The following is a 144179-nucleotide window of genomic DNA, read 5'->3' as shown; positions in this document are numbered from 1 at the left end:
GGGTTTAATTTGATGGCCAAAAAGGTCAATTTTCCAGCTGACTCCATTGTCTTCTAGCAAACTCTAGCCAAGGTTTCATGGGAGTTTTTCAACAGTGGCTTTCTCCATGCCACTCTGCCATAAATCTGCGATTGGTGAAGTACCTGGGGAGCAGTTGTTGTATGCGCAATCTTTCCCATCTCAGCCATTGAAGCTTGTAACTCCTCTGGAGTTGTCATTGGTCTCTTGGTGGCCTCCCTTACGAGTCCCCTTCTTGCATGGTCACTCAGTTTTTGAGGACAGCCTGCTCTAGGCAGATTTACTGCTTTGCACACAAAATGCCAGAGGAACTCAGCAGGCAAGGCAATATTTTGTGTCTGTTGCTGGGATTTCCAGCATCTGAAGATTTTCTCTTGTTTGTGCTGAGATTTACGGCTATGCTGTATTCTTTCCATTTCTTGATGATTGACTTAACTGTACTCCAATGGATATTCAGTGACTTGGAAATTTTCTTGTATCCGTCTCCTGACTTGTGTTTGCCAATACCTTTTTCACAGAATTGCTTGGAATGCTCTTTTGTCTTCATGGTGTGGTTTTTGCCAGAATACAGACTCACCAGCAGTTGGACTTTCCAGATATGGGTGTAATTTTACTACTATTAATTGAAACACATTAACTGTACACGGAGATCTTCATTTAACTAATTATGTGACTTCTAAAACCAATTGGCTGCACAAGTGATGATTTAGTGTATCATATTAAAGGGGGTGAATACATGCAAACAATTATTTTGTGTTTTATACTTGTAATTAATTTAGATCACTTTGTAAGGCTCTGTTTTCACTTTGACACAAAAAAGTTTTTTCTGTTGATCAGTGTCAATAAAAGCCACTGTAATTCAATGTTGTAAAACAATAAAACATGAAAACTTTCAAGGGGGTGAATAGTTTTTATACGCACCATGTGTAAATCTTTAGAAAGCCACAATACTAAACACCACTAGAATAGTCCGAAAGTTTCTACCAATTGAGAAATGAGTGTGTTTGGCTATGCCCGCAACTCAGGTTTTAACAGCTTAAGCTGAGAAAAAAAAGAATATATAATTTTAATAATAATATATAAACACATACATAAATAACATGGAGAACTTGATTTGTAGAGTCCTTGAGAATGAGCCCATAGGTTTTGAATTCAGTTCAGTGTTGAGATGAGTGAAGCTATCCACACTGGTTCAGGTACTGTTGGTTGAAGGGTTATAACTGCTCCTGAACCTGGCGGTGTGGGACCTAAGCCTCTTGTACCTCCTTCCTGATGGCAGCAGTGAGAAAAGGATGGTGGTGGTACTTGATATGGATGCTGCTTTCTTGTGGCAGCACTCCTTGTAGATGTGCTCAGTGGTGTGAAAGGTTGTTCCTGTGATAGATTGAGCTGTATCTACCACTTTTTGAAGACTTTTCCATTCTTGGTGTTTCCATACCAGGCCACGATGCAGTCAATCAGGATACTCTCCACTGTGCACCTATACGAGTTAGTCAAAGTTTTAGATGACATGCCAAATCTGTGCAAACTTTTAAGAAAGTAGAGGTGCTGCTGTGCCTTCTTTGCGATGGCAATTACATGCTGAACCCAGGACAGATCCTTTGAAATGATAATGCCAAGGAATTTAAAGCTACTAACCCTCTCCACTTCTGATCCTCAAAAGAGGACTGCCTTATGGACTTCCAGTTTCTTTCACATAATTAGCTCTTTGATTTTGCTGGCATTGTTGTTGTAGCACCATTTCAATCTGTCTCCTAAATGCTGATTCGTCATTTCCTTTGATTTGGCCAACCACAGTAAGGAAGGGTGGTGAAGGGCCTTTCACCTCCTCTCTCCCCACTATCCATGGACCCAACAATCTAAGGCTTGTACCACTGATGCTGGCTGATCTGTTGGGTGTTCCTAGCATTTTCTGTTTTTATTTAAGACAGATGATATGTTGTCCTTTACAGCAAAGGTAAGTGTGGCAATATCTTGTACAGGACCCAGAGTATTGGTACTTCTGTTCATGAAAAGATATACAGAAATTACCTTGCAAGTGGTACTGGATAAATTTGTTGGTTTATTCCTTGAAATGGGTCCATTACCGTTTGCAAAGACATTGAATAGTTTGAGCCTTTCTCCCAAGAGTTCAGAAGAAAGAGGAGTGATTACAGTAAGGTTTGGAATAAGTGATCATAGAGGTATTCTGAAGAAGTTTCATGTTGTTGATATCAAAATCAGAGTATATTATATTTATCATTAAAGTACACTGTCACCATATACTACCTTGGGATTCATCTTCTTGCAGGCATTTAAATGAAAATAGAGAAATATAATAGAATTTATGTATAAATATACATTACCAAAGACTGACAAATGTGCAAAAGAAGAGAAATCATGCAAGTAATATAAAAAGTAAATAAATAATACTGAGGACATAAGTTGTAGAGTCCTTAAAAGTGAGGCTATATGTTGTGGAGTCAGTTCAGTATTGAGGGGACTGAGGTTACATATCTTGGTTCAGGAGCCTGATGGGTAATAATTGTTCCTGAACTTGGTGTTAGACCTAAGGCTCACTCTCATTAAAGATGTAAGACCATAGATATAGGAGTTGAACTAGGCCATTTGGTCCATTGAGTCCATTCTGTCATTTTATCATAGCTGATCCATTTTCCCTCCCAGCCCCATTCTCCTACCTTCTCCCTGTATCACTTCATGCCCTGACTAATCAAGAATCTATGAACCTCTGCTTTAAATATATCCAATGAGTTGGCCTCCACAGCCAATTGTGGCAATGAATTCCACAGATTCACCATCCTCTGGCTAAGGAAGTTCCTCCTCATCTCAGTTCTATTTGGATGCCCCTCTATTCTGAGGTTGTGCCCTTTAGTCTTAGAATCCCTCATGATAGGAAGCATCCTCTTCATATCCACTCTATCAAGGCCTTTTGACATTCGATAGGTTTCAATGAAGTCAACCCTTATTCTTCTGAATTCCAGTGAGTACAGGGCCTGGGGCATCAAACATCAAACATAATAAGCCTTTCAATCCTGGAATTGTTTTTGTGAATCTCCTTTGAACCCTCTCCAATATCAGCTCATCCTTTTGAAGATAAGAGGTCCAAAACTGCTCAAAAACTCCAAATGAGGTCTCACCAGTGCTTTACATCCTTGTTTTTAAATCCTGATTCTCTCGAAATTAATGCAAATATCACATTTGCCTTCCTCACCACTGACTCACTCTACAAATTAACCTTTAGGAAATCTTACCCAAGGACTCCCAAGTCACTTTGCACCTCAGATTTTTGAATTTTCTCTCCGTTTAGAAAATAGTCTATCCTTCTATTTCTTCTACCAAGTGCATGACCATAAACTTCCTGACACTGCATTCCATTTTCCATTTCTTTGCCCATTCTCCTAATCTAAGTCCTTTTGTAGCCTCTCTACTTCTTCAAAACTAACTGCCCCTCCACCTATCTTTGTATTGTCTCCAAATTTGCAACAAAACAATCAATTCTGTCATCTAAGTCATTGGCATATAACATTTTGGGAGGTTATTTCCTCCAGTTGGAAAGTCAAGCCTATATTGGGCTAAGAGCTAGTTCCCATCAGGGAATCAGAGATGGAGAGGGCCAGCAACTTTAAATTCCAGAATATTATAATTTCAGAGGATCTATCCTGGATATGGCTAAAGTGCCAAGCATATCAACACCTTCACTTTTTTAAAAGTTTGTGAAGATTTGGCATGTCATTTAAAACTTTGACAAACTTCTATAGATGTCTGGTGGATATTATATTGAATGGTTGTATTACAGCTTGGGATAGAAATACAAATGCCCTTGAATGTAAAAGCCTACAAAAAGTAGTGGATGCAGCCCAGTCCATCATGGGTAAAGCCTTCCCCACCTACACAGAGCCTTGCCATGGGAAAGCAGCATCCATGATAAGGGACTCCCACCAGACATGCTCTTTTCTCACTGCTGCCATCAGGAAGAAGGTACATCAGCCTTAGGGCCCATACCACCAGGTTCAGGAACAGTATTACCCCTCATCTATCATAATCTTGAACCAGAAGGGATAAATTCACTCAACTTCACTTGCCCCAATACTGAACTGTTCACACAACCTATGGACTCACTTTCAAGGACTCTTCATCTCACCTTCTTAATATTTATTGCGTATTTATTAATTAATTATGATTATTTTATTTGCTTTTTTTTGTATTTGCAGTTTGTTCTATTTTGCACACAGGTTGTTTGTCCTGCTGGAAGCGGTCTTTCATTGATTCTATTGTGTTCCTTGCATTTACTGTGAATGCCCACAAGAAAATGAATCTCAAGGTTTTATATGGTGACCGATATGTACAGTACTGTGCTATGGTCTTGAGCACACACAGGCAGTCCCCGGGTTACATAAGAGTTCTGTTTCTGAGTCCGTATTTAAGTCGGATTTGTACGTAAGTCGGAACAAGTACATCCGGTATTATTTAGCGTCAGTCAGTCAAACGTTTGTCTTAGTATATAGTATATATTTTACCTTTCTATGCATATAAAACACTTAGGAAACGTATGTATTCCAATAATTAAACCACTGCGTTGCTTAGTAATAATTGTAGCTTTCATCGGGGCAGGGCTTTTCACATGCTCCATTATTCTCACTTTATCTGTTATCGTTTAAAATTGTTCCGATCGTTGACCGACTGTAGCCTAACGCTTTTCTAATGACCGATGGCGTTTCACTTCTTTCCAAACGCTTTATTATTTCCACTTTATTTTCAATCGCGATCGCTTCCCGTCAATGGAACAGAAACACTGCGGGCGTCGGGTCCCGACATCCGCCGGCTCTCGAGGTCAGCTGGGTCTTAAGTACCACCGCACACCGTCGACGGAACAGAAACACTGCGAACAGGGGGTCCCGAGCTCCGCTGGGTCCTAACGAAAACCGCACTGAGACAGGCTGAATGGGACAAGTGGGGGCTGTGCTGGGTTTGGGTATTTGATCATCCACAATATTCCGCGTGGGAATTTAAACTGGAGGTGGCAGTGTTTTTTTTATGAGGTCGAGTTGCGAGCTCGATATCAACCTGGCACGGATGGTACGGAAATCACTAGATCGACATCAACCCGACACTGGAGCGGTCTGTCACTGGATCGAACTCGGAAACCTCCGTTCTCCAGCCCGGCGCTGATCTCACTGCGCCACCAGCCGACCGGAACGGAGGGGCGGGGTCAGGGTGAATCTTACTAAGAAAATTTAAAGCCAAATACAAAGTTAAACACTCAACACAGTGTCAACAACAACGACTTAAAATGGCGGACCGCGTTCTCCTTCCTCGGTTCGTAAGTACGAGTTGTACGTCAGTCGGACGTTCGTAACTCGGGGACTACGCGCGTGTATATATAGATGCCTAAGACTTGCTCAGTACAGTAATAATTTTGTGTATTGCACTGCAAAAAAACTCAAAATTCATGATATATTTGAGTGATGATAAACCTGATTCTGATATGGGTCTGTATTGTGGACTGAGAGTGGGAAGGGGGCAGGGAGAGGGGAATCATAGTTGAGAAAATGGGAAGGGAGAGGTGAGGGAGCAGCCAACACCTATAATGATCAATAAACCAATTGTTTGGAATCAAATGACCTTGCCTGGTGTCTCAGGGCTGGGTGTTTCTGCACCTGAACCCCTCCTTTCCCACCCCGGCATTCCTTCACTGCCACCTGTCCCACACCCCTCCCACAGCACTCCACCCTCGCCATTCCCAACATCTTTTGTTCCCTCAAGATTTACAAACTCACTCTCTGCTCCTCGTTGACAAACACAAGGGACTTTTACCAAGGTCTCAGACCTTAATTAGCTTGTTAGGGCTATGGCTCGTTCACAGTCATCATTAGGAAAGGCCAGGTGATGCAAATTTCAAAGCTTTATAAATATCCTGACTCCTCAAACCTTGTCCCATCCATAGACTCAGTGATAAGGTTAGAGACTGAAATAAGAAAGGCCCAGGCAAATAAAGAATCAGTAGCTGCAGTGTTTTTTGACATTGAAAAAGCCTATGATATGATGTGGAAGGAAGGATTATTAATTAAACTGCACAAGATGGGGGTTGGGGGGAGAGTTTTTAATTGGATTAAAGATTTTTTGTTTGGTAGAAAAATTCAAGTTCGGATTGGATCAGAATTATCAAAACAGTACGTAGTGGGAAATGGCACACCTCAGGGTTGTGTGATTAGCCTGTTACTTTTCATCATTATGATCAATGATGTCTTCACAAAGGTACTAGTGGATATAGGTAGGTCACTGTTTGCGGATGATGGGGCCTTGTGGAAAAGAGGCAGGAACACGGAGCATATAATCGGGAAACTACAAGGAGCAATTGATGAAGTGGTAGAGTGGGGTTATGATTGGGGATGTAGATTTTCAGTGGAAAAAACTCAAACTGTATTTTTCACTAGGAAAAGAATTGAAGTAGGGAAGAAGTTAAGGATGTATGGGATTGAATTAGAAAGGGTTGGATCATTTAAATGTCTGGGAGTTATATTTGATTCACGATTAACATGGGCAGACCATATCAGGAAAGTTGAGGAGAAATATAAAAAAAGTAATAAACCTGATGAGATGTTTGACTGGGAGGGAATGGGGAGCAAGTTGTTCAGCATTAAAGAGAATGTATGTGGCTTTAGTAAGATCTATGTTGGATTATGGAAGTGTAGTATATGGATCAGCAGCTAGGTCTCTTACAAGGAAACTGGATGTGATTCAGGCTCAGGTTTTGAGAGTGTGCAGTGGGGCTTTTAAAACATCACCAGTATCAGCCCTGCAGGTAGAAATGGGAATAATGCCTTTGGAATTAAGAAGGATGCAATTGATGGCAAACTACTGGGTTAATTTGCAGGGACGCAATGATTCTCACCCTGCTAAAGGAGTGTTGCAGGAGTCCTGGGAAAATGGGAGGTTTCAGAGGGAAAACTTTAGTCGGGTAGGGAATGATATTGCTAGATCATGTGGAGTGTTTGATCTAAGGGTAAGTCCTTCAGTAGTTTATCCGGTTGTAGTTCCATGGAAGCTGGTATGGCCTGATGTAGACTGGCATTTGTTAGAGGTAAAAAGGAAAGGAAAGTATAAAACTGATTTGGTAAGTGCATTTAACTGTCATGTGATGGAAAAGTATAGTGATTATACTCAGGTCTATACAGATGGTGCTAAGGAACCTGAGACAGGAGTGACAGGGTTTGGGGCGGCTATACCAGCAAAAGCAATTGCAATCAGCAGAAGAGCATCTGATAAGTTAGCGGTGTATACAGTGGAGATGATGGCAGTGTTGGTTGTGTTGCATTGGATGGAGAAAACTAAACTAGTCAAAGCATTGATATGCTCAGATTCATCTTCAGTACTAGCAAGTTTAAGGTCTTTTCACTCAAACAGCTGGCAAGATGTACTTCATGAAGTCCTTCAGTCAGTCACAAGAGTTGCAAATCAGGGAGGTCAGGTTAAATTTCTATGGGTTCCAGCTCATGTAGGGGTGAAGGGCAATGAAAGGGTGGATGAGTTGGCAAAGAGGGCAATAAAGAAAGAAAATATAGAAATGCACATTAGTATCAGTAAAGCGGAGGTTAAGTGTGTAATCTGGGAAAAAATTAACCAAATGTGGCAAGAAAGATGGGACAGGGAGGTGAAAGGGAGGCATTTATATCAAATACAAAAAAGTGTTGCAGGTACTAGGGTAGGAAGTAGATACAGAAGAGAGGAAATTGTGTGGACTAGGTTAAGGCTGGGGCACTGTGCACTAAACCAAACATTGAAATTGATAGGGAAACACCAGACAGGATTGTGTGTGGAATGTCAGGAAGAGGAGTCAGTAGAACATGTAGTTCTGAGTTGCAGGAAGTATGGGATACAGAGAGAGATGATGAGAATTAATCTAAGGGAATTGTGGGTGCAGGAATTCACATTAAAAGGGTTGCTGGGCATGGGTGAGAGAACACAGGTCAGGGTATTTTTAGCTTTCTTAAGGGGTACAGGGTTTTTTTATAGGATATGATGGATAAACAGAAATAGGGTACTAGGATGGGGAGGATAAAGTGTAGGTTAGAGTATGTGTATGTGTGTGATTGGGTGAAGGGATTTAGAATGTGAGTCCATTGCATACTCCAGAACAGAAGGAAGCGGTAATGCAACATTAAGCTGGGTGCCAACCGCTGTAAAACAAGACGGAGAGAGAGAGAGAGAAACCTTGTCCCAACAATCAGCAGCCATGGGCTCCTCTAAGCAGCTGCCTAGCACTCTAAAAAATTAAAATTAATGATGCCCACAAAGCAGAAGACTATAAGAAGATAGCAAAGCATTTTCAGGTAGCCATTTCCTCAGTTCATAATGTAATTAAGAAATGGCAGTGAACAGGAACAGTGGAGGTCAAGTTGAGGTCTGGAAGACCAAGAAAACTTGCTGAGAGAACTGCTCGTAGGATTGCTAGAAAAGCAAATCAAAACTCCTGTTTGACTGCAAAAGACCTTCTGGAAGATATAGCAGATTCTAGAGTGGTGGTGCACTGTTCTACTGTGCAGCGACACGTGTACAAATATGACCTTCATGAAAGAGTCATCAGAAGAAAACCTTTTCTGTGTCCTCACCACAAAATTCAGTGTCAGAAGTTAGCAAAGGAACATCTAAACAAGCCAGGTGCATTTTGGAAACATGTCCTGTGGACTGATGAAGTTAAAATAGAACATTTTGGCCACAATGAGCAAAGGTATGTTTGGAGAAAAAGGGTACAGAATTTCATGAAAAGAGCACCTCTCCAACTGTTAAGCATGAAGGTGGATAGATCATGCTTTGGGCTTGTGTTGTAGCCAGTGGCACGGGGAACATTTCACTGGTAGAGGGAAGAATGAATTCAATTAAATACCAGCAAATTCTGGAAGCAAACATCACACCATCTGTAAAAAAAGCTGAAGATGAAAAGATAATGATCCTGAACACACCTCAAAATCCACAATGGACTACCTCAAGAGGCGCAAGCTGAAGGTTTTGCCATGGTCCTCACAGTCCTCCGACCTAAACATCATCGAAAATCTGTGGATAGACCTCAAAAGAGCAGTGCATGCAAGACGGCCCAGGAATCTCACAGAACTAGAAGCATTTTGCAAGGAAGAATGGACGAAAATACTCAAACAAGAATTGAAAGATGCTTAGCTGGCTACAGAAAGCGTTTACAAGCTGTGATACTTGCCAAAGGGGGTGTTACTAAGTACTGACCATGCAGGATGCCCAAACTTTTTGCTTCGGGCCCTTTTCCTTTTTCGTTATTTTGAAACTGTAAAAGATGAAAATAAAAAAGTAATCTTGCTTAAAATATTAAAGAAATATGTCATTTTTAACTTTATGCCTTTTGGAAATCAGGTCATCTTTTACTCGCTTAGCTATTCACAGTAACAGAAATTTTGACCAGGGGTGCCCAAACTTTTGCATGCCACTGCATCCTTGCACAGAAGCTTGTGACATCTTTGGATTATTCCAGATGCCCACGGGCTCCACTGAGTTCAAGGATGAGATCAATTGATCTTTTTAGATGTGGAGCTCAGATGAACAAGGGTCCAAATGTTTTATTCCCATTTCTGTTCTTTTGCAATTGTATCCATCCTCTTTCCAGGTGGAAATGCTCCTTTGCAATGTTCACCAAAAACTTTCTAAGCTCCAGTGACATTGCGGAGCTGACTTAGGGTTGCTTTGAGGTGGGAGAGATTTGCATGAAATCCCTTTAAGAGGCTGCACTGGTCTATGGTGGGGTTTGATAAAATACAACACATTTTACAGCAGCAACTTTATCTCAATGTTTTCTTCTTTTTATCACTCTTCCTGAATCTATCTCTTTAGGCGCCAAAACTGAACTCGTTTTGAAGCTTTACATGTTGGTTTTAATGCTTCATAACCCAGATTCTCTGCAGATAATGATGCGGTTTAACTAGACAATGTCTTTCTTGGTAAGTTATTTCATAGAATCACACAGAATTTAACCATAAAAGCCCTACTCCTATATGCCAGTGTCTGTGTTCCTCAGGAACTTTTTTATTTTTAATTATTTAGAGATACTGCACAGTAATGAGCCCATGCCACCTAATTACACCCATTTGACCAAGTAATCTGTTAACCCGTAAGTCTTTGGAATTTGGGAAGAAAATGGAGACTTGGAGAAAACTCACACAGTCACAGGGCGAACACACAAACTCCTCACAGACAGTGGTGGGAATTCAACCCAGGTTATTAGCTCTGTAATAGTGTCACACTAATCGCTATGTAACTGCACTGTCCTTCCACCCTATTACCGCTGTTAACACGCCATGCCTCTTTACTTATCTATTTACTGAGATATAGTGCAGAAGAGGCCCTGCCTACTGCACCACCCAGAAACCCCTGATTAACCCCAGCTTAATCACGGGATGATTAATAATGACCAATTATCCTACCAACCCGTATGCCTTTGGACTGTGGGAGGGAACTGGAGCACCTGGAGGAAACCCACGCGGTGGGAGAACATTCAGACTACTTGCAGACAGTTTCGGGAATTGAACCTGAGTTGCTGGCACCGTAAAGCATTGTGCTGACCACTACATTACTATGATATCCCAATGTTTATCTTAACATGTACAAATGTACCTTCCTTTTAGTGCATTCATACTCCCTGATTTTATTAGAGATTTACTAGAGACGTATTCTGAGTTCTTTAACGGGTTTATTGGAGACTACCATAAAACTGTAGCTTCTAGTTTGATCTTCACAAGTGAGCATTCCTTTTCTAACATAGAGTCATAGAGCTACCAGCTAAACCATAGATTCACAGAAACCTACAGCACATTACAGGCCTTTTGGCCCACTATATTGCGCCGAACATGTAACCTACTCTAGAAAATGCCTAGGATTTCCCTACCACACAGCCCTCCATTTTTCTAAGCTCCATGTACCTATCTAAGAGTCTCATAAAAGACCCTATTGTGTCCTCCTCCACCACCGTCGCCGGCAGTGCATTCCACGCACCCACCACTCTCTGTGTGAAAAACGTACCCCTGACATCCCCTCTGTACTTACTTCCAAGCACTTTAAAACTATGCCCCTTCATGTTAGCCATTTCAGCCCCGGGAAAAAGCCTCTAACTAACCATGCGATCAATGCCTCTCATCATCTTATACACCACTTGCAAAATTTCAAAGAGCTCCCTCATCTTTCTTTTTTTGAGGCAGAAAAATGTCAGGGTCAGCCTTTGTTGATGGGTTCTGATATTCGGGTGGCACAGTAGTGTAGTGGTTATAGCATCGCTTTACAATGCCAGTGATTACTGACTCGGGTTCAATTCCTGCCACTGTCTGTAAGGAGTCTGCATGTTCTCCCTGTGACTGTGTGGGTTTTCTCTGGGCCCTCCAGTCTCCTTTCACATTCCAAAGACACACGGTTGGGGTTAGTGAGGTGTGGGGCATCCTATGTTGTGGTGTGGAAGCATGGCGACATTTGCGGGCTGCCACCAGCACAATTCTCAATCTCTGTTGCTTGTTGACGCAAAATGACGCATTTCAGTGTACATTTCTAAAAACCTACTTTTTAAATTTGGCCTCCTTATCAGATTATTTAATGCCTGTTTATCTGGTATATTCAATCACATTTTACTCTATATAATGTTTGTCTTTAATTGTCTTGTATTTTTATGACTATATTGATTTATCTTTACAATTTACGCAAAGCATGACACTGTATCTTAATGTATGAAATGAGCTATACATATCAAGTTATTATTGCACGTGACAGATACCGCTAATCTTTTAGTTTCTGTACTACAGGAGCGTTCGGGTGGTGCTGGGAACCTGCAGTCCCTGTACGGTCCCTGTGGACTGGCTGGGTCAAAGTGCCTGACCCCATGCTGAATGCGTCTATGACTCTCCCCATCTGTATGGCAATGCAGAGCGGCCCTGTGTGACGGCAGAAGGAACACGCCACTTCGTAAACTACCCATGTCCCCGCTTCATTAAGTGTCTCCTGTAGAACCTGTGAATCAGATTCAGGTTTATGGTCCCTGACATGTCACAAAGTTTGTTGTTTCGAGGCAGCAATACAGGACAAGACAGAGAAGTTTCTGTAAGTTACTATAGATAGTGCAGAAGAAGAATTGTGAGGGAGTGGTCAGGAGTCTGACAGTGAAGGGGAAGGAGCTGTTCTTAAAATGTTGAGTGTGGGTTGTCAAGTTCCTTGCCCCCCCCCCCCCCCCCAGAGCTAGTAATGAGAGAAGGGTACATTCCGGATGGATGTCACCTTTTTGAGGAACTGCCTTTTGAAAATGTCCTTGATGGTGAGACGCTTGTGCCTGTGATGAAGCTGGCTGAGCTGTGACCCACTGCAGCCTTTTTCAATCTTGCACATTGGAGTCTCCATGTTGGTGAAACAACCAATCAGAATGCTCCCCACAGTACATCTGTAGAAATTTTACTGGGCTCTTTAATGACATACCGAATCTCCTCAAACTCAATATGAAATATAGCTGCTTAAATGCCTTCTTCAATGGTCCAGGGTAGACCTGCTGAGATGTGATCCCATATTGGCCGCATCACTTACCTCAGAAACCACAGAGACCAGAACAGTCCATAGGTTTGGAAGAATTCCTTAATTTAGTGAGTTATTTCAGTCAGTTTCTATAGCTTTTGTCAATAATGTTTTGTTTTAATGATGAAAGTGATTACTTTAACGATAAGATATTAACGTTATGAAATGGCTTTGAATTGAGGAAAAGGAATGATGAGCTCCACTTTGAGAATAATTAGTTTAAATTCTTGATTACAATTTTGAAGTTTGTGGGATTTAAGAAGTTTGCTCAGATATTAGCTTAGGCCAGGGGCCTGAGTGTATATTGTCCATTAGTGTGTTCCCGATACAAAGAGAAGTGGAAAAGGACGTGGTGAGGGGAGCATAGAAGCTATGAAATTAGGCCAGGCAGCAGTTTTTTCTTGATGAAAACCCATCAAATGAAGCTTTCATGTTTTTTTTTCATTTCCACAGATAATGCCTGATCTGCTGAGAATTTCAACTCTTTTCTACTACAATGCAGATTTGCAACATCTGTAATATTTTGTTATAGTCTCCCTCAGCCCCCTCTGGTGTGTACTCAAGGTCAGTGATTCAACGTGTGCAGACTCCATGTCCATTGCACTCATCAAAGCCAAAGTGCCCGGATCTAAATGAGTGAGTGGGTGACTTCTTCACTTCCTCCTTGCTCATTAGAACAAAAGAATGCGTTAAGGGGGAATTTGATTGAGCTGTACTAAATGATGAGGGGTAAATGTAAGCAGGGTTTTTCCACTGAGGTTGGGTGAAATTAGAAGTAGAAGTCATAGGTTGAGGGGAAACGTAACATCTGTAAGGGAAATGGCCCAAGTGGGGATCAAACTCATGTCGCTAGGTTGAAAGTCCAGCACTCCAGAAATTAAACAAACCTTCAAAAAAGAACAAAGAAAAGACTCGAAAAACACCAGAGGAGAAGTGCAGTGTTGGGACCGTCCTCTGCCCACAGAACGTCACTGATCTAGGTGGGATGAGGGGGGATCTCATTGAAACCTTTCGAATGTTGAAAGTCCTAGGCAGGGTAGATGTGGAAAGGATGCTTCCCATGGTGAGGGAGTCTAGGAAAAAAGGGCACAGCCTCAGGGTAGAGGGGCATCCATTTAAAACAGAGATACAGAGAAATTTCTTTAGCCAAAGGGTGGTGAATTTGTGGAATTTGTTACCACAGGCAGCTGTGGAGGCCAGGTCATTGGGTGTATTTAAGGCAGAGCTTGATTGTTTCTTGATTGGACAGGGCATTAAAGGTTATGGGGACAAGGGCGGGGTGTGGGGCTGAGGAGGGTAAAAATGGGTCAGCCATGAATGAATGACAGAGCAGACTCAATGGGCCAAATGGCCCAATTCTGCTCTTATGTCTTCTGGTCTTGGTGGAAGTAAAGCACCATCGGGTTGTCTTGAAGTCCTGGTTAACCCTCTCCACCTGCCCATTGCACTCAGGGTGAAAGACAGAGCAGAGGCTGGCTGATGTCCCAATCAGTCGGTAGAAAATGGAGAAGTGAACTGTGGTCCACGGTTTGAAACAATGTCCTGTGGAAAGCCAAAAACTCAGAAAAGATATTGACAGATTAGTTCCGTAGTCTTATGGGCTGAGGGAAGTTTGGGCAGGGAAGTTAAATGACAGGCTTTGGAAAAATCAATCAACAATCACAAGAATAACTGTATTACCTTGTGTGGATGGGAGTCCTGTAAAGAAGTCCATGGACATATGGGACCAGGGTCATCTGATAGATAGATAGATAGATAGATACTTTATTCATCCCCATGGGGAAATTCAACATTTTTTCCAATGTCCCATACACTTGTTGTAGCAAAAACTCATTACATACAATACTTAACTCAGTAATAATATGATATGCATCTAAATCACTAATTCAAAAAGCATTAATAATAGCTTTAAAAAAAAAGTTCTTAAGTCCTGGCAGTTGAATTGTAAAGCCTAATGGCATTGGGGAGTATTGACCTCTTCATCCTGTCTGAGGAGCATTGCATCGACAGTAACCTGTCGCTGAAACTGCTTCTCTGTCTCTGGATGGTGCTATGTAGAGGATGTTCAGGGTTTTCCATAATTGACCGTAGCCTACTCAGCGCCCTTCGCTCAGCTACCGATGTTAAACTCTCCAGTACTTTGCCCACGACAGAGCCCGCCTTCCTTATCAGCTTATTAAGACGTGAGGCGTCCTTCTTCTTAATGCTTCCTCCCCAACTGCTGGATGGGTAGTGAGAAAATTAGGCCCTGAGGACGTTGTCAGGAGTTCCTACTCTGTTCACAAGTAGAGCAGTCAGCAACAAAAGCATAAACATCTGCCTCCTTGCTGGGCTGCCAAAATCATCTCGTGAGGAAGTCCAGTGACCGGGAGGACCCAGGGTGGCTAGTGAAGTGAGAGCAATGCCTCTATTGTAGCACCTGGGATTGGACTGCAACTGGAACAAAAAGCCAACCAGAAGGGTCATTACCTGAAACTGGTACCTTCCTGTGGTACCTGCCAGACCACAGCCTCTATTTCCCAGCGAAATGCAACCATCATCCTGCAGCTCGAGAGAATGGGCTCAGGGTCTCTTCCTTGCAAAAGGCTTCTAGTTCTGTGAGATTCTTGGGCCGTCTTGCATGCACTGCTCTTTTGAGGTCTATCCACAGATTTTCAATGATGTTTAGGTCGGGGGACTGTGAAGGCAATGGCAAAACCTTCAGCTTGTGCCTCTTGAGGTAGTCCATTGTGGATTTTGAGGTGTGTTTAGGATCATTATCTTTTCATCTTCAGCTTTTTTTACAGACGGTGTGATGTTTGCTTCCAAAATTTGCTGGTATTTGCTGGTCAAAGGAGCAGTCATATGGGCAATGAGGAGAGAGGGTTGTGGCTCTTCTCTTACTGAACACCTCCTTCGGGTCATGGTCCTCGGGAGGGACTCAGCGCGGTTCAGGGGGATCAGAAGACTCAGGAGGTGTAGAAGGTGGCATGAAGAAGAGGCAGATAGCATAACACATAGGGCCCCACTCAATTACAGTTCCAGCAGTCCAGTCAATGTGTGGGTTGTGGCAAGTTAATCGTGGGAATTCTAGGACAACAGGGAATTTGGGGGAAGTGGATAAGATGTAACTGGATTTCATTGTGATGATTGTTAATGGACAAGGTCAAGGGGGCAATGAGGTGGCGAACACTGTAACCACCCAGAGTTCTCCCATCCGAGGCACTTACACCTGGTGAGGGCTATAGACTAGTGAGAGGGTCGAGAAGGTTCTTCACAATGGAAATGTCCATGAAGCTACCTTCTGCACCAGAGTGCACCAGGTCCTCGAGGGTGTGCAGTTGGTTCTCCCAGGATTTCGAGATGCGAAGCAGGACACCGGTGACTGAGGTCTTGGGAGTGAAGGAAGATTCTGTCACAGAGCATCCTCCTCTGGATGGGCTTAGGCTTCCCGATAGCTCTGGACAAGTTTATCTAAAGTGATCCTGTCTCCCGCAGTAGAAGCAGAGAGGTCCCTGCTGTTCCCAGATGGTGGTAACCCAAGATAGTGCTTTCCAGTAAGCAAGGTGATGACATGGCATATTTTAGACTGGTCTGTAAGGAAGGTAGTTGGTTGGAGCTGAAATGTGAGGGAGTATTGAGTGAGGAGCCCTCGACACTCCCCTGGGCTCCCATCGTACCTCTGGGGAGCTGGCAGGCATGGCTCAGATCCAGAAACTGGTGGACTGGGCAGAACTGAGAGACCTCGACGGGCTGAGATGACCCAGGTGATGGATTGTGCTGCTGGAGAGTCGATGAATGTAGAACCTGGGTGAGCAGCTGTTCATGCCTTCAGTTTCCTGTCTGGCCAAAGCTTGCTCATGCCTATAGTAGTTTCTTGACTAGCCATAACAGCAAGAAGATTGGCAAAGTCAGAAGGGACACAATGAGGTGGGTTTGTCTCCACTGGGTCCATGAAATGGCACAGCCTTGCTGTAAGGGAAATGGCCCGATTGGGGATGGAGTTCAGGTCACTGGTTGATAGTCCAGCCCTCTGCCACTGTACCACTGAGGACTGTGAGTGAACTGAGTTGCAGAAACCACAATGCAGACAGGAGTTGATGTGCATATTCAAAAGCATGTTTTACTTTCCTTTAGCCAAGATGGGCCAAAAACAGGCAACCAGTCCAACTAAAAAATGCAGTAATCCAAACACACATTCATTAATCCAAGATCTTGGTGCACAGATAAGATCCAATGCAGACAGTCAGCAGACCTAAAAACACACAGAGGAAAGACTCAAAGAAAAATACCGCCGGTTCCTGCTACTTACAAGACTTATACTTTAAGACTGAGGAAAATGATGTTCAGGAAGCAGGGTTTAAGTATACAGACATTAATTGGGAACATGTGCAATCAGTGATCAATAACAAGAGTCCAATCAGTTCTAAAGAAACCAGCAGGGTACTATGTCTGCCCCTGCTGGCCAACTCCAGAATAGACTGGAGCCCTAACTATATGAAGGGCATGCTGAGGTGGAACTTCTTCACTCGGAGGGTGCTAAGAGTGTGGAATGAATTGCCAGTGGAAATGGTGGATGCAGGCTTGATGGCAACATTTAGGAGAAGTCAAAGGCTTTTTCCCAGGGCTGAAGTGGCTAACACGAGAGAGCTACCTTTGTCTTAAATATTTTCGAAGTTCCCTTGGGAAGGAACTGCCCTTGGGAAAGAGACTTAAAGTTCAAGGTAACTTCATTACCAAGTTGCATATATGTCACCATATACAACTCTGAGATTAATTTTCTTGTGGGCATACTCAATAAATCCATAATAGAGTAATAATCATAACAGATTCCATGAAAGACCCCACCAGTTTGAGCATTCAACCAGTGTGCAAAAGACAACAAACTGCAAATAGAAAGAGAAGTAAATAATATTACTAAATAAATAAGCAATGAATATTGAGAATATGAGATAAAGAGTTCTTGAAAGTAAATCTATAGGATGTGGCAACATTTCAATGACGGGGCAAGTGCTGCTGAGTGAAGTCATCCCCTTTGGATCAAGAACCTGATGGTTGAAGGATAATAACTGTTCTTGAACCTGAAGTTCCTGTACCTTATTCCAGATAGGAGCAGTGAGGAGAGAGCATGTCCAGGGTGATGTGGGCCCTTGATGATGGATGCTGCTTTCCTGTGACAACACTTTGTGTAGATGTGCTCAATGATGCACATCTCAATGATGCTTTACCCATGATGGACATGGCCATATCCACTTTTTGTAGGATTTTCCATTCAAGGACATTGGTGTTTCCATACCAGGCTGTGATGCAGCCAGTCAATATACTCTCCACTACACAACAACAGAAGTTTGTTAAACTTTTAAATGTCATGTCAAATCTTCAAAAACTCCTAAGAAAGTAGAGACCTTCTTCATAATTGCTCTTACAGGCTGGGCCCAGGACAGGACCTCCAAAATTATAACACTGAGGAATTTAAAGTTGCTGACCCTTTCCACCCCTGATTTTCAAAGAGGACTGACTCATGGACCTCTGGTTTCCTTCTCCTGAAATAAATAATTAGCTCCTTGATCTTGCTGATATCGAGTAAAAAGTTCTTGTAATGGCATCACTTGGGCAGATTTTCAATCTTTTTCTTATATGCTGATTTGTCACTACCTTTGATTCAGCCCACGACAGTGATGCTATCATCAAACTTGAATGTGGCATTGGAGCTATGCTTAGCCACACAGTCATAAGTGTAAAGCCAGTGGTGCATGAGCCAGTCCTCATCAGAGGATCAGAGGTGGAGAGGGTCAGTAACTTTAAATTCCTGGGTGTCACCATCTCAAAGGACCAGTCGTGGACCCATCATATAAATATTATTGTGAAGAAAGCATGACAACACCTCGACTTCTTTAGAAGTCTGCAGAGATTCAGCATGACATCAAAAACCTTGACAAACTTCCATAGATGTGTATTATAAAGTATATTGACTGGCTGCGTTATGGCCTGGTATGGGAACGTCAAAGCTTTTGAATGGAAAATCTTACAAAAGTTAGTGGATTCGGCCTAGTACATAACAAGTAAAGCCATCCCAACCATTGAGCACATCTACATGAAATGTTGCGATAGAAATGCAGCATTGATCATCAAAGACACTCACCACCCAGGCCATGCTCTTTTCTCACTGCTGCCATCAGGCAAAAGGTACAAGAGCCTCAGGACTTGCACCACCAGGTTTGAGAACAGTTACTACACCTCAGCCATCACGCTCTTGAACAAAAGGGGATAATTACACTCATCTATTGAGATGTTCCCACAACCATTGATCTTACTTTAAGGACTCTTTATCTTGTTATTTCATGCTATTGCTATTAATCAATAGTTACATTTTAACAGTTTGTTGTCTTCTATGCTCTTGCTCTTTCATTGATCCTGTTTATAGTTACTATTCTATAGATTCGATAGTGAGTATGCCCACAGTAAAAAGAATCTCAGTGTTGTATGTACTCTGATAATAAATTCCACTTTGAACTTTGAGTAGAGCAGGGAGCTAAGCACACAGGCTTGTGGTGCACCTGCCCTGATGAAGATCATGGAGATGTGGTTGCCAATCTGAACTGACTGGGGCCTGCAAGTGAGGAAATCAAGGATCCAATTGCACAAGGAGGTATTAAGGCCAAGGTCTTGGAGCTAATTGATTAGTTTTGAGGGATGATGGGATTGAATGCTGGGCTGTAGTCAATAAAGAGCATCCTGATGTATGCATCTTTGCTGGCCAGGTACTCTAGGGTTGAGTGAAGGGGCAATGAAATTGCATCTGCTGTGAGCCTGTTGCTCTGGTAGGCAAATTGGGGTGGATCCAAGTCACTTCTCAGGCAGGAGTTGATACGTTTCATCACCAACCCCTCAAACCACTTCATTACTGTGGATGTAAGTGCTACTGAACGATAATCATTGAGGCAGGTTACCATGCTCTTTTTAGGCACCGGTTGAATTGAAGTGATCATCTGAGAGTGAAAAAAGTCATCACAGCTCTATTTTTAATTATTGATTCCAAATTCCAGATTCTCCCATAAAAAGAAATATCCTTCCTGCATTCTACCCTTTGAAGTCACCTCAGGATCTTGTGTGTTTCTTTTGAGTTCTTGCTCACTCTTCTGAGCTCCAGGATTTCAAGCCCAGCCTGACCAGCCTTTCCTCAGGAGACAAACAACCCAGTCTAGGCAATGGTCTTGTGTGCCTTCTTCGAACTTCTTGCAATGTATTAATACCCATTCTTTAATACAGTGACCAATAGTAAACATAACCCTCCAGATGCAGACTCACCAATTATGATGCCTCTCTTCAAGATTGTTTAATGTCACTTCCAGTACACAAGGGTAAAGGAGAACAAAATAATTGTTACTCTGGATCCCATGCAGCACAAAAGGAAACACAATAAGATAAAGAGCACAATAATAGTAATTTTAAAACACACAATAAATATAAATACATAAGATAGCTTATATACATAGATTGTTAGTATATAAAGTGACACTAGGTACAGGAGTGTCTGTACATGAGGTGACTCTGACTGGAAATAATAATGTAGTGGTGGTGAGGAGTGTGGAGGGGTGGGTTATTGGGTGGAGGTGTTGATCTTACTGCTTGGGGAAAGAAACTGTTTTTGAGTCTGGTGGTCCTGGTGAGGATGTGACACCTGATGGGAGCAGGACAGTCCATGAGCAGAGTGGGTGTGGTCCTACATGATATTGGTGGCCTTTTACTGGCACCTTTCTGTATAAGTGTCCTTGATAGCAGGTAGGCTGGAGCTGGTGATGCATTGGACAATTTTGACTACCCATCATAGAGCCTTCCTGTCTGCTGCAGGGCAGTTTCCATACCATGCAGTGATGTAGTTTGTTAGGACGCTCTCTACTGTGCATCTGTAGAAGGCTGTGAGTATAGACGAGTATAGTCCAGCTCTCTTCAGAGAGTGGAGGCATTGGTGAGCTAATACGGGCTCAATTCAAAAGCTTACTGAGGAGTTTCAACAGTTCAGAAAGGAAGCGTCGGCTGATTCGCAACAAATCAGCGCTAAAATTAAACGAATAGGTACGAAATTAGAAGATATTCAAGCAATTCTAAATTAGCATGATAAGAAGATAAAGGAACATGAAGAGGTTATTACTATACTAGATGAGAGAATGGATGATTTGCAAAAGCTGTATGAAAAACAATCCAAGTCCAACAAAATACTGAGATGGAAGATTATTGATTTGGAAAACAGAAGTAGGAGAAACAACTTACGAATCTTGGGACTTAAAGAGCAAGTGGAAGGAGATAATCCTAAAGAATTCTTTGCAAACCATTTGATGGAATTATTCCCGGATATTATAAAGTTTCTGCCTTTGATTGATTGTGCTCACAGTTCGCCTATCTATGGATCGACTTTAAAATCAAAACCATGATCAGTCATTATATGTTTCCATGAATTTCAAATAAAGGATTGTCTGATTTGTGTTGCCCGTGGAAAAGGTATGATTGATTATCAAGATCAGAAGATTCGTATTGTTAAAGATTTTTCATCAGAAGTTATGGCAGAACGTGTTAAATTTTAAAAAGTTATGGCGGAGCTATACAGCCAAAATTTTAAGCCTTCTCTTCGTTCTCCGGCTCGACTGAGAATCACAATGGAAGGTGGATCATTTAAATGGTTTTATATGAAGGAGCAGGCGCAAGAATTTTTAGACTCAAAAAATGGCTGTATACATATATTGAATAGATTAAAAATCTTGCAAAAACAGAAATACTATGTATTAAAAAATGACTGTATAATATTTTTCAGAATGAATAATTGCACTTTCTGTCTGATAAGCCTGTCTAAGCTTGTTTTTCACTGTATGTTATTTAGTCTTGGTTGGAACAGTAAATAACCTTGAATTCTTTGGAACGGTTCCAACAGGCTTTCTAGGGGGATGTTTTCAGTGGGGGTAGAGATAGCAGTTGTTCTTTGACTGATTTTCTCTCTTTGGGAGGAGGGAGGGGGATGGGGAGTTTTTTTCTTGAAGCTGATTTGGAAATCTGGTCAATTTTGACATTTAGCTAATATATCTCAAGGTTTATTATTTGGGTTTAATATACAGTTCTCTGATTGTTACTTTAAACTTTCTTATAAATAGTTTTAAAATGGATCAATGTATTAATTTTCTTGGTTTTAACATGAAAGGGCTAAATCACCCTGTGAAAAGAAATAAGATTTTTGCCTATATTAGAAAACTTAAGGTACCAATTGTTTCTCTTCAAGAAACCCATGTACGTAAGTGTGACAATGTACGCCTTTTTAATCGATGGAGAGGGTCTCTTTTCCACTCCTCGTTTCAGGCCAAAGCCAGAGGGGTTTCAATCCTTATAGATAATAAAGTTCCCTTTGTTCAATATAAAGTAATTTCTGATACTAATTAGTGTTTTGTTATAGTATCAGGGAAATTAAATAACAAACTAATGGTATATGCCAATGTGTATGCTCCAAATATAGATGACCTAGGTTTCTTTGAGCGTTTTTTTCCCATTTTTGCTAGATCTAAGTCTGTAGTCACTGGTGATGGGTGGAGACTTTAATTGTTGCTCAGATCCAGTTTTAGATCGTTCATCTTCCAAACCAATGATACTTAATAAATCAGCTGTGTTTATTAAATTTTTTTTAATGAAATGTGGTATTGTTGATGCTTGGCATTTTTTCATCCAGTAGACAAGGAATATTCATTTTTCTCTCATGTCCATCATACATATTCCAGGATTGATTACTTTTTTTATTGATAGCCAAATGATTCCATCAGTTCGATCCTGTGAATATAAAGAGATTGTTGTCTCAGATCATGCTCCTGTACTCCTATCTTTAAATCTCCCTGGTCTTCTTCAAACAAATAGGTTTTGGCAATTTAATCTAATGTTGTTATCTGATAAATATTTTTTTAAAGTTTATGGAGAGACAAATTACTTTTATTTTGAAGAGAATACGTTAGAGGAGACTTCTAGTCTTGTCAGATGGGATGCCTTTAAGGCATATCTTAGAGGACAAATTATTTCTTATACAGCAAGTATTAAGAAAAACACTAATAAAGAGAGAAGTGATTTAGCTAATCAGCTGAAACAATTAGACCGAGAATATGCCTTGGCTCCAGACCTGCCTTATATAAAAGACGTGTTGAAACTAAAACTAAATGTGATCTTTTAACTTATCCAATTGAAACCCAACTCCTAAAAGATAAAAGTCAATGTTATATTCATGGAGATAAAACAGGTAAATAATTGGCTGATCAAATTAAAACATTTATAGCTAAACAGCAGATTAAAGAAATATGCAAAGCTAATGGTGATAGGACAACAGATTATTTAGAAATAAATGATACTTATAGAGAATTTTATTCTAAACTCTATAGTTCTGAATCTTCTAAGGATAACACTGTAATGAACAATTTTTTAGACCAACTAAACATTCCTACAATTTCTGCTGACAATAGAAAGTTGTTGGAACAACATATTTCTTTTGAGGAAATTGTTGAGGTTGTGTGCTCATTACATTTGTGGAAAGTTCTGGGTTCAGATGGATTTTCTGGATTGTTTTACAAGATCTCTTCCTCACTGCTTATACCTCATTTATGTTCAGTTTTTTTGGATTAATTCAAGTCAGGCAGACTCCTTCAATCTTTTTATGAGGTCTCCATTTCACTTATTCTTAAAAAGAATAAGGATCCAACTGAATGCTCTTCTTATAGACCAATTTCTTTACTTAATGTTGATACTAAGATCCGATTAAAGTTTTGGCCCATAGGATTGAAAATATTTTACCATCTGTCATTTCCGATAACCAAACTGGATTTATCAAAAATCGATATTCTCACTTTAATATTTGTCGGTTATTAAATGTTATTTATTCTCCTTCTAACATGTTATTGGAATGTGTGGTATCCCTAAATGCTGAGAAAGCTTTCAACAGAGTTGAATGGAATTATTTATTTAAAACTTTAGAAAAATTCAATTTTAGACCTGTTTTCATTCAATGGATTAAATTACTTTATTTAGCTCCTTCTGCTAGAGTTATCACTAATATTCAAAATTCCAAACCATTTAAGCTTCAACGTGGCACTAGACAAGGCTGTCCATTGAGCCCTTTGCATTTTGATCTGGCCTTAGAACCCTTAGCCATTGCCTTTCAAGAACCTAATGATATCACCGGTATTTTTAGGAGAGCCACTATTCACAAAGTCTCGCTGTACGCTGATGATCTGCTGCTATTTATTTCTAATGTTGAGACTTCGTTACCCCATTCACTTTCTTTACTCTCCTGTTTTAGCCAGATCTCAGGTTATAAATTAAACCTACACAAAAGTGAACTTTTCTCTTTGAATAATTTGATACCAACAAATTCTAACCTTCCTTTTAAAATTGTAAGAAACTGATTTGTCTACTTAGGTGTAACAATCACTAAAAACTATTAGTGTCTATTTAAAGAAAAATTTCTTACCCTATTGAATCATGTAAAAAGGATACTATCAAATTGGTCACCTCTTTCGTTATTGCTGATTGGCTGAATTAATTCTATCAAAATGAATATATTACCTAAACTTATATATCTTTTTCAGGCATTGCCTGTTTTTATTCCTAAATCATTTTTTGATTCTCTTGACTCTATTATATCTTCTTATATATGGAAGATTAAGCGTTCTAGATTAAATAAAATTCATCTTCAAAAAGATAAAAATAATGGAGGATTAGCCTTACCAAACTTTAGATTTTATTATTGGGCAGTTAATATTAGAAATCTTACATTTTAGTTATATTACATTAATCGTGAGGATTGCCCAATGTGGGTTTTTTAGAAGCTAACTCTGTTAATAAAATTTCTCTTCTTGGATCCTCACTTCCTCTGTCTCTGAGTAAGTTAACTGATAATCTGGTAGTTAAACACACTATGAGAATTTGGATACAATTCCGAAAATAATTTGGCTTATTGAGATTTTCTCTTTCGAGTCCCATTTTTTCTAATTTTTTAAAACCCTCTATGATTGATGTGGCTTTTAAAGAATGGGATAGATTAGGTATTAAATGATTTCAGGACTTGTTTATAGAGGGAAGTCTCTTTTCATTTGAACAACTGTCAACTAAATATAGTTTACCCAAAGCTCATTTTTTCGATACCTACAAATAAGAGATTTTTTACGGTTTCAAATAAGTACATTTCCTAAAAGTCCTGATAGGGATCTACTTAATGTCATTTTAAATTTGAAACCTTTTTATAATGGATCTATATCTAATATTTATAATATGCTGTTGGGAATGAGAAGTGTTCCTCTAGATAAAATTAAAAATCTTTGGGAACAAGATTTACAGACTTAAATTTCTGAGGAAACTTGGAATCAAATTTTTAAATTGGTTAACACTTCATCATTATGTGCCCACCACTCTCTCCTACAATTTAAAGTGGTCCATAGGGCCCATAAGACCAAGGATAAGTTGTCTCATTTTTATTTAGATATCTCTCCGTATTGTAATAAATGTAATAATGGAGAAGCTTCACTCATTCATAAGTTTTGGACATGTCCGAGTCTTGGAAAATATTGGAAAGAAGGGTTTCAAACTTTCTCGATACTTTTCAAAGTAAACCTTAAGCCCAATCCTTTGACCACTTTATTTGGTATTGTTGGAGGAAAGGATATTATTTTGGAGTCATCTGATTTGCACATTTTGGCTTTTATTTCTCTTATGGCCAGAAAGACGCTCTGGCTTAAATGGAAAGATGCTGCCCCTCCTACTCATGCGCAATGGTTATGCGATGTGATGTCATGTTTAAATTTAGAGAAGTTTCGATGTTCAATCTCTGAATCTGATCAAGACTTTCAAACATTGTGGGGACCTTTTTCTGAATTATTTTCAAAACCTTTGATTTGCTTTTAAAACACAGATGATGACTAATAATTATTTTTCTTTTTTATCTTTACTAATCAGCTTCAGTCTTGGTAGTGGGTTAGATTTTTTTATATAATAATATTACTATATTTCAATGTTAGGAATTAATCAATCTGTGTGAATATAGGGTAAGGAGTCTATAGACAATTTAGTATAATGTATTGAGATATAGATTTTCTTGTACATTGTATTCTTATATGTAAATTAATAAAAATATTGGAAAAGAAAAGAAAATGCAGATCCCTCTGTAACTCAGAACTCTGCAGTCACTCGCTGTTAGAACTTGTTTCTTTTTTAATATTTCCAACAAAATGGACATTTTCATATTCCACCCCACCCCTCCAATTGCAGTAAATTTGCTAACTCCTTGCCCACTCACTTCACCTGTCCATATCCCTTTGTAGATTCCTTATGTCTCTTCACAACTGACTTTCCTATCTGTCTTTGTGTTACCAGCAACCTAGTGACCATCCTTAGGTTGGCTTCATTCAGGCTTTTGATGTAAATTGTATAAAGTTGAGGTCCAGGCGCCAACCCCTATGCCCTATGGCACAATGTTTACTGCATCTCGGAAATGAGAAAGGGATCCATATTTGCCTACTCTCTATTTTCTGTTCACCAGATAATATTTTATCCATGCTACCATGGTAGTGGCTACATTTTATTAAGAATTTGAGGAGACACTTGAAAATTTCTACTGTGGAGAACATTCAACCTGATTGCGTCACTGTCTGGTATGGAGGGGCCTCTGCACAGGATCGGAAAAAGCTGCAGAGATTTATAAATTCAGCCAGCACCATCATGGGCACCAGCCTCCCTAACATGGATGACATCTTCAAAAGGTGATGTCTGAAAAAGGCAGCATCCATCATTAAGGACCCTCACCACCCAGAACATGCCCCCTTCTCATTGCTATCATCATAGAGGAGTTACAGGAGCCTGAAGGCATGCACTCAACTTTTAGGAACAGCTTCTTCCTCTCTGCCATCAGATTTCTGAATGGACAATGAACCAATCCATGTACACTGCCTCACTACTTCTGCTGTTTTGCACTAATTATATATTTTTAAATATATTGTAATTTATATTTTCCTCTGTATTGCACTGAACTGCTGTCACAAAACAGCACCCATACCTTTCAATCTCTCTTCAGTTAAAAGTGACCTCATCTACCGTTATTTTCTATAAGACTGGATGACTTTACATGTTACCATTTTACAGTGTACTTATGGACCATGACTCTCCTGCTGTTATAAATCTATTAAGTGGGCACCTATGAAATAAGATGGACTCTTGACCTCACTCTGTACCTGATAGGATTAAATTAAGCCTTAATTCTTTAACTTTGGAATATTAACTACTGACCTAACTGAGATGTTTAGACTCATAGAATTGCAGAGCATCACAGCACAGGCCCTTTAGCCCATCAAGTCCATGCCTAACTATTATTCTCCCTGCTTCCACTGACCTGCACTAGGACCATAGTGCTCCATACCCCTCCCATCCATGTACTTATCCAAACTTCTCTTAAATGTTGAAATTGAATCCGCATCCACCATTCTACTGACAACTCTCGTCACCCTCTGAGTGAAAATGTTCTCCCTTGTGTTTACTTCACCTTTCACTCTTAACCCATGACCTCTCGTTCCAGTCTTACCCAATCGCAGGGAAAATAGCCTACTTGTATTCACCCTGTCTGTAACACTTATAATTTTATATATCTCGATCAAATCTCCCCTCATTTTCCTACACTCCATTGAATGAAGTCCTAACCTATTCAACCTTTTCCTATAACTCAGGTTCTGAAGTTCTGGCTAGTTTCTGGCAAACTGATATGACAGGTCTAGGCTCACCATTCTCTCCTCATAAATGGAATGGTCCATGCTAGTGAATCTCCGCTGCACTCTCTCCAGCACAATCACATCCTGCCTATAGTGGGGTGACTGGAATGACATGCAGTGCTTTAGCTGGGGTCTGAGCACTGATTTATGAAGGTGGAGCATGATCTCTCTGTTCTTGTATTCATTGCCTTGACTAATGCCTTTATCTACTGTACCAGCACTACCTCCTTCAATGGTCTTCGGACTTATACATAAGGTCCCACTGTTCCTCAATACTCCCCAGGACATTATCATTCATGGTGTCCTGGCCACACTGGCATTCCCAAAATGCATCACCTCTCATTTATCATTAAAATCTATCTGCTATTCCTCAGCCCATTTCTCCACAACTAAAACATTCATACCCTCCAGCCTAAGACTATCCTCCACACTAACAACAATTCCATTGACCTTTGTGTCATTATGAATTTACTGATCATGCAGGTTCGGATTCAGGTTTATTTGTCTTGTGTACATTGAAACATATGGTCAAATGTATCATTTGCATTAACAACCAATACAACCGAAGACTGTGCTTGTGGGAGCCTGCAAGTGTCGCACACATAAAGGTTACTGTAGCAGTATTACAACACTAGTGACCCAGGTTCAATTTGTCACTGTCTGTAAGGTGCTGAAATATTCTCCTCTTGACCATGTAGGTTTCCCCCAGATGCTCTGGTTTCCTCCCACATTAGGGAGCTTAATCTATAGGAACCCTTAGGAGGAAGTGATCATAATATGATTGAATTCATACTGCAGTTTGAGGAGGATTCGGATAAGTCATGTATTGCAATGGAATAAAGGGAGTCACAGAGGCATGAGAGAGAAGCTTGCCCAGGTGGACTGGAGGAGGATATTGGCAGGGATGATGGCAGAACAGAGGTGGCTGATATTTCTGGGAATAGTTCACTATTCCCTCATATGACATTCAAGTCAAAGTTCAAAGTAATTTTATTACCAAAGTACATAATCATCACTACATATAACCCTGAGATTCATTTTCTTGTGGGCATACTTAATAAATCCATAATAGACTAACAACCATAAGAGAATCAATTGTTGTCATTCTATTAAGGAAATATTGAATATGACTGCAAGGAAATGAATCTCGTTCATTCATTGATAAAACAAACAACCAGTTCCATAATCCTTGTGGAACACCACTAGTCACAGGCATCCAATTACAAAATAACTACCCATACTATCATTGTGTTGTCACTATAATAGTAATTACTGTTAGTGTTACTATAATAGTGCCACTACTATTCCCCTCCATAGATGCTGCTTGACATGCTGAATTCCTCCAGCATTTTGTGTGAGTATGTATGTGTGTGTGTTGTTCAAGATTTCCAGCATCTACAGAATCTCTTGTGTTTATGATCCACCATCTCTGTCTGTCTCCTATTGCCTAGCTAACTTTGGATCTAATTTGCCAACTTGCTCCAGACCGAAGAGGCCTTGCCTTTTGGACCAATCTTCCAAGTGGGACTTTATCAAAGGCTTACATAGTGACATCTCCTGCACTGTTTTTATCAATACATTTGCTCCTCCTGCCATCCTCAAACCGCCCAACTGCCTTGAGTAAAGACGAATGAAATAGGATCTTCATTATCTGCTTTTGATAGGTTCCTTACAATTTTCATTTACAAAACTGAGTTAGAGGACATTTCCCAGCAGGAGAAGGCCCAGAATCTCTCTAGAAATGTCCCGTTAAAGTATCTTATACAAAGATGTTTAGAATTATTGGCTCTTACTCTAATAAACATTTTCTCAGTATTTTCCTGCTTGCTGTTAGGTTAATACTAGTAGCAGTTAGGCATGACATCTGAAACTTTGACAAACTTCTGTAGATGTGTGGTGGAGAACATAGTGGTCTGGTATGAAAACACCAATGCCCTTGAACAGAAAATCTTACAAAATGTAGTGGATACAGCCCAGTCCATCACGGGTAAAGACCTCACCACCATTCAGTACATTAACCCAATCTTTTTTTATGCCATGGACCTTTACCATTAATGGAGGGGTCCGTGGACGTCAGGTTGGGAACCCTTGATCTACACTGAATGTTATCACAGGAAAGCAGCTTCCATCATCAGGGACCCCCACCACCCAGTCATGCTCTCTTCTTGCTGCTGCCATCAGGAAGAAAGTACAGTAGCCTCAGGACTTATGCCACTAAGTTCAGGAACAGTAATTACTCCTTAATTATCAGGCTCTTGAATCAAAGGGAATAGCTTCACTTAACTTCATGTGCCCTATCACTGGTGATCCCATAACCTATGGACTCACTTTATTGCTAATTTATCTATTTATTATTATTATTTCCTTATTGAATACTCACAGTTTGTTGTTTTTTGAATGCTAAGATGGTGTGGTCTTTCACTGATTCTCTTGTGGTTATTATGCTATTATGGGTTTATCGAGTATGCCCGCAAGAAAATGAATCACAGGGTTATAAGTGGTGACATATATGTACTTTGATTTTAGTTTACTTTGAACATTTGAACTTTGATATCCTTTGGTTTCCTGAAAGGAAAATTTTGCCTGACAAACAAACTGCAATCTTATGAGGAAATTACAAGCAGTGTAGACAAAGGAGATGCAGTAGATGTGGTGTACTTGGATTTTCAGAAGGCCTTTGACAAGGTGCCACACATGAAGCTGCTTAGCAAGATAACAGCCCATGCAATTACAGGGAAGTTACTAGCGTAGGTGCAGCATTGGCTAATCATCAGAAAACAGAGTGGAAATAAAGGGCTCTTATTCTGGCTGGGTTTTGGTTACCAGTGGAGTTCCACATGTTGGAAAGTGTATGGTCATGTATTTTGGTGGAAGAAATAAACGGGCAGACCATTATCTGGAGACAGAATTCAAAATGCAGGGATGCAAAGGGACTTGGGAGTCCTTGTGCAGGATACCCTAAAGCAGGGGTGTCAAACTCATTTTAGGTCACGGGCCAGATTGAACAAAATGCAGCTTCATGCGGGCCGGATCAGTCGGACGCGTACGAACGCAGCTTTCGTTGCCTCCGTTTTTTCAGCCTGCTCTCATGTGTCTCAGTCTCTGCTATAACAACAAAGTGTTTCACTTTACAAATTTCATTTCTTATGAAGAAGACTGCCGAATAAACACTAAAAACCCTGAAAACCTGGTACCTGAATAAACTCAGCATTAGCCATATCATACGCCATAGGCGCTTCAATTACTGGGGCCAGCTTTAATAGTAATTAGATATTATCTCGCGGGCCAAAGATAATTCCACCGCGGGCCGGATTTGGCCCGCAGGCCTTGAGTTTGACATATATGCCCTAAAGATTAACCTCCAGGTTGAGTTGGTGGTGAAGAAGACGAATGCAATGTTGGCATTCATTTCTAGAGGTATAGCATATACGAGTAGGGATATGATGTTGAGGCTCCATAAGGCACTCATGAGACCATACTTGGAGTATTGTGTGAAGTTTGGGCTCCTTATTTTAGAAAGGATATATTGACATTGGAGAGGGTTCAGAGAAGATTCACGAGAATTATTACCGTATGAGGAATGTCTGGCAGCTCTTGGGCTGTATTCCCTGGAGTTCAGGAGAATGATGGGGGATCTCATAGAAACATTCTGAATGTTAAAAGGCCTGAACAGATTAGATATGGCAAAGTTATTTCCCATGGTAGGGGAGTCTAGGAGAAGAGGCACGACTTCAGGATTGAAGGATATCCATTTAGAACAGAGATGCGGAGAAATTACTTCAGTCAGTGGTTGGTATATCTATGGAATTTGTTGCCATGAATGGTTGTGCAGGCCAAGCCATTGGGTGTATTTAGAGAGGGTCTTGGAAGAAATGGATCAGCCCATGATTGAATGGCGGAGCAGACTCGATGGGCCAAATGGCTTACTTCTGCTCCTATATCTTATAGTCTTATATCTTAATGCCTTAATGACTATTGCCCAGTAGCACTCACATCTACAGTGGTGAAATACTTTGAGAGGTTGGTTATGACTAGACTGAACTCCTTCCTCAGCAAGGACCTGGACACACTGCAATTTGTCTATTGCCACAATCGGTCAATGGCAGACATAATCTCAATAGCTCTTCAAATGGCCTTACACCACCTAGACAACACAAAAGCATGTCAGGATGCTGTTCATCGACTATAGCTTGGTGTTTAATACCTTCATTCTCACAATCCTGATTGATAAGTTGGAGAACCTGGGTTTTGGTCCCTCTCTCTGCAATTGGATCCTTGACTTCCTAAACAGAAGATCGCAATCTGTGCAGACTGGTGATAATATCTCCTCCTCGCTGACAATCAACACTGGTGTGTGTTTAGCCTACTGCTCTACTCTCTCTATACCCATGACTGTGTGGCTAGGCATAGCCCAAATAAATTTGCTGATGATACAATTATTGTTGGTATAATCTTAGATGGAGATGAGAGGGTGTACAGGAGTGAGATATGCCAACTAGTGGAGTGGTGCCGCAGCAACAACCTTGCACTCAATGTCAGTAAAATGAAGGAGCTGACTGTGGACTTCAGGAAGGGTAAGATGAAGGAACACATACCAATCCTCATAGAGGGATCAGAGGTGGAAAGAGTGAGCAGTTTCAAGTTCCTGGGTGTCAAGATCTCTGAGGACCTAACCTGGTCCCAACATATTGATGTAGTTATAAAGAAGGCAAGACAGTGACTATGCTTTATTTGGAGCTTGAAGAGATTTGGCATGTTAATAAAAACACTCAAAAACTTCTGTATATGTTCCGTGGAGAGTATTCTGACAGACTGCATCACTGTCTGGTTGGGGGGGGGGGGGGGGGGGCGGGCAGGAGTGGGTGGGGCTACTGCACAGGGCCAAAAGAAGCTGCAGAGGGTTATAAATTTAGTCAGCTCCATCTAGGGTACTAGCCTACAAAGTACCCAGGACATCTTCAATGAGAAGTGTCTCAGAAAGGCAGAGTCCTTTATTAAGAACCCCCAGCACCCAGGGCATACCCTTTTCTCACTGTTACCATCAGGTAGGAGGTACAGAAGCCTGAAGGCACACACTCAGCGATTCAGGAACAGTTTCTTCCCCTCTGCCATTCGATTCCTAAATGGACATTGAACCTGTGAACACTACCTCACTTTTAAAATATATATTATTTCCATTTTTGCATGATTTTTAATGTATTGAATATACATATACTGTAATTTATTTACTTATTTGTTTGTTTACATTTTTCTTCTATATTATATATTGCATTGAACTTCTGCTGCTAAGTTAACAAGTTTTGCAACACATGCAAAATAAACCTGATTCTGATTCCTATTCATTCTGATATCTAATGTCTTTTTATAATAACTTGGAATATAACCAACAGCAGCCTGAAGGACAAGGGAGAAAGATGAGGCCTCAGAAGAGTCTGTGGTTAGAATTCATCAGATAGCTGTAGTGTGGTTACATTTGTTCACACTAAAGAACATGCACACCTTCAGATGCACAAGAGGAAGCATCTTGCAATTGTAGTTGAAAAGAAAAAGAACCTGCAGAAACTGGAAGTAAGAACACAGACTGCTGGAAATGCTCAGCAGGTCAGACAGCACCTGCAGAGCCAGGAACAGAATCAACATTTCAGACCAATGACCTTTCATAAAACTAGGCAAAGTTAGAAGAGAAGCACTTTTAAAGTTGCAGTGAAGTGCAGTGGGGTGAAGAAAAGAATAGCACTATCGATTATAACAAAGACCATAACTGCAAAGGCACTTGCAGGGAAAAAGCAATATTTGTACATATTTACCAGTTGTGACAAGTTTTTGTCTGAGTTCAAGTGGACTTCATATTTTATCTCCTCTTGAGGCAAAGAACATGAGAAAGTTAACATAGAGCATAGAATAGTACAGCACATTCCAGGCCCTTCGGCCCACAATAATATGTGGTCTGATTTTTAATGCAGCCTCTGGGTGGATTCTCAGGAGGAAGTTGAAGACTTTATATTATGAATGCTCCAGTAAGAAGGAAGGACAAGGATGGCAAAGTAAGGGAGCCTTGTATATTGAGAGAGGTGGTGAATTTAGCCAAGAAGGGAAAGGAAAGGAAACTAAAATTAAATGGAGACCTTGGGGATTATAAAGCTAGAAAAGAACTCAAGATGGGAATTAGGAAAAATGGGGGAGCCATGTAAAATCCTTAGCAAGTAGGACCCTAAATACATACATCAAGGGCAAGAGGATAAATAAGGAGAGAGAAGGACCCACTCAAGGACGAAGGAGTGAAGGAGGAACATGTGCTTAGAGGCAGAGGATGGGATGAGGTATCAAATGAGTACTTTGGATCCATATTTACCAAGGAGAAGGACATGGAGGATAATGAGATCAGTGTAGAGCATGTTAACACGCTAGGACATTTTGAGATAAATAAAGAAGTAGTGTTGGGTATCTTAAAAATATTAAGATAGATAAATCCCCAGGGCCTGGTGGGATATACCCCAGATTATTGAGAGATGCAAGAGATGAGCCTTGACCATGATCTTCATGTCCTCTCTAGATGCAGGTGAGGTGCCAAAGCACTGGTGAGTAGTTAATGTTGCTCTGTTATTCAAGGAAGGAAATATGAATAATCCTAGAAACTATAGATGAGACAAGTGAGTCTGACATCAGCGGTAAGTTGAAGTTTGTCATAACTTCTATCTTTATATCTCACCTTTTAGTGATCTGTATTCAGGAACTCTTAAGTCTTCTTGAACTTACTTCATTTAACTATTGATTTCTGAGTTCTGCTCTTCCCTTTATCAGATCCAAAGTGAATGTCAGAACTGAAAAAAAGAGAGATGTTGGACACACTCAGCAGATCTAAATCTTCTACCTCTCATTTTAAATTTGTGCTCGCTTGTCCTAGACACCCCACTGCAGGAAAATATAATGGTTCTTCATGAAGTGTTTCCCCAGTCTACATCAACTCTAACCATTTGCCACACCTTGGCCCACTTCCTTCACCGACGTAGAGGAGGTTGCACCAGGAACACTGAATAGAGAGGTGACCCCAACAGACTTGCAGGTGAAGTGTCACCTCATCTGGAAGGAGTATCTTGGGCTCTAAATGGTGGTGAGGCAGGAGATGTAGGGCAGGCGTAGCACTTACCATGCTTGCCAGGAGGGAGATTGGTGGGGAAGGACATGCAGACAGGGGGACATGGAGAAAGTGGAGAGTTGGGAGTGCTTTTTGTAAGGTCCCGTTGTAAATGGTGGAAGTTACAGAGAATGACATGCTGGATATGGAGGCTTGTGAGGTAGCAGGTAAGGTCAAGGGGAACCCTCTCCCTGTTTAAGGCAGCAGGATGATGGGGTGAGGGTGGATGTCTGGGAAATGGAGGAGAGGTGGTTGAGGGCAGCATTGATGGTGGTGGAAGGGCAACCCTGTTCTTTGAAAAATGTAAGCATCTCAGATGTTCTAGAATAGAAAGCCCCATCCTGAGAACAGATGTGACGGAGATGGAGAAGCTGAGAACCAATATCATTCCCAATGGCAGCAGCAAGAAGAGAGAATGGCCTGGATGGTGGGGGTCCTTGATGATGGATGCTGCTTTCTTGAGGCTCTATGTGCTTAATGAGGACGAGAGCTTTTCCTGTGATGGACAGGGCTATATCCACCACTTTATGGAGGCTTTGGTAGTCTTGGGCATTGGTGTTTTCATGACAGGCTGTGATGTAATCAGTCAGGATATTCTCCATTGTGCAAAGGCTTATGAGCAGTTTTTAAAACTCTCAGATGGAGGTGGATGTGAGGTTCACCTGGTGTCTAGTGTTAGCACTTCAATACTCAGCTGCTGGTCTCAGTGGCTGCTGTGGAAGCCTCCAGCTGTCAGTCAGCAACTGGTCCCAGTGCACAATGATCAGCTCGTCTCTATTCTGATCTTACATATCTCATGAACATACATGCAATTGGTTCATTACTTTCATATGTAGCAAATACAATGTAAAGCTTTTGTTTCCAGGTAATCCAGGATAGCATTCCATATGTAGTATAACAGAGAAGCAGAATGCACTCACTTTGAAGAACTCTCCAACTTATGTTCTCAGTATTAATTATGTGACTTATTATCAGTATATTATTTGTTTTGTATTGATTTGTACAGTTTACCTTTTGCACATTAGCTGTTTGTCAGTCTCTGTTCATAGCTTTTCATTGATTCCATTGTATTTCTTAGTTCTATGTGAATGCTCACAAGCAAATGGATCTCAGGGTAGTACATGGTGACAATAAACTTGCTTTGTACTTTGATACAGAGTCAATACAGTGAAGGTAGACAAATACAGTGCACAGCACATCAGCATTTCTTTCTCCATTATGAAATATTATTGAGGAAACCCAACATAGATGAGTTCACAGGTTATCATCATCTTCAAAAGTGACTTAGAGGAAAGTGTTTCTCTCTGGGAACTTATTATAAAAGATCCACTCCATCCCCTTCTCGTTCCAAGTCTAGCAAGGGTTAATGTTGATGTTACATAGAGAGAAGTCTATAATGTGCCTTCGCATAACTTGGCCTACATAATAGTTTTACCACATCACCAGCTGGTTAGAAGGCAACGTTTGTTTTCAAACCAACACGAGGGTGGTTAGCATGAGTGGTTGATATTCCAACCCACGTTGCGATTGCATCAAGCTACTTTATACTCAACACTGAAAACAAAAGGGTGGCAAGCACAGACAAGCATTGGGGGTGGAGATAGCAAGAAAAAAATGGTTGAATAATCTGAAGATGAATAAGAAGCTTACTGACTACATACAAATACATATATTTTAGTAAGATAATGGACAGAATAAAAAAACAGATGGACATTGTCAGATTAGTGTTTCTAGGGATCTAGCAGGGGTTCCCAACCTGAGCTCCATGGACCCCTCGGTTAATGGTAGGGGTCCATGGCATAAAAAAAGGTTGGGAACCCCTGAGCCGGAGTCTTGATTTACAAGGTGAAAACAGAAAATGCTGGAGATTCTCAGCAGGGCAGACAGCATCTGGGGAGAGAGAAATACAGTCAACAATTTAGTGACTCTACATCAAAACTGGCAAAGAGAAAAGGACAAATGTTTTAAGTTGGAAAGAGAAGAGGTGATAAATGTTGGAATGTAGAGCAAAAGTCAAACTGCTGGAGGAAGTCAGTGAGTCAGGCAGCATCTGTGAAGGCAGAGATGATTGATGTTTTGGGTTGAACATAAGGAATGATTGCTATAGGATGGAGACCACTTGTGCAGGATTCCCTGGAGGTTAATTTGCAGGTTGAGTTGGTGGTAAGGAAGGCAAATGTGATTTCAAGAGGACTAGAATATAAGAGCGAGGATATAATGCTGAAGCTTCATAAGGCATTGGTCAGACTGTACTTGGGAGTATTGTGAGCAGTTCTAGGTGCACCTGTCTAAGAAAGGATGCTAGCATTGGAGAGGGTCCAGAGAAGGTTCATGAGAATGGTACTGGGAATGAGAGGGTTAACATATGAATGAAGAGGATAATGTTTGATTGACATGATATCATTGGGTATATTGAAATTGGAGGTGGATAGGTTCTTGATTTAAAGGACATCAAAACTTATGGGGAGAGGCAAGAGAATAGGCCTCAGAGGGATAATAAATCAGCCATGATGGAATGATGAAGCAGACTTGATTGACCAAATTGCCCAATGACCAAACGGCTCCTATGGCTTATTATCAAAACTAGAAAAGAGATTAAAGAAAAACAGGTGTTTTGAATTGGTAAGAGATTGCAGGTGCTGGAATGTGGAGCAAACAAAACCAAATGTTGAAGGCACACAGTGGGTTAGGCAGCATCTGTGGAGGAAGAGGAATGGTTGATATTTTGGGTTGAACAGAAGGAATGATTGCAAAAGGGTGGAGTTCACTGGATGTCTGAAGGGAAAGAAGTGCTGTCTAAGAGAATGTTTGTTAATTGTAGGTGACCTGTCTAGAGGAGTGTAAATAGAGGGACATGAATGAAAACAGTAGACAGTTTAAAAAAAAGTGCTGGAACTGTGAGATATGAAATACAGAACATTTGTAACTCATGAATAAAAGAGAAAGTTGGAAATACTCAGCAGATCAGGGAGCATGTGGGGAGAGAAAAACAGAATTAATGGTTTAAGTGTATGGCCTTGCATCAGAACTAACCAGAAAAGGTTGGGTAAGTTGATAAATTGGTTTCTTGTTGTCACATGTACAGTGAACATTGTTTTTATATGTCACTTACACTGATCATGATATTACATCAGTGCATTGAGGTAGCACAAGGATAAACAAAAACAGACTGCAGAATATAGTGTTTCTGTTACAGAGATAGTGCAGTGCAGGAAGACAATAAGGTGCAAGGCTGTAACAAGGAAGATTTTGAGGTAAGAGTATACCTAGGAGATTGTTCAATAGTCTTATAACAGTAGGGTTGAAGCTGTCCTTGAACCTTGGTGGTACATGATTTCAGGCTTTAGTATCTTCTGCCCAATGAAGAGAAAGAACTGAATTTATTGAAATCTACATTGAATCTTGAGTGCTGATGAAAGATCATATTATGAACTTTAAACATTATTTCTATTTACAAAGATGCTACCTGACTGTTGACTATTTCCAGCATTTCTGCTTTTATTTCAGAAGTTCTCATTCAGTCCAGAGTCATGGAATCAGATGGCAGAGAGGCAAGCCTTACAGCTCACCAATCTCTGCACTAACCATTGGGCATCTATTGACACTAAGGCTATAGCAATCTTACTTTCTTCTCCCCACAATTCCATCAGCTCCCCCCAGATTCTACCAGTCACCTAGACATTAGGGAGAAGCATAATGGTAGATTAATTTATCAACCTGCACATCCTTAGGATGTGGGAGGAAACTGAAGTGTTTGTAGGAAACCTATGAGGTTTCAGAGAGAGAGAGTGCAAATTCCACAAACGTAGAACTGGAGGTCAAGATTGGTGTTCCGACTGGAGATTGGAACTTTGGTTGCATGCAAAGATTAATTAGGAGGGGTGATAATACTATGTTATGGTCTTATTTTGTTCCAAGAGAATGTTTCTGTGCACCAAAGATCACCACTTTTGCTTCTTTATAGCTTTTATTTTGGAGTTTACAATTTGTACTAGATTTTAATTGCCAGCCTGTGCAACAGAGAGTTTGCATGAATGTCTACACTGTTCACAGCAAGTCACAAAATGTACTAGTGCCTACGAACAAAAGCAATTATATCACACAAAATATTATTCTGCCTTATGTATGATCCTTTAAAATTATTACATCAAAGCAATCAAACAAGCATTTGTGCAGATGGGAGCTTGTCATAACATAATAAATATCATCTTCCTCACATCCCTAGCCTCTGTCCCCAAAATGTTCATTAGTCAAAAACTTCAGTGTGCTGACCAAAAGATGCTATAATATATAGTCATGTGATTGATGTTTAATATATTACACACTTAAATTTTCATACAGTAAATTATTTAGTTTATTCCCTGATGGAATGAAAGCAACACCAACAAGGCCTGTATTTACTTCCGATCCCTAATTGCCCATGAGGTAGTGGTGGTGAGCTCACCTTCCCGAACTTCTGAAGCCCTTCTGTTGAAAATGCTTCCAGAGTTTAGTTGAGAGGGTGACAAAGAAGTAAACTCACCAACAACGAGGGAACTCAATCCTGAAGCTCCTTGTCCAACAACATCATGGGAATGCCTTCACCAGGTATTACAATAACTAGTGCAATATTACTTAAACATTTAAAATTATTGTCACATTGTTTATTAAATCTTGAATTTTGAATGGCCCAGTATTTTACAATTTACTGTAAATTATCTGTTATAACCAGAGTTTTGATGCGCAAACAAAAAAAACTATTAGGATAACACACATACTCCATAACTAAAGGTACTGATAATTTTTTAAAAAGTATTTGAATAACAAACAAACCAATATTTACTTGGGAGGACAAGCATAGTTAAATTTTTGAACATGTCTTTTAACAATATAATTTTATTCTTAGAGCGCCTGAGCAAATTAAGATGATGATTATGTATCAAATTTCTTGCAGTTCCTACTTTTGATTCAAATCCCTAAAATAGATTCATCCCAAAGCTTTTCCTCTTCTGTTCTCATGTCAACTTCCTTCTTTTTTCTCTGCTTTTTATGTCTTTGTTTTGTGTCCTCTTTTTCTAGGCATTGGTCTTTTCTATCCTTTTTGTGTTTAATCTTTTCTTCTTTGCTCAGTGTAAGCTCTCTTCTATCCCTTTCATTGGGTTTTTGAGCGGTTTGATTTGTACCTGGTTTCAGTCCCTGTGTTTCAGTGCAGTCCTCATAATCACTATCTCTATTAGATTCTGTGTCCTTGTTTCTCTTGTCCTTTCTGTGTTTCTTCTTCCTTCCCCTTTTCTCTTTTTTATGTGAACCAGTGCTATCATCAGAGCTCACTGGTTTACTTTCTTCAGCTGACTCCACCCCGTGTAGATTCTGGGGACTTTCTGAACAGGTTAGCTTCAGATATGGCAACTTTTTTGCACAATACTTCATATGCAAGTCACACTTTTGCAATGTTTGGGCCCTTGCATGGTCACCTTGCAAGGGGGACCATTGTGATACTTTGGTCTCCACATTCACTGGGAGCGGTTGTTCATTCTGGAATCCACTTGAATTGAGGGTTGGTATGCTTTGTTTTACTTCAAATGAACACTGAAAAGATTGGAGTGGAATATTCAGATGCAAGCCACTACTCTCCTCTTCCTCTGCCTCCTCCTCCTCTGGATAGTCCTCAAATCTTCTAAAGCACACCTTTGGCACAAGGCCTCGTGCTTTCTGAACTTTAATGAAGTCATCAAGTTCATCCTGGAATGAATCATACCTCTTTGATTTTGTATTCTTTACCAGGGTAGCCACTTCATTTTCTCTGCAAGGAAAAGAAAGAATGATCAGATCAGATCACTTCTGGAAAATCCTCCTTTTGATTATTTTGCTAAATAATGAAGCCAAGTGTTTTCCTGGGAATGGTTCGGCTAGCATTAAATAAATCATGATCTCACTGCTTACACAGTGCTCCCAGACTATAACCTCAGCTTCCCACAGTTCTTCCTCATTGCACAAAATCCAAAGAAGCAAACATGAAATGAGCATCTGATCATTACACCTCTTCCACATGGGTATAACAGCTTTAAATTTCAAACTTGGACACCCTTGCCTCATTTGACATCACCCATTCACTTTCAGGCCTTCATAAATCAGAGTATTGAGTACAGGAGTTGGAATATTGAAGTTCTATAGATGATGGTCAGGCCAAATTTGGAGTATTGTGTGTAGTTCTCGTCGCTTATCTACAGGAAAGATGTCAAGAAGATTGTAAGAGCATAGAGATACTTTACAAGGATGTTGCCAGGACTTGAGGACCTAAATTGAAGGGAAAGTTTGAGTAGTTTAGAACTTCATTTCCTGGAGTGCAGGAGAATGAGAGGTGTGCAAAATTATGAAGGGTATAGTTAGGGTAAATGCAAGCAGGGCTTTTTCCAGTAAGGTTGGGTGAGACTAGAAATAGAAGTCATTTGTTGAGAATGAAAGGTGGAATATTTAAAGGGAACATGAAGGGGAACTTCTTCACTCACTTCCAGCGTAAATCGTGGAAGCGGGTTCAATAGCAACATTTGAGAGAAATTTGTATAAGTACATGGATATGGAGGCTATATGGGTTGACAGGACTAGTCAAAATAACATTACTGTGTTGTAATGTTCTATGGCTCTTTTGGAACACGATCAATTATATTTTAAAAATATTCAGTTAGAGAAAAATTAGAGCAACAAAGAATCTAAATGGGTAAACACAAGGAAATGAGTAGGCCATTTAGAACAGAGTTCAGGAAAAACTTTTTCACCCAGAAAGTTGTGGATCTATGGAATGCTCTGCCTCAGAAGGCAGTGGAGACCAATTCTCCGGATGCTTTCAAGAAAGAGTTAGATAGAGCTCTTAAAGATAGTGAAGTCAAGGGATATGGGGAGAAGGCAGGAACAGGGTACTGATTATGGATGATCAGCCAAGATCACAGTGAATGGCGGTGCTGGCTCAAAGGGCTGAATGGCCTACTCCTGCACCTATTGTCTGTTGTCTAATCTGCTGGAGGAACTCTATATTAAGCATATTCTGTGGGGGAAAGGTAGTATTGATGTTTTGAGTTGAAATTCTGCACAAGGAGTTAGAAAAACTGATTTAGACACAAGAAATGTAACAGATGCTGTAAATCTTGAGCAACACATATAAAGTGTTAGAGGAACTTAGCATTTAAGGAAGAGAATAAACAGTTAGCACTTCTGGCCAAGACCCTTCATCGGGACTGGAAAGGAAGGGGGCAGAAGTCAGAGTAAGGTGGGGGGAGTGAAAGAACTATAAGCTGGCAGGTGGTAGGTAAAGCCAGGTGAGGGCGAAGGTGGGTGGATTGGGGAGGGTGGATGATGTAAGGTGCTGGGAGGGGATAGGTGGAAAAGGTACAGGGCTGAAGAAGAAAGAATGTAATAGGAAAGCACAGTGGTCCATGGAATAAAGGGAAGGAGATGGGAAGCCATAGGGAGGTGATGGACAGGTCAGGAGAGTGGTGGAGAAGAAGGGATAAAATGAGAACAAGAACAGGGAATGAAAAAAGTGAGAAGATTGGGGGAAATCAGAGGGAAGTGATTATCAGAAATTGATTTGGAATTTAGTACTTTCCTCCAACCATTTATACAAACACGTTTCTTCCAACACATTCTGCCAGGACCACTCAACTCCAGACTACTTTGCAGCCTTGTTTAAACATGGTCAAAAGAGTGATCATCATAGTCTCTGACATCAATGCTGTATTTGACCAAAGAGCTCTGCTAAAACTGAAGCCACTGGGTAACAGGGGAGAACACTCCAATGGTCGTAGTCACATCTTCCACAAAGGGAGATGGTTGTGGCTGTTGGGGGCGGGGGGGGGGGGGGTCAATCATTTTAGTACTAGGACATCACTGCAGGAAAGACATAAACTATCTTGACCTGGAAATATATTGGCAGTCCTCTGTCATCACTGGGTCTAAATTCTGGAACTTCCTGCCTATCAGAGGTACCTTCATTAAATAGACTGTGGCAGTCAAAGTTTCAACTCACAAACCCCTTTCTTGAGGGCAATAAATACTGGCCTTGCAAGTGATGGCTACATCCTTTCAAGAAATAAATAAGTAAAAACAAAGTGCTTTTTGTTTGGTTTCATGGAGATGATTGGTAAAATTGGCAATGGAATTGCAATTAAGATTTTTAGTACATTACCAGTTTGGAAGATATATAAGCATGTGTAAGACGTAGGACCAATTTGTACCCAAGTTCAATATTTTGAAGGGCAACGGGGAGAGAATACTGCAATAACTGAATTACTCTATGGAAGAACTAGCATAGACTTCATGGCATCTTTCAGTACCATAGCAAGTCTAGAATTCTAAGTTACCATCCTATATTCCCATGTGTGAGTAAGGCATTACTTTGAAAGGAAGGTACAGATCTGTATAGGTTTTCTCAGTTGATTTCCTGGGTTTAAAGGACTGCATATGTGTGTAGGTGGGAGGGGCTTGTTTTTGCAGCTGTCTGTTCGCTGCTTGTTGTTCTGTTGAGCATGGCAGACATGCTATGTTAATGCCAGAATTCAATACTTTCATCCCCTCAAAACAAATAAATAAGCTCAAAGACTGTGGCCTCAATACCTCCTTGTGCAATTGGATCCTGGATTTCCTCACTTGCAGACCCCAGTCAGTTCAGATTGGCAACAACATCTCCTCCATAGTCTCCATAAAGCTGTGTGCTTAACCCCCTGCTCTGCTTACTTTTCACTTATGTGAAAAGTGTGGCTAAGCACAGCTTCAATGCTATATTCAAGTTCATTGTCAGAGGCCGAATCAAAGGTAGTGATGAATCAACATATAGGAGGGAAATTGAAAATCTGGCAGAATGGATCATAACAACGACCTCTCAAGCAATGACAGCAAGACCAAAGGGCTGATTATACATTTCAGGAACTAAAGTCAGAGGTCCATGAGCCAGTCCTCACTGGAGGATCAGAGGTGGAGAGGGTTAGCAGCTCTAAATTTCTAAGTATTATTATTTCAGAAGACTTGTCCTGGGCAATTAAGAAGAAAGCACGGCAGCACCTCTACTTCCTTAGCAGTTTGCAGAGATTTGACATGAATCTAAAACTTTGACAAACTTCTATAAGTAGTTCACGAGCCAGTAGGGTTGGTTGGTACCATCTGAGGGGAATAATGCTCATAGCGATTTTTGGCAAAGTATAATCTCTAGAGTTAGAAAATACGAGGGGTGATTGATATGTTCATGGCCCAAGGTAGAAGGAGTCAATTTTAGAAAACCTAGCACATTTATTTTTCAACATAGTCCCCTCCTACATTTACACATGGTCGTGGAGCATACAGATCTTGCATCTCAAGAAAGTGTCCACAGATGGGTGATTGATACGTTTGTGGCCTAAGGAGGAGAAGATGAGTTATACAACTCTCATTACATGCACATACAGGTCAACTCTTTGAGTGATTATGCAGAAAGTTTGAAGTTAATAACTCATCTCCTTTTACCTTAGGCCACAAACTTATCAATCACCCCAATGAGCTATTAACTTTAAACTTTCTGCACATGCTGAACTACATGTGCATGTAAAGAAAGCTGTATAACTCATCTCCTTGGACTTAAAGTGTCACATCCTGTATATGCGTGCAACCCGATGAGAGCCCTACAAACCTCTATGCCAACAGTGGCAACAATCTTCCTGATGTCTACAAGCCTTGTACGGGTTCTAGTGCCACACTTCTGGAACAATGGGGCCTCAATCTTGTCACAAAATGCTAAAGACATGATAAAGGCATCTGTGTCTTCTGAGCAGATCACTACAGATTGGTATCCCTCCCTTGTTCTTGTTGACACTGGAGAGCTGACACCTCACTGTCTTGAGATGTGATTCTGTAATATTTACATACAGAATCTTCTCCTGTAGCTTTGCTCTGTACTCTGTACCAGTGGCCCAAATTTGGGGTCCTGGCTCACGGACTAAAATGTGTAGTGACCAAAGAGCTTTGCTGAAATGGAAGCCACTGGGAAATAGGGTGGGGCGGGGGGTGCGAAACACGCCAATGGTCGCAGTCACACTTTGTACAAAGGGAGATAGCTGTGGCTGTGGGGGGTGGGGTCAATCATTTTAGCACTAGGACATCACTGCTATTGACTAATGACTGGCTGCATCACAGCCTGCTATGGAAACACCAATGCCCTTGAATGGAAAATCCTACAAAAAGTAGTGGATATGGCCCAGTCCATCTCAGATTAAGCCCTCCTAACTATCGAGCACATCTACACGAAATGCTGCCACAGGAAGCAGCATGCATCAAGGAGGGCATCAAGCATACCAAAGACATGCTTTCTTCTCGTTGCTATCAGGAAAAAGGTACAAGAGCAGTTTCACGAACAGTAACTACCCCTCAACCAGGAGGGTATTGAACCAAAGGGGATAACTTCACTCAACTTCACTTGTCCCATCATTGAAATGTTCCCATCATTGAAATGTTCCCACAACCAAGGACTCACTTTCAAGAATTCTTCACCTCATGTTGACGATATTTATTGCTTATTTATTTATTATTATTATTTCTTCGTTTTGTAATCGCACAGTTCGTTGTCTTCTGCACTCTGGTTGAACACCCAAGTTGGGCAGACTTCCATTGATTCTGTTATGGTTGTTAACATAAACCACCCATTTCACTGTATGTTTCAATGGTTGAGTGAAAATTAAACTTAGGTCATCAGGGACCAGGTCATGCTCTCTTCTTGCTGCTGCCATTAGGAAGAAGCACAGGAGCCACAGGACTCACATCACCAGGTTCAGGAACTGTTATTACCCCTCAGCCATCAGATTCCTAAACCAAAGGGGATAACTGCACTCAACTTCACTTGCCCCATCATTGAAATGCTGCCACAATCTATGGACTCACTTTTAAGGACTCTTCATTCGCAATACTTACTGCTTGTTTGCTTGCTTATTTATTACTGTTTAGTAATTATTGTATTTGCACAGGTTGTTGTATTTTTCACAGTGGTTATACACGCAACTTGGTAAGGTCTTTCATTGATTCTGTTATGGTCATTATTCCATTATGGATTTATTAAGTATGCCTGCAAAAAAATGAACTTTGAATCTTCAATTACCTTCTCCAAATGAAATTCAAGCCATGCATTTCAACATACGTATTTTGTTAAGTATGTCTTGAAGAAGTGATGTAAACCAAAAAGAATTTTTTAATGGTAAACACTGCCATGAAAATCAATTTTATTTAGAAAGGAGTTAATTATCCATAAAGGACAGACCAAACAATTGTTAGTTTTATTCCATGAAGACTTGTTTTCTAGCTAATTACCACCAAGCTTTTAAACTACATGACATTTTCATTTAATTCTATTGATGATGATGTGTGTTAAATCAATAGGAATTATCTGGATAAAATATAAGTTCTTACTTAAATTGATGCTTGTATCCTTGCACATGACTCTGGTACTGCTTAATGGAATTAAGTGTAACGTTGCAGATAGCGCAAGTAAAATTACCTGTTTCGATTATAAAAACAGAAACTAAATTAGTTTGCCATTCAACTACCATTAAGTCTGCAAAAATGTTACAGTTTCAATAAATATTTTCAAATATTAAAGGTTAAAATATATTGCCAATATATACAATCTATACAGTTCCTCTATTAAATGAATATTTACATATATCACAAATTAATTGAAAAGCACTCTAATCTAAAACATAAGCAGCCATTACTAGAAATACTCAGTGGTTCAGAAAGCATCTCAAGGTAGGGAAAAAGAATTTACTTTTCCCATTGATGACCTTTGGTCAGAAATAGGGACAGAAACAGAAAAATATTAAGTTGCAGAGAAAGGTCAGGGTGGAGAAAAAAAGGGAATTAAAAAGGACAAAAAAGCTGCAAGCATTTTTAAAAATGTTGTAATCAGATGTGAAATTTAATCTGTAAATTTCTTCAAACTTGAAACTACTTACAGCTTATTCAGAGATTTATACTCTTTTGTTAGTTACACGATGATGCTCAAATGTAGATGTGTGATGTACGGATTTATCTAAAAACTATAATAGTTTTGTGTGTGTTGATAGTATATTCGTTCAACTTTTCCCCCTGTACTTTTCAGATCCTTAAAGGTACGTGTGTGTGTGTGAGAGAAGATGCACGTGTGTGTGAGATAGGGAGGTGTGTGTTTAAGAGAGACAGGATGGTGTGTGTGTGTGTGTGTGTGTGTGTGTGTGTGTGTGTGTGTGTGTGTGTGTGTGTGTGTGTGTGTGTGTGTGTGTGTGTGTGTGTGTGTGTGTGTGTGTGTGTGTGTGTGTGTGTGTGTGTGTGTGTGTGGTGTGGAGGAGAGAGGGAGGGAGGGAGGAGAGAGGTGTATATGCATGCCTGTACCCACTGGAATCTAGAAGAATGTAGGGTAATCTCAACTGAAACCTATCAAATACTGAAAGGCTGGATAGTGAGGATGTGGAGAGGCTCCTTCTGATAGTAGGAGAGTCAAGAACCATAGAGCATAGCCTCAGAATGGAGGGACATCCACTTAGAATAGAGACAAGGAGGAATTTCTTTAACCAGAGGGTAATGAATCTGTGGAATTCATTGCCACAGTTTGGCTGTGAAGGCCAAATTATTGAGTATTTTTAAAGTGAGGTAGATAGGCTCTGGATTATTAAGGACATCAAAGATAAGGAGACAAGGCAGGAGAATGGAGTTGAGAGGGAAAATAAATTAGTCATGATTGAATGGTGGAGCAGATACAATAAGCCAAATGGCCTAATTCTCCAATGTCTTATGGTCATAAAATGTTTTGAATGAAATTTAATGAAGCCAGAAGAGGTATTCTTCAGGTAAGTATAGGCTATTACACTTGTACACTGCGTTTTGCTTCAAATTCAGTGATGCTTGTATTTACTCACCATTGTTTTCAGAGGAGTCGGCCTCCTTCCCCATTTCTTCCATTAACTGTCTCTTCGTGTCATTTTTTTTGTGCTTCTTCCCAATGTAATGTTGTTGGGCCATTAGCGGATTGTTAAAGGAGGCATTACAAAGTTTGCAGAACTTGTCAGGATCCTCCTGATCCAGAGCTGTAGAGGCTTCCGGAGTTATTTCCTGCATGCCTTGTTCATTCTCTACAGAGGTTATCTGCACTGAAGGTGTATTAGCCACATCTGTGGACACTGTGATAGAACACTGCGCTGAAATTCAAAGGAATGACCACAATTATTCAGATTTTGCATTTCACACTGTTGTTCTTATAAAAACTCTTACAAAACAGATTCTAATAGAGGTGAAGTCATAGTTGCAACCTTAATACAGAAGACTGATCAGCGAATTATATTTGTATCAGGGCCTAGTTCTTGCTTAAATTTTGGAGTCATGAGAAATAGAATGTGGACACCATTTGTGCACATTTCAGATTTTCAGTCTAAAGTTGGCACAGAACAATGACAAACGCACTTCAAAAATGCAGTAATGAGTCTGAGACTTCAATATGGAAATGCCAATCAACAAGTTCCTTTACACCCTAAACACTGAATTGATTTGTGCTCATCTGTAGGAATGGATTAATAAGTAGGTTATATCATTTGTCTCAAGCAAGTGTCATGTAATGACCAGTTCCAAAAGGACAATCTAATCCTTAACAATCAATAGAAATAATATTGCTGAACACCCATTATCAATAATTTGAGTTGAAGGTGAGGAAGGGGAAACATTCTTGTTCTGAAAAGTATCGAGATCCATGACAGAAATCAAATAGTTGGCTGACTCACTTCCTGAACTCCCAAGCTTTTCTACCATTTTTACAAAGTTCAAATTAGGAATGCCCTCTTGCCGTCATGAGCTCAATTTGAATAACTCACCAACATTGAGTTATTCAACCAGGGAGAGAGTTCCACTTGGACATCCACCATCTTAAACATCAGCCTATCAGACCCAGTACATAGAAGTACAAATTGTTTTGCTCCAATATACTGTACCAAACCTTCTTCAGCAACATGGTGCTACCATTGAGATTAAGGCCAGCTGGAACATAGGATCACTACAAGCTGGAAATTCACTTCCAGGTTACACTATGCTCAAATCTGACCATTTACTTGCATTCCTTCATTATCACTGTGTCTAAATCCCAGAATTTCCTACGTGATGTTTCTGTGGTTTTTAATAAGATGCCACACCACAAACCTCCCAAGGTCAATTATGGATGGATACCATATGCTCTCTTTATAAGACCATAAGATATAGGAGCAGAATTAGGCCAATTGTCCAATTGAGTTTGCTCCATCATTTGACTGTGGCTGATCCATTTTCCCTCTCAGCCTCAATCTCCTGCCTTCTTCCTGTATCCTTTCATGCCCTGGCTAATCAAGAATCTATCAACATCTGCCTTCAATATACCCAATGACTTGGCCTCCACATCACCCGTGGCAACGAATTCCACAGATTCACCAGTCTCTGGCTAAAGAAATTCTTCCTCATCTCTGTTCTAAAAGAATGCTATGTACACAAATCACTAACAGAAATAAAGAAACAACTCCATCTCAAACTTATTGCAGTTCAACTTCTAAACACACAAATTTTCAGTTTAAAATTAATTTGTGTTCTTTTTAGCATTGTTGGTTTTCTAACCTGAATATACTAAAAATATTGTCCGTTATGTTTTATATGGGTTAGAGGTATCTTTTGAATGTTCCAATTACACATTTTCCTTTTTATATGTAGTCCATCACGGGTAAAGCTCTCCCCACGATTGAGCACATCTACGAGGAATGCTGTCGCAGGAAAGTGGCATCCATCATCAAGGACCTCCACAATCTGGTTCAGGACAGTTACTACCCCTTAAACATCAGGCTCTCGAACCAGAGGGGGTTACTACACTCATCCCAACACTGAACTGTTGGACTCACTTTCAAGGCCTCGTCATCTCATGCTCTTGATATTTTCATGGTTCTTAATGGTAGGGATGGAGCTATGATGACACTAGATAGTGACTTCATCGAGCTCATCTGCCGAAACAGCTGAATTTCTACCTTTAACATCTCTCCTTTTCCTTTTCCAGGTGGATGGGGTTCTGTTAAAGACCCTGACCTATAGCTGTGCTCAAACTTCAGTCTTTACAATGTTAGTTCCTGTTCCTGGGGCTCACCCCCAGGCTGTGTTTCAATATCGCAAGGATGCAGCCTAGAAGATGAGTGTACCTTCAGGGTTCCAAGGCTCAGAGGCCCTGGGGACGAGCCCATTCTAAGCCGGTGCTGCTGAATGAAGTGTCACAGGAGAAAACCGACTGTCAGTTAGACCGGATCAGCTATCAAAGGGCACTGTATTAAGATTGCTCGTTCTCTTCTCTCGTTGGTGGGGGAGTCTGTTGCTGATTCTCGAGGCAGAGAACTCGGGGGGTGGGAGGAGTGATGCAGCAGACTTTAACACCGTTAAGTCAGCGAGTGTTTTTTTTATCTCCTCTCTCGTTGTGTGACCCCTCTCTGTCCCATTATTGGGGGAGACGGACGGAGAGCCTGTGGCATGTCAAATTGTCAGGTGAATGATTAGCTTTTGTTACACTGCAGATCATGGTCTTTCTTGGGGGTTTTGCTACTGCTTGTTTGGTGGGTGGAGGGTGCTGATGGCTTTTTTGCTGAAGTCGTTCCACTGCAGCTGCTTGTGTGTGGGAGGGAGTAATGGGGGGCTTTAGTGTTCTAATAATTTTACCGTCACATGCTTTTGGCCACTCTCCAGTTTTCGTGGATGTCTTGAAAAGAACAAGAATTTCAGGTTGTTTATTGTATATATTCCCTGATATTAAATAGAACTATTGATTTATTGCTTATTTTTTTTGTATTTGCAGTTCATTATCTTTTGCACATTGGTTGTTTGCCTGTCTTGTTGCATATGGGTTTTCATTGATTCTATTGAATTTACTGTGAATGCCCACAAGAAAACTAAACTCAAGATAGTATGTACTGTATATGGCGACGTATATGTACTTTGATAATAAATTTACTTTGAACTTTGATTGTTTTGGGGAAGAAGTAGCTACATAAATACACGAGGAAAAGGAACAGTTAATATGTCTGTCTGTGTTTTGCAAACATCAATCTGAACATTTAGAAAAAGCACAATGAATCAAATTGAATCTTGTCTCAGGTACTTGAAATCATGATATGAAATTCTTATTATGCAAGGTATCAACTCAATTAATACTCTTAGAAAAGTAGACGAGCACAATTTTCAGAATAGCAGCAGGGATTTACACCTACCAGTCTGAGGCTGGGCTACAGAGGGCTGCTTCCCAGTCAATTGTTTGAGCTTCTTTGTGTGAACTTTGCCTTGATAGTGGAACTGAGCAGCCGTGGGAGATGTGAAAACCATATTACACAGAAGACAAAATTTATTCTTGTCCATTCCTTCCGTTGCAGCACCCTGTAAACAACCATGAGGTGCAATGTTAATTTATTATGAATGACTTTAGTGCCTGTCATTTAGAAAGACACTCAAAAATCTGCTTGGCCCAATTGACTGGCTTTTCCAATCACTGCAAACCTATTCTTGGTCAAAGGGGGCAAAATTTTAAGGTAATTAGAGGAAAGTATATGGCAGGGGCGATTTCAAAGGTAGCTGCTTCACACAGAGAGTGGTGGATGTATGCAATGCCCTGCCAGAGGTGGTGGTAGAGGCAGATACATTAGAGGCATTTAATAAATGCTTTGATAGGCACATGGATGTCAGAAAAATGGAGGGCTATAGAGGAGGTAAGGTTAGAATGATCTTAAAGTAGCTTAAAGTAGGTTGGCACAACATAGGACCAGTACTGTGCTTCAACGTTCTATGTTCTAACTAAGAATGGATGTCAAGCTGACAAAATGCATGAATGAAATGTCACTTGATTTTATACACTGACTTTAAAACATAGATTTAGTTAATTCCAAGAGAGCCAAGGTGTGTAAATATACGTATTTATGGAGATAAAGCTACAAAGGAAATCGTGAGTTGGTGAGTGTGAAGGGAGGAAACCTAAGAAATGTTCAATCAAACTTTTTATTTTCAACAATTAGCTGGAGATACTCGGTGGTTTTAAAAAAACACCTGTACAGGTAAAAGGAGTTATCTATGTTACGGGTTGAGACACTGCCCCTTCTAGCAACATTGTCAAGGATTCACACACAAAATGCTGGTGGAACACAGCAGGCCAGGCAGCATCTATAGGGAGAAGCACTGTCGACGTTTCGGGCTGAGACCCTTTCGTCAGGAAGTGTCTTGGCCCGAAACGTCGACAGCGCTTCTCCCTATAGATCTTGTTTGTGTTGTTGTTTGAATTTCCAGCATCTGCAGATTTCCTCGTGATTGTCAAGGATTGATGCCACAAATAGATCGGTGAGAACAATATTAAATAAATTTATCCCTTGTGTTGCTTCATTCACTATTTGCCCATTCTGATATTTATATTCTTCAGGAGTTGGGCAACTAAAGTCTGTGGTGGTACTACCAAGGCACTCTTGGGAAGTCCTCCACCCAGAGGACATTCTGTTCTATTTTCAGTGCTTCTTCTAAATGTTGTACAACATGGGGAAACAGTAATTCTTTAGCCAAAGTTGGACAACAAATTGTTATCAGGAGGAAGTTCCCCACTTGTACATAACTTTTCCACCCCCTCTGCTGGGCCTGTCGAGCCAGAGGGACAAGAGGTACCCAATGATTATGACAGAGAAGTCTGGCATATTGTGTAGGAGCAACTGTGTCAGGCCTCTGCTTGACTTGCCTGTGGGACATTTTCCCAGTTTGGATGCTAGGTCTTAGAAGTTCATGAGGAGGAGAGCACATGTTCTGGAATCTGGAGCAACAAACTCAGTGGGTTAAGTAGCATCTGTGGTGCAGAGAAGGAAAGGTTGACATTGGAGGTCAAATCCCTGCATCAAGATTGCATTACTACAAAGTCAGCATCATCGTAGGGAGGACTTGGCAAAGTTGGCTGGACTGGGAGTGCCTTTCCTTTGCTTAAATTTGATGTTTAATTTAATGCCTGGTGATCTGTCCAGTTTCATCTCTCCCCTGTTTCATTGCAGCAGTCAAGGTACAACTGAGTGACTTGCTTGGGCACTTCAGGAAGCATTTAAAAGTCTGTCATGGGGCTAGATCACACAAAGGACAGGTATGGTAAAGATGGCAGATTTCCTCCACGAAGGACATAACAGAACCAAATAGGTTTTTTACAAGAGTCTGGTAGTTACTGTGGTCAGCATATACTTATTTCCAAATTACAGATTATTAACTAAATTTAAACTGACAGCTGCCATAATGGGATATTGAGTCTTGGATTATTAAATAAAAATCAGAAGAAACAATGCAGATGCCAGAAATCAAAATAAATAAAAGAAAATATTGGAAGCACTCAGCAAGCCAGATAGCAGAGAAACAAAAGTCATAAGACCATAAGACATTGGAGCAGAATTAAGACTATTTGGCCCACCGAGTCAGCTCCACCATTTAATCATAGCTCTCAACCCCATTCTCTTGACTTCTCCCCACAACTATTCATGCCCTGACTAATCAAGAACCCTTCAACCTCCACATTAAACATATCCAATGACCTGACCTCCACAGTTGCCTGTGACAATGAATTCCACAGATTCACCACCCTCTGGATAAAGAAATTCCTCCTCATTTCTGTTTTAAATGGATTTCCATCTATTCTGAGGCTGTGCTCTCTGGTCCTAGGCTCCCCCACTATAGGAAACATCCTCTCCTCAGAAGAGGATGAGGACTGGGAAGGAGGGATAACTCCATCTAGAGTGTTTGCAGCATTTTTTTTACTGTCATTGATGTTTCCAAGCAATGGACTGTTCTCATCCCTTGGTACCATTTAGTAAATACCCTTGTGTCTTTGCTAGGTGATGTCCTCTCTAAAATGAGATGTCAGAATTAAATGCGAGACCCTGCTGATGGGTCTTACAAATGCTTTATTTAAAAGTTTAATATTATGCAGTACTGCACAAAGGTCTTAGATATATATAGCTAGGGTGCCTAACACTTTTGCACAGTGTTGTATTTGTCAAGGTGGAGCAGCAAAGGATGTTGGGAAAAGGTGAGGGTGGAGCACAGTGTGAGGGGTTTGGGCCAGGTGGCAGAGAAGGAGTATCAGGGTCAGGAGGTTGCACAGGTGCAGACACATCCAGCCCTGAGACAACAGACACGGTAATTTGATTCTAAACTATTGATTTATTTATCATTGCAGAATGTCTCTCTGGTGCTTCCTGCTCCCTCCCCTCTCTCTTCCCCTTTACCCAACCACAATTCCCTTCTCCCTGCCCCCTTCCTACTCTCAGCCCACAATGGAGACCCATATCAGAATCAGGTTTATCATCACTCACATGTCATAAAAATTGATTTTTTTTGCGATAGCAGTACAGTGCAATAAATAAAATTACTGCATTACTATGCAAAGGTCTTAGGCTCCATAACTATAAATAAATGTGCCTAAGACTTTTTCCACAGTGCTGTAATTATTTATTTATTATTATTTGTTTTTATTGTATTTGCACAGATTGTTTTCTTTTGCATATTCATTGGTTGTCAGCCTCTGTGTGTAGTTTTTAATTGATTCTATTGTATTTCTTTGTTCGACTGTGAATACCTACAAGAAAATGAATCTCAGGGTAGTATATGGTGACATATACGTATTTTAATAATAAATTCACTTCGAACTTTGATACAAACACTTGAGCAGCTCAACTGTAACTTTAGTTTATATAAGCATCCTTATCAATGTAGAACTGTATACCTGGAATCCAACAGTAGTATCTTCTGTTTTGATTCTTTTTGATGGTGTTGCTTCTTCTTTGTGTGTTTGGAAGTAAAACCGCACCTTGTTAGCATGTTTTTTGCTCTTTAAAACAAAAAGGGCAGGAAGTGAATTAAAACTTCTATCATTTACCTTGAACAACAAACAAGCATTCACACAAGCAAGGAACACCTGCACAGAATGACGAAGAGGGAAGTGGAGGGAGGAAGACTGAATGGAGTTTCTGCTTATTTTCACAATGTTTGAACCCTCATTTCACAAGATCTGTTGAATCAGAAAAAAAATTAGAAGATTTTAACTGCGGCTGATTTTAGCAAAAGCAACAACTTCCACATTTTCATTTTGCTTTGCTGATTTAAATTCTGTTTTCTGGATCAGGCAAGATTCTGCTTTTGTGTAATTCAGCAAGCTCCTAAAGATATGCTCACTTTCTTATTGCAAGTTGGCAGCTTTCTCACATCAGAATATTTCCAATTTGTTATTAAGATGACTAGCATATACATTAGATTATATTTAATTGGGGCATATGGGGTCCAGAACTTTGCCCAATTAAGCAGCTGCCGCAAATGGCCGAAGTTTTCATGAAAATAGTTAAAAAGGCATAAAAAAAGATAAAACTACCATGAGGAACAAGTTATGCATTTAAATGAAATACAAATTAGAACACTACCAACATCACAACAGTAATTTAAACCTCTGTATTAGTTTTTAATAGTTATTGATGGAGGAATTCATCCAATGTATGCTGCCATGCTCTTTTGAATGACTGTAAATGACCTAAATCAGTGCAGACCACCTAGAGCAGATAATGGGCTGCATTCATACAATTCACTGGCTGGTGGCATAGTAGCATCAGTGCTGGACTTTGGGGGCAGAAGGTCCCGAGTTCAAATCCAGCTGGCTCCCATGCACGCTTTCCATTATACTGGGTTGAGCACCAAGCTAGCAACTCAACCTCGTAAAAAAGAAACATTAACAGCAAAAAGTTGATGGCCTATGCTCTCTCTCGTGAGTTGAAAGGCAATTTCTCTCTTTCTCTTCATACAATACCTTCAACAATTGCATTCTCCAAATCTTTATTTTCATTGTAACAATCAAGATGATTGTCGATACATTGAAATTCTTTGCAGTTCCTAACTTGCTGAAGTAGTAAAATCATTTCATTTTCACTCCTGGCTGTTTCTTGTATCTCCAAGCCTGAATGCTTGAAACAGCAGTGAGAAAAACAGTTCTGAAGCCTCTTATGGAATATTTTTCGCCAACTATCAGTGGCAAGAATCATTGCTTTTTTAACACAAACGTGCAATTGACACTATTTAAAACTGTTCACTTTATGCAGGGTGTAGTATCCAATGGCCACACAAGTGCACATGACTGACATGAGTTAGAAACTCTTCCCCTGTCCCAGTTAAGCAGCATAGTGTCCTAAATGAAGAGAATCCTGGCTGTTGTTTCGATTAGTTTTTGTTCTTTCAGAGTTATCCCAAATAAGCAGCTGCCCCAATTAACTGATGGCCCAATTAAATGGAATCCACTGTATAAATAAATGTGTTATAAGACATAGGAGTACAATTAGGCAATTCAACTCACTGAGACCATTCCACTATTCCATCATGGCTGATTTATTATCTCTCTCAACTCATTCTCCTGCCTTCTCTCTGTAAGTTTTGATGCTCTTACTAATAAAAAACTTATCAACCCCTCTTTAAATATACGTGATGACTTGGTCTCACAGCCTTCTGTGGCAATGAATTCCACAGATTCACCAGCATCTGTTTAAAGAAATTCATCCTCATCTCTGTTCTAAAGGGATATCCTCCTATTCTGAGGCTGTGTCCTCTGGTCCTAGTGAGTATAGGCCCAGAGACTTCATGTGCTTCTCATATGATACTGTATCTCTGTCATTCTTATGAACCTCCTCTGGAACCTCTCCAATGTCAGCAAATTCTTTCTTAGATAAGGTGCCCAAAACTGCTCACAATACTCCAAGTGTGATCTGACCAATGTTTTGTAAAACCTCAGCATCACATCCTTGTTTTTATATTCTAGTCCTCACGAAATGAATACTAACATTGCATTTCACTTCCTTACCACTGACTCAACCTCTAATCTCTAGGGAATCCTGCATGAAGACTCCCAAGTCCCTTTGCACCTGTGATTTCTGAATTTCTCCCCATTTAGAAAAAGGCCTTTATTCCTTTTACCAAAGTACATGCCCAGCCACTTTCCTACATTTGATTACATTTGCCAGTTCTTTGTCCATTCTCTTAATCCATTAAGTCCTTCTACAGACTCCCTGCTTCCTCAACACCACTTTTCCCTCCATCTATCTTCATATCATTTGCAAACTTTGCCACAAAGCCATCAATTCCAAAATCCAAATCATTGGCATATAATGTGAAAAGAAATGGTCCCCTGCGAAACACTAGTTGCCACTGGTAACCAACCAGAAAAGGCCCCTTTTATTTTCACTCTTTGCCTCCTGCCAGTCAGCCAATCTAGCCATGCTATTATTTTTCCTCTAATACCATGGGCTCTTATCTTGTTTAGCAGCCTCATGTATGGCAATTTTTGAAAGGCTTTCAGAAAATCCAAGTAAACAACAAAATGTTGATCAGGCAGCATCTACAGAAATGAATAAGCAGTTGGCGTTCCAGGCTGAGAGTTTTCATCAGGTCTGGAAAGGAAGGGGAAAGAAACCTGAATAAGAAAGTGGGAGGAGGGAAATGAGTCCTTCCTTCATTAGGAAATAAAATTACATTTATGACTAAGGAAATTAGTTTACTAGGAAATTCAATTGTAACAAACAAGTGCAACACCAAATACATTTTGTACACAGTTTCTCATTTTGGATACTTATATACTGCATGTATGTATGTGATGACCTTTGACCTGCAGGATTGTAAACCAAGTGCTCTTCAAGTGGAATTAGGTTGAGAGTGATGGCCCCAAACAGAAACAGCATAGTCATTCTACAGATGATGGAAATCTCGAGTGTCACACACTAATTGCTGGAGAAACTCAGCAAGTCAGGCAGCAGCTATGGAGAGGAATAAACAGTCAATGCTTCGGGTTAAGACTCCACACACTAACTGCTGCATTATATTCAGTTAGCTCTTCAAGAACACTAACAGGAAGTGCCAATATTACAATAAGGCAGAGGTGCCTGCCACAAGACCACAATGAAAGAGAAACCTTTTTTTAATGAGATGGCACCTGAAATATGACAATAGAAAATAGTTAATGGTAGTATTTGATATAGAAATGGTATTTGAAGAACAGCGTATTTCAAATCAAAGTCTGAACACATGGTGCTGCCTTTTAAACCAAGAGCTGCAGAAAGGTCCCGATGAAGGGTCTCAGCCTGAAACATCGATTGTTCATTCTTTTCTATAGAAGCTGCCTGACTGATGAGTTCCTCCAGCATTTTGTATGTGCTGCTTCAGAACTTGCTTTAGTAAATGAGAGGACGGCCATAATTGGGTCTTCAAAAGTTATATCCAAATAAAAATCTATATGTAAGAGAAATATGTTGTTTAATTAACATTTGTTAATTAAAAAAACCTGCAAGTTACCTCATAGTGTGTTGTCCGTTGGACTTCAGAGATTAGCATGGCACAGCAAACTTTGCAGTAGTTATCCATGAATAGTTCACTTTCGTGGCCACCCATTTTGTCTGAAAAACATTCAAAATATTAGCTTTGTAAAACTGATGCAGTTCTATATGTATGTTGTCCATTCCTATCAATTCAGAAAAGGCATTATGCATTAATTATGGACAAAGCTTTAAAGTACTTAATGAATGGATTGGGGAGGGGGTGAGGAACCATATTTTCCCTCTGCCACAGAGAGAGTAAAGGTCTGTAACTCACTGATTTAAAGCATAGTAGAGGCAGAAAACCTCAGCACATTTAAAAATTCACTGAATTTGTATTTAAAGAAATCCGACTAGCAGGATTATGGATGAAGTGTTCTAAGGTGGAATTAATCTGGCTCTTATTCAGGAAAAGAATCCTGCATTTTAAAAGAAACAAGAAATCGTATGTTTGAAAATTAAAAGCCAAAAACTACTGGAGTAAAATGGGAAGAATTGTGCTGCAGAGGGAGTGGTGAGTGTGACTGAATGAAGTTGAGCAGGGAGAAGTAGGGAACTCTACCAGGGATGGACAGGGCAAGACTGGGAGGGCAAGTTCCAGGTAATACCTGGAGCACAGTACTTTAGTATTAGATGCACCTATCTATTGGTCAGCATCATGGTGAAGTTTGTTTGGGAGGATGTAAAAAATAAATAAAAATGAAAATAACTAAAAAAGGGCATGTTATAACAAGAGGTAAATAGAATATTTGAGAAGCGCTCAGCAAAACCAAACATTAGAATTGCAAGAATAGTGAAAGAAGTTTTTTTTTTTAAACCAAGTGTTATATAACATTTGCTAATTGAAAGTCCTATCACAGCATAGTAGGCATTGAATAGAATATAGTGTTCACCTGTACTACTGTATCTTTTAGGGAGAAAATGGGCCATTTATTTGAATCAGATTAAGATAATTCTTAAGGGAATTGCTTTGAGAAAATGTGACATGAGCATCTTCTACCAACAAACAGCTACTGTTTCAGGTCTGGATCCCCTGACCTTAAAATCTTTGTGGTGAATACATTCTCATCAATAACAATTCAAGAAAGACAAATATCCAGCCCTGAGTCAAAGGGAAGAACTAACCTTATCCCAGGTGCAACACTGCCCTAATAGTGCCCCCTACTGACAGGAGGAGGCAGTACGAGGTTGCCTGCAAAATCATCTCAGATTAATAATAAACTCCAGTGAGTTAACATGTGCAAGCTCACAAAAAATGACGAGGAAAGATGACAGCAGAAATGATCATTTTAAAATATATTTAACTGACATACTAGGAGTTAGAATTTATTCTCTGGCTAGCTTTACCTCACAACTCAGTATCATACATTTGGAATTTCCATTTCATTGCTATATATGTTTTTCCCAGAAAAACAACACATTATGCTGCATTAAAATGGACAATCAACACAAAGAATAGAATAGTATATGCCCCTCAGCCCACAATGTTTTGCCAATGTTTTAACTAATGCTAATGTCAATGTAACCCTTCCCTCCTACACAGCTCTCTATTTTTCTTTCATCCATGTGCCTATCTAAGAGCCTCTTAAATTACCTAATGTATCAGCTTCTATCACCACCCTAGCAGAGTGTTCCATGCACCCACCACTCTTTGTATAAAAATCTTACCTCCGACATCCCCTAATATTTTCCTCCAGTCACCTTAAGATTTGCCCCCTCAAATTAGCCATTCCCACCTTGGGAAAAGTCTCTGGCTATCCACTCAATGCTTGTTATCATCTTGTACGCAATGAAATCTATATGACAAAGCCACTGTTACTACTGTTTTTGATGGAGATTCTGAAATAAAATCATTTAAAGCTTAAGCTTTTGCTGCTGCTTGTGCATGGGAGTGGGGGGCCTTGGGTTCTAACACTTGTTTCTGCTTTGCTAAGAGTCAGCGAAGAGTAAGAATTTCAGGTTGTATACTGTACACATTCTCTGATATTAAATTGAACCATTGAAATGCTGGAAATATTTAGGATGGTAAGAAAAATTGTAGGCATTGAAACATTGATCCAACATTTTGGATTAACACCAGTTGCCCTTCAAGCTGTCTGACCTGCTTAACAGTTCAAAATCCACTGCATTTCCGTGGTATAGCATAAACCAGGCCTGGTGAGGACAGCATCCTTTTTAGAAGATACCAATTCCTTTGTTGTCTTATAACTAATACTGCTGGTTTGTTTTACTAAATTTCTTAGCTGGCATATTGGATTTCAACTCATGTCTCTGGATTCCTCATCCAGTAAAATGGTGATCTTTTATCACATTGCCTCTGAAATGAATTGAAAAAAAAACCTACAGATACGGAAGTAAAATTGGAAAATACTGAAAACACATTGGGTCAGTAAACAACTGTGGAAAGAGTTATTTTTGGGCTAAAAAAACTTTAACTGTTTCTCTTACAACTGATGCCTACTGACCTGCTGAGTTTTTCTAGCAGTTTCTATTTTTATTTTATATTCCCAGCATCTGCAGTTTTTAAAACTTTTCATTTACTGTTAATTAAGACGAAATATGTCTGTGATGCTAAGGTGCAGATAAAGATGATCACTTTTTTAACGCTCAGGTGAATATGAATTGTATCCTACATTGCACTACATTTACGTTGATCATAAACTTGTCTGCAAGCCAATCACGTGCTGCTGGCACAGGTGCTGCATTGAAATCAGCATAAAAAGATTCAATTAGATTTGGTTTTTATGTTGGCTCCAATTCAAACTCACACTCAAAGGAGTTAGTAAACTAGGTCAACTTCTGTTATCCCCTCAGCATTTTAATTCATTGAAGCACCAGCCTCAGCAGCAGTACAGCGGCGAAAATAATGAAGCTATTAATGTTTAAAATTGATGGGAGAGAACTATAAGCTCACAAAAGGGATTCATGGGAACTTATAAAATTTGTCACAGAAGTCGTTCACTTATGTATATCAATGCTGACTGTAAAAGGCTACATAACATAAGCACTGGAGGTACACATGCAATTATTGTTTAAGTATGAGGAGTGATTTTGCATTCACTCATCTTTTGGCCACTGAATTCTAGATCCCTCACAAGCTTTAGGGTGAAAATCCTCTTATTATTCAACCCTAAATCAATCTGCATGGTTTTACAGTCCTTTGTTAAGGCAAAAAAGTAATTATAGTTGAATTTATATAAACATATAACAATTACAGCACGGAAACAGGCCATCTCAGCCCTTCAAGTCCGTGCCAAACACTCACTCTCACCTAGTCCCACCGACTTGCACTCAGCCCATAACCCTCCATTCCTTTCCTGTCCATATACCTATCCAATTTTTTTTAAGTGACAATATCAAACCTGCCTCTACCACTTCTACTGGAAGCTCATTCCACACAGCTACCACTCTCTGAATAAAGAAGTTCCCCCTCGTGTTACCCCTAAACTTTTGCCCCCTAACTCTCAACTCATGTCCTCTTTGTTTGAATCTCCCCTACTCTCAATGGAAAAACACTATCAATGTCAACTCTATCTATCCCCCTCATAATTTTAAATACCTCTATCAAGTCCCCCCTCAACCTCCTACGCGCCAAAGAATGAAGACCTAACTTGTTTAACCTTTCTCTGTAACTTAGGTGCTGAAACCCAGGTAACATTCTAGAACATCTCCTCTGTACTTTCTCTATTTTGTTGACATCTTTCCTATAATTCAGTGACCAGAACTGTACACAATACTCCAAATTTGGCTTCACCAATGCCTTGTACAATTTTAACATTACATCCCAACTCCTATACTCAATGCTCTGATTTATAAAGGCCAGCATACCAAAAGCTTTCTTCATCACCCTATCCACATGAGATTCCACCTTCAGGGAACTATGCACCATTATTCCTAGATCACTCTGTTCTACTGCATTCCTCAATGCCCTATCATTTACCATGTATGTTCTATTTTGATTATTCCTACCAAAATGTAGCTCCTCACACTTATCAGCATTAAACTCCATCTGCCATCTTTCAGCCCACTCTTCTAACTGGCCTAAATATCTCTGCAAGCTTTGAAAACCTACTTCATTATCCACAACGCCACCTATCTTAGTATCATCTGCATACTTACTAATCCAATTTACCACCCCATCATCCAGATCATTAATGTATATGACAAACAACATTGGGCCCAGTACAGATCCCAGAGGCACACACTAGTCACCAGCCTCCAACCTGACAAACAGTTATCCACCACTACTCTCTGGCATCTCCCATCCAGCCACCGTTGAATCCATTTTACTACTTCAATATTAATACCTAACGATTGAACCTTCCTAACTAACCTTCAGTGTGGAACCTTGTCAAAGGCCTTACTGAAGTCCATATAGACAACATCCACTGCTTTACCCTCGTCAACTTTTACCCTTGAATTTCTAAGCTCCTTATAATTTTGTGCACCTCAATTAAAATTCCCTACAGCATCCTTTGTCCCAAAGCAAAGAGCCCGAGCTTATTCTGTCTTTCCAATTGTCCAGTTCTAGTAACACCCTTGTGAATATACTTTGAACTCTCTTTAGCATGGATGAGATATGTATGTCTAAGGGAAAATAACTTATATAGGAAAGAGCAGAGTTGGCCTAAGTATTAGTTCTTTAAGGGGTCAGAGGATCAAATATCCTCTCTTCATGCTGTGTGATAGGATACAACTCAGGAAGCAACTTATTAATAGAGTTGAAAGCTGCGCATTCTATGCATCCAGGGAATTAACAACTGGCTATATGTATCTTGATGTTTTGAACTCTCTTCATAACAGACTTCCAGCTCCTGATTTGCCACCCTGCTTCGAGGTACTAAATAATGATGAGGCAATAATTTGAGGTTGAAAACTGTATTTGCATTTATATAGGTCTTGACCATAACCCAAGGAAAATCTTGAATTTGAACCACACAATGTCCAATTTAAAGGATGACAACTACAAAAAACTTCACTTCAGCATCTTAATGTTTAATCTGCGGGTAGAAATTAGCTTTTGTCCTTCTGCTTCAGAAGTCAGGGTGCAATCAGCAACAATATTTGTTCATAAAATACTCCAAACACTGGCAATTTAAAACAAAATCCGATGTTGTATGCAGGTATTATCTCTGAAGGGAGAAATACGTTTCATAGTTCTATAATGTTTTAGAATATTTTTAACATATTTGAGATGATCACCTGCTCTATACAAGCACAATAATGTCAACTTTTAAAGATTGATTTTGTGCTTTAATGTGATAATGGTCATTTTTATATTCAACACATTCAACTTGTAGGAGCGGTTACTTTTGGTAAGGTGAGCACATACCACTTGAGAAATTGTGGTGAATCATCTTCTTGATCTACAGTAATATAGAACTCAGGTTACAACCAAATGGCTTGTTGGACTATTTCTGGTAGTTAAGAGTGAATCACATTGCTGTGAGTTAGGAGTCAGATACAGACCAAATCAAATAAAGAACAGGTTTCCTCACAGGATTTCATTAAGAGTAGAGTTTATATGCAAAAAGATTTGGAATAACCCGATTACAATTAAGAACTTTGAAGTCAAAATAAGTCCTGGGTACAGCACAGAAATGAGACTCTTGGCCCACCATGTCCTTGCCTACCTTTTTGTCCGCCTACATCAGTCTCATTTCTCTGCATTCAGACTAAATCCCTCTATGGCCAGTATATTTTAGTACTTGTCTAAATGCCTCTTGAATGTTATGATTGTACCTTCTTCCACCAGCTCCTTTGGCAGCCTGTTCCAGATATCAAGCATTCTAGGTGTGAGAAAACAACCCCCTACGATCCCCTTTAAATCTCTTCTTCTCACCTTAGAACCATGCCCTCTTATTGATACTTGTCCTAAGCAAAAAATGTTCTGACTACCTACCCTGTCTGTGCCTCACTTAATTTTATTTACCTCTATATGGTCACACATCAGGTTCCTTTGCTCCAGGGAAAGCAAGCCAAGTTTATCCAGCATCAGGATCAGAATCAGGTTTAGTATCAATGGCATATGCTATGAAATTTACCACTCCCTGTAACATAAGTTCTCCAATCCAGGCAATATCTCGTTGCCATACCCTGTGCATTCTCTCATGTGTGCAATCACATTCTTTCCTACAGCGCGGTGACCAAAACTTCACACAGCACATGGCCTCTTAGAGTACAGCAGCAATAGCTACAGAGTTTGCGGCACCATGGTTGGTTAAGATGCACAGCAAGGAAAGGAAAAGACTAGACTTGAAGTAGTGATGGGGGAGCTACCTCTGTGGCTGTTTAATATTCCAGGCCACAGAAGTTCTATTGCACTGCTGATTAGGTGGAACATAGTACAGCACAGGACATGGCCTTAGGCCCATGATGTTATACCACATAAAGGCAGTATGTAGATAATATATCCTGGATAGATTGTCCAATGAGGCCATATGGATAGAACTTAGAAGAGAGGGGTGATCACTTGGCTGACATTATCTATAGGACCTCGCAATAGCCAGCAGGAATTAGAGGAACAGATATATCAGCAAATTGCAACACTCCTAAGAGCAATTGGGTTATAGTAGAAGGTGATTTCACCTTTCCCAATATTAACTAGCCTTGTGTATGGGCAAGGGGTGTAAATGGAGTGAAATTTAAGTGTGCTGAAGAAAGTTTTTTGAGACAGTATGTAGAGAATTCTACTAGGGACAGGACAAATTTTAGGAAATACAATGTCAGTGTGGGGTGACCATAATTCTGTACATTTCAAAGTAATTCTGGAAAATGTTAAGATTAGTCCATAAGTTAAGGTTTTGAATTGGGAGAGAACTGATTTCAAAGGTGTAATTAGATTGGGAGCAGATGCTTGTGGGTAAAACAACAAGGGACAAGTTGAAGTATTTTAAAAGAGGAATAGTAACAGTTCGAGGCTAGTATGTTCTTGTACGGGTCGAAGGCAAAAACAGAACAAAAAGGAACATGGCAGGTACAGGCAATTAGGATTGAGGGAATCTCGAGGATTACAGAGTGTGTAGGAGACAACTTAAGACTGAAATTAGGAGGGCAAAAATGAGCCACAAAGATTAAGGAGATTCTCAAGACATTTTATTTATATATCAGGAGCAATTGGATAGCCAGCAAACAACTGGGTCCCTCTGGGGATCTAAGGAGTAACTTACAGTACATGAAGAGCGAGGCAATGTGGACAAGATTCTAAACAGATACTTCTCATCTGTATTTGCCAAGAAGGACATGGAAGAAAGTGAGTATGGGGATAACCTGCAGCAGGTCAGTATCAAGAAGGAGGTTTTAGATATCATGATATGAGGAATAATAAATACCCAGGGCTGAGTGAAATTTAGCCCAGGTAACTATTAGAAGGAAGGGATGAGAGAGCTAAAGTCCTGACAAAGAATGTTATTCATTTCTTAGCCACAGATAAGATGCCGCCACAAGATTGGAGGATAACCAATGTTGTTCGTTTATTTAAGACTCCACGCCTGTAGTTAGCTGGCCTAACTCTGATTTCCTTCTTATGTCAGTGGTAGCAAATCATTAGATACAATCCTAAGGGACAGGATTTTTGTGCATTTGGAAAGGCAGGGGTTGATGGGGATTGTCAGCATGGTGGGGGGGGGGGGTGTGTGTGTGTGTGTGTCCCCATATTCTAACAACTTTCTACAGGAGCGCCATTGAGAGTGTTGTGTCTGGCTATATCAGTGTGTAGTAAGGAAGCTGCAAGACATCAAACTGCAGGACCCTACAGGGAATAGTAAAAACCACTGAAAAGATCACTTGAGTCTCCCTCCCCCTTCCCCATTAGTTATGATAGCGCTAAATAGCGACTCCTTTGCTTGCATCTTTGGAAGAAGCTCTATTTCTATCTTTAATAACTCTATTTTTCCCTTTCAGGGTTCTTTTGAAGACCCTGACCTGGAGTTACATGCTGACTGTGGTTCTTTGTGGGAATGGGACCCATTCTCGGGGTTTCATGACTGGCCATTATCCAACATGCCAAGGATGCGGCCTAAGAGCTCAGCTCACCTTTGGAGACCTGGAATCTCGTGACTCTGGAGATGGGCAGATCGAAGGTCAGTGTCCTGGCAGGAGATCGGTGTATGATGGGAGTTGGAAGATCTACAGCTGTGTGCCCAGAGACCCGAGACCTTTGGGCACAGGGCTTTGAAAAAGCGACGCAAAGGACTTTTAACATTGTAAACCAGCAACTTGTTTGTTATGTCTCCCCTCTTGCTGTGAAACGGAGATATCTCTTTCTCCCTTATTAGGGAGACAGAGAGCCTGTGGTATGTCAAATACCTGGTGAACGAGTAGTCTTTGGGGTACTGCAAGCCTGTGTCTTTGCTGCATGCTTGAGTGCTCAGTGGTGGGTGCCAATGCTTTTATTTTGCTGGTGGGGGCAGAAGGGTTCATTGCTTTGCTGCTGCTTACGCGTCGGAGGGAAGGGAGCTGGGGGGGACTTTGGGATTCTAACATTTAACTGTCATTCATTCTTTGGGGGCACTCCTCTGTTTTTGTGGATAGTTGTGAAGGAAAAGCATTTCTGGATGTATATTGTATACATTTCTTTGACATTAAGTGTACCTTTGAAACCCCTGAAACCCTATTTGTGACATTTACCAGGAGTGTTTCAGGTGAAGGGGCCAAAGCATTGTTGGGGATCCCTACTACCCATTCCACAATCTCTTTGACCCACGACTGTCAGGAAGGAGGTTCAGAAGCATCAGGACTAGGCCTGCCATACTGGGTAACTGCTTCTTCCCTTGGGCTCAGACTAATGAATACCCTGCCACCATTGAGGTTCTGTCAGTCAGACAGCAAGCTGCTTACTGTTTACCTGTGCTGCGCTTTACTACGTGCACTTTGAATTATATTTTATTAGCTTATTTATAGTAGAGTATGTTAGTTAAGGTGCTGTGTGTGATATATGTTGTGTGGGTGCACCGTCGTCCAGAGGAATGTTGTTCGATTTGGTCAGATGACAAGAAACTTAAGGAACACAAACAAAATGCTGGAGGAACTCAGCAGGTCAGGCAACATCTATGGAAAGGAATAAATAGTTGATGTTGTGGGCCGAGACTCTGCTTCAGGACTGTAAAGGAAGGGGGAAGATACCAGAATAAAGAGGTGGGGGAGGAGAAACAGGGTAGCTAGAAGGTGATAGGTGAAGCTAGGTGGGTGGGAAAGGTAAAGGGCTGGATAAAGAATCTGATAGGAGAGGAGAGTGGATGATAGGAGAAAGAACAGGAGGAGCGGACCCAGGGGGAGTGATAAGCAGTTGTGAAGAGGTAAGAGGCCAGAGTGGGGGATAGAAGAAGAGGAGAGGGGGAGGGAATTTTTTTAAAATGGAAGTAGGAATCGTATTCGTGCCATCAGGTTGGAGCTACCCAGGCAGAATACAAGGTGTTGCTCCTCTACCCTGAGGGTGACCTCATTGGTGAATCAGATGGGTTTTTTTGAATGACATTTCGCAATAGCTGAAATTTGCTGAAATAGCTGAAATACTGTATCTTAAAAGTTCCACATTATTTAATTGACCTAATTTAAGTCCACAACTGCCACAGTGGGATTTGAACCCATGCCTCTTCTTGAGATTACCTTTCTGGTAATTTAACTGCCACTGCTCCTAGTTTTGACTGTGAGATTTCTGCTAAAACTGTTTGCTACTAAATGATTGCTGTTACTGGATGTCAGACCTTTGCGCTCATACTTACAATACGTCATCTGTTTCAACAGAATGTAGCAATACTTACACCTATCAGATGCATTACCCTGCCCTCCTGAAACATACATCTGCTCAGCTTCTAGCTGCTGTTGACTTTAAAGCATAAATGTAGGTTACATAGCTGTATCAAAGGACTTTCTGTTTTAGATACACTTCTTATATTTGCTAGCAATGTGCATCTGAACATCTGGTGTTGCTAAGACTAGTTTATTGATGTGTGGTACAAAGAAAAAGAGGACACATACAGTACGATACAAAGAACAGGTAATTACTACAGATGGTAAAGTGATAACACTTATTATATGAGCAACATAACCAAAAGGTCAAATTATGTAAGGATGACAAATAAGGCCTGACAGCCATTTGTGCAGTTAATAACTTCCTATTTTCAGCTGCTCCTCTATAATAATTTTATATGCCAGTTAACAACCTTCCCCCGAAACTCAAACATCCTCAAAGGTAAGTGGAGGGAAGTTGAAAGGTGATGTGAGGGGCAAATCTTTTTACGCAGTGTAGTTAATGCCTGGAACAGGTTACCAAGGGTAGTAGAGGAAGAGTTTAAGAGGCTTTTCACATGAATATGAAGGGAATGGAGGGATATGGATGATACTCTGGCGAAGAACATTTAGTATAAACTGCCACCCAGGGGTGGCACGGCAGCTTAGCAGTTAGCGTAACACTATTACAGCGCCAGCAACCCGGGTGGAATTCTCGATGCTATCTGTAAAGGGTTTGTACGTTCTCCCTGTGACCTCATATGGTTTCCTCCAGGTGCTCCTGTTTGTCCCCACATTACTGAGATGTACAGGCTAGTAGGTTAATTGGTCAGATGGGTGTAAATGCACAGTGCGGGCTTGTTGTCTGGAAGGGCCTGTTACCATGCTGTATTTCTAAATAAAATAAAAACATTATGGGCTGAATGGCCTATACAGAGCTGTTTTGTTCTATGTTCCATATTCAAAGGATCTTGTGCACAACTGCAGTTTCTTCACTCCTGACATTGTCCTCTTATGGACAAAAAGAAAACACATGGAAAATATTTTTCTTAAGGCATTTAGCTCAGAACCATAGCAATAGTGGAACATCTTTCATTTATCTTACACAAATAGTAAATTATAGTCTGCATGCAGTGTCCAAAAACAGCAAAGTTCTGGGGAGAAACCATTTGTTCTACTTTTGGCTTCTAGGACCAACCTTATGAAATTGACACAAAATTAATTCTATAAACACTCAGCAGGTCAGTCAACCTCTGTGAAGAGAGGAAGAATTAATATTTTGGTTGGACGACCTTCTGTCCAAAATGACAATATCATCAACCTATCCTTGATGTTGCCTGACTTGCTGGGTATTTCCTGGATTTTCTGTTGGACTTTATATTTCTAATATCTTCAGTACTTTGCTTTTGGACAAAATAAATTCTTCGATAAACTATCAAAAAACAAACAGAACGTTTGAAGCACTACCTGTTCCAAATTAGTGACGTCTACTATGATGTATAATAATTTCTCAGTAGATTTTAGACACAAAGATTTCTGTTAAGTGTGGCCCACCAGAAAGAAACGTTGTGCGCAATAACTAGCGATGTGCGACCATCTAGAATCTTTTCACATCTGGAATCCTTCATTAAAACTTTCTTTCCAGTTTTGCTGGAGGGATCCAGGCCTGAAACATTCGTTGTTTCTTTTGATATAACCGCTGCCTGGTCCGCTGAGTGTTTCCAGCATCTTCTGCCTTTATTTCAGATATCGAGCAATTACAGTTTGTTTGCTTTTCAGGTAAGCATGGTGGTGGAACACTCATCACTTGCTTGAATAAGTGACGCTCTGCCAACACCACAAAGGACAAAGCAGGATAAAGCAGCCAGATGATCCATTCTCACTTCTGTGATTTCACCATGTTGCTTAACGCAACACAGTGCAGTACCAGCTCTAAGATCAGAGTTCAATTCCTGCCGCTGTCTGTACATTCTCCTAGTGACTCTGTAGGTTTCCTCCAGGAAATCCAGTGTCTTCCCACATTTCAAAGATGTATGAGTTAGGGTTAGTAAATTGTGAGCATGTTATGTTGGCGGAGGAAGCCGGCGGCACTTGCAGGCTGTCCCAGCATATCCCCGATGCAAGCGATGCGTTTCACTGCAGATTTTGATGTATATATGACAAATAAAGCAAATTGTCATCTTTAATCTTTTTCTTTACCATGTCTGACAGGATCTCCTAAAGCTGTTTTCTTTACCACCAACCAAACCAGCAGGTTCATAGAAACCTGCATATTGTTCTTCAGGTTACACACCATCCAGATATGGAAATATGATGCCATTTCCTCTGTGCTGTTCCTTTTCACTGCATTTCTTCACTTCATAGCTCCCTGTGGAAACATCATCAAAAGAAGGACTACATTTGGTTCAAGACAGATGTGCCGTGGAGATCATCTTAACTGGCTGCGTTACCATCTGGGTTGGGAGAGCTACTGCATAGGACCAAAACAAGCTGCAGAGAGTTGTAAACTGAGTTAGCTCCATCATGGGCACTAGCTTCAAGGAGTGATGCCTCAAAAAGGCAGCATCCATCATTAAGGACCCTCATCACCCAGGATGTGCCCTCTTCTCATTGCTACCATCAGGGAGGAGGGAGAGGAGCCTGAAGGCTCACACTCAGTGATTCAGGAACAGCCTCTTCCCCTTTGCCATCTGATTTCTGAATGAAGATTGAACCCATGAACACTACCTCACTACATTTTTAATTTCTATTTTTGTACTACTTATTTAACTATTTATACATACACACACACACACACACACACTTACTGTAATTCATGACTTTATCCTGATCTAATATGTATTGCATTGTACTGCTACTACAAAGACAATAAATTTCACAACGTATGCCAGTGATATTAAACCTGATTCTGATTCATTACTACCTTCTCAAAGGTAATTAGGGATGAGCATTTAATACTGGTTTTGTCAGCAATATTCCATATCCTTAAAACAAATTGAGAAAATCGGTAAAAATGAACCGCAGCAAAATGACAAGGAGTTTTTTAACGTCAAGTTCAAAACCTGCAATGGTAAACACCAGGAGCATATGGAAAAGGCACCACATCCAAGATTTCTTCCATGTCAGGCTCCACTCTCATTCAGAAATCAATCACTTTTCCTTTATTGTCACTGTCTGATCATCCTAGGTCTTGTTACCCTAAGGGTCTGTGGAGATAGCTGCACCACGTGGATAGCAGTGCAGCAGTGGTTCAAGAAAGGAATTCTTCATTACACTGGCAGCTAGGGGTGAACCTTGCTGGAGACTTCATATCTCATGAGAGAACAAGAAGGTGGGCGCATCCTCTGCCCATCAGATGGCAGCAGAGCATTAGCCCAATGAACTGATAAGGAAACTAATAGGTGCAATGTTGTTAGTTACACACAAAAAAATGCTAGAGGAACTTAGCAGATCAGGCATCATCTATGGAGAGGAATAAAAAGCCAATATTTTGGGCTGAGAAGGGTTTCAGCCTGAAATGTCATCTCTTTATTCCTCTCCATAGATGCTGCCTGACCTGCTGAGTTCCTCCAACATTTTGTGTGTGTGTTACTCTGGATTTCCAGCAAATTCAGAAATCCTTGTGTTTATGCTATTGTTAATTAGTATGGATGAACATTTTCCAACCCTCAAGTTTAGGTATGAACATACAATTACTTTTTAACTACTGTTTGCTTCCCTGAGTTCCTCTTTTCCAACAGGAACGGCCATCTGTCAGGTGAGTAGCATCTTAAAGGTCAATGATCAAACAAGAAAAAATGAGAACAAACAGTAGGGCATTTACTGAAAACCCAACAGTTTGAAATCTGCTTTAAATTCAATCCTCAATCCTCTGATGACATTTTTAATACAACAATCCTCTCTGCACCCTTTTTAGCCTGATCAGATCCTCTTTAGAGTGTGATGTCCAGAACTCCATGCAGCCCTTTAGCTGAAGCTTTCCATTCTTTTGTAACATCACAGCATAATCTCCTTGCTTTTGCATTCAGTGACCCAACTAGCCAATATCCTATATGCCTTCTTTGCTATGTTATCTTCTTGCATTGCCACCTTCAAAGAACTCTGGACTTGTATGTAGAACATACATTCAGTGGCCATTTTATTAGGTGCACCTGCTCATTAATGAAAGTATCTAATAAGCCAATCATCTGGAAGCTACTCAATGCATAAAAGCATGCAAACATGGTCAAGGGCTTCTGTTGTCATTCAAACCAAACATCAGAATGGGGAAGAAATATGATCTAAGTCACTTTGACCGTGGAATGACTGTTGGTGCCAGACAGGGTGGTTTGAGTATCCCAGAAACTGCTGATCTCCTGGGATTTTCATTCACACCAATCTCTAGAGTTTACAGAGAATGGTGTGAAAAACATCCAGTGAGTGGCAGTCCAATGGGCAAAAATGCCTTGCTCATGACAGATCAGGCTGGTTCAAGCTGACAGGAAGGCAAGAGTAACTCAAATATTTACTTGTTACAATAGTGGAGTGCAGAAGAGCATCTCTGAATGCAAAAATTTGTCGAACCTTGAAGTGGATGGGTTACAGCAGCACTCCTTAGCGTAGAACAGTGTATCTCAGGAACAAGCCCTTCAGCCCATGATGTCAATTTAGATTACACATCTGCTTGCCCGTGGTTTATATCCCTCTATACTCTTCATACTCATATACCTATCTAAATGCTAATTATATGTTACTGTGTACAGTATCTGTTTCCCCCACCTCCCCTGGCAGCAGATTCCAGGGACTTACATTCTCTGTGAAAAAGAATTTGCCTCTTATTTTCAAACTACAAGCCCTAGTATTTGACATTTTCACACTGAGGAAAAAGTTGATTATTTACTTTATTTATATCTCTCACAATTTATTTATTTCTATCAGGTCACCTCTAAGTTTCGACGCTCCAGAGAAAACAATCCAAATTTTGTCCAATCACTCCTTTTAGCTAATACTCTCCAATCTATCTAGTCAATGTCCTGGAAATCTCTTTTGCGCCCTCTCCAAATCCTCCACATCCTTCCTGTAATGCTGTGAGCAGAACTGCACATAAAATACCAAATATGCGTAACCAAAGTTTTACACAGCTGCAAACATGATTTTCCTACTTTTACAATGAAAGATGAAGGCAAACATGTCAAATGTGTCCTTTACAACCTATGACCCTATGTTATTACTTTCAGGGAGCTATGGACTTGCACTCCAAGATCCTGCTGTAAATCATAATCTGAAGGGCCTGCCATTTACTATATACAGGAACATGCTGGTTCTGAACTCCAACCAGCTAGCCTTTGAAAAGACTCCAACATGTCACAATCAGAATCAGCTTTATAATCAATGACAAATGTTGTGAAATTTGTTGTTTTGTGATAGTAGTACAGTGGAATACATAAAAATTACTGTAAGTTACAATTGCAAATATATAAAAATAGATGCCAATATGGGCTAGTTGAGGCGGTAAGGCATGTTACCATGATTTATCTCTAAATAAACAAATAAACATGCCCAAAAAGAGAGCAAATTGTGAGATAGAAACCATGGACAATTTAGAAATCAGATGGCAGAGGGGAAGATGATGTTCCTAAACTATTGAGTATTTATTTGCTTGCTCCTGTACCTCCTCTCTGAGGATGGTCAGATGTGGATTTAGTCCTAATCGATTTTCTCCAGTTCCTGCCTATCACTGTTGTGTTTAGTCTTCCCCCAATTTATCACTTCCACCTGAGGACCAGTCTTATCCTGATCCAGAACTATTTTAAGATCTTTTGGAATTAATTATTATTGCTTTTCCCAAAATGTTTCTCCACTGAAACTTTGATCACTTGGCCAGGCTCATTCTAGTCTACAAAGTCTAGTTCATAGTACTTTTGTACTGGTACTCAATAAAGAATAACAACCTGCCTAATAACTACCATTCTGTAGCACTTAAGTCAATCGCAATGAAGTGCTTTGAAAGTTGGTTGTGGTGCTCAGAGAGGACCTGGATCTACCACGATTTGCCTCCTGCCACAACAGGTCAACAGCAGACGCTCAGGTTCCTCACTCTACTCTGGACCAATGTTCTCTCTAATGTGTAAAAATCTTGTGCTGTGAATTTTTTTTGCCCTATGTCACTGGGCCATAGTATTAATGGTAAGACTCTTGGCAGTGTGGAGGATCAGAGGGATCTTGAGGTCCGAGTCCATAGGACGCTCAAAGCAGCTGCGCAGGTTGACTCTGTGGTTAAGAAGGCGTATGGTGTATTGGCCTTCAGCAATTGTGGAACTGAATTTAGAAGCTGAGAGGTAATGTTGCAGCTATATAGGACCCTGCTCAGACCCCACTTGGAGTACTGTGCTCAGTTCTAGTCACCTCACTACAGGAAGGATGTGAAAGCCATAGAAAGGGTGCAGAGGAGATTTACAAGGATGTTGCCTGGATTGGGGAGCATGCCTTATGAGAATGTTTTTCTCCTTGGAGCGAAGGATGAGAGGTGACCTGATAGAGGTGTACAAGATGATGAGAGGCATTGATCGTGTGGATAGTCGGAGGCTTTTTCCCAGGGCTGAAATGGTTGCCACAAGAGGACGCAGGTTTAAGGTGCTGGAGAGTAGGTACAGAGGAGATGTCAGGGGTAAGTTTTTTACTCAGAGAGTGGTGAGTGCATGGAATGGGCTGCCGGCAACAGTGGTGGAGGCAGATTCTATAGGGTCTTTTAACAGGCTTTTAGATAGGTACATGGAACTTATAGCCTAATAATTTCTAAGGTAGGGACATGTTCAGCATAACTTTGTGGGCCGAAGGGCCTGTATTGTGCTGTAGGTTTTTTATGTTTCTTGGTCCGCAATGAATTTGATATATATGGAGGGATTCATTTTAACAACTAGTAAAGCATTGTCAATAAGAACTTTGATCTCCTCTGGGTTTAATCATTTTCACTCTCATTCATCTACACTTTCACAAAACACATGCAGCAGGCCTGTAGTGGGTAATGAAGGATTTCCTTGCCAGAGCTTTTGCACACTGCCCATATGTGATTTACTTGGTAAATGGGGCTTTAAAAAGTCAAGTTTCCAAATATCATTCCACTTCTTCCCACTTGCAAATTCTCCAGCAACTTTTGCATCGCAACAGTACGCACAGGTAACATCAGTTTCTGTATTGTGCGTAAACATTTCTCCTAGTTATGTGTTGCTGACCTCATGAGCTTTCAGTATAGGAGTTTCTACTGTGTCATTAAGCCATTCCACTTTAAATGAACTAATACTTCTTTTGCACTTCATGCCCTTTGCTTCTTTGGAATTCGACATAGTGAGTCAATAATTTTTTCAATAAAAACAGTATAAAGAAGCCAGTTCTAAAATCTGCAGACAAGTTATCACAAATTCCACATTGTCAACCCTGTCTGTATCAGAAACCAGAAAAGGAAATATGATTATATACTATTGTGAAATATACTTAACATGCCAATGCGGTAGAGGATGGCACCTTTTGCGCAGTTTAAATTCCCTTGTGTGCTAGTAGCAAACAATGTGTGTGTGCGCACACTTTAGAGTGAACATTGCTCTGGTCCATCTGGGCAACAGGAACTCATACACCAGAATGCTGTTCATTGACTACAGCACCACATTCAACACAACAATCGCATCCAAGCTTCAAGACCTGGGCCTCAGCACCTCCAATGAATGCTCAACTTCCTCACTGGTGGACCTCAATCAGTGAGGACTGGTAACAATATCTCCCTCCTGAGCATCAACACAGGTGCACTTCAAGGCTGTGTGCTTAGCCTCCTGCTCAGCTGTGTATACATACATGACTGTGTGGCTAAGCACAGTTCCAATGCCATCTTCAAATTAGCTAACGACACTATTGTTGGGATGATGAGTCAGCTACTGGAGCGAGACAGGACTCTTGGTTGACTGGTGCTTCAGCAACAACCTCTTGCTCAATGTCAGTAAAATCAAGCAGCTGATTGTTAACTTCAGGAAAGGGAAGTGGCAAATAGTCTACAGTTGGGAATTGGTGTAGAGAAAGTAGGCAGCTTTAAATTCTTGGGCATTCACATATCAGATTACCTATCCTGGGCCAGCACATAGATGCAATCATAAGGAAAGCATGCCAACATTTTTACTTTCTTAGGAGGTTAAGGAGGTGCAGCTTGTCACCAAACACTTTAATTTCTACATAGGTACTGCTGAAAGTATCCTGTCTGGTTACATCATGGTCTTGTAAGGGAAATTCAAACGCATAGGAAGCTACAAAGAGCAGTTGACTCTGCCCAGTACATCAAAGGTACAACTCTTCTCATCATTTGGAATATTTATATGAGGTAATGCCTCAAGTAGGCAACATCCATCAAAGACACCCATGATCCTGGCCATGCCATCTTTTTGCAGGTACCATCAGCAGAAGAACGAACAGCTACTTCTTCCAATCATTTATTTACTTACTTATTTTTAATTCAGAGATACAACATGGATCAGGCCCTTCTGGCCCAATGATCTGCACCACTCAGCAACCCATTTATTTAACCCTAACCTAATCAGATGTCAATTTACAATGACCAATTAACCTACAAACCGGTGCATCTTTGAAAATGGGAGGAAATGGAGCACCTGGAGGAAACCCACACATTCATGGTGCGATTGTACAAACTCCTTACAAATGGCACTAGAACTGAACTCCAAACTCCAACTCCCTGAGCTGTAATAGCATCGTGTGAACCTTTACATTACTGTAGCGCCCACCTGGTTCTTGAACTGGCTGGTTACAGAATTTAGGTCTTGAACCAGAAAACCTTAATCTCTACTGTTTGACCAATATACTACATCACTTTGAACATTTTGAATTAAAATGAAATTTATTTGGTTTTAATTGTGTTGTTTCTTGTAAAGAGTGTGCATAGTTTATGTATGATTTGGTTTTTCTTGGTAATGCTGCTTATATGTAATGTGCCTATGTTGCTGCAAGTAAGTTTTTCATTGCACCTATGCATACATGTATTTATGTATATGACAATAAACTCAACTATGATAGTGCCCTTCTTCTGGCTGGACTATCTAGTGTTTCAAGAAACCTTCCTCGATGCACCTAAAAATTCTGCTCCATCTAAGCCCCTGGTACTCAGAAATCCCTTATCAATATTAGAGGTTAAAATCACCCACTAAAGCAAAAGTTTTTACAGCTTTCCAAAGTTTGCCTACATAATTAGTCTGCTATTTCCCACTGGCTATTAGGAAGGCTATAGTCTAACTCCAACACAATGATTGCACCATATTCCTGAGCTCTACCCACACAGGATGCACATTCCAAGATATCTTCTCTTAGTGCAGTAGTGACATTTTCCCTAATCAACAACACTTCAGCTTCTTTTATAAATCCTTCTATCATGTCTGAAACACCTGAACTTTGGAATGTTAAGCTGCCAGTCTTGTCCATCTCTCAACTAAGTTTCTGTCCTGGCTACAGCATGTACTAATTTAAGCTTGTGCTCACCCACATGAGTTGACTGGTGGCTTGATTTGATCTATATGAACAGTATGCAAGACAAGCTTCAGGTGGCCTAATTCTGCTTCAATGTCTTATGGTCTTATTACACAGTGCATTGAGATAGAATAAGGTAAAATAATTAACAATATGTCATCCTACTTGTAATATAGCCTTGAAATTCAAATGCATCCAAAGCCACTGAATCAAGGCTTTGGACACCATGGTATTGGCTTTGCACAGTTCAGTAATGAAGGTGATTCACCTAATTCCAAGGTTAAGGTTCAAGGACCCAGCTAGCTATTAATCACTGGTAAGTTGGTAAGTGGACTGGAGAAAGAAATCAACCCAAAACATCAATAATTAATTTCCTCCTGCAAATGCCGCTTAACCTGCTATGTTCTTCCAACAGATTGCTTGCTACTTGAGAACAAATCTTCCATCAGGATTTTAATAGATTGTGAGCTTGAGAAATTGGTGTGGCTGAGCTAGGAGTCAAAAGGTCAAACCCTCAGTGTTGTTGGATTACAAGGCCTGGGCCTTGGCGGACTGATTGTGAAATTGTTGGATAGTGCTGTGAGATTATAAATCTAAGATCTTCATGAGAGGGTTCCAAACCAATGAAGTACTAGTGAGACCTTGGTAGCACTGAACACCACTTGGTAGTGATGAACAATAATGACCCTAATGGAGCAACCTACTCCAATTTCATCTGCAATGCTACAACATAATTTCTGCATGGAAATGTACCTCTGATACTGATTATCATCTTAGGGCCACAGGGTGGCATGCCAGGAAATGCCTGACTGTGCTTCATTGGGTGGCAAAGAAATGAAATACATAAAACTGAGAAACTATGTACCTGTTTTTTTGACCCGGAATTATAGCAGCACTTCATCCATAAAAGAACAATATTCAACTGTTCAACATCCCCTTCCGTTACTTTGAACAAAGTTCAATCACAATGAACAGTTAATTCCAATAAGAATCAGACTGGTTTATTTTTAGCAAGTAGATCACAGTGCCAGTCATTTATGAGATTTAGTGTCTATTATTGATTACAAATGTAATCTAAACCATTGGGGTACTGGCTTGAATCCATAGGTCTGATTTTCAAATGGTTTTCTATAATTCCTGTGTTATCTCCTGACACAAAACCTGCTGCTGATTGAGACATCAATTACACAAGTTAGGAAGTGATTTATCTTCCCAATCCCCTTAGAAGGAACAACGGAAACTATCTGCACCAATATTTGGCCTTTCCCTGCAGACTGATTAGCTTCAGTCTTCCTCTCTATGAGTGCTGTGTATTTTTCGAGGTTGCTGAGGAGATAAATTAGTGCCGAAGAACAGTTGTGGTTACAAATGCACATTCAGAATCATGCAACAATGGTTAATGACTTTTTGAAAAGATCTCAAAAGCCTGATGACAGGAAGTCAAGTTATTGATGTAATGCTCTGAGTAGCTGATAAAACTAAAATTAATGCTCAATATGACTTGTCAATGTTTGCGTCCATAAAAACAAGAAAAGACCACATGGTAGTTTATAGATTCTTCTGAATACATCAGTGTTTGGTCACAGAATGGTATTAACAATGTCTATTTAAAACCTATTAAAGGGCTTTGGTGAATCATACAAGATGACAAATTACTGCTCACAGACTGACACCACTTTTGATAGATTTTCCCACCTCAACCTTAGATTTTCCATGCCTTCGGGATTCTACAGAATAGACTGTGATTGAATATCTGTCATTGAATAGGTCCTTCAAAGCCACACATTCCAAACAACTCAATCATTAAAAACTGCATTGTTCTCCTTTGGACTTATTGCTAAATATCTTAAATCTGGTTCATCTGATCATGAAACGATTTCTTCCATCCTTTCTGTCATGACCTTCTCTGTTTAGAAGATTCACTGGGCTTATCTTGTTTTGCGTATCACGGTACCGTACTATCCCTCTCCATTCCAATATGAGTAAGTCAACAGTTGGTGTCATATGCCTAACTCTTTTGAAAACCTCACTGCATTTGTTTAATCACTCATGTTCAATCATGTAATCCAGAGCTCTTTAATTCTTAACTTTTTTCCTACTATCTCATTGCAATCCCCAGACCAGCCAACATCTAAACCTTGTTCAAAAATATTTTTACTTGTGTAAATCCTTCCACTGTATTTTGCATGAGACTTACAAATGAAACTTATTCTTCAAGAGGCCAACACTGAGTATGAAGATGCATTATATACATAACTATAAACTTCTATTTAATAAAAACCTACACATTTGCTTTACTTGGTACACCATGGCTAATGTACCAATCTACAAAATGTTGTTTCTTGCTTGGGCTACTTTGAAAGCCAAATCTACAAGTCTCACACATTTAGAAGGACATGGCTAGCATGTGAATTGGAACACCACTGTCTGCAGGTTCACCTTGAAGTCATACAGTACATCATCTTGGAATACTTGCAAACAAATTGCAATTCCTTCTTCATCATGGAGTCTCAATCTCAGAATGTCTAACTTCCCATGCTATAGCGGTACCTTCACAGAGAGAACAAGTTCAAGAGACACAGCTACTAACTTTTCCAAAGACAGTTAGGGATGGGTGTGTGTGCCGCTTCTTTTTGGATTCCGGACCTAACCAATTCCCCTCTACCACCACTCTCCTCCGTCTAGCCGAATTAGTTCTTACTCTCAATAAGTTCTCCTTTGGCTCCTCCCACTTCCTCCAAACAAAAGGTGTAGCCATGGGTACCCGCATGGGTCCCAGTTATGCCTGCCTTTTTGTTGGCTTTGTGGAACAGTCCATATTCCAAGCCTATACGGGTATCCGTCCCCCTCTTTTCCTTCGCTACATCGACGACTGCATTGGTGCTGCCTCCTGCACACATGCTGAGCTCGTTGACTTCATTAACTTTGCCTCCAACTTTTACTCTGCCCTCAAGTTTACCTGGTCTATTTCTGACACCTCCCTCCCCTTTCTTGATCTTTCTGTCTCCATCTCTGGAGACAGCCTGTCTACTGATATCTACTATAAGCCTACAGACTCTCACAGCTACCTGGACTATTCCTCTTCCCACCCTGTCTCTTGCAAAAATGCTATCTCCTTCTCACAATTCCTCCGTCTCCGCCGCATCTGCTCTCACGATGAGGCTTTTCATTCCAGGACGAAGGAAATGTCTTCCTTTTCTAAACAAAGGGAAATTCTTCCCTTCTTCCACCATCAACTCTGCTCTCAAACGCATCTCTCCCATTTCCCGCACATCTGCTCTCACCCCATCCGCCCACCACTCCACTCAGGATAGGGTTCCCCTTTTCCTCACCTACCACCCCACCAGCCTCCGGATCCAACATATAATTCTCCGTAACTTCCGCCACCTCCAACGGGATCCCACTACCAAGCACATCTTTCCCTCCCCCCCTTTCTGCTTTCCACAGGGATTGCTCCCTAAGCGACTCCCTTGTCCATTCATCCCCCCCATCCCTTCCCACCGATCTCCCTCCTGGCACTTAGCCTCACAAGCGGAACAAGTGCTACACCTGCCCTTATACTTCCTCCCTTACCACCATTCAGGGCCCCAGACAGTCCTTCCAGGTGAGGTGACACTTCACCTGTAAGTTGGCTGGTGTGGTATACTGCGTCCGGTGCTCCCGGTGTGGCCTTTTATATATTGGTGAGACCCGACGCAGACTGGGAGACCGTTTCCCTGAACACCTACGCTCTGTCCGCCAGAGAAAGCAGGACCTCCCAGTGGCCACACATTTTAATTTCACGTCCCATTCCCATTCTGATATGTCTATCCATGGCCTCCTCTGCTGTCAAGATGAAGCCACACTCAGGTTGGAGGACCAACACCTTATATACCGGCTGGGTAGCCTCCAACCTGATGGTATGAACATTGATTTCTCTAACTTCCGTTAATACCCTCCCCTTCTTACCCCATCCCTGATATATTTAGTTCTTTTTCTCTCTCTGCCCATCACTCTGCCTGTTCTCCATCTCCCTCTGGTGCTCCCCTCCCCCTTTCTTTCTCCGTAGGCCTCCCGTCCCATGATCCTTTCCCTTCTCTAGCTCTGCATCCCTTTTGCCAATCACCTGTCTGGCTCTCAGCTTCACCCCACCCCCTCCGGTCTTCTCCTATCATTTTGCATTTTCCCCTCTCCCTCCTACTTTCAAATCTCTTACTATCTTTCCTTTCAGTTAGTCCTGATGAAGGGTCTCGGCCCGAAACGTCGACAGTGCTTCTCCCTATAGATGCTGCCTGGCCTGCTGCGTTCCACCAGCATTTTGTGTGTTACTAACCTTAACCCTTTCTGATGAAAAGCACATTCTTGCCCGTTCTAAGACTCCCCTGCCAGCCTTTCCTGTTCTACTAACTGTTAGCATGAGGACATCCTAAACTCAACAGCCACTTTGCAGTTATCTCTCCACATTTTGAAGAATATTCTGGAGTGTATTTTCAGAGTGGGGAAAAAAAGTCTCCTTATAGCTTTAAAATTGTGCATATCTGTTATTTTGTTTTTAATCCTTCCTGAACTGAATACATGCCTTGCATTTCTAAGGCAGGCCAGATGGGTAGGCTTTCTCAGGAACATTGAGTTGAACAGAAGTGATTGACAGTCAGTGGCTCTGTAGGGAACTACCAGCTGTCACTTATTCATGACTTGGCTTATCAAGCCTTCTCTGCTTGAGGTTAGATGCCAGCACATCAGTCAAACTTGAATTTTGTAGTCACGCATGGGAAGCACATGACACTGGTCACAGAATCATTTCTAAGATGACCATAAGACATAGGAGCAGAATTAGGCATTCAGCCTATCGATTCAACTCCGCCATTTCATCATGGCTGATCCCGGACTCCATTCAACCCCATACACCTACCCTATCAACATATTGCTTGATGCCCCGACCAATCAGGAAACTATCAACTTCTGCTTTGAATATACCCACGAACTTGGCCTCCACCGCAGTCTCTGGCAAAACATTTCACAGATTCACTACTCTTTAGCTTTAAAAAAAATCCTCTTCTGTTCTAAATGGTCGGTCCTCAATTTTGTGGCTCGGCCCTCTAGTTCCAGGTGCCCCCAGAGGAAACATCCTCTCCACATCCACTTTATCTAGTCCTTTCAGCATTCGGTAGTTTCAATGAGATTCCCACGATTCTTCTAAATTCCAGTGAGTACAGGCCCAAAGCTGCCAAACGCTCCTCATGTTAACCCCTTCATTCTTGGAATCATCATCGTTAGCCTCCTGTGGACTCTCTCCAATGACAGTACAGCCTTCCTGAGATAAGGGGACCAAAACTGCTGATAATACTCCAAGTGCAGCCTGACTAGTGTCTTACAAAGCTTCAGAATTATCTCCTGATGAAGGGTTTCGGCCCGAAATGTTGTCACTACCTCCTCCCATAGATGCTGTCTGGCCTGCTGAGTTCTGCCAGCATTTTGTGTTTTTATTCAGAATTATCTCCTTGTTTTTATATTATATTCCCCTTGAAATAAATGCCAACATTGAATTTGCTTTCTTTACCACAGACTCAACTTGTGAATTAACCTTCTGGGAGTCTTGCACATGGACTCCTATGTCCCTCTGCACCTCTGATATTTGAAACCTCTCCCCATTTAGATAATAGTCTGCACTATTGTTTCTCTTACCAAAATGCAATATCATACTCTTCCCAACACTATATTCCATCTGCCACTTTTTTGACCATTCTTCCAATTTGTCTTAAGTGCTGCTACAATCGCATTGCTTCCTCAGCACTACCTACCCCTCTACCTATCTTCATATCATCTGCAAACTTTACCACAAAGCCATCAATTCCATTACCCAAATCACTGACAAACAATGTGAAAAGTAGCGGTCCCAATAATGTCCCATGAGGAACGCCACTAGTCACTGGCAGTCAACCAGAAAAGGCCCCCTTTATTCCCACTTGCTGCCTCCTGCCTGTCAGCCATTCCTCTATCCATGCCAATATATTTCCTGTAACACCATCACGTGAGGCACCTAATCAAATGCCTTCTGAAAATCCAATTACTGACATCCACTGCCTCTCTTTGTCCACCATGCTTATTACTTCCTCAAAAATTTCTTAACAGATTTGTCAGGCAAGGTTTTCCTTTAGAAACCATGCTGATTTTGACTTATTTTATCATTAGTCTCCAAGTATACCGAAACCTCATTCTTAACAATGGACTGCAACACTTTCCCAACCACTGAGATTAGGCTAACTGGCCTATAATTTCCTCTCTTTTGTCTTCCTCCTTTCTTAAAAAGTGGAGTGACATTTGCAATTTTCCAGCCAATAAGACATAGGAGCAGAATTAGACCATTTGGCCTATTGAGTCTATTCCACCATTCAATCATGGCTGATCCTTTTTTCCCCTACTCAGCCCCACTCCCCAGTCTTCTCCCCATAACCTTTGATACCTTGTCCAATTAAGAACCTATCAAGCTCTGCCTTAAATACACCCAATGACCCGGTCACCACAGGGGCTTATGGTAATAAATTTCACAAATTCACAATCTTCTAGCTAAAGAAATTTCTTTGCATATTTGTTTTAAACCGATGCCCCTTTATCCTGAGGCTACGCTCGCTTGTCCTAGACTCCTCCACCATGGAAAATATCCCTTCCATATCTACTCTGTCTAGGCCTTTCAACATTGGAAGGGTTTCAATGAGATCCCCCCCTCATCCTTCTAAATTCCAGTGAGTACAGACTCAGAGCTATCAAACGGTCCCCGTATGTTAACCCTTTCATTCCTGGAATAATCCTTGTGAACCTCCTATGAACCCCCTCCAATGCCAGCATTTCTTTTCTTAGATGTGGTGCCCAAAACTGTTCACAATAGTCAAAGGATCAGTCCTCCGGGACCATGCCAGAATCAAGTAATTCTTGAAAGATCATGACCAATGCACCTATTATCTCTTCAGCACCCTCTTTCAGGACTCTAGGATGTAGTCCATCTAGGTCCAGGTGACTTATCCACCTTACTTTCAGCTTGCCTGGCACTTTTTCCTTTGAAACAGCAACGGTCCTCACTCCTGCTCCTTGACACTCACAGACCTCTGCCATACAGCCAGTATCTTCCATAGTAAAGAGTGATGCAAAAAATTTATTAAGTTCATCTGCTTTTTCTTTGTCCCCATTACTACCTCACCAGCGTCCTTTTCCAGTGGTCCAACATCATCTCTCACCTTCCTGTTACTCTTCATATAAATGAAAAAACTTTTGGTATCCTGCTTTATATTATTGGCTAGTTTGCCCTCATATTTCATCTTCTCCCTTCTTACAGCTTTTTTTTGTTGCCTTTTGTTGGATTTTAAAAGCTTCCCAATCATCCAACTTCCCACTCACTTTTGCTACCACATATGCCCTTTCCTTGGCTTTTATGCAGTCCTCAACTTCCCTTGTCAGCCATGGTTGCTTAGCCCTGCTATATGAGAACAACCTCATCTGTGGCACACATCTATCCTGCACCTTGTGAACTACTTCCAGAAATGTTAGCCACCTCTGTTCTGCGCCGTCACCCTCGCCAGTATCCCTTCTCCACTCCACCTGGGCAAGCTCCTCTATCATGCCTCTGTAATTCCCTTTATTCCATTGAGATACAAATACATGTGACTTATGCTTCTCCTTCTCAAATTGCATTATGAATTCAATTATATTATGATCACTGCCTCCTAAGTGTTCCTTTATGTTAAGCTGACTAATAAAAACTGGGTTATTACACAACACGCAATCTTAGTCTTTCCTCTAGTAGGCTCAAGCACACACTGCTCTAAAAAGCCATCTCGTAGGCATTCAATAAATTTCCTCTCTTGCGAACCAACACCAACCTGATTTTCCCAATCCCCTTGCATATTGAATTCCCCAATACAATTGCAACATTACTCTTCTTACATGCCCTTTCCAGCTCCCTTTGCAATCTCAACTCCACATCTTGGCTACTATTTGGAGGCCTATATTTGATTCCCATAATGGGTTTTTTACTCTTGCAGTTATTTAACTCCACCCACAAAGATCTGACATTCTCTGAACCCATGTCACCTCCTTCTAAGGGTGTAATTCCATCTCTTACCAATAGAGCCACACCACCGCCCATGCCTTCCTGCCTGTCCTTTTGATACAAAGTATACCCTCTGATGTTAAACATATAATAGGTTAGCTTTGTCCAATGTACATCAAAACATTAAAACATAGAGTGAAATGCACCGTTTGCATTAACAACCAACACAGTCCAAGAAAGTGCTGGGGGCAGCTGCAAGATCAAAGCTTAAAGTATATTTATTATCAAATTATGGATATGCTACCATATACTACCTTGAGATTCATTTTCTTGCAAGCATTTACAGGAAAATAAAAAAATACAATAGAATTTACTTATGATAAACAACCAATGTGCAAATGAAGACTAACTGTGCAAATATAAAAATGCAGAGAATATGAATTGTGGCCTCCTTGAAAGTAAGTTCATAGCTTGTGGAATCAGTTCAGCATTGAGATGAGTGAAGATATCCACGCAGGTTCAGGAGCCTGATAGTTGAAGGGTAATAACTATTCCTGAACCTGGTGGTGTGGGACCTACGACTCCTGTATACTGATGGGAATAGTGAGAGAGCATGGCCTGGATGATGTTGTCATGCTCTCCTGCCAATATAGTATATTGTAGCACAATGCACTAACCCTAACCTATATGTATTTTAGAATGTGGGAAGATACCAGAGCACCCAGTGGAAACCCATGTAGTTATGGACAGAATGTACAAACTCCTTACAGACTGCAGCAGAACTGAACCCAAGTCACTGGCACTGTAAAGCATTATGCTAACTACTACACTACTATGCCATTCCAAAAGCTGAATTTACTTGTGCTTGCCACTGAAGATATTTGTAAAATCCCCAGCGTCATAACAGACATACAATTTGACATTTTAAACAGGAGGAGGAGGAAGGGCTACTCTTAGAAATCCTTTCATTCTAATTCATATTCTGTTTACATTCAGAAACTATGTGACATTTTGTGTTGAGCCAGAACTGTAAGAAAAACAGGTCACAAAATCTTTGTAATGAGGAAAGTCTTGGAATCATGCTCAGATCTTGTTGGCCTTGGAGCATATTTCACAAGTGATGATGCAAGAACAGAATTTGATTGCTGGAGGACAAGCAATTTCACCAAGATTTTGAAATGGAATGAATTTATGAAAAAGATATATTGGCTAAATGAATCCAACCATGTATTGTAGGGAAATTAGGTACAACCCTATAAATAAATAGGGAAAAGCTCCCTACCAATGATGAAAAGAAGTCATTTATTCAAACTCTTCTTTGTGTGAAGCACAATGTGATGAAAATATGATCTGTTGTTGCTGGAGGAATGTAAAAGTACCTAACAAAATAAAAAGCTTTCAAGCTGACATGTGATTTTCAACAGGGACCAATAAAATGGCTTGTAGAAATTTCCTTTAACTATAGTGTAAATGTATTAAAATTACTCCATCAAAAGTGGATTTTCTTCCACACAATAGCAATGAATACTTCTATATGGTACCTGAACTAGGGACTAGAAACCACTAGACATGTCACTAATTAAACCTGTTTATCGTAGCTTCAACAGCACCCACCAGCTACACTCCAGGCCTCATGTCTGAAGCTGTGCTGCCCACTTACAGGAGTTAAAATATGCCATTCCAACAGCTGGTTTGAGGGTTCTGGGTGGCTGATGGCCATTGGTGGGTTCCCAATAAGTACGGCAAAGGGACGTGGATATAATATTGGACCTTTTTGCTGTGTTGTCCATACGAGGAACACATGGATCAGGAAGGACTTCGGGGCTGCTGTTGTGATGTTTTGAGAAACTGAGAACCTCTGACATGATGTTCGGTGGGTTGTTGGGAGAGATGAATATGATGATCAGAACACAGGGAGGGCAGGAGATTTGTTATGAAGGCCTTGTTGGGAAGGAAAGACATTGCCATTGCTATGATATTCATTAGTGAGTTAATACTGAGGGTAGGGAAAGAAGAGGATTCACTCTGAGGACAAGGTATCCTCTTTGGTTTGCAGAGGATTTTGATAGATCACAGGAGGCAAAAGATTCTGGGTCATGGCCTGGGTATCAGAATGCTGCAGGACCAGAAGGGAGTGAAAGGAAATGACTCAGATCTAACTGTTAACCTGTTTCATCTGAAAAGAAAATGATTTTCAATCATACATTGCTGGAGAAAAGCACTTTAATTTCTGAGCATTTCCACAAAAATACTCCTGCATCATAAGGCTGTATTAACTACTTTTCCTGATTTAGAAAATAATTTCCTAAGTACTCTAATTCTGAAAAAGAGAATGTATCTTAAACTAGATCCTTACAAAACTATGAAACAAAAAACTGTCTCTAAGCTAGCTTTATTAGCTGTTCTTTAATGAAGATACACAGTATAGACAGCAACATACTCACTAATTTAATTGCTTTGATTGAATTCATAGCCAAAATTTTCATTGATCCTCACACAGTGTAACACATTGTAAATTTTAAATGAACATTCATTTACCATGGTTGTTCTAAGAAGCATTAGTGCAAGTAAAATTTGGCTTTTACACCACAAAGTTAAAATTCTATCTGAATTTGATGTTGTGATACAACTTGTTAAGTAGATTTACCTGATTATTACTTTTACTGGCAGCATTATTGGTGGTTAGAAAACATAGATTTTAAGAGAGGGTAAAAGAATGTTTTACTTTGGAACGCACTGGAGTAAATTTAATGGTAGCCTCCTTTAGCAAACTGGATCTTTACTTTTAAGAATGATTTGGAAGACCAGGAGGACAGTGTAGGTTGGCTGACTGTTCCAAAATGCAGACACAGACACAGGTAGGCAGATGGACTCTTTCTGTGCTGTTTGATTCTGTAATTTTGTACTCAGAGGCAGCACGAAATAAAAAGCCATTTACTGAAATTTTTTTTTGTAATTTTTTAGTCCAAGTTGCTTTGTGGGCTTTCAGTCATTTAAATATCTTATTTACGAAAAGAGTATTTTTAATTGCACTAGTGTCTTCCCTTTTGAAGCAACATACACTACCTGTGATAATTTTCTGTAATTACCTACAGGGCAAATTCTGGTATGTGTACAGCGAATACATTTGTTTTACAACTTCACTGAGGATGTCAGCGTACATCAATTATATGGAGTGTTCTGCTCAGTATCCACCTATGTCACCAAGAACAGAACTAACCTAACAAGTCCAAAATATCACCAGTAAAAATAAATGTTTACATAAAATTCTTGCTAGCAGGAATTTCAGCTTGGCACTGGGTTGACTTATAAACAGACTGACCTTTGTTGTTTGTGACATCATTTTACCCATCGATGACTCTGCTACCTAATAATTATTCCAGGCCTTTGATTAAACTGTCTTTCCTAAAATGGTTTGTCCTTGAGATGCAAAAATACAGGACCATTTGGCTTTGTAATGATGTTTATACAATGAGCATTACATAGATATAAAAGCAGAAAATGCTGGAAATCAGCAAATCAGAAAGCATCTATTTAGAGAGAGAGAGAGAGAGAGTTAATGTTTCAGGTAAATATAAACGACATTTCATCAGAAACAGGTCCGGATACATTAACTGCTTGCCTCCTTGCAAGTACTCTATGACAACTATTAAGTATCTCCAGCAATTTGTGTTTTTTTATTTTAGATTCCAGCGCTACAGAGTTTTACTGTTCTGCTTCAATGAAGCAGGCTTATGTAGAATATAAATTCCAGTGTGGACCAGTTGCAACATTTTGTTTCTAAGATGTATATTCTTCATCCTCCAAGAGGACCACAACCTTGTTGTTGTTTGGATGTTTGTGTGCCTCAATGACCTAGAAAGCTATCTTGGCTGGAGTCAGGGTCAGCCATGCCAAACAGGTCAAAGGGTAAAGGCCAGACACAGAGCGGTCCACCAGTCCTCCAGGTTGGTTGGGGGGGGGGTTCAGCTCAGGGCTAATAACCCTGACTGGTCAAACAAAACTGCTATGGAAGCAGCAATGAAGAAACCCTCTACATATGAGTGTGATGGTATTCCTGAGTCTCCACCCAGAACTTGCATATCTGACAGTAGTGAAAACTGAGCTACTGATGTTATGACAGAAGCCTTCAACACTTGCAGAGAGGGAGGACCTTTATTACTGTCCTAAATACCAGTGGCGGAATGGGCAATAGAGATATTCTTCACAGGTCTTCATAAATAAAGACTGCCAGAATTCCTACAAGATGACTTTTTAGGAGCAGCTAGAGGGTGAGCAATTCGGGATCGAGTGCTGTGTAATGAACCGAATTTGATTAGGGAGCTTAAGGTAAAGGAACCTTGAGGAGACAGTGATCATAATCTGGTGGAATTCTCCCTGCAATTTGAGAGGGGGAAGCAAAAGTCAGATGTATCAGTGTAGTAAAGGAAATTAGAGGCATGAGAGAGGGGCTGGCCAAAGATGATTTAAAGGGGACACTAGTAAGGATGACAGCAGAGCAGCAATGGTTGGAGTTTCAGGGAGCAACTCGGAAGGTGCAGGATAGGTAAATCTCAAAGAAGTAGTATTCTAAAGGCAGGATAATGCAACCGTGGCTGACAAGGGAAGTCAAACCCAATATAAAAGGATAAGAGAAGACTCATAATAAAGCAAAAATTATTGGTAAGTTAGAAGATCGGGAAACTTTTAAAAACCACCAGATGCAACTGACACAGCCATGGGTGGGGAGGGGGAGATGAAATATGAAGGCAAGCTAGCTAACAATATCAGAGGATATCAAATTAGATTATATAAAGAGTAAAAGAGAAGTGATATATTGGACCACTGGAAAATAACGCTGTAGAGTTAGTAACGTCAGGCAAGGAAATTGCAGACATTACTGTAGAACATAGAACATAGAATAGTACAGCACATTACAGGCCCTTCGGCCCACAATGTTGTGCTGACCCTCAAACCCTGCCTCCCATATAATGCTCCCCCACCTTAAATTCCTCCATATACCTGTCTATTAGTCTCTTAAACTTCACTAGTGTATCTGCCTCCACCACTGACTCAGGCAGTGCATTCCACGCACCAACCACTCTCTGAGTAAAAAACCTTCCTCTAATATCCCCCTTGAACTTCTCTCCCCTTACCTTAAAGCCATGTCCTCTTGTACTGAGCAGTGGTGCCCTGGGGAAGAGGTGCTGGCTATCCACTCTATCTATTCCTCTTAATAACTTGTACACCTCTATCATGTCTCCTCTCATCCTTCTTCTCTCCAAAGAGTAAAGCCCTAGTTCCCTTAATCTCTGATCATAATCCATACTCTGTAATCCAGGCAGCATCCTGGTAAATCTCCTCTGTACCCTTTCCAATGCTTCCACATCCTTCCTATAGTGAGGCGACTAGAACTGGACACAGTACTCCAAGTGTGGTCTAACCAGAGTTTTATAGAGCTGCATAATTACATCGCGACTCTTAAACTTTATCCCTCGACTTATGAAAGCTAACACCCCATAAGCGTTCTTAACTACCCTATCTACCTATGAGGCACTTTTCAGGTATCCATAGACATGTACCCCCAGATCCCTCTGCTCCTCCACACTACCAAGTATCCTGCCATTTACTTTGTACTCTGCCTTGGAGTTTGTCCTTCCAAAGTGTACCACCTCACACTTCTCCGGGTTGAACTCCATCTGCCACTTCTCAGCTCACTTCTGCATCCTATCAATGTCTCTCTGCAATCTTCAACAATCCTCTACACTATCTACAACACCACCAACCTTTGCGTCATCTGCAAACTTGCCAACCCACCCTTCTACCCCACATCCAGGTCGTTAATAAAAATCGTGGGAAAGTAGAGGTCCCAGAACAGATCCTTGTGGGACACCACTAGTCACAACCCTCCAATCTGAATGTACTCCCTCCACCACGACCCTCTGCCTTCTGGAAGACACCAGCAGTATGCTGAAAGTTCGAGAGTGTCAGGGGACAGAAGTGAGTGCAGTTACTATTACTAGGGAGAAGGTGCTTGGAAAACTGAAAGGGTCTGAAGGTAGAGAAGTCACCTGGACCAGATGGACTAAGGCCCATGACCTGATAGAGGTGTATAAGATGATGAGAGGCATTGATCCTGTGGATAGCCAGAGGCTTTTCCCCAGGTCTGAAATGGCTAGCATGAGGGGGCACAGTTTTAAGATGCTTGGAAGTAGTACGAGGGGAACGTCTTTTTTGCACAGTGAGTGGTGGGTGTGTGGAATGTACTGCCAGTGACAGTGGTAGAGGCAGATACAATAACAGACTCTTAGATAGGTACATGGAGCTTAGAAAAATAGAAGGCTATGTGGTAGGGTAATTCTCAGCAGCTGCTAGAGTAGGTTACATGGTCAGCACGACATTGTGGGCCAAAGGGCCTGTAATGTGCTGTATATTTCTATGATTCTAAGAGATCGTGCTGGCATTAGTAATTATTTTTGAAGAATTACTAGATTCTGGCATGGTTCCGGAGGACTGGAAAATTGCAAGTGTCACTCCACTATTCAAGAAGGGAGGGGGGCAGAAGAAAGGAAATTACAGCTCAGGTAGCTTGACTTCAGTGGTTGGGAAGATGTTGGAGTCGATTGTTAAGGATGTGGTTTCAGGGTACTCGGAGGCACGTGATAAAATAGGCCAAAGTCAACATGGTTTCCTTAAGAGAAAATCTTGTCTGACAAATCTGTTAGAATTCTTTGAGGAAATAACAAGCAGGATAGACAAAGGAGAATCAGTGGATGCTGTGTCCTTGGATTTTCAGGAGACCTTTGACAAGATGGCACACATGAGGCTGCTTAACAAGAGCCATTGGTACTACAGGAAAGATACTAGCATCGATAAAGCAGATGGGCAGGAAGTAATGAGTGGGAATAAAGGGAGCCTTTTCTGATTGGCTGCCAGTGACTAGTTGTGATCACAGGGGTCAGTGTTGGGACCACTTCTTTTTGTGTTGTTTGTCAATGATTTGGATGATGGAATTGATGGCTTTCTGGCCACACTTGCAGCTGATACAAAGATAGGTAGAACTGAGAAAGCAGGAAGGCTGCAGAAGAACTTAGACATATTAGGAAAATGGGCAAAGAAGTGGCAAATGGAAATCTGCGCCGGGGAGTAAATGATCATGCACAATAAAAGCACAGGCTATTTTCTAAATGGAGAGAAAATTCAAAAATCCAAGGTGCATAAGGAATTGGAAATCCTTATGCAGTGTTCCCAAAAGGTTCATTTGCAGGGTTGAATCGGTGGTGAGGATGGCAAATGTAATGTTAGCATTCATTTTGAGAGGACTAGATTATAAAAGTGAGGATGTAATGCTGAGGTTTTATAAGGCACTGGTGAGGCTTCACTTGGAGTATTGTGAGGAGTTTTGGGCCCCTTATTTAAGAAAGGACATGCTGACATTGGAGAGGGTTCGGACAAAGTTCGTGAGAATGATCATGGGAATGGATGGCTTATTGTATAAGGAGCAATTAATGGCTCTAGGCCTTTACTTATTGGAATTTAGAAGAATAGTGGGGGGCGGGGATTCTCACTGAAACCTATTGAATGTTGAAAGGGCTAGATAGAGTGGATTTGAAGAGAATGTTACCTATGGTGGGGGATTCTGGGACCAGAAGACACAACCTAAGAATAAAGGGATGTTTATTTGGAATGGAGATGAGAAGTAATTTCTTTAGTCAGAGGGTAGTGAATCTGTGGAATTCATTAACACAAGTGGATGTGGAGGTCTGTCATTGGATGTATTTACAGTGGACATTGTTAAGTTCTTGATTAGTCAGGGCATGAAAAGTTACAGGGAGAAGGCAGGAGAATGGGGTTGAGAGGGAAATGGATCAGCCATGATGAATGGCAGAGCAGACACAATGGGCCGAATGGCCTAATTCTGCTCCTGTGTCTTATGGACTTATAACCCTAAAAAATACCAAAACATTCTGCAGAAAATAATTTTCTTAAGTATGATCACTGCAGTGAAGTAGGAAATGTAGCAACTGAAATCCACAGAACATGCTCCCAAAATTAGTACTCTGATAATGATCCTGTAGTTTTTCATTACTGACAACATTAGTGGGGTCTTCCTTAACAATTCATTCTACTGTATATATGCCACTTTCAACAACACAGCAGTCCTTAACACTGCTCTGGAATTTCAGTTCTGAGGTTTATGCAGCTTTTTCTGGAATGGGATTTAAATTTATAACCCACTGATGGAGAAGGTACTGTTAAGCTAATTATCCACTATGATTTGCAAAATGCCTTTTTGGCTTTCAATAGTTTTTTTTGTATTATTACAACTAGATAGCTTCTCTGCAACAATATACTTGCAATTCTTGTCATTCAATTTGATTACTGAAACAAAGCAAGCTACCTGCTACACATTATTTCTGGAAATTAGATTCTGATACTGCTGCCACAAACTGCACTGATTATTACATCATTATCAAAAGCCACAGAGATCAGTTATCTTATCAAGACCTCTCTTAACATCTGGGTGCTTTGAGTATTTATGCTTACGGGAATAACACCTAAGCTGCTTCGTAGGGTGCATGCCTGGCTGTCATAAAGACATTGTATAGACTGATGAAACCTACTAAAAACATGATTTTAAGTGCTAAGGTAGACACAATCTCTGTTTTTAAACACTGAATTCTGCTCTAAAGTTATAGTGGCTTAAAGTTTAGCAGGTACATTTTCTTTTATTTAAGTTATAATTTGGGTTCACATTGCAGTGGGATATTGAGAAACAATGGAGGTAAGGTCTTTAGGATGTGACGTTAAATCAAACTATCGTTGTCCTCTCACTAGGATGCATAGGACTCCACAGCATAACGAATGGCACAGCAAGTAGAGCTGCTGCCTCACGGCACTAGCGACCGAGGCTCAGCCCTGACCTTCTATGCTATCTGTGTGGAGTTTACATGCTTTCAATATAACTACTGCATGTAGACTCTCCCTGGATGCTTCAGTTTCCTCCTGCATCCCAAAGGCATGCAAGTTTTTTGGCTAATTAAAGTCACAGACTTGTAAAGCACAGAAATAGAATCTTTAGTCCACTTTTTTGTCCCTCTACATTGATCTTATTTGGTCCATTGCTGTCTTGAGGCCCTCTGTTGGCTGGAGTTGACAATGGTTTTTCTATTGCAGCTATCTATGTGATACGCAAGCCAGGGCAGTACAAAATGGAGGGCAAGCTGTTGCCCATGTAGCAGGCTCCCCCTATCCATGCAGCTGATGAATCCAAAGGAACGGCAGAATTAATACAGTTTGGCACCTGGAATTGCAGAGTTGCCAGTCAGCATTGAACTCAAAGTATGACTACCTTAGGGACTCCAACTCTGTATTTTTCCTCGGGGTTTACTCCCAAAACCTTCCCCAGTGCCTGTCTAGTTGTCTCTTAATCATAGTGAGTATATCCAACTGCATCAGCCCCTCTGGCACCATTCCAGATATCAATCACTATCTGTGTAAAAAAAACCTTCCCCTTCAATGCTCTCAAAAACTCCTTTCTCTCACCTTAAACATATACTGTATTGCTTTTGATGCCCTTATCATGGGAAGGAGATTCAGACTATTTAGCCTAAAGCTCTATCAGGTAACCCCTTAGCCTTCTTCATCCCAAGTTAAGTAAACTGAGTCTGTGCAGTCTCTACCCACAACTAAAGCCTTCTAATCCAGGCAACATCGTAGTGAATATTCTCTGTACTTTCTCCAGTGCAACCACATCCTTTTCATATATTATGGCAGCTATATCTGCATACAATTGTCCATGTGTGTTTGAACCATTGTTTTATAAAGTTGTTACATAATGTCCCAATTTTAGATTCTATGCCCTTAAACATGATGGCAAATATGCCACATGCTTTTTTCCACAACCAATATACTTGTGCTGCCACTTTCAAGAAACTGTGAACTTAAATTTCAATCTGTTCATCAAAATTCCTTAGCACCCAACTATTTGCTATGTAAGTCCTAACCCTATTTGACTTCCCAATGTAAATTGTCCCTTGTGTGCAAGTTAGTAGTAATATTTGAGTGTAATATGCAGATTATAAAATAGGATTAGTGTAGATGTGTGCTTGATTGTTGGCGCAATCTTGGAGAACTGTTTCATGCCGAATGAACCTTTGGTACTTGAAGAAAGGTAGGGGAATATTCCTGGTGTCACAGCCAATATTCATTAATTACTTCATATCGATAACACAAATGAATGGTATATGTGCAACTTGTTTGCTGTTTCTCTATGTTATAACTGTGGACAGATGCCAAATATATTTCATTGGCAGTGAAATATACCTACAAACCCTTCACTGGAAACTTTGAGTGCTTGGAAAAACTCTGTATATATTATAGTTTGATTCTGGTATGAAATTTGTATTACTTCCATTTTACTATTGTTGGACAACTAAAGATGGAACTGTGCAGTGCAAAGCTCATAGATTACCTTCAGTAATACACTAGACCATACTCATATCAGTAGAAGCTATTGAAAAGACAACACTAACGTAAAGATGTAAAAACTGTGTTTGTTCTGTTACAATACTGATAGACGTTTATTGTCTAACAGCAAATCTTGATAAGAAAATAAGAATCAGCAGAAGTAGGCCAAAAGGCCCTTATGCTGATACTGCTACTGACTGTTCTTCCTCCCCAACCATGGCAAGATCCTTGTAGACCCCCTCTACACTTCCCTGCAGTGTGGTAATGAGAACAGTACTTAGTAGTTTGCGAGAGGCCATCATCCACAAGCACTAAATGATATTTGAGATTGCAAAACCTGCTGAATTTTATTTCTCCTCCACCCATTATTTATAATTTTGAGGCTAATTGTAATACTGCCTGGCTTAATTAAATCAGCAAAGATCAAGGACTAAATTCTCTTGCCAGTATCACATGGTGTCACACTAGACACACAATTAAGCTTGTCTTTGGCTGACAGTGCAAAGTAGTATGTGGGCTGCTGTACATCTGAAGGTTCTATCTTTCAAGGAAGCATTAAATCAAAGCTTCTTTCGGTTGCACATATTGCTCTATTCCAAGAGCAGAGTTCTCCTCTTCACATTAGTCAACACGCACAAATGCCAGACCAGTTAAATGCAGAAAATATTATCCACTCATTTGCATAGAAACACATACCTATTAGGATGTTAAATAACCCTTCCAGCTTGCACTGCAATTCAATAATATGGCTTAACTTGTGTTAACTTGTTCAATTTTCTCCTCAATCCCCCTAGAGTCTTATTTCATCAGAATCCAAAAATCTATAAAATCTCAGTTCAGAATATACTCAAATGGCTCAATAATCTAAGGTAGTAAATTCCAAAGATTCTGCAAAAAAAAATTATTCTCATTTGAGACTGAATTGATCAGTCTCAGCTTACAAGATAAGACATTTAGGAATGAAATGAGGAGCAATATCAATATTCAGATGATGAATCCATGAAATGCTCTATCACAGAAAACAAAACAGCTGAACATACCGAGGAGCTAGACAGCCTTTTAGACATAAAAAAGCATCAGGGATAGGGAGAGAAGAAGAATATAGCGACGTGCCATAGTGTTGTGCAGCATGGAAACCATCCCTTCAAGTCACTGTGTCTGTGCCAATCATCAAGCACTAATTTCATCTTTACTCATTTAGTCTAAAGACTCTTCTCCTACTTCTAGGCTCATTATGCAGTATTTCCATTTTAATAGTGCTTTTCTACTAGTATGTTTTTCTGTCTTGCACATTAGCACAACAGTTTGTTGTCTCACAGCTTCAGAGACCTAGTTTGATCATGACCCTCCAGTCTGTTCTTGGGGTTTGTATATTCTCCCTGTGGCCACACATTTTTCCCTCATCCTGAAGAAGGGCTGGGCCGCTTTAAATTAACCTTTAATGTAGGCATGGCAAAATAATTAAAAAGGAGTTGGAAATAAGTATGAAAGAATAAACTGTGGGGTTATAGAGAAATAAAAGTGGGAATGGAATTGAAGGCATTATCCTGTTTGGTGATGATCTGAACCTGATGTACTGAATGGCCTCCTTACACATCTTAGTAAATATGTCAAATGTTTTGTGTTGTCCCTATGTGAAAAGGTAAGTGCTTGAATTGTAAGTGAATGAATGAGATAAAATGGGTTGAACTGCACTATTAACTGTAACTGCCTAATTCCTGGAAGATTATACAACTTAGACATCAGTTCTATTTTTCAAAGTTCTCATTTTCCAAGACAGGGAGAGAGATTAATACCAGAGGAAGGATGCTATTGAGCTGAAAAGGAAGTAGAAAATATTCACAAAGGTTCTCCTGGAACTAGAAAGCTTGAATTATAATTAGAGACTGGAGGGTTGCAAATGTTGTGCCTTTATTTAAAAAGAGCCATAAAGAAAAACCTGGAAGCTATAGATCAATAAGCCTAATATTGATTGTAGGTAAGTTACATAGATTCTGATGGGTAAAATATAAATGCATCTAGAAAAACAGAAATTGATTAGGGATAGTCAGCATAGGTTTGTGCATGAGAGATCATGTCTTACAAACTTGATTGTTTTTCTTGTTGAAATGTCTATGAGACCATAAGACACAGGAGCAGAATTAGGCCATTTGGCCCATTGAGCCTGCTCCACCATTTCATCATAGAACCATAGAACATTACAGCACAGAAACAGGCCTTTTGGCCCTTCTTGGCTGTGCCGAACCATTTTTCTGCCTAGTCCCACTGACCTGCACCCGGATCATATCCCTCCATACACCTCTCATCCATATACCTGTCCAAGTTTTTCTTAAATGTTAAAAGTGAGCCCGCATTTACCGCTTCATCTGGCAGTTTATTCCACACTCCCACCACTCTCTGTTTGAAGAAGCCCCCCCCCCAATGTTCCCTTTAAACTTTTCCCTTTTCACCCTTAACTCATGTCCTTTTTTTTCTCCCCTAATCTCAGTGGAAAAAGCCTGCTTGCATTCACTCTATCTATACCCATCATAATTTTATACACCTCTATCAAATCTCCCCTCATTCTTCTACACTCCAGGGAATAAAGTCCTAACCTATTCAACCTTTCTCTGTAACTCAGTTTCTCAAGTCCGGGCAACATCCTTGTAAACCTTCTCTGCACTCTTTCAACCTTATTAATATCCTTCCTGTAATTCAGTGACCAAAACTGCACACAATACTCCAAATTCGGCCTTACCAATGCCTTATACAACCTCATCATAACATTCCAACTCTTATACTCAATAGTTTGATTTATAAAGACCAATGTACCAAAAGCTCTCTTTACTACCCTATCTACCTGTGATGCCACATTTAGGGAATTTTGTATTGTATTCCCAGATCCCTCTGTCCTACTGCACTCCTCAGTGCCCTACCATTTACCTTGTATGTTCTACCTTGGTTTTTCATTCCAAAGTGCAATAACTCATGGCTGATAAATTTTCCTCTCAGCCCCAATCTCCTGCTTTCTCCCCACATCCCTTCATACCCTGACCAATCAATAAACTATCAACCTCTGCATTACATATACACAAGATTTGGCCTCTACAGGCGTCTGTGGCAAAGAATTCCACAAATTTACCACTCTTGGGCTAAATAAATTACTTCTCATCTCTGTTTTAAATGGGCATCCCTCTATTCTGAGGCTGTGTCCTCTGGTCTTAGACTCTCCCACCATAGGAAACATCCACTCAATAAGGCTTTTTACCATTTATTAGGTTTCAATGAGGTCACCCTTCATTCTTCTGAATTCCAGTGAATGCAAGCCCAGAGCCATCAAATGCTCTTCATGTGACAAGCCATTCAATCCTGGAATAATTTTTGTGAACCTCCTTTGAACCCTCTCCAGTTTCAGTACATCCCTTCTAAGGGGCTCAAAACTGCTCACAAAACTCCACGGGAGGCCTCACCAGTGCTTTATAAAGTCTCAACACTACACTCTTGCTGTATTATTCCAGTCCTCTTGAAATGAATGCTAATATTGCAATGCCCACAATATTCATTGAGGGCAGGGCAGTAGATGTTGTTTATATTCAATAAAGTTTCACAGGTAGGGTGCTCTGGAATACAGGGGACAATAGTTCACTGCTTACATGATTGGCTGATTGGCTTGATGGTAGGAAACAGAGGGTGATGGTGGACAGTTGCTTTTTTTTACTACAGGCTTGTGACTAGTGGTGTTCCCCAAATAATGATGGCAACCCCTTTGTTGGTTGTTATTTATATCAATGATTTGGATGAAAATGTGTAAGGCATGGTTAGTAAGTTTAAAGATCAGCCTTATTTGTCACATGTACATCGACACAGTGAAATATGTCATTTGCGTCAACATCCAACACAGTCTAAGAATGTGCTGGGAGTAGCCCACAAGTCATGTCATTCTTCTGGCAACAACATAACATGCCCACAATTTACTAACTGCAGCTTGCATGCTTTTTAGAACGTGGGAGGAAACTGGAGCACCCAAAGAAAACCCACGTGGTCACCAGCAGAACATACAGTACAAACTCCTAACAGATGGCAGCAGAAACTAAACCGCACTCGCTGACATAGTAAAGCGTTATGCCAAATGCTACTCTACCTTGCCAACCATGATGCCCATCCAAGTTTGTCTCAACTGTCCCTATTATGCCCAGTATCCTTCTAAACCTTTCGGATCCATGTACCTGTCTAACTGTCTTTTAAAAGCTGCTTTTGCACCTGCCCCAACTATTTCTTCTGGCAGTTCATTCCATACACCCATCACTCTTGGTGTAAAAAGTTGTCCCTCAAGTTCCTTCTAAACCTTTTCCCTCTCATGTTAAACTTACACTCCTTTGTTTTAGACTCTCTTACCATTGGACAAAGACTGTGACCATTCATCTTATCTATGCCTCTTGTGATTTTATAAACATCTAAAAGATGATTTGTCAAACTCCTATTTGGAGACTATTCCCAGTTGGGCTGAAGGGCCTTCTTCCATCCAGTACTGAGTCCATCTCATTGTGCAGTTTTATCACTTGAAAATTCCAGTTGTTTAAATGAAGAACAAGTTTCCCCATTATAGCTGTATGAAAATGGTGGTTGTAAACTCTGTAGATGGGATGAGAGAGGAAATGCTTCATGGAAACTATTTAAATAAAAAATACAAATGTTCTGTTCTTAGCTCACTTTATAACGGAAAAATTATAAATCTGAGTAATCATGTTGCTGACCTATAAACCAGACCATGCTGTTTAATATTTAAGTTTTCAGAAGACATTAAGGTAGGTGGTACTGAAAACAGTGAAGGTTTTCAGGATTTATGAAGGAATCTTGATCGGCTTGATAAATGGGACAAGGAATGGCTAAATGGAATTTAATTCAGATAAGAACAAAGTTTTACACTTTCAAATATCAAATCAAGGTAGGGCTTTCACAGTGAACTGCAGGCTCTGGGGAGTTTTGTAGAATTCAGGTACCTTAAAGTTCAAGCACATGGTTTCCCAGAAGTAAAGTTACAGGTTGACAGGATGGTGAAAAACGCTTCTTGACATACGGGTTTTCATCATTCAGAGCACTGCGTATAGAAGCTGGGAAGTTTCTATTGCAGTTGTACAAATATTGTTGAGGCTGCACCTGGAATATTATGCTCAATATTGGTTAACCTACTAAAGAAGAAAAAAATTATTAAACTAGAAAAGAGTGCAGAAAAGACTTACAAGGGTGTTGCCAGGACTTGAGGGGTTGAGTTTATAGGGAGAGGTTGAGCAGGTTAGGATGATTTTCCTTAGATATTAGGAGTCTGACAGGTTATCTTATAGAGGCTTATAAGATCATGAAGGGAATAGATAAGATGAATAGTCACAGTCTTTGCCAAGAGTAAGGGAGCTTGAAACAAGAGGGATGAGAGGGGAAAGATTTAGTAGAAACTCAAGGGGCAAATTTTTTTGGTACAAAGGATGATAGGAGTATGAATGAACTGCCAAAAGAAATAGTTGAGGCAGGTACAATAACAACTTTCAACAGACATTTAGACAGGTACATGGATAGAAATGGTTTAGGATATGGGGCAACTTGGATGGGCATTATGGTCAGCACATATCAGTTGGGCTGAAGGGAGTACTTTTGTCCTGATAAGTGCATCTCATTGTGCAGTTTCATCACTTGAAACTTCCAGATGTTTACATGAAAAACAAATTTCCTATTGTGTTCCACATTTATATGAAAACGGTGGACGGTGGTAGTAAAGGGTGTAGATAGGCTTAGAGAAAGGAAATGCACTATATTCACAAAACTGGATCACTGAAATGGCTTCCAAAAATGGAAGCCATTTAAATAAAAGAATATGAATATTCTGATTTTAGTTCATTTTACAAGGGAAAAAGTGATAAATCTGAATAATCATATTTCTGACCAATAAACCATACTGTTTGGTACTTACAATCTCTGTAAGATCACTTTGGTGAAAAACTTCCTGTTACAGTCTTCCATGACAAGAGGACCTATTTTAAGGTAAGGAGTTTTTGTGGAAGATCTTTTATTTCACCCAGAGGGTGTTGAAACCTCTCAGGCATTATCTTAGCCTAATCTCAGTGGTTGGGAAGATGTTGGCGTTGAGGTTAAGGATGAGAATTCAGGGTATGTGGAGGCACATGATAAAATGGGTAAAAGTCAGCATGGTTTCCTTAAGGGAAAAGTTTGCTTGGCAAATGTGCTGGAATTCTTTGAGGAAATAACAAACAGGATAGACAAAGGAGAATTGGTGGATGTTGTGCACTTGGATTTTTAAAAAGTCTTTGGCAAGGTGCCACACATGATGCTGCTTAGGAAGAGAAGAGCCCATTATATAACATGAAAGATTGGCCAATTGGCAGGAGGCAAAGAGTCGAAATAAACAGAATTTTTCTGACTGGCTGCCAGTGACGAGTGGTGTTCCATAGGGGTTGATGTTGGTACCCATTTTTTATACATTATATGTCAATGATTTGGATGATGGAATTGATGGATTTGTTGCAAAGTTTGCAGTCATATGAAGATACATAGGTGGAGGAGCAAGTATTGTTGAGGAAGCAGGGATGCTGCAGAAGGACTTAAGACAAATTAGGAGGATAGGAAAAGATGTGGCAGATGGAATCCAATGTTGGGAAGCGTATGGTCATACACTTTGGTAGAAGGAATAAAAGCATAGACTATTTTCTAAAAGGGGAGAAAAATTCCAAAATCTGAGATGCAAAGGGTCTTGGGAGCCCCTTACAGGTTGAGTCGGTGGTGAGGAAAGCAAATGCAGCGTTAGCATTCATTTTGAAAGGACTAGAATATAAAAAAAAGGATATATTGCTGAGGCTTCACTGGTAAGGGCTCAGTTGAGGTACTGTGAACAGTTTTGGGCCCCTTATCTGAGAAAGGATATGCTGGCATTGGAGAAGGTTCATAGAAAGTTCATGAAAATGATTCCAGAATTGAAAGGCTTATCATATGAGGAGCAATGAGTGCTCTGGGCCTGTAGTTGCAGAAATTTAGAAGAATGACAGGGATTCTCATTGAAACCTATTGATGGTTGAAAGGCTTAGACAGAATGGATAGTGCAGGAGTCTAGGACCAGAGAACACAACCTCAGAATAGAGGGACGTCCATTTAGAACAGATATGAGAAGGAATTTCTTTAGCTAGAGGGTGGTGAATCTGTGGAACTTGTTGGCATAGGTGACTGTGGAGGCCAGGTTATTGAGTGTTTTTAATGTGGAGGTTGATAGGTTCTTGGTAAGTCACGGCATGAAAGGTTACGGGGAGAAAGCAGGAAAAAGAGGTTCAGAGGGAAATGGATGCCGTAGCAGACTCTGGCCAAATGGCTTAATTCTGCACCAATGGCTTATGGGTAATGCAGCAGATACACTCATTACTTTCGGTACTTAATTGAGAACATGCAACACCATTGCAGAGAAGGCTCTGGGCCAAATAAGGGAAGATGGAATTAGTGTTTGATGGTTGACACAGTCACAGTGTGCTGTATAACTCTATGACACATTGCCAGTATGCCACCAAGTAAACTGTTTTCATTTTGTCATCAATGTGTTGGATTCAACATTTGCCAATCTAGTTTTCAAAGCTCAAATGTTTTTAATCCTCATCATTAGTTGCTCCATCACTGACAGCAGCTTCTTTATACAACGTACATCAGTCACACGATGAAATTTTTGCCTTAATAACCAGCCCATGCCTCACAATAGCACTCACTCACAGCAATGAATAAAGCGGGACATACATATGATCACTTGGGTGCTCCACACACACAGAACACTGTTTCTCAGAAATGAATTTGAGCCACTGTGATAATCAAACTAAAGTTACCTGATACTGGGAATACCAGCGCAAATTCCTGAGTTATGATTTTGTCGGATTATTTTCCTGAACCTGCCTGTAGTTGTGACACTTGCTTTAATCTAAATGGCTGAAGTATGAGGCTTAAAGAGCCATTTTCCTAGGCTCATATATTAGTGAAATGATTTTAGCAAACATAAAGCTTGGAAGCTAGACACCACAGACCTACAATTTCCTTCCAAAAGTCTAAGAACTGATCCTAAGTGTCTACCACTCTCCACTCCCCCCGCCCTCCACCATCAACAGACAATCAATGGACTGGACTTCAACTGGGCAAAGTTATTGTAAATATTTATTAATTTCTTCATTATTTTTATATTTTATATTACATTATATTTTTGCTGTGTATACATTTGTGTTTTTATGGGCCAATACAGCAATTGTTTCAGTTGGATTTTTATTTCTGGTCATATTTATATGCATCTTGTTACTGTTATTAATCTCCACACCTTGTGGCACATTGGGCAGCAACCTTTTGCCATTTCTATAGCATTTTGCTGTTTTTTTACGAGACTGAGTTGCTAGCTCGACCCTCAACCCAGCATGGATGGAAGGCGTGCAAGGAGCTGGCCGTATTCGAACCTGGGACCACTCAACTTGAAGTCAGATGCAGCTGCTACTACACCACCGGCCAGCAATATGCATCCAAAAGAGAATCATTTTTGCTATTGTGCTTGATAATATTTTTGAATTTGATTCCTTTTATTATTACATCAGTGTTTTAACTGTGCATATCTGAATACTGTGCAAAGAATACGCTATTAAGATTAAACTATTTGACTTGATTACAATCATTACCCAAAAGGAATGTTCTGCAGACAATTTCACCACTATTTTACAAACTGTACTATCTTGTTAGTAGTTCCATCAGCTTGCCAGTTTAATTTCTTTATTTAGTGATACAACATGATACCAAGTCTTTCCAGCCTAACAAGCCAGTGCCGCCCAATTACACCCCTGTGATCAATTAATGAATAACCCATCCATGTTTAGAATGTGGAAGGAAACCAGAACACCTGGAGGAAACCCACACAGTCACAGGGAGATTATCCAAACTTCTTACAGACAACGGCAGGAATTGAACCCAGATCACTGGTGCTGTAATAGCGATATGCTAACCATTACACTACATTGATTTTTTAAAAGGCTATCATACAATGATAACCTGTATGAGGTTGCTGCTCCAGAAAAGCTTATTATAATGAATAGTAAACAAAATGTAATTTTACATCATGCATTTTGTTGTACTGAACTTAATAAATTATACAAAGATGCAGAGAAATTAGTGCAATGCATTTCAGAATTGTGCAATTAAAAATGTATTAAGGAGAAATGAAACAAAGAACATTTCTCCCTTTTTGCTTGACTCTGAAAGTTCAACTGGGCAGTGTCCAGCATCATTCAGTATTTCAGGCATCAAGTCATATTAACCCTTATGGGCTGCCATGATGGAAATTGAATCAATTTCACCGAGGAGCAATATCATGGAACACAAAAACATTTTATGGTGCAACCAAGGTGGGAATACCACTCAAGTTAACTACAAGGTTTACCATTATTGTTTGGATCCTATCCTCACATCAACGTTTTCACCTTTAATTCTCCAAGTGCAGGAAGCAGCACCCCAAACTTCTTCCCAATAATCGATTCAATTGGTTTAGAACATTGATGTACAGATCCCTAAGACCCATTATGGAGACTTCATTCACCATTATTATTAGCTATCTGTCCGATACTTAAGTTCTAATCCTATCCTCTGAAGCAGACCTCTCTTTCTCTCCATGAAGTCCTGACCCTGGCATACCTGCAGAGGCAAAGGACGTTTTCCTTAAAAAGCGTGATGTTAGCTTAATTACGTGATTAGATTGATTGATTTTTACTAGACTTTGGAATTCAGGCAGGAAGATTGTGCAAATAGAAACCTATAGGTGCAAGGGACTGAATGGCTGTCTTCAACAGCTCCTGAACAATGGCTATGCAACACTCTCTTGTAATACATGCATATTTTTGTGCTCAAGCCCTAAATCCTCAATCTTCTGATTCATGGGCAAGAGTGGTCAATGAAGCCTCAAAAATAAACTACCAGTAATAAAAAGCAATAGACAGTAATAATTTGCTTTCTAAAGTCATCAATGATTAAAATAGAATACCACTACCAGTCTATGAATAGGTTTGGTATATAAATGGTTCTTCCTGCATTTTGCCAAGTTAAAATAAATTAAAGACTGTGTTACTTGCTGGGGAACCTAGGAGTAACTGAATCAAAGTGCTGAGGATTAGGGTAACAAAATTTGGACTTGACTTCTCCATAACCTCGTCTTTGAAATGGAAGTGACTGATGTTGTAATACAGCCAAAAATCCTATCTTTTAAGAAAAGTGGTATTGTATGTACAGTTTTTTCACTTATCAGTGACTAGAGAAGCTTACCTTTCTTCTGGCTGAGTCTGTAAACTAGACCTGAAACTCCTGGCTCAAGCATACAAATTATATCAAATGCTAGAGAATTCTGGGACTGTATCATAAGCTAATTTTACATTACAGAATGTTACGGTGCAGTGTCAGCTAGTGCCTTGGCTCCATGTTCCCAAGCCCATTTCTCATGTAACATCTATTATTGATTCTTCTGCAAATGTCTGGTAGGAAGCCCACGACAAGATTAAAAGAAGGTTAAAAATTATTTCAAATTTTGCACTTTGTGAAAATAGTCCTCAAAGTTATCAATATACTTTTCTATCAGAGTTCATTTATTTTATTCTGGCACTAGTGAAAAAGTCTCCTAGCTTTTACAGGTTTCTTCATCACTAAAGTCCTCACTGATTCCCATATTAAATTTTTTCCACCATTGTCTCCATGATTTTGGCATCTAGCCTAAAGCAATGTTCCCATAACTAGAGAAAATATTTGAACTATTACCTAGTTGATGAGGGCTAAAACATATTAATTATCCATCTAAAATTATATATCTACAGTGATGTACAAACAAATTAGAATATAGAACTTTGTTAATAAAGAAATAGTGCTACAAAATCATTCCATTTAATTTCACCAGTCATATTCCAATTACTACATATGTTTGGAAATGAGTCCTGATGAAGGGTCTTGGTACAAAATGCCAACTGTTTATTCCTCTCCATAGATGTCACCTGACCTGCTGTGTTCCTTCAGTATTTTGTATGTGTGCAAATGTTTGGATTTGTTTTCAAAGATAAATTCCCTGTCTGCAATATTTAAAATAGACTTATATATGTATCTTCAAAGTATGGTTCTACGTCTTCTATTGTAAACATTGATGGAAATAAACCAACATGCATTTTTGTCAACAAATTTTCCCTATTAGCTGTGACATTTTCACCTTTTCCTATTTAGATCTTGCATCTCTTTGAAAAGGGCAAGTGTAAATTGTAAACATGACTTAAAAACTGCCTTGCAACCAGCAATAAATTTGTCCTGTTGTTAACTCGTGTCTAGATAATTTCTTATACATCTTTTCTTGCTCTTGATTAGATACACTCTACTTACTAGTCATTTGCTTTCACTAGGTGTCACAGTGGCACAGCAGATAGTGTTACCAATCAGCTGTAGTGACATGGGTTTGATCACGACATCAGGTCCTGTGCGTATGTAAAGCTTGTACATTCTCTATATTATGTTTACTTAACTCAAGTACTAGACTTTCCTCCTAGATCCCAAGGATGTTCAGGTAAATTAAGAAAGCTACAGTAAATTTCCCCTAGTAAAGGTGAAAATGACTGTGAGAATGGCTGAAGACCTGGGGAGTTGGGGTCACGCGCAAGAGAATAAGTCACAGGTAAGCATGTGGTGGTATAGCATCACCTAATAAGAGACTGCAAGTCTGAAATTCGCTGACTGAGTAGAAGAGGCAGCAACTTGCGGCAGTTTGGAGTTTTGAACAGCACCAAATTGGAGTTTGGAAGCCTGAGAAGACATAGTTCACTCAGATTCGTGGATGAGTAGAAAAGGCAGCAACTCACGATAGTTTGGAGCTTTGAGCAGTGGCCAATCAGCGTTCGGGACAGATTGACAAGAACAAATTAATGTAAGGCAGGGGTAGGCAGAACAGCATTTTTGGAGTGGTCAGAGTTAGAGTGGAGATTTTGAAGAATTAGCTTTTCAAGGCTTCAGTTACAGAAGGCAAAAAGAAGCTGAAAGTAGTTTTTTTTTTCTCCCCCAAAGTTTATTGTTTTTCCTTCTTTATAGTTGCTCAGATAGGAACAGTAAAGATGTCCGGCAGGCAAGTGAAATGCTCCTCTTGTGCGATGTGGGAAAGCAGGAAGACCTCCAATGTCCCTGATGACTACACCTGTAAGAAGTACATCCAGCTGCAACTTCTAACACTCTGTGTTAAGGAATTGGATCTGGAACTGGATGAATTCTGGATCATTTGGGAGGCTGAGGGGTGATAGATAGGACATATAGAAAGATAGTTATACCCAAGGTGCAGGACACAGAACATTGGGTGACAGTCAGGAAGAAGAAAGGGGTTAAACAGCTAGTGCAGAGTACCCCTGTGGCCATCCCCCCCAATAACAGGTATATCACTTTGGATAGTAGTAATATCACTTCCACCTTAAGTATACCCTCGGACTTGGCCTCCATCGCAGTCTGTGCACAGCATTCCACAGTTTCACTACTCTGTGGTTAAAAAAAAATCCTCCTTACCTCTATTCCAGAGGGTTACCCCTCAATTTTGAGGCTGAGCCCTCTAGTTCTGCATCCTCTCTGTATTAACCCAACCTAGTCCTTTCAACAGTTGATAGGTTTAAATGAGATCCCCACACATTCTTCTAAGTTCCAGTGAGTACAGGCCCAAAGCTGCCAAATGCTCCTCATATTTGTAACCACCTCATTCCCAGAATCATCCTCGTGAACCTCCTCTGGACTCTTTCCAACAACAATATATCATTTCTGAGATATGGAGCCCAAAACTGTTGACAATACTCCCAAGTGTGGCTTGACTAGTGTCTTATAAAGGCTCAACATTATCCCCCTGCATTTATATTCTATTCCCCTTGAAATAAAAGCTAACATTGCATTTGCCTTCTTTACCAGACACAACTTGTAAGTTAACCTTCTGGGAGTCTTGCACGAGGACTCCTAAGATCCTTTTCACCTCTGATGTTTGAACCTTCTCCCCATTTAGACAATAGCCCACACTATTGTTCTTTTTAGCAAAATGCATTATCATACATTTCCCAAACTGTATTCCATCTGCCACTTTTTTGCCTATATTTCCAATATGTCTAAGTCCTACTACAAGCACATTGTTTTCTCAGCACTACCTAGCTCTCCACCTATCTTCGTATCATCCACAAACTTTACCACAAAACTATCAATTCCATTATCCAAATCACTGACAAACAATGTGAAAAGTAGTGGTCCTAGTACTGACCCTTGAGGAAAACCACTAATCACTGGCAGCCAACTAGAAAAGGCTCCCTTTTTACCCACTCGCTGTCTCCTGCCTATCAGCCATTTCTCTACCCATGCCAGTGTCTTTCCTGTAATGCCATAGGATTTTATCCTATTAAGCAGCCTCATGTGTAGCACCTTATCAAACGCCTTCTGAAAATCCAAGTAAATAACATTCATTGCCTCTCCTTTGTCCAACCTGCTTATTACTTCCTCAAAGAACTTTAACAGATTTGTCAGGCAATGCTTCCCTTTACAGAAACCATGCTGACTTTGACTTATTTTATCATTAGTCTTCAAGTACCTCAAAACCGCATCCTTAATAATAGACTCCAACACTTTACCAACCACTGAAGTTAGGCTAACTGGCCTATAATTTCTTTTGCCTTCCGCCCTTCTTAAAGAGTGGGAATGGCATTTGCAATCTTCCAGTCCTCCGACAGCATGTCAGAATCAAGTGATTCTTGAAAAATCATGATCAATGCATCCGTTATCTCTTCAGCAATCTCTTTCAGGACTCTGATGTAGTCCATCTGGTCCAGGTGATTTATCCACCTTTGAGTTTGCAAAGCACTTTTTCCTTTGTAATAGCAATGGCTGCTCCTCCCTGACACTCATAGACCTCTGGCACACTGCTATTGTCTTCCACAGTGAAGACAGATGCAGTACCCATTAAGTTCATCTGCCATTTTTTGTCCCCCATTACTACCTCACCAGCATCATTTTCCAGTGGTCCAATATCAGCTTTCACCTCCCTTTTACTCTTTATATAACTGAAAATAACTTTTGGTATCCTGCTTTATATTATTGGCTAGTTTGCCCTCATAGTTCACCTTTTCCCTTCTTATAGCTTTTTTAGTTGCTTTTTGTTGGATTTTTTAAGCTTCCTAATCATCCAACTCACTTTTGCTACGTTATATGCCTTTTCCTTGGTGTTTATGCAGTCTTTAACTTTCCTTGTCAGCCATGGTTGCCTAGCCCTGTCATTTGAGAACAACTTCTTCTGTGGGGCTTTGTGAACTATTCCCAGAAACTACAGCCATCACTGTTCTGCTGTCATCCCTGCCAGTATCCTCTTCAAATCCACCTGGGCAAGCTCCTCTCTCATGCCTCTGTAGTTCTTTATTCCATTGCAATACTGATACATGTGACTTATGCTCTCCCTCTCAAATTGCAGTATGAATTCAATATTATAATCACTGCCTCCGAAGAGTTCCTTTACATTCAGCTCCCTAGTAAGATCTGGGTTGTTACACAACACCCAATCTAAGATAGCCTCTACCCCAGTAGGCTCAAATACAAGCTGCTCCAAAAAGCCATCTCGTAGGCATTCAATAAATTTCCTCTCTTGTGATCTGACACCAACCTGATTTTCCCAATCCTTTTGCATATTGAAGATCCCCATTACAATTGTGTCATACCCTTATTATATGCCTTTTCCAGCTCCCTTTGCAATATCAACCTCACATCTTGGCTATTATTTGGAAGCATTTTTTTAACCCTTGCAGTTTCTTAACTCAAAGATTCAACATTCTCTGACCCTATCCTTCTAAAGATGTAATTCTGTCTCATACCAATAGCAGGATCTGGACCAACTGGAAAAATGGGCTGAAAAATGGCAGGTGGAATTCAAAAATGGTAGGTATTGCACTTTGGTAGGACCAACAAAGGTAGATCTTTTACACTGAACAGTAGGGCACTGAGGAGTGCAGCAGGACAAAGGGATCTGGAATACAGATCCATAATTAGGGTAGTAAAGAAAGCTTTTGGCACATTTGAGTTCATAAATCAAAAGTATTCACTATAGGAGATGGGATGTTATGTCAAAGTTATATAAGAAATATGTGATTTGGAGTATTGTGTGCAGTTTTGGACATGGGAGGAACTTCTTCACTCAGGAGGGTTGTTAGAGTGTGGAACAAGCTGCCTGCACATGTAGTACATGCAAGCTCAATTTCAATATTTAAGAGAAGTTTGGATAGGTCCGTGAATGGTAGGGGTATGGATTGCTCTGGTCCCAATGCAGGTGGATGGGAGTAGGCAGTTTAAATGGCTTGGCATGGACAAGATTGCCAAAGGGCCGGTTTCCTTGCTGTACTTTTCTGACTGTGACTCAGGAGAACATTTTGACAGCCAGCATAAACTTGATGGGCTAAATAGCTTCCTTCTGTGGCATAAGAAAATATGAAAAAATATCAAGCACAGTGGTGAACAAAACCTAATCCACACTAATCTTCATCCCAACAAATAAAAACTTCATCAGATTAAACCTATTTGTTTTTAAAGGTCTTTCACAGTAATAAAATGAAAAACTATCACTAATCCAATTGGTATTGCTGGGGAGATCATTTCTCTTAGTTTTCCAACGTTTGTAGCATATTGCTTTTCGTTCAAAAACTATGAACTTATTGGTTAATGTTTAACCATAACTTAAACTGTTAATATTAGATAATCAAGTATTGATTACCTTGACATAACTATGTCGCTCACAATAATTATTTTTCAGAAATGGCCGTCATAAATTTTGCAAGACAACCACTTTATGTTTCGCATCCAAGGTCATCAAGTTCACAATATCTGAAACAGATAGCCTTAGAGGATTAGAATACAAAAGCAAAGATGTAATGCTGAGGCATTAGTCAGACCACGCTTGGAGCATTGTGAGCAGTTTTGGGCCCATTATCTGAGAAACACTGCGCTGACACTGGAGAGGGTTCAGAGGAGGTTCATGACAATGATCCTGGGAATGAAAGGGTTATTGTATGAGGAGTGTTTGATGGCTCTGGGCCTGTACTTGTTGCAGTTTTGAAGAATGATGGGGGGGGGGGGGGGGGATCTCACTGAAACCTATCAAATACTGAAAGGCCTAGATAGAGTGAAAATCGAGAGGATGTTTCTTCTGGAGGGGGAGTCTATGACCAGAGGGCACAACCTTAGAATAGAATGAGGTTCATTTAAAACAGAGATGGGGAGGAATTTCTATAACCAGAGGTTGGTGAATTTATGGAATTCATTGTCACAGGTGCCTGTGGAGGCCAAGTCATTGGGTATATTTAAAGAAGAGATTGGTAAGTTTTTGATTAGTAAGGGCATCAAAAGATACAGGAAGAATGTAGAAGAATGGGGTAGAGAGGATAATAAATCAGCCACGATGGAATGGCAGCAAACTCAATGGGCTGAATGGCCTAATTCTGCTCCCACGTCTTGTGCTCTTGTACATTGTCTTTATAGATGCTGGTGAACCTATTGTTCATCACTATGCCTTTTCTTCAGATTTCTAATTGTTTTTTGTGTACATGCCCCAAGAATACTCCTGTGTTACTTATCCCAACACTTCCTTTCAACTTCCCACATTTGGCAAAGGAAAATTGATTGCATTTATTATAACTGTGTAGTTTAGACACTACTTACAAAACATGCCTTTAATACAGAATCATTCTCTGATAAAAATACATTCCTTGTTACCTATTACTTACTCTTCACAATAGCCTTCACACAAAACAGCTTTCCCAAAATGTCAGTGATTTGGTGTAAGGTTACATATTTTCCCTTTAAAATTAAAATAGCACAAACAGTTGGTAATTTCCCAAAACAATCTGCAGGGGTTGTGAGTAAATTTAAAACTGATATTTCAGTACAAAATAGTTTTACAATATTGGATTATTGGCAATCTCAGTAAGAACAGTCATGTGAGATGTTAATTATACATAAGGAGGATATGGTACTATTTAAGATCCAGCTTGGAAGTACCTGCTGAAATACATATATTTTCACAATTGATACTCTGAAGGATTGAGTACATTTCCAACTCAATCCTGGAGAGGTTCTAGGTGCAAGAAGTAAATTGCATTTACAAGAGAAATTTTATCTGCACCAACTGTGATATGCTTAACCAGTAAATATTTTATACTGAGACAGAGTTTAAATGTGCTCCATTCCCCTGTACAGTCCATAGGGTTGCTAAACATCAGGATAAAGTAACCTCGGTGCAACTAAAGTTCTATATACAATGTTCTCTCTATGATGGCTAACATCTAAGTTATGTCATGTTCTATAGAAATTATATCTAAATTATTAATTGCTTCAGACATTGAGTCAGTTATGGACAAATGAGTTTTTGTTTTAATTTGCATTACACTACAATAAATTATCTCGAGTGTAAATCTATATGGTCACAGTAAGTAGCAGTTTAAGTTAAAAGTGTATAGGAAAACTTTAAAAGGTGTGTTCCATTAACACATCCAGTCCCATACACACTCTCCAACATTTCTCAGTTTCCTGGACTCTGCTGTCTGTCTTTCCAATGCACAAACCTACCCATATCAAAGAAAGTCGTGAAATTCCAGTGTTCTTTTCTAACAGTACATCATTAACTAGCTTTCTCCCACATGTACACACAGACTCAGAGGCCAATTTATTAGGAACACCTGCTCGCTACTGCAAACAACTAATCAGCCAATCACACGGCAGCAACTCAATGCATAAAAGCATGAAAACATGGTCAAGAGGTTCAGTTGTTGTTCGGACCCAAACATCAAAATGAGGTAGAAATGTGTTGTGATCTAAGTGACTTTAACCGTGGAATGAGTTAGTGCCAGAATGTGTTGTTTGAGTATCTCATGAACTATTAACAGTAGTATTTTCACACACAACTGTCTCTAGAATTTACAGGGAATGATGCTAAAAACAAAAAAAAAAATCCAGTGAGCAGCAGTTCTGTTTGCCTTGTTAACGAGAGAGGTCGGAGGAGAATGGCCATACCGGCTCTAGCTGACAGAAAGGTGACAGTAATTCAAACAACCGTGCATTACAACAGTGGACTACAGAAGAGCATCACTGAATGCACAACAAATTGAACCTCAAAGTGGATGGGCTAAAGCAGCAGAAGACCATGAAAATGTTCTCAATGGCACTTTATTAGGTATGGGAGATACCTAACGAAGTGGCCACTGCTCTGACTTGGTGAAATCAAAATTTAGTTGCAGGAAAAGGACAAAATATGCAGAAAGCATCAAGTTAGTAATCATCTTTTGGTACAAATTCAACTCCTACGCAACATTATGCTCTGAAATTCATCCAAGTCAGTTCACTCAATTAGGCTGTTTGCTATTTTAAACAAAAAAAAATGACCAATGGAGAAGTATAAATAAATGGTTATTTACCTTTCAAAACAATATAGACTCAATACACTTGTCGATGACACTAAGTTACAATAGGATATTAATCCATTTAATGAACACCCAAAAATTATAGAAAGGCCTGATTTTACATTCAGTAAACCTTGTAATGTTAGACAAATGGAACATTTTCCTGCTGAATCTTATCACCTATCCAATGATACAGCACATTGTAGGCCATATACACTGCAATACCTCTGACAAATCTAACTGCTCTTAAGTAGTTACCTCACACACACTAATTGTGAGTAATTTATATATTGTAGAAAAGAGATTTTAGATTAATTAGTAACATCTACGTTATGGTGAAAGGAGTATCAACTCCAAAAAACTTTTGAGTTTGTAATTAGTACACAAAAGAGTTCTGGGTTTTGGTCTTGTACTTAGTTATTTAAAATCGAACTACATAGAGATATGTACCTTCATCTCATTAATCTTTGAATGCTGTAGCAAAATATCATTATACTTACCCCCTCTGATGTGGTTGAAACAAGTCACTTATCTTAGGAGATTCTGGGGTAGAAGCCTGTTTTTGATCACAGGATGCTAACTGTTGTTAGGCCAACTGCCTCCCATTGCACTCTCTGTAGAGGTCAATGGAACCAAATACTGAAGAAGAATAAAATGATCATGAACATTGAGGCCAATTACTAAAAAAATGTTCTCTTAAGTAGTCCAACAGGCCACTCCTGTCACCATCTTCTCAAGAGGAAATTGGGAAAAGGCAATAAACGCTTACTTGTCAGCAATACCCACATTCTGAAAAATACACCAAGAAGATGGCACCACTGAACAATGGACCATGGGAGACATCCTCTGAACAGTTCATTGCTTTACTGACTTCTGTTTCCTTCAAGTGTGGTTCTGTCGTTGGAACCTGTGATCGACATTTTGGTGGTGTGTTAATTGGGCCAATTGAACGGTCTGGCACTTTGCTGTCTCCGAGGGTGTTTCAAGTGAAGCATGCGGCCTCAAGGCCAAGGAACCTGGAGATGGAGCACGAACCCAAGATCAGTTCTTTTTCTTGCCGATTTCGTCGATTAATTTTCCAAGGAAGGTTGAAATCATCAAGGCGTGTGTGGATGGCAAGCGAGTGTTCAGCACCATTTGCAAACCTCTCATTACTGCTGCTGGAGAAAGGTATCTGCATGTGATGGACTCTCTCTCTCTCATTTGCTGCTCCGAAGGAAGGTCCTGGCATTTGAACAGTCTCTCACTCTCTCTCTCTTCCCCTTGATGCTGTAAGAAGATGGTTCTAGAGTCCTGAGTCTTTGGCAAGGTTTAATTAATGCGGTTTGTAGATTGGACCCTAGTTCATTTTATGATGTGTTTCTGGTCACTCCTTTTTTAGTTGTTATTTTGGGTGACTTTGAATAAGGGTGGCCTGCAGATAACAAATACCGAGCTTAACTGAATATGCCTGGACTCCTCCGATTTTGTGTCTTATATTGTGTTTTTCGTTCATTTTTTAATTTATTTGCACGATGTTTTTCTGTGCATAGGTTCTGTGTTTTTTTCTGTTTTGTGGCTGTCTGGGGAAGACGAATCTCAGGGTTGTACACTGCATACATATTTTGACAATAAATGTACTGTGAATCTTTAAAAAAATTCTGTTAAGGAATTATGATCAGCAATCATCCTGTACCTTTGATGTTGAAATACTGTTTAGTTTTAAGTAGATTTTCAGGTATCTATCTGCATCAATGCAACACAAGCTTTTGTGAAAGTATTCATTTACATATGCTGCTAGATAAAGGATCTAACAGGTCCTCTGCACCACTGTTTTCAACTTAACAGTCAAGACTTAAACTTCATATTTTACAAACCTATACTGTATTCATTTATTGCTTCTCACTGAATCACACAATACGTCACAACAGTCAATCTGAATCAACTACTAAAATGCAAGATGTTGTCCAGCTTATTCTGGAAGTTAAATTAAAATTGCTTCCAATTACCAGCCACAATAAAATTCTGTACTTTTGTTAAGTTATAAATGAATGAAAGTGTTCAGTATATCTGCCTGTATATAACTTCCAGGTATGGAAAGATAAATATTTAATTTTCAATAGAACTACCAGAAAAATAAAACTCAGAACTGACAAGATCCTTTGTTACTGATTTCAGTTTATCAGTCTACAACTCAAAAGATTCTGTTCACATATCAATTTTTCTTAACTTTCCCAAGAAGTCATATCTCTATATATATCCAATAGGTGTAATATCCTTTTTTACATTCTTTACAGACATTGTTTGATATAGTAGCATAACGGTTATATAATTAGAATAATAATGCAAAGGGCTGGACAAAATAAACTTGCATATACAAGTTCAAATCCACCACAGGAAATAGTAAATCAATGAATTAAAAAAATAGATAAATAATATCAGGAAAGCTACCCTTCAAAACTGCAGGAAGCAGCAAGAACACAAGGGTTAGCAGATATCCCACCAAGATGTTTCATTCCTTAACTGATCTGGCCTTTAAGATTCTAGGCCACTGCAGTCTTTTGATATTTATGACTAAGACAATCAATTGTGTCCATTAAGTTAAATTTCAAGTCAGCTCAATCCTTGAAAACAGGGATGTGAAAATTCAAAAAAAAGTTTTCTGATGCATTCTAGTGCATGATTTGTACAGGTAAAGTTGCCAATTACAAAAGGTGATGGAGAAATATTGTTTATTGCATACAATAAATGACTGAAAAAAGAAAGGCTATTTTTCAGTAATATAACACATTGATAAGACCACATTTGAAGAACAACATATAGAATTGATATACTTAAGGAAGGTGTAAATAGATTGGAGCAGTTATGAAGATTTACTTGAAATGGTTAAACTCTTTAAGGAAATGTGAGACAGGCTATGCTTGTATCTGCTGGAGTTCAGAAGGCTGTAACAAAGATGATCTCAGGGATCTTGGCAGGGTGGATGTGGAGATGATGTTTCTTGTGTAAGAACTTGGAACTAGAATTTACTGTTTAAAAATAAGGCGTAACCCATTTAAGACTGATTTTTTGGAACTTTGTGTCAGAAAGGTGAAAGCCAAGTCCTTGAAATATTTTTAAGTCAGAGGCAGAATAATGCTAATAAGCAAGAGTGGTTACTATGAGTAGGCAGGATTGCAAAATTGAGATTACAATTCTTATGGAATGGCAGGCAAGAGGTCAAATGGCATATTCCTATCCCTAATTCACATGCTTATATGTTGACCGAGTCCACCCAGTTGCTGCTGCCTTGTCACTTAAATATGACTTTTTAGGAGGTGGAGAATTTCAAACATTTATTTCCCTGCTCAAATCTTAATGGGCTTTCTTAAACCCTTGTGAAGTGGGACTAAACTAGGATGGCACAGTAGTGTAGTAGATAGCACAACCTTCACAGTATCAGCAACCTGGGCTCAATCCCCGCACTACCTGTAAGGATATTTGTACGTTCTCCTTGTGATCCCGTGGGCTTCCTCCAACCAGGTTTCCTTCCACAGTCAAAAGATGTACCGGTTGGTATGCTCATTGGTTACTGTAAATTGTCCCTTGATTAGGCTAGTGTTAAATCATGGGTTGCTGTGCAGTGTGGCTCAAAAGGCTGGAAGGCCGTACTCCACAGTATAGCTCAATAAATAAATAAGTATTGAGACCAATAATCTGGCTGGGGCCTAAGGGGAATCTGATAATCTAATTCAACATTAAGAGAATGTGCTGGAACGTCTATAAAATATTAGGATAGGCAAGTCCCAGAGGCAGGATGGGATATACCTCAGGTTACTACAGGAAGTAAGGTTGTGTCCTCAATGGCCACAGGAGTAGCAAATGATTGGAGGGTGGAAAATGATCTTCTTTTCTCGAAGAATGGGAGTAGAGATAACCCTGGGATTTAGACTAGTGAGCCTTATTTCAGTATTTGGGCAAAATTATATATTGGAGAAGATTCTTAGAGACAAGATTTAAGAGCTTTTACAGAAGCATAGTTTGATTAGGGATAGTCAGCATGGCTTTGTTAGGACCAGATCATGCCCCATGAACCTGATTGAATTCTTTAAGGATATGACAAAGCACAGTAATGAAGGCAGAGCAGTGGATGTGGTGTATATGGATTATAGTAAGGCTTTTAATACAGTTCCCTATAATAGGCTCACTCAGTAATTCAGGAGGGATGAGATCCAGCAAAACCTGGCCGTGTGATTCAGAATTGGCTTGCCCATAGAAGGCAGAGGGTGGTTGTAGATGCTGCATATTCTTCCTAGAGGTTGGTCCACCAGGATTTGTTCTGGGACCCTTGCTCTTTGTGGTTTTTGTAAATGACTTGGATGAGGAAGTGGAAGGGCGAGTTAGAAAGTTTTCAGCTAACACAGTGATTGGTGGTGTAGACAGCATAGAAAGTTGTCGTGGGTTACAGTAGGATTGACAAGACACAGAACTGGGATGAGAACTGGCAGATGGAATTCAAAACAAAGTGTGAAGGTGAACCTGAAGGCAGAATACAGAGTTAATTTCAGGATTCTTCGCAGTGTGGAGAAACAGAAAAACCTTGGAGTCCACATCTATAGATCCTCAAAGTTAACAATCAAGTTAATAGGATTGTTAAGAAGGCGTATAGTGTGCTGGTCTTCATTAGTCAAGGGATTGAGTTCAAGAGCTGCTAGGTAATATTGCAGCTTTGTAAAACTCTAGTTAGACCATATTTGGAATATTGTGCAAACATGAGGAAATCTGCAGATGCTGGAAATTCAAACAACACACACAAAATGCTGGTGGAACACAGCAGGCCAGGCAGCATCTATAAGGAGAAGCACTGACGACGTTTCGGGCCGAGACAAAGGGTCTCGGCCCGAAACATCAACAGTGCTTCTCCTTATAGATGCTGCTTGGCCTGCTGTGTTCCACCAGCATTTTGTGTGTGTTGTTTGGAATATTGTGTTCAGTTCTGGTCACCTCATTATAGAAAAAATATGGAAGCTTTAGAGTGGTTGCAGAGATTTACCAGGATGCTGCCTGGATTAGAGAGCATTTCTTTTGAGGATAGACTGAGCAAGCTGGGGCTTACTCTTTCAAGCAAGGGAGGATGAAGGGTGACTTGATAAAGGTGTACAAGATGATATAGGCATAGATTGAGTGGACAGACAGATTTTTTTTTCCCAGGGCGCAAAGAGCAAATGCGAGAGGGTATAATTTTAAGGTGAACAGAGGTAAAGAGGGATGATAGAAGTATGCTTTTTTTTTGTTACAGAATGTGTGTGGTAGGTGCATGAAACACACTGCCAGGAACGGTGGTAGAGGCTGATACATTTGGGGCATTTCAGAAAATCTTAAATAAGTACATGATGAAAGGAGCGTTATGAAGAAAGGAAGAGTTAGAATGATATTTGATAAAAGGTTAAGAGGTTGGCACAACATCAATGGACAAAAGATCTGTACTGTGCTGTGTTCTTTCTTGTATGACAACTTTGCTTTTGCCATCACCAGTAGACTCAGTTGTTTTAAAATTCAAATTCTAAAAACATCTTGGTGCTTACTGTAGTTACATTCTTTGTGTTACCAGGGGTTCCCAACCTGGAGTCTATAGACCCCTTGCTTATTGGTATTGGTCCATGGTATTAAAAAAGGTTAGGCCACCCTACCAGATCACGTCCAAGTAGCATCCCATTATGCCATTTTTTAAAATATTGTGCATTCTAAGCCTTCCTGTCCCTTGATTAATTTCACCTCATTTTTGCTATCCTCACTGCATCATTCTTTCCTATCACAAATAGCAATATGTCTCTTGCATTCTACTTTTCATTTGAGTGCACAAACATTGTATATCAATAATAAAATATCCTGGACTACATACTTTCAAATCTGAATCATGATGTTGCAGATACTTTGCACAGAACCCTTTAGAAGTTGCACACATCTGGCTGGATAACTATAAATGATCTGAATTTAAAATTTTGGCTGAAAATAACAAAATTTGTCAGGGAGCAGCGATAGAGAGAGCAGTTAATATTTTGATTTGATTTTGAAGATTAACTTCTGAAGAAAAATCTTTGACCTGAAATGTTAACTCTGTTTCTCTCCCCACAGATGCTGTCAGACTGGATGAGAATTTCCAGCATTTTCTGCTTTCACTACAGGTTCCCATCATCCTCAGTAATTTTGTAATGAGACTTCCAAATTATTTCATGAAGGCTAGGAAAGCTGATACTTGTTTAATTCAGCATAAAGTTAAATGTAACAGAAAGACCCTGAGTGAACATGAAAATGTTAGAAATAAAGAAATAAAAATTTGAAAAGATTGACCCAGGACAGAAGACTTTAGCGAGCGGCTTTCAGTGGCCTTTGCCCCAGTAGGGGTGATGGGGGTTAACTATTTTCTAAACAAAAGTCAATATTAATTTATTTATTGACTACAACAAAACATCAATCAGAAATGCTGAAGTGTAGCACATTTAATCCCAACCCAAAATAACAACGAAGAGCATTAGCAGATTTCTAAATTTCTAAATATTTATGCAGCAGTTTCACCATGTAGAACTCATTCCACCTGATGGCCATGACGTGACTGGTCTGGTTAACTTTATTGGTGCAGAAACTATGCAGTTAGCAACAAATATGTTAATATATTCATTTTAAATGCAAGTGAAGTTATTTAAATTTTACTTGGGCAAACACTTCCATTAAAATAGCTGAATGAATACATAACTATTTGATAGAATAATTTCATGTAAGATGTAACCACCCTAATGAAAGATATATAGGGAGAAATCATGAAATGCAAAATAATGTTAAGGTGATGGCCACAGGTTAAAAATATTGCACTATCCCTACAATGAATTAGAATGGAATACTAACGTGTAACATTGCTATTCGGCCTCATCAAATTTACACCTGTTGCAGGATAAAAGCGGTATTTGAAAACACATTTTCTATGAATATTGCTGAGGCTTTTAATCAATGCAATAGAACTATCAGATCACTTGTATTTATATTACATGCTATAACAACATTGTGCTATGAAATAAGGCATACGGATACTGCATAAAGTTGTGCTATTAATAAATCGTCACTTTTTATAACAGGCTGAACTTTTAATCTTGAATAATATTTTTACCGTCCTATAGACATTTTTCTATAACCACGGTAAGAAAACGGTTCAAGATTCAAAATTCTGTTTAAGTATTAATACGCTTTTGTAAATTCTCTTGCAAAGCTAGAAATTTTGAAAATGCAATTATTTTAACCCCACAGATTAAATGCCACCACTGTAAAATACTTAAAACTTTAAAGACTGTTTATAATCATGAATTTTCACAATAATAGCTAAAAATTTGAAAAAAAAATCCAATCTTCCGTTATCAGCTGTTTGTAAAAAAAAAATTCCGGTCCTAGTAATATTTGAAAAATGCCAACCCATATTTCTTAAGTCTCAAAAAATACTGCATGGCTACGTTATTGGAATCGGCGGAGGCCGAGGGCCAATCTTTCGGTAATGGCGTTTGCACCACGCGAAAAAAAGGGTTAGGAAATGGGGAATCATTAGCACACGGACACACTCATCTCGGGGCTCGCCTCAGGCGAAGAACGCCACTAGGCCACAGCCACGCCGCTTCTTTGATCGGGGCTTTTTTTTCTCTCCTCTAAATTAATATTTTATTTTCTTGTTTGGTGGTTGGTGTGGTGGTTATTGTGGTTGCGCTAACTGCTGGAGCTGAACTCACCTTCTCGGTTCGTTTGCACGGATCTATTAATCTCCCTGTTATTACTACTGTCACCCCCTGCCAGTCTGTTACATGAAAAGTCGGCCTTTTGCTTTCTAAAACTCTCCACTAGCTGCGGGATGGGGCCGCTCATCTCCATGGTGCCAAGTGACCAGCAACTCCACTGCGCCTGCGCTACAGGCCGGCGAACAAGGGCGGGATGACCCGTTTCCTTGACGACAGGGCCCCGTTGTCGCTACTACGCTTGCGCCGCTGAGCCAATATGGCGTCTTTGGTTCCTGATCATGCGGAAGAAGCAAACTTTGTGTAATGATCCATTTTCCTAAGTTAATAAAAAGCCTCATTAATTAGAAAAGCGCTGGAGATAGATAACTCCTCCCCCTCACAGCCGAGAGGAACAAACGCCTGGTACCGACAAACACCCGGTACCCATGGCAGCACATGACCAGCAACCCCACCCCATTTGCTCCTGCGCCATTAGCCCCATGTCGTGAACAAGTCCACAGTGACATTATCGTGCCTCAACAGTATCACGAAGGTGAGAGAAGACTTAATGGTAGCGGCGCGACGGGTCTTTTCATCGCTGATGTGGTAAAGACCCGTCTTTGAGACAGAAAGCCCCCGCGGAGCGGCTGGATGATGCGATGCAATGAAAAGGGGGTGGGGGAGGAGGGAACACCTGACCATGATCCGTATTGTGCCCGGTCTGCCCTCTCTGTTACAGGAGATGGAAATGGCAGATAAAGGATTTCATCGAGTGAGTTCTACTCGAGTAAAATGCTTTCTGAATATTTGTTCCGTACCTAACCATTTGCGTAAGTATGACAATGTCAAACTTGTCCATCCAGATTTTTCTCACGTACATACCATATAGTATACACTGTAACACCAGTCATACCAGACGGAAACGGTCACTATGGCCGCACAGGTGCGTACTGACCAAGATGCTTCATACAATGTAGTCCTATTAACCTGGGCTTGGCCACCCTTTTCTGCCCATGTACCTGCCCAACTGTATTTTAAAAGTTGCCATATCTGCCTGAAAAACTCCCACATACACGCCAACCTCTTTAAAAAACAAGTTACCTTTCAAGTCCTTATTAAATTGTTCGCCTAAAACATATACCATCTAGTTCTTGATTACCCTGCCCTCAGAAAAAGACTGAGTGCACCATAAAAAGCATACAATCCGGATACCTCCTGGCTTGCAATGGCAGCTGCTTTGCCCAAGACTAAGATAAACCAGAGAGTTATGGATGCAGCTCAGCACATCATGGAAACCAGCCCATCTATACTTTTTGCTGTCTTGGTAAAGCAGCCAGTATAACCAAAGATTCCTCCCACTTCAGATATTCTTTCTACACCCCCCCCCCCACCTCCATATCCAATTGGGCAGAATAGAGTGTACCACAGTCTCAAGGATAGCTTCTATCTCCTAAGACCGTTGATAGGACCTCTAGTACGATAAGGTGGACTCAGCCTTACAAACGGTCTCATCTTGGCCTTGCATGTTATTGTCTACCTGCACTGCCCTTTCTCTGAAATTGTAATACTATATTCTGCATTTTATTGCTTTTGCATGCACTACCTTGATGTTCTGATATGATGAAATGATCAGTATGATGGGCATGTAAACAAAGTTTTTCAATGTACCTTGGTACTGGTAACAATCATAAACCTGTTTACGTCTTTCTCTATCTTTGTCCGTCATGATTTGAGCCACCTCTGATGAAGGCTAGTGTATCAAAAGTCTTTTTCCACCACACTGTCTACCGTGTTAGGGGAATCATGTGCCTAATCCAGAGCCTTACTGTGATTTGAATTTCCAAAATGCAGCAAGATGGATTGCTTTCATCTGCAACCCAGCACGAGATGAGGAACTGCTGCATGCGTGTTCTTACAGAAACGTGGCTCCAGGACAACATCCCATGCACCATCAATCTTCAGGCCATGCCACTCAGGGACTTTGACTGTGCAAAAGTTTTAGGCACTGATATATAGCTAGGATACATGAGACTTTTACCCAGTACTGTAACAATTTTATGTATTGCACTGAGCTGCTGCTGCTAAAGAAAAGTGAAGATAGTGAAGAAAGTAAAGAGTGCTGCTGCTGCGAGTGGTCATAAACGTGATTCTGATATGGGTCTCTATTGTGGACTGGGAGAGGGGAATCATGGTTGGGAAAAGGGGAAGGGAGAGAGAAGGGTGCAGCAAGCACCTGAGAGACATTCTATAATGATCAATAAACCAATTGTTAGGAATCAAATGACCTGTTTGGTGTCTCAGGGCTGGGTGTGTCTGCACTCACGCTACCCCTCCCTATCCCTGGCACTCCTCCTCTGCCACCTGTCCCACACTCCTCATGAGTTGTTCCACCCTCACCATTCCCAATATCCTTTGCTCTTGCAGATTTACAAACTGGATCTCTACTCCATGTTGACAAATACAGTGATGTGCAAAAGTCTTGGACACCCCAGCTATATATGTGTGCCTAAGGCATTTACACAGTACTGTATTATTGTGTGACTATGTGCTATCGAAACTTTTGTGCAGTGTGTGACAGTATTGTGTTTTGCACCTTGACTCTGGAGGAACACTGTTTCATTTACCTGTATACTGTGCATGTGTATGGTTGAATGATACACTTGAACTTGAACTTGCACTACACCCATCTAAATTAAACTCCATTTACTATTCCTTGGCCCATTTATATTCTGTTGACTTAGATACCTCTTAATTTTTGATAACCTTCTTCACTGTCAACTAGCAACACACACAAAATGCTGGAGGGACTCAGCAGGACCAGCACCATTTATGGAAAACTGTAAATAGTTGATGTTTTGGGCTGAGACCCTTCAACGGGACTGGAATAAACGATGAGAAGTCGGAGTAAGAAGGTGTAGGTAGGGGAGGAAGAAGTGCAAGTTGGTAGGTGAAAACAGGAAAAGCGGAGAGGTGAAGTAAAGAGCTGGGAAGTCTATTGGTGAAAGAGATAATGGGTTGGAGAAGTGGGAATCTGATAGTTGAGGATAGATAACCATGGAAGAAAGGGAAAGGGGAGGAGTACCAGAAGGAGGTGACGAGCAGGTAAGGAGATAAGGTGAGAGAGGGAAACAGGAATGGTGAAGGGGGTGAGGCAATTACCAGAAGTTCAAGAAATCGATGTTCATGCCATCAGGTTGGAGGCTATCCAGACAAAATATAAATAGAATTGAAATGTGCGGCCACAGGGAGATCCTGCTTTTTCTGGCGGATGGAGTCTAGGTACTCAGCGAAGTGGTCTCCTAAACTATGCTGGGTCTCACCGATATACAGGAAGCCACACTGGGAGCACCAGATACAGTATATGACTCCAACACACTCAGAGGTGAAGTGTTCCTTCACCTGGAAGGACTGTTTGGGACCCTGAATGGGAGTGAGGAAGGAAGTGTAGGAGGAGGTGTAACACTTGTTCCGCTTGCAAGGATATGAGCCAGGAGGGAGATCAGTGGGGAAGGATGAATGGACAAGAGAGTTGCATGGGAAGCAGTTCCTGCGGAAAGCAGTAATTGAGAGGGGAGGGAAAGATGTGCTTGCTGGTGGGATCCCGTCGGAGATGGTGAAAGTTACGAAGAATTATGTGCTGGATGGGAAGGCTAGTGGGGTAGTAAATGAGGACTACTGAGGACTTCTATATCACTGTCCATTATACCACCTATATTACTGTCATATGGAAACTTGCGTCACTTCTGCCTTCTGCCACTTTTAAGAGTTACAATTTTCTGCTCTCAAGTGCCATATATTCACAATGGATGAATAATCTTCCTTAATTTCTATCCAAAACCAGAGAACTCTTCATCTTTGGAGATGCAAAAGACTGCATTTGCTGAAATCTGGGGTTTAAAAAAAACAAAATGCTGGAGGAATTCAGCAGGACAAGCAGCATTTGTTGGAGAGTTGAGACCAGTGTCAATGTCCTGAACTGACACCCATCATCAGAACTAATGCACGCTCTAACCTGAATCATCAGCAAATCCTTCTCCCCTCACCGTTGCAGATATTGCTTGAGTGATGAGTCTTCTTGCCATTTGCTTTTTGATTCTTCTGTATTTTTCAAAAAGTATGCTTTATTCATAAATTTATAATTATTCAATAAAGATCATAATTCACTGTAACTAATATGTACAGGATTGATGAAGGGTCTCAGCTCAAAACATCGACTGTTTATTCTTGTCCATCAATGCTGCCTGGCCTGCTGAATTCCCCAGCATTTTGTGTGTATTGCCATATCATGAACAGTTGTGGGCCCAGCACTGACCTCTGCAGCACTCCTCTCTGCGGTGATTGCCAACCAGAAAAACACCTATTTATCCCAACTCTTCTATTGGTGAACCAATATTCTATCCGTGTTAATACATCACCCACAACTAAATGCATCCTTATGTGTCTTTTGTATGGCACCTATGGAATGCTTTCTGGAAGTCCAAGTATACAACATCCACCTGTTCCCCTCTATCCACTGCACTCATTATATCATCACAGAACTCCAATAAGTTTGTCAAACAGGACTTGCTCTTCCTGAACCCATGCTAGGTTTGTCCAATGAAACCACTTCTATCCAGATGTCTCTCTACATTTTCCATAATAATATGTTCAAGCATTTTCCCAACTACAGGTGTAAAGCTAAATGGCCAGTAGTTACCTGACTCTTCCCTACATCCTTTTGTTTTTAAGCAGTGGCACGCCATTCACTGTCTTCCACTTCACTGGGACCTGCCAGAGATTTTGGTGAATTATCACAAGCACATCTGCTATAACTTTCACCATTTCTTTCAGTACCCTGGAATACATCCCTTCAGGACCAGGGGACTTGTCTATGTTTAGTCCCACTAATTTGCTCATCACTATCTCTTTAGTAACAATGCCTGCATCAAGGTCCTCACCTCCTAACATGCAGCAGTCCTCACGGAGAAGTCAGCAGCGTAAAGGGTGAACAGCTTCAAGTTCCTGAGCATGAAAACTCAGAGGATCCATCCTGGGCCCAACACATTGATGCAGTCAAGAAGAAGGCACACTAGTGGCTCTACTTTGTTATGAGTTTTGCTATATCACGAAAGACCCTCATAAAACTCTCTATATGTACAGTAGAGAGCATTCTGACTGGTTGCATGACAGCATGACATGGAGGCTCCAATGCACAGAATCACAAAAGACCACAATGATATGGACTCAGCCAGCTCCATCGCAGAAGCCTCCCCACCATGGAGGACATCTTCTAAAGATGGTGCCTCAGGAAAGTGACGTCCTCACCATCCGGGATGCTGGGGGGTGGTGTGAGGGAGAGACATCCCAGAGTCCACAGCAGAATCCCATTCAATTCTCAGTGAAAAACATGCAAAGTTCACACAGATGACGCCGAGATTTATCAGTTTCTTCCCTTCCACTATCAGATTTCTGAATGGTCCGTTGATCCATTTTTTTTGCACTATTTATAGAGTTTTATGTCGTGCATTGTACTGATGCTGCAAAACAAACAGATTTCATGTCGTATCTCAGTGAAAATAAATCTGGTTCTGATTCTGAACCTGACTTCCTGCAGCTCCAAGGCAGCAGTTCTGACTGCTGAGCAACTGTGCAGACAGAATAGCTTTATAGATTAACACACAAAATGCTGTAGGACCTTAACGGGTCAGGCAGCAATAGGGAGGGAAATAGATATTTGACATTCCAATCCAGATGAAGGGTCTCAAACCACACCTGTCCATTTCCCTCCATAGATGCTGTCCAACCGCTGAATTCCGACTGCATTTTGTGTGTTGCTCCAGATTACAGAGTCTGTAGTCTCCTGTGTCTCCCTCTAGCTTTATAGGTTCCATGTGATATAGGAGAGGTAGAGAATGTAGAGTTATTTGAGGGGCCTTTTAGTATTATGATGGTTAGGGGAGGGTTTATGGGGAAAATGAGCAAAGGCAGGTCCTAAAACTCCTGACAGTCATGCTTCTTATCTGTTTTTTTTACCCCCTAGAGCGTAGGGGGCTGAGTGGTGACTTTACAGAGGTATATAAAATTGTGAGCAGCATAGATGGGGGCAGTCTTTTTCCCAGGATAGGCAGGTCTATTACTAAAGGATATTTAAGGTGGGAGGGGAGAGAGATATAAAAAGGACCTGAGGGGGTATGTTTTTACATAGAGATTGGTGGGTATGTTGAACGAGTTGCCAGAGGAGCTATAGAGGCTGTACAATTATTATTATGTCTGAAAGACATTTAGACAGGTACATGCATAAAAAAGGCCTGTAGTGAGATGGGCCAAACACAGGCAAACTGGACTAGCTGGGATAGACATTTTGGTCAGCACAGATGAGTTGGACCAAAGGGATTGTTTCCATGTTGTATAACTGTGATATTATTTTAGAATACCACTATACCATTTTGTAGACAACATGCATCACTATACAAAATACTGGAAGAACTTGTAACAGTACAGCATTTTGTGACAATTCTAAGTTTTCTCATTGACTTGCTTGGAAGTGTAGTTAATGCTGTTATACAAAGAACTGGAGCAGATTGATCTGTGGGTCACGGATAGCACATTTTCCTTTCAGTCAAAAGATTGTGTGCTCCAGACTCACCATGCTGCATTGAGCACCAGAGCTTCAACAGGTGATCCTGAATGGAGAAGTAAATCTGTGTTCGAGGGGTTGGCCACTGGATGGGATGCTGAAACAAAGCTCAGTCTCTCCGAGGTGGACACTAAAGAATCAATGTTGCTGTACTGTTCTTGGTGTCTTGTCAATATTTATAACTTGTTCAACATTACCAAACATATGATCTGACCATAGTTGTTGTTTGTATAAGCCACTGCACACTAACAATATTACATGTTTTACAATAGTGGATATACAGTACATTAAAAGCATTTAATACACCAACAACTCTTCCCCTCCTCTATTTCCCACTCTGGCCACTTACCTCTTCTCACCTGTCTATTGCCTCTCCCTGGGTCCCCTCCTCCTTCACTTTTTCATATGGTCCACTCTCCTCTCCTATCTGATTCCTTTCTCTCTAGCCCTTTACTTTTCCTACCCACGTGGCTTCACCTATCACCTTTCAGCTAGCCTCCTCCCCCCCTTCCTTTTCTGTACTGAAGAAGGGTCTCAGCCCAAAATGTTGGCTGTTTATTCATTTCTATAGATGCTGCCTAACCTGCTGAGTTCCTCCAGCAATTTGTGTGTGATGTCTTGAAAGTGATGTAACCAGTGCCCAGTTAACAAAAAGTCTAGCACACACATAGGAAGCTATGATGGCTCTGGACAGGCACATTTTCTGGAATATTGGATGCTATTCTAATTTATAACAACACATTTTAGTGCATTTTAAAAACAATGCTACACAATAGTAGAATAGATCTTTCAAAGAAAATTCCCTCCGTTCTCATTAAGCAGTTAGTGGTGGAAGGATAAGCAGCTTTAAGGTCTTGGGTATGAACATCTCAGCGGGTCTATTTTGGCCCCAACACACGAAGAAGACACACCAGTGCTCTACTTTGATAGGAGTTTGAGGAGATGTGGTATGTCACCAAAGACACTAGATTCCTATAGATGTACGGCGGGGTGCATTCCGACTGGTTGTATCACTGGTATAGAGGCCCAATGCACAGGTTCACAAGAGGAGACAGGGGATTGTAAACTCAGCCAGATCCATCACGGACACAACCCTCCCCGTGATCGAGGATATCTTCAAGAAGGGGTGCCTTGAGAAGGCAGCATGCAATATGAAGGACCCCTGCCATCTGGACATGGTGTTACGTACCCTGTAACTGGGTTTACAGACCAGCAAAGATAGCCTGGAGTCTGGTGGCAGCAAAACTAAAAGTGTTTATTAGTAGACTACACAATACAGTATCAAAAATGCAAAATATACATATAAAACAGGTTAGCAGTAATAAACATAGAAGTGTAGAAATAATAATAAGCAATAATAAACAAACTATCAATGTCTAGGGGTAAATGAATTGTCATAGAAGAGTATAAAGTTCAGTTCAGTTCATGCGTACTGAGGTAGTTATGGTTGTGTTGTAATCGTTGGAGAGAGAGGGAAAGAGAGAGCGAGCGAGATGTAACAGCTGCAGCAGGCAAACCTTCTGTTGCTTTCTGATTCCATCGTACCGTTGTGGTCATTCAGCTTGACCCCTCTGTTCTTCAGCTAGACCATTCTTCTGTGGTGGACTCGTCACTCTGGCGTGAGTGGACACACACACAAGGCCCCACCGGCCCTGTCATCACACTGTGAGCTTTGTTGACCGATCTCCTGATTCGGTCCTCGAAGCCCCCACCTTCCTGTGGGTTCACAACACTAAGTCAGTGTCCACTGGTGTGTCTGAGGGGTGTCTCCCAGACCTGTCTTTTATCCCTACTAACGGGGTCTCAGCTATCCATCGACTCTGAATGACCGTGTCCATCAAATCAGGCCACTCCTGCTGTCTCCTCAGGAGTGTTAACGAGCAAAGTAAAGTCCTTGTAGTGAAAGGTAAACAATCCAGGAAGAGTCAAAATACAATAAAACAACAGTCTCTCTCTCCCTCTTAACTGTAGCAGATGTTCCTGCCTCTGTGCTTCATCTCTCTCTCTCTCATTAGCAGCATAGCAACAGCAATAGTTCATAGTTCTCGGGGGGGGGGGGGGGAATGGTTAACTCTGCACCCCAATTCCATCAGGTCTGTTCATCACTCATAACAATGGCATCTTTTTTTTACTGCCATCATGGAAGAAGTACAGGAGCTTGAAGACCAACATTCAGCAATTCTCCCCTACTCCGTCACATTTATGAATAGTCCAAGGACACTACCTCATTGGACATTAAGGCTAGGCACAGCTCAAACGGCATCTGTCAATTCACCAACGACACAACTACTGTTGTCAGAATCTCAGATTCCTTGAACTGAACATCAGCAAGACCAAGGAATTGATTGTGGACTTAAGGAAATGGAAATCAGGACAATACACACCATTCCTCACTGAGGGGTTAGAAGTGAAAAGGGTGAACAGTTTCAAGTGCAAGCCACACAAAATGCTATAGAAACTCAACGGTCAAGCAACATCTATGGAGGGGAATAAATAGTTGACATTTTGGGCTGAGGCCTTCATCGAGAAAGTGGAGGGAGGAGGAGTACAAGCTGGCAGGTGATAAGTGAAACCAGGTGAGGGGTAGGGGAGTGGAAATGAAGTGAGAAATTGGAAGGTGATAAGTGGAAAAAGTAGGAGATAAGAGTCGACCATGGGAGAAAGGGAAGAAGGAGGGGCACCAAAGGGTGAGGTGAAGAAATGGATTGCGGAAGGGAAACAAAGAGAAGGGGGGGGGGGGGGTCGGTAAAGTACTGGAAGTTACAGAAATCGATGTTGATGCCATTGAACATGGAGATGGAGGAGCAACATTTCATATTTCCTCTTCCTTCATGTAGTTTGAAGCTACCCAGATGGAGTATGAGATGTTGATCCTCCAAACTGATTGTGGCCTTATTGTGGCAGTAGAGGAGGCCATGAACTGGCATGTCAGAATGGGAATGGGAAGTGAAATTAAAATGGGAGGCCACCAGTAATAATCTGCCTGTTGTGGTTGACAGAGTGAACTAACTTACATCTTTCTTTTCCCCAGTTCTGAGAGAGCTACAGATCAGAAACATTGACTGCTTCTCTCTCCACAGATTCTGCCTCACCTGTTGAATTTATCATTAGTCTTAGTTGTTTGGAAATACATCTTTTAAATAATGGAACAAAATTAATACTGACACCACAACTGCCATTCAGTAAAAGTGATGTGGGAATTAAACAAAACAACAGTGAGGGAAATTTAAAAAATAATGAAAGCTATAATGCAGCCCTAGTTATGTTTGTTTTCAGAGTTTCAGAATTGCATTTAAATATCTTTGTAGCCATTAATTACACTTACTTGTTTTGGTAGTCTTCTGTAGCTGAGTCCTTCTTTTGATGATTTTCCTTTTTAGCTAACTTTATCTATTGGCTTTGCTTTTGAACTTATTATACTGAACATCTCAAATTAACTATATCATAGCTGATATCAGCTATAATTAAGAGGAGGAATATTATCCAGCTATCCCACTGCTCATTGCACCCCATTCCTTCCTCCTACCTAATATAAGTGCAAATGTCTGATGAGAACATACCACATCAACCTACAGGTAGATTGAAAAAAAAAATCAACCAGATTTTCTATTCCTAATTATTGGAACCAGAACATGAGTCCTTCAGGGGAGGACATTATAAAATATGGGGACATTCACCTCAATCCCTCTTTCTTAACATTCAGTATAGGTAGTTAACATCATCTGCCTAGATGCATAAAATTGGACACCTGACCAAAGTGGCAGACCATAAAATATGGGAGCAGAATTAGGTCATTTGGCCCATCAAGTCTGCCCCACCTTTTTATCATGGTTGATCCAGTTTTCCTCTCAGCCCCAATCTTCAGCCTTCTCCCCATATTCGTATCTGACCAATTAAGAACATTGATTTTACATAGATAGAATAGTACAGCACATTACAGGCCCTTCGACCCACAATGTTGCGCCGATCCTCAAACCCTGCCTCCCATATAACCCCCATCCTTAAACTCCTCCATATACCTGTCTAGTAGTCTCTTGAATTTCACTAGTGTATCTGCCTCCACCACTGACTCAGGCAGTGCATTCCACGCACCAACCACTCTCTGAGTGAAAAACCTTCCTCTAATATCCCTCTTGAACTTCCCTCCCCTTACCTTAAAGCCATGTCCTCTTGTACTGAGCAGTGGTACCCTGGGGAAGAGGCGCTGGCTGTCCACTCTGTCTATTCCTCTTAATACCTTGTACACCACTATCATGTCTTCTCTCATCCTCCTTCTCTTCAAAGAGTAAAGCCCTAGCTCCCATAATCTCTGATGATAATCCATACTCTTTAAACCAGGCAGCATCCTGGTAAATCTCCTTTGTACCCTTTCCAATGCTTCCACATCCTTCCTATAGTGAGGCGACCAGAACTGGACACAGTACTCCAAGTGTGGCCTAACTAAAGTTTTATAGAGCTGCATCATTACATCGCATCTCTTAAACTCTATCCCTCGACTTATGAAAGCTAACATCCCATAAGCTTTCTTAACTACCCTATCAACCTGTGAGGCAACTTACAGGGATCTGTGGACATGTACCCCCAGATCCCTCTGCTCCTCCACACTACCAAATATCCTGCCATTTACTTTGTACTCTGCCTTGGAGTTTGTCCTTCCAAAGTGTACCACCTCACACTTCTCTGGGTTGAACTCTATCTGCCACTTCTCAGCCCACTTCTGCATCCTATCAATGTCTCTCTGCAATCCTCTACACTATCTACAACACCACCAACCTTTGTGTCCTCTGCAAACTTGCCAACCCACCCTTCTACCCCCTCATCCAGGTCATTAATAAAATTCACAAAAAGTAGAGGTCCCAGAACAGATCCTTGTGGGACACCACTAGTCACAACCCTCCAATCTGAATGTACTCCCTCCACCACCACCCTCTGCCTTCTGCAGGCAAGCCAATTCTGAATCCACCTGGCCAAACTTCCCTGGATCCCATGCCTTCTGACTTTCTGAATAAGCCTACCGTCTGGAACCTTGTCAAATGCCTTACTAAAATCCATGTAGATCACATCCACTGCACTACCCTCATCTATATGCCTGCTCACCTCCTCAAAGAACTCTATCAGGCTTATAGGCACGATCTGCCCTTCACAAAGCCATGCTGACTGTCCCTAATCAGACCATGTTTCTCTAAATGCCCATATAGATCCTATCTCTAAGAATCTTTTCCAACAGCTTTCCCACCACAGATGTAAGGCTCACTGGTCTATAATTACCTGGACTGTCCCTACTACCTTTTTTGATCAAGGGGACAACATTCGCCTCCCTCCGATCCTCTGGTACCATTCCCGTGGACACGAGGACATAAAGATCCTAGCCAAAGGTTCAGCAATCTCTTCCCTTGCCTCATGGAGCAGCCTGGAGAATATTCTGTCAGGCCCCTGGGACTTATCCGTCCTATTGTATTTTGCAACTTCCAGTACTTCTAACACCCCCCTTCCCCTCCTCTTCGTTTTCATTCCCTATTCCATTTTCTTATCCTTTCTTCTTGCCTGTCCATCACCTCTCTCTGATGCCCCTCCTTCTTTCCTTTCTCCCATGGTCTGCTCTTATCACCTATCAGATTCCATCTTCTTCAGCCCTTTACCTTTGTCACCTATCACCTTCCAAATTCTCACTTCATTTCCATTCCCCCAACCACTCATCTTCCTCCTCACCTGGTTTCATTTATCCCTTGCCGGCTTGTAGAGGTAGAGGCATGTATGCTATCTTACTGAAACATACTAAGGACAAAATGGGATGAACGCTAGGAAGTTTTTTCCTCTCAAGAGGAATCCAGCGCCGGGGACGAGCTCTCAGAAGCAGTGCCCATTTAAAACTAAGATGAGGAAGAATTTCTTCTTTCAGAAAGTTGAAAGTCTTTGGAACGCCTTACCAAAGAGAGTAAATGGTGCATCATCCTTGTTTTTTTTTCTGAAGACTGAACCCGATAGATATCTGTTAGTAAGGAAATCAAAGGATGTGGGGAAAGGGCAAGAAAGTGAACCTGAGGATTATTCGATGAACTATGATCCTATTGAATGGTGGCTGGGCGATGAAGAACCTAATAGCCTACTCATGTTGATTCTCGTTGTGATCTCAGAGAAAAAAATTCATACGACATTTGAGAAGAATTGGGCCATTTGGTCCCTCGAGTCTGCTCTGCCATCTCATCCTGGCTGCCATAATGTAAAGAGATCAAATCAAATTTTAAAATAATAAAAATGCAGAGAATCATCAAAATACAAATAACCCTATCCAGTAAATCATGTCATACTGAGTGACTGACAATAAGCAATGTCCACACGTGGATGACCACTATCCCAGCATCGGTATTAGTCAGCAAGCTGATACATGGAAATCAGAGATCCCCATTTGAGTAGTGGGAGAGATCTGGGGAAGAAATGGGTGGAATTCTGCTCCTTGATGAAGTGGGACAGGATGTGAATTTGGAAAATTGGGAGGTTAGTGAGGATGTGGCAAAAGAAGGGGAACTGCAAAACAACTTTAGCCACGGTTGGGGGAAAGGTGGGGTGTTCAACATCACTGCCAATTCCCAGACGCAAGAAGAAAGTAAATCTACTGAGTGTGTTCAATAGAGACCTGTCCCAACAAAGCAGCATCATGCTGTTGTGAGATACTCATGAGTTAGCATGTTGTAATGTCCTGCGATAATTAAGGACCTATCTGACCGGTGGTCAGACAAATACAGATTGTGAGATGTTAGTCGGCCATTCACTCCAGTGAATGATAGATAGATAGATAGATAGATACTTTATTCATCCCCATGGGGAAATTCAACTTTTTTTTCCAATGTCCCATACACTTGTTGTAGCAGAACTAATTACATACAAGTAATGGAGGGATTACTGGAAGGATTAGCAGACTGGTGTGGGAAAACATGAAATATTACAGGCATTGTTAGCATTAATATGATAACGTTAGTCATTAGGTAGTTTAGGCTAGGGCAAAATCATCTTTCTTGATAAGCTTTTTAAAAATTAACACAAATACTAACATTCTTTACTTAGTTAAACCTAGGCTAATAACGAAAACAATATTAGTTGAAAGAAAAGCTACCCAGCAGTAAACGGGTGAGCAGAACATGTGGGTTTACAAATTCAGTAATTTTTACAGTAACTCGTTACTGCTTCGGTGTGACGTCAATATTCATGCCGATCAAAGCACCACCACCTGCTGGTACTCACCGGTCACTGCAGGCTATTTTCTTTTTACATCGAAATTCTGTGTGAAGGTTGCATTTCAATTCATTCTGAAATGGGATTGAGGGTAGATAGGCACCCAGTTCAAAATATGAACATTTATAGAGGATAAAAAGATAAGAAGATGACTGTAACTGCTTCCCCCTTTCGAAAATACCATGAGATAGGAAGAATGCCTTCGGAAATCCGAGATTATCTATGATGAAACAGTGCAGTCAGTATTGGAGGATAATTGAATAACTTTTACGAAAAATGGCCCCACGCCTGCACATATTGGTATTGGTTTATTATTATCACACTACCAAAATACAGTGAAAAACTTCTGTTTGCACGCCATGCCATACAGAAGTACATTGAGGAAGTTGGGCGGGTGGTGGTGGGGATTTAATTTGCCATTTCTTGTTTCCAGTGAGCAATAGATCAATGATTCCTGATCCCTGTGACATTATTCGGAGATAATCTCGTTGCTGTTGCTGGGACTTAGCTGTGCACAAACAAGTCGATAACGTCGGATAAACTGTACAACCAACAGGAGAGCTCCGAAACTAAGGACAGTGATATATAAAAACGGTTTTTAAAATGTTTTAAACATCTGAAACCCTATCGTTGGTAAAGTCCTGAACAAGGGTGAACTTCACTTGGAGCAGTGGGAAAATCCCGCGGATGCTGGATCGGAAACAGGAGGCTGGAAGGACTCCGGGTGGTGAGATTGTGCCGGCTGCGAACATCCAGGTTCGGGCAGGGATTCTTCCTCAGGTGACGCCGCCGCTCCACGCGTCGCTGCTTCGGAGTGAACTTCATAGCTCCTGCTTAACCTCACCGGTCACTCAACCTCTGCCGGATCCCGTTCCTATAAAATCAAAACAAACAAACAAACATACACACACACACACACACACACACACACACACACACACACACACACACACACACACACACACACACACACACACACACACACACACACACACACACACACACACACACACACCTGGTTTACTGTTTCTATGGCGATGTGGTCGAGTGATTGTTGCTCCGTCATTTAGCCGCAGAATATAAATAACCTGGAAACACGGACTGGAAAGGAGAAGTTTTTTTTGTGTCCAGCCCTCAAGGGGGGAGGGGGGAAGACAAAGATGTTAGAAAGAGAAGACATTCCATTTATGGTGGTGTTCGTGGCTACCATTTTATTGGGCACTACGGGGAATGTCATCGTGCTTTTCGCGTTCATCAGCAACGCGGTGAAACACAGGCGTTTCCCGCCGCTGGACAGGGTGATCGTGAACAAGACCTTCGTTAACTTGCTGCTCTGCTTCTACCAGGGCGTCCCGCGAGTGCTGATGTTCTACGGCGTCGAGCTATTCGAGGAGACGAGCTGTATCATCCTGGTCTATCTGAGCTCCTCGCTCAGGTCCATCAGCATCTGGACGGTCTCCAACCTCAGTTTCCTCCACTTGATCAAAATTAACAGACCCCGCTGCGCTCTGGCCAGTTACATCAGCAGCCACCAGAGCGGATATGTCAACGTGACCATCAGCGCCTTGTGGCTCACCAGCTTCGTCTTCTACATCCCCTACACGCTGGACAAGGTCATTCACCTGTCGCAGGAGAACGAGTCCAGCCCGGTGAAGTACATACCCAGTTCCAACTGCAATGGCTTGTCCACCAGCCCCGCCTCTGACATCGTGACCTACATCTCGGTCAGCCTGGACCTCATCGCCATCCTCTGGGTGGTAGTTCTGAACGCTCTGATCATCCAACTTCTCTGCAAGCATCAACGGCGAGTGGCGGCGGCGGGTCAGGGCTTGAATTCGGCCAACAAGACCCCGCTCCAGGCGACCCGCATCCTTGTTTCCCTGCTCTGCATCTACGTGGCCTGCTGGATCTCCAACGATATCGTCTGGATCATGCTGATAGCGAGGATAACTCCCGACCAAGCTCGGAGCCAGACTCTGAAATACACCTCCAGTTTCCTCTCTTCACTCTACTACTCGGCCAGCTCGTACGTCCTGGTTTTCGGGCACAGGAACGTAAAAGAGGTGTTCGATCCCTTCTGCAAACGCTTGAAACAGAGAAAAACTACGCATTTTCAAGACGTGGAGATATAGTTTGACGTTTGGTAGGGTTTTAAAAAAAGCAAATTAACCAGTCAAAGGCAATTGAATATTAACAACGTGACCAGTTTACTGTCTGGCTAAGGATGGATGTTGACGTATTGTGTGTGTGGAAAGGCTTACACTGGGTTTGTGGTCATTTGTAATTATAGCGTAGAGTGGGGGGATAACTTTAGAAGGACAGTATGATGCAGAAGATAATGCATTTGGGCTATTGTGTAAGATCTTTTCAAAGAAAAAAGATTAGCTTATAGGACAGTGTGATGCAGAATGTCTGTGTTTGGGCTACTGCCTTTGGTGGAGTTACTCCTACCACTCCCATCAGCTGCCAGGGAGGACCTCAGCTGGACCTCTGAGGCCCAGTCACTGGCCAGGGATTGCTCTGCCTTGCAGGTCAGCTATAGTAGTGAAGCCTCCAAGACTCGGGAGGTTGCCTGGGCAGAGATGGTAAGCCCAAACAGGGGCTGACTTGAGGATGATCCTGTCCAGTACGCAGCTAAGGTTCAGTGGAGTTTTATAAAGGCTCTGTCCTGCTCTCATAAGTCTGTGCACAACGCTACTGTTAATAAGACCAAATATCATGCTTGTTTCTCTTAAACAGACTCTCAGTCTGTCCTGTCACCTCTAGTGGCCTGTGTGAATGTCGGTTCTGTTTTGGAGATGCAAAAGAAATGTGGCTGCTGGAATCTTGAGCAACAAACAACCTGCTGGAAGAACTCAGAACTTTCAGGTCCAGTTTGTACATCAGGTCCAAAATGTTGCCAATTCCTTTCCTCCCACTGATGCTGCTTGACCCACTGAGTTCTTCCAGCAGTAGTTGCTTCCTTTTTTTTGAGTGCCCTTTAAAATGTTCAGAATGCTTTCCCCATGCTTCCATCAAAATGTATCACATTAAATTCCATCCACCATGTGAATTCTCGTTTTGACAACCGACATTCTCCGGAAGCCTGTTGTTATTTAGTACATTCCTTAAGTTTCATGCCAGGAGGGTCTGTGACCCCTGGGGTATAACAAACTCCTTTCTAAAACTAAAAAACACCTGATGAATGAATTCCTTACCAAGGAAGAGCAAATATTAAATGATTTTAATTAGATTATGGGGGTTATGGGGGTTGTTTGACTGTTCATTTTGTGTTGCTGCAAAGTGATAGTACTGAGCTAGGAAGGATGATAAAGGGAGAGCAACATCACCTCGTTGAACCTGGATTAATCAATTGAGATTGAAATTTTGCAATAGACGGGTTATGCAATTTGTGCTTTCTAACAGCTCTCAGTGCTCACACACACAAGCACACATATGAAGGTGAACTCAACATCCCCCTCCACCCCCACCACAACCACATGGTTTAACAGCAGGAGATACTAAACCAGTTTTAGATAGCACTGGATTTCCTAGATTTATACATTTATAAATTTACTATTAACTGGGCAGAGAGAGTCAGGGAGTTAAGTATAGTTCAGCTAGACCAGATTGCATTTCAGACTAATGAAATACAGATTGCTGCTCTAAAATAATCAAGGTAAGATTGTTTTTCAATTAGCTACGGGTTACTTATATTTTTTTTTGCCTGAAAAAACTTATTGGGCCCTTAACTCCCATTGTTGACATCCTGTCTCCATTGTCCAAAGTCAATGATATGGTTGGAGTTCATCATTGTTTCTGTAATCCATTGTATTCACTGTACAGGGGATCGGCAGCACCAGAGTCCTGTTGGCCGGGCTTACCCGTTTCCACCTTCCATGATGGGGATTTTGAGTGGCTAGCTGAAATAACATTACTTGTAAATTATTGCCTCATACCTTGTTCTTTGTCCTTTCAGTTATTTACACTTCATTCTATACAATCCATAACCATTAATGTGATCCATGAAATTATGTCTATGCGGGCAAAAAAGCTCTAGTCTTTCTAACCCTATCCTCCATGTTTTTTTTTTCATTTAGGGATACAGCACAGTAACAGGACCCTCCGGCCCAATAAACCCATACCTCCCAATTATATCAATGTATCCAATTAACCTACCAACTCGTACATCTTTGGAATGCAGGAGGAAACTGGAGCACTTGGAGGAAACCCAGGCAGTCACGGGGAGGATGTACAAACTCTTTACAACAGCAGTGGGATTTGAACTATTATATTGCTGGCACTGTAATAACATTATGCCACCAGCTATGCTACTGTGCCACTGTCGATGGTACGTGTTCTTTTAGGTTAAGGCACTACAAGTTATTTTTTTCAGGATATTAAAACCATGTTGCTCTATAAATTTCCCAGTTTATCCACTATTAATAGATCTCCTTTCAAAATGCAAAACCAACCATCAATGAGGATAATTGATTTGCATACTCAGGTCCAGAACTAGCTCTCAGAATGACCTAGAGAGTAGCTCTGCTTACTGTGAATGTATGAATTGGATGGCTGGTCCTCAGTAAGATACACAGAAAATTAAGTATAAAATTAAGGATTGCTGGCTGCAGTATTCTTCTGTTAAGCAAGTTGAGTGATAATTGTGGTTAATTGAGAGTTTCCAAGCATTTCCTACAGCGGGGGAGTCCAGGACCAGAGGGCACAGCATCAGAATAAAAGGATGTCCATTTGGAACAGAGATGAGGAGGAATTTCTTTAGCCAGAGGGTGGCAAATCAGTAGAATTCCATGCTGTAGATGGCTGTGGAGGTCAAGCCATTGGGTTGGCCTCCACAAAGCGGAGGTTGATAGGTTCTTGATTAGTAAGGGCATCAAAGATTATGGGGAGAAGGCAGGAGAATGGGATTGTGAGGGGTAATAAATCAGCCACGATGGAATAGCAGAGCAGACTCAATGGATAAGGTGGACTAGTCATACCATTGAAATACATGGATCTGTGTGAAGTTGATGAAGGTCACCAGCACCATTACCTGAAGGGCAATTTGGCATGGGTACTAAACAATAACCTTTTCAGCAATGCCCGTATTCTAAAAATGACTAACTAAAAGCATACATGAAAGGCATGTGATGAATTCATCAGAAATAGTTATTTGTTTACTTTAGTACAAATAAAGTGTCAATAGTGTTGTGAGGAACATGGTAAGTTGTATAGATGACAAATTGCGAGATGATCCACTTTGGTATTCGAAACAGAATGACAGAGCATTTTTAAATGGTAAATGATTGAAAATTAAAGCACACAAAATGTTGGAGGAACTCAGCAGGTCAGGCAGCACTTATGGAGAGGAATAGACAGCTGACGTTTCAGGGGGAGACCCTTCATTAGGACTCATGATTGAAAAGTGTTGGTGTTAAGAGGATATCCATTGTGCGTAAATCACTGAAACTTAACAGAGTGGTTCAATAAGCATTTGGGAAGGCAAACAGTAAAGTGACAAGATTTTGTGACTAAGTGATAAATGTGCTCATCAGTGCGAGCTGTGTAACATCATGAGCCTGCTGGAGGTGGACAGATGCAAAGGACCAATGCTCCCACCTCTGCTTGCTTTCCTGTCTCTGATTGTCTGGCCCACACGGGAGGGCGAGGTTGGGTGGGGGTGCTCTGGTTTAAGCCCAAGGCTTATGGTGGCACAATATAGGCCTTCCCTGACCAGTGGGCAGTGCCGGCATCGGACAGCTTCAGGACAGGACAGGGACATTATTATTTAAGTGATGCAGTTTCTTCTTTTATCATTTAATTTCCTGATAGCCTTGATTCTTTAACAGTGACCACATTTGGTTGATAACTGTGAGGCACCCCGTTGCTCCTTGCTTCCCAGTTGACTGCTTTCTCATTGCTTACTAAGAAAAGGTTATCAGGGAATTGCTCACATTTATATAACACTACCATTATGTACCTATTGCTTTCTTTGTTCCTTCTCTCTCTCCATGAACAGATTTACCAGGTTTTTCCCTCTCCTGTTATAATTTTCCAAATTGGGGAAATATAGGCGTTGATCTGCTACTGAAAATCTTGCTATGTTTGTGAGATACAATTTCGTTTTTGTTTATAAGGTGGTAGAAAGTTCATTGTATCCTTAATAACATATTCTCATCAGCACTGCCTATTATTTTAAGATTCAGTTATCTAACACATTGCAGATTACATAACAACCACCGGTTGGTTTTATACTTGCCTGGTGATTTTTTTAAAAATTGCATATGGACTCCAGTCATGTATTAAAACAAAATATTTATTTTGCACAGTTTGTCATAACTCTCTGACTTTAATGCTTTTGATTTGGAAATGTCATTGTGGAACTGCATTTTGCATTACTTAATGCAGATATTTTGACAAAACAACAATTATTTGAAATCTACGCACATGAACCACAGATTTTCACTTGTTGTCACACTATATAAAGTCATGTAAAAAATTTATTTTATAAGCCATTTGATCAAATCCTTGTTTTTTAAATGCCAAATGCAGTGATTTTGTTAAAATGCAGAGGTTGTATTTATATATTCAACTCAGTGAAATGATGCTACAAAGCAATTGTTATCATGCAAGATTTATGCAAAACAAAACCTTTCACACATTTTAAGTCAATAAAATGTATTCTTAAAGTTCTCATGAAATATTAATGATTTAAAGCCAAGAAAATATAGATCTGATCAACAGCATAATCTAGAAACACACATCATGTAAAGCTTTCTCTGAGGAGAGTAAAACTCACTGGTCCAAAATTCCTCTTTTGCCAAAACAAATAAATGTCTTTTTTTTCCAGTTGACACTCTGCTAACAAAGCTGTGGAAGCACCTGGCTTTCAGACAGACAGAGAATTGTACGTGGAATTTTACTGCACGGAAATACGCCATTCAGCCCATCTCGTCCATGTGGGCCAGTGGGCTCCCTTCTGTATTAATCCCATCTCTCAGCACTTGGTCCATAGGCCTTTCTGCCTAAGTGATTCATGTAGTCTTCTGAGCACTCCTTAAAAGTTGTCTGTAACCCATCTTCTACCACTTCATTGCAGGTTCTTACCACTGTCCAGGTGAAGAAGGCCCCTCTCATATTCCCTCTGAACTTCTTCTTACCCTAAACCTACGTCCTCTGGTTACATCCACCTCTAATATGGGGAAAGATTCCCTGGAGCTTAACCCATCTATACTCATAGTTTAATGTTCCATAATTATGACCCTTTTTAAACTCTTCTGCACCAGCAAGAACAGATCTGGCTACTCCAGTTTCTCCTCATAATTGCAATGCTCTATCCCAGGCAAGGCTCTGTTGAATCTCCTCTCTACGGACTCCAGTGCTATTACATCCTTTCTCTACCTTGATGACCAGAACACCTTGCAGTTCTCCAGCTGAGATGTGACAAGGGTTTAATAACTTGGAGCATAACCTCCCCACTTCTCTATTCAATGTACTGACTAAGGAAGGCCAGTATACCGTCAGCCTTCCTAATCGTGTCTACCAGTGTCACCACCTTCAATGATTTTATAGGCTTGTACTCCCTCTGTTCTTCAATACTCTCTAAGAACCTCTCCTTCATAGTGTGTGATCCACCCTCCTTGTTGCTCCCAAAATACAAACATCACCTCACATTTAGCTTAAACCATTTCCATTTTAAAGTCCATTTCACCAAAGCATTAGTATCCCTATTCAGCATGAGACTGTCTACAAATCCACCAATCTTCATGTCACCGGTGAACTTACTGATTGTGCCTCCCACCTCCACAACCAAGTCACTCACGTCTATGGAACATAAAACATTACAGCACACTACAGACCTTTTAACCTTTCAATCTAATCCTTCCCTCCTACACAACCTTCCATTCTTCTGTCCTCCATGTGCCCTGTGTGTATACAAATAGCAAGGGTCCTGACCCTGATCCTTGACGGTTGCCACAAGCAGCCAATCACAAAGAACCCTACCATCCAAAGTGGATCATCTCACAATTTGTCATCTATACAATTTACCATGTTCCTCACAACACCGTTAACATTTTACTTGTACTAAAGTAAACAAATAACTATTTCTGCTGAATTACCCTTCAGGTAATGGTGCTAGTGATCTTCATCAACTTCACACAAATCCAAATATTTCAATGGTGTGACTAGACTACTAGACCATCAGAATCAGTCCATTTGCCCATTGAGTCTACTCTGCCATTCCATCATGCCTGATTTATTACCCCACAACCCCATTCTCCTGCCTTCTCCCCATAGTAGCGTGGTCTCCACAGCTATTTACGCCATGGAATTGCACAGATTTGCCACCCTCTGGCTAAAGAAATTCCTCCTCATCTCTGTTCTAAACGGCAAGAACATTTTGGCCTAATTAAGTGACAGCCTTACTTAGTTGAAGTTTCACGGAATTAGTCAAAAAGGTATAAAAAAAAAGACAAACTACCATTTAACTGAGTAACAAATTATGTATTTAAATGAAATGCAGAACAAATCAGAACACTACTAATACTGCTGGGGGTTGTCCGACAATGACAGGAAACCTGTACGGGAGAGTTTTTAAAGTGGAAAGCCATTGCACTGCAGCATTTCCACTCTATTGACCTCAGAAGCCCGGTGATGCACCATCAATAACTC

General features: G+C 40.6%; 2 protein-coding genes across 5 annotated transcripts; one reads left to right on the top strand and one right to left on the bottom strand.

Moving 5' to 3' along the window:
- Nucleotides 1–38433: 38433 nt before the first annotated feature.
- Nucleotides 38434–121849, bottom strand: LOC140726178 (zinc finger matrin-type protein 1-like). Its single transcript, XM_073042190.1, has 7 exons — nucleotides 121697–121849; nucleotides 57799–57899; nucleotides 54203–54307; nucleotides 50685–50847; nucleotides 47349–47627; nucleotides 45865–45952; nucleotides 38434–40246 (listed from the first exon to the last, which is right to left on the bottom strand). The coding sequence occupies exons 1-7, from the start codon at nucleotides 121833–121835 to the stop codon at nucleotides 39412–39414; spliced, it is 1710 nt and encodes a 569-aa protein (XP_072898291.1). The 5' UTR covers nucleotides 121836–121849; the 3' UTR covers nucleotides 38434–39411.
- A 135-nt stretch (nucleotides 121850–121984) lies between these two features.
- Nucleotides 121985–142198, top strand: LOC140726177 (uncharacterized). 4 transcript variants are annotated; one of them, XR_012098591.1, is made up of 3 exons: nucleotides 121985–122234; nucleotides 122421–122511; nucleotides 139607–142198. XR_012098591.1 is itself a non-coding variant. In XM_073042189.1 (2 exons), exon 1 carries the CDS (start codon nucleotides 136688–136690, stop codon nucleotides 137657–137659), a length of 972 nt encoding a protein of 323 aa, XP_072898290.1. In that variant the 3' UTR covers nucleotides 137660–137670; nucleotides 139607–142198. The 4 variants fall into 4 exon arrangements, 1 of the variants encoding a protein (XP_072898290.1); XR_012098592.1 differs by lacking the exon at nucleotides 139607–142198 and adding an exon at nucleotides 125523–125779; XR_012098590.1 differs by lacking the exon at nucleotides 139607–142198 and adding an exon at nucleotides 123533–124441.
- Nucleotides 142199–144179: the final 1981 nt, after the last annotated feature.

Source organism: Hemitrygon akajei, chromosome 4 (genome assembly GCF_048418815.1).
Source record: "Hemitrygon akajei chromosome 4, sHemAka1.3, whole genome shotgun sequence".
Classification (NCBI taxonomy): Eukaryota; Metazoa; Chordata; class Chondrichthyes; order Myliobatiformes; family Dasyatidae; genus Hemitrygon; species Hemitrygon akajei.
This window is presented reverse-complemented; position numbering and strand designations above follow the sequence as displayed.

Bases quoted from the DNA above. Each gene is read 5' to 3' on its own strand.
- LOC140726178 (XM_073042190.1), bottom strand. From the start codon at position 121,835: ATGGAGATGAGCGGCCCCATCCCGCAGCTAGTGGAGAGTTTTAGAAAG. The intron at 54,308-57,798 runs GTAACTTGCAGG...TTTGTTTTAAAG, and splicing joins AACGGACAACACACTATGAG to AGCAAAAAACATGCTAACAA. The intron at 50,848-54,202 runs GTATACAGTTCT...GGTTGTTTACAG, and splicing joins ATACTACTGTTGGATTCCAG to GGTGCTGCAACGGAAGGAAT.
- LOC140726177 (XM_073042189.1), top strand. From the start codon at position 136,688: ATGTTAGAAAGAGAAGACATTCCATTTATGGTGGTGTTCGTGGCTACC.